The sequence below is a fragment of the Papio anubis genome, chromosome 18 (assembly GCF_008728515.1).
Source record: "Papio anubis isolate 15944 chromosome 18, Panubis1.0, whole genome shotgun sequence".
Lineage (NCBI taxonomy): Eukaryota > Metazoa > Chordata > Mammalia > Primates > Cercopithecidae > Papio > Papio anubis.
In genome coordinates this window covers 22,248,787-22,375,313 of record NC_044993.1, presented here as the reverse complement: position 1 = coordinate 22,375,313, position 126,527 = coordinate 22,248,787, and the positions used below count along the sequence as shown (strand labels likewise).

Sequence of the window (126,527 nt, the reverse complement as noted above, 5' to 3'; positions counted from 1 at the left end):
GCTCACCGTAACTTTGAACTCATGGGCTCAAGGGATCCTTCTGCCTCAGCCTACCAAGTAGCTGGGACTATAGGCACACGCCACTATGCCCTGCTAAAGAGGGGGTCTCGCTATGTTGCCCAGGCTGGCTTCAAGTGATCCTTCCACCTTGGCCTTCTAAAGTGCTGGGATCACAGGTATGAGCCATCACACCCAGCCTTTTTTTTTTTAACAGCTCTTTTTGAGATTTAGTGCACAACCATGCAATTCAACCATTTAAAGTGTACAATTTGGCCAGGTGCAGTGGCTCATGTCTGTAATCCCATCACTTTTGGAGGCCAAGGCAGGTGGATCACCTGAGGTCAGGAGTTCCAGACCAGCCTGGCCAACATGGTGAAACCCCATGTTGTCTCTACTTAAAAAATACAAAAATTAGCTGGGCATGGTAGCAGATGCTTCTAATCCCAGCTACTTGGGAAGCTGAGGCAGAAGAATCTCTTGAACCTGGGAGGCAGAGGTTGCAGTGAGTTAGATCATGCTACTGCACTCCAACCTAGATGACAGAGCGAGACTCCATCTCAAAAAAAAAAAAAAGTGTACATTTCAATGGCTATTAGTATATTCAAAGCTGCACAGCCATCACCACCATTTTAGAACATTTTCATCAACCCAAAAAGAAACCCTGCACCCCTTAGCTGTCATCCCTACGCTTCCATATTCTCCCTACCCCCAGGCAACCACTAATCTACTTTCTGTCTCTACAGATTTGCCTATTCTGGATATGTCTTACAAATGAAATCAGGTTAGGGCTTTCCAACTTACCCAGTTCTAAGATTCACCTGAGAACTTCCCTGGAGATTCCAATGCAGCAGGTCTGGCGTGGGGCCAGCAAATTCTCTATTTGTTCAGGCTGCATCTGCCTTTGCTATGCCCAGCACCCAAGGCCAGATACACAGCAAGTGGTCCAGAAATATCTTTTGATGAACACCTCTAAAACCTGTCTCTAGCTCTGGTTTCCCTTAAATACACCTCCTCAACTGATGGCCTTGTCTTATCTCAAAAGCAACCTGAAAAGCACTTTGAGTGTGAAAGTACCATATGTTCAGTGTGGAAAAAGCCTGGAAACTCAAAAACACTCTCCCTAGTCCCCCCATGGGGCATAGTGCTTTAGAATGCACTTTCACCACCAGGATCCCAATTAAGGAATGGAACAGAAGCCTGAGGAGGGGACAACAGAGGGAGGGAGGACTGAGGTCAGACTGGTGGAGGAAGCAAGCAAGCTGAATCCAGAGGCCAGAGGGGGCAGTTACAGATGAGGCTGAGGGGATGAGCAGGGGCTTGGTCATGGGGGGCCTTGTGGTGTGGCTGAGGAGTTTGGAATTTATCCCAGGGTACTGGGGAGCCACCCGTGGGCTTGATGCAGGGGGCTTTTGTGATCACGTTTGTGCTTTGGAAAGGTCACTCTGGCAGCTGTGAGAGGGAGAAGGCCGGAAGCAGGGAGGATCCTGCAGTTACCATTAGAAGAAGCAAGAGTCTGGGCGTGGTAGCTCACGCTTGTAATCCCAGCACTTTGGGAAGCTGAAGCAGGTGGATCACTTGAGCTCAGAAGTTCAAGACCAGCCTGGGCAACATGGTAAAACCCCATCTCTACAAAAAATATAAAAATTAGCTGGGCATGGTGGTGTGCGCCTATAGCATCATCTACTGAGGAGGCTGAGGCAGGAGAACTTGAGCCCGGGAGGTCAGGGCTGCATGAGCCGTGATTGCACCGCTGCATGACAGCCTGGGCAACAGAGTGAGACCCCATTTCAAAAAAAAAAAAAAAAGAGGCAGCAAAAGTAGCCTGGGCCAGAGTGCGTATAAGCTAGAAGCAGAGGTTCGAAAGTCATGCTCACTTTAGCATGCGGTTTCATATGACTACTGTGATGTCCAGTGACCACTCCATTCTTTTTTTTTTTTTTGAGATGGAGTCTCGCTCTGTCGCCCAGGCTGGAGTCCAGTGGCATGATCTCAGCTCACTGCAAGCTCCACCTCCCGGGTTCACGCCATTCTCCAGCCTCAGCCTCTTGAGTAGCTGGGACCACAGGCGCCCACCACCACACTCGGCTAATTTTTTTTGCATTTTTAGTAGAGATGGGGTTTCACCATGCTAGCCAGGATGGTCTTGATCTCCTGACCTCATGATCCGCCCACCTCAGCCTCCCAAAGTGCTGGGATTACAGGCGTGAGCCACCATGCACGGCCTACACTTCCTTTTTCATCCTTGACTTTTACCTACTAATACTTGAGGTTTAGTCTGATATCTTCACACTAACATAAAACTAAATAGAAGGCACTCAAAGGCTACGGACATCCTCTATCTATCTCTGGTATTACCTAACCTCGAACATAGACCTTGGTCCTAAGCAGTTATTCAGGACATACTTACAGATTAATAAGTCATCACCTAAATACCTCTGCTGCCTGCCTGAGAGCCTAAAGTTTCCACAATTAAAGCCCTTGCCAGCCTGGGCAACATAGTGAGACCCTGTCTCTATAAATAAATTTTTTTTTTTTTTAATTAGCCGAACATGGTGCATGTGCCTATAGTCCTAGGAGGATTGCTCAGGAGGATTACTCAGGAGGATTGCTTGAGCCCAGGAGTTAAAGGCTGCAGTGAGCTATGATTATGCCATTGCACTTCAGCTTGGGCGACAGAGTGAGATCCCATCTTTTTTTTTTTTTTTTCTTCTGAGACAGAGTCTCGCTCTGTTGTCCAGGCTGGGGTGCAGTGATGTAATCTCGGCTCACTGCAGCTTCCACCTCCCAGTTTCAAGTGATTCCCCTGCCTCAGCCTCCTGAGTAGCTAGGATGACAGGCATGCGCCACCATGCCCAGCTACTTTTTGTATTTTTACTAGAGACGGGGTTTCACCATGTTGGTCAGGCTGGTCTCGAACTCCTGACCTCGTGATGCACCCACCTCAGCCTCGCAAAGTGCTGGGATTATAGGCATAAGCCACCACACCAAGCCTACAGTCCCCCATTTTTTGGGGGGATATGTTCCAAGCTGTCTGGTGGATGTCTGAAATCAAGGATAGTCCTGAACCCTATATATGCATATGCATTATCAATCTGATAACCAAGATGGCTACTAAGTGGCTAACAGGTGGGTAGTGTGTACAGCATGGGTACGCTGGACAATGGAACGAATCACATTCCCAGCAGTATGCAGCAGGATGTTGTGAGATTTCACCACTCTACTCAGAATGGTGTGCAATTCAAAACTTATGAATTGTTTATTTCTGGAAGTTTCCATTTAGTATTTTCAGACTGCAGTTGACCATGGGTAACCAATAGCAGAAAATAGCAGAAACTGAAGCTGTGAACAAGGCGGGGGACTACTGTACTCATTCTGATTTTGCCAACAAGTTGCTGGACAACCCTGAGCAAGTCACTTCATTTCTGAATTTAGGACATCAAATAGAGCTGTGAGCATCACTTGAAAAGGCAGACATGAAGGTGTTTTGCAAAATGAAAAATATAGAGATGGATTATAAAGGGTGATCCATGCATGTTTGGAAAAGTAAGTAACAGTGCAGAAAACAAAATCAACTTCTAAAACATTGGATGTAGGTCTAGGAACAGTCCTTTATACTTTAGAGAGCAGTCATTTGAGCTGAGAGGTAAAAAAGAAATATGGCTGGCTGGGATAACCCCAGCACTTTGGGAGGCTGAGGCGGGCAGATCACAAGGTCAGGAGATTGAGTCCATCCTGGCTAACACAGTGAAACCCCATCTCTACTAAAAATACAAAAACATTAGCTGGACATGGTGGCACACACCTGTAGTCCCAGCTACTCGGGAGGCTGAGGCAGAAGAATTGCTTGAACCTGGGAGTCGGGAGCTGCAGTGAGCCAAGATCTCGCCACTGCACTGCAGCCTGAGCGACAGAGCAAGACTCCATCTCAAAATAAATAAATAGGCCGGCACAGCTCACGCCTGTAATACCAGCTCTTCGGGAGGCTGAGGTGGGCAGATCACCTGAGGTCGGGAGTTCGAGACCAGCCTGACTAACATGGAGAAGCCCCGTTTCTACTAAAAATACAAAATTAGCCGGCCATCGTGGTGCATGCCTGCAATCCCAGCTACTTGGGAGACTGAGGCAGGAGAATCGCTTGAACCCAGGAGGTGGAGGTTGTGGTGAGCCAAGATCGTGCCATTGCACTCCAGCCTGGGCAACAAGAGCGAAACTCCATCTCAAAAATAAACGAATAAATAAATAAATAAATAAATAAGGCTTTCACAGGGGTCTGAAAAAAGCAGACATTAATAAGGAAAAAAACTCCTACAGTCTAGGCAGGAGATGATACAGAAGGATGAGTCTTTGAAATGTTACAAGAGACTGGGCTTGGTGGCTCATGCCGGTAATCAGCACTTTGGGAGGCCAAGGCAGGTGGATCGTGAGGTCAGGAGATTGAGACCAGTTTGGCCAACATGGTGAAACCCCATCTCTACCAAAAATACAAAAATTAGCCGGGCATGGTGGTGCGTGCCTGTAATCACAGAAATTTGAGAGGTTCAGGCAGAAGAATCACTTGAACCTGGGAGGCAGAGGTTGCAGTGAGACAAGATTGCACCACTGCACTCCAGGCTGGGCAACGGAGCAAGACTCCATCTTGGGTTAAAAAAAAAAAAAAAAATTAAAATGTTAGAAGTGGTTACGCTTGGTGGTTTATGTTGGTAGACAATGAAAGCTTTCCAAATGTCTTTAAAAGTTTAGCATCACTACTCTACACCCTCATCCAATGGTGTAAGATGACTTGCTGTCCCCCAAATATTCTTGTAGACTTTTATGCCTTTGATCATGGCTCTTCACCTTACATGTCTTGTGTCACTTGTTAATGCCTTGTTAATCCTTTAGACCCAGCTGAAATGAGATACTCCTGGAGTGATTTACTCCTTTAGCTGTGAGCTCATTTCTTTCCACTATAACAATTATTGCATTAATTTTTTATGTGTTTGTTTTCACCAGTTTTACTAGTTAAATTTTGAGTCCAAGGGCAGGAAACACATCGTGAGTCATCTTTGAATCTCCAGTGCCTAGAACAGGAAGCTGCACACAGCAGGTATTCAACAATTACTTGGTGAGCTGCATCATGTCTCACACATGTTCTCAATAGGTATAGAGAAAACAGGAGTGTTCACATGTAACTTTAGGCCTTACCCCAGATAGGGCAGGAAGATTCCTGCCCATTGTATCTTAGAAAATCAACACGTCTCCCCTTCATTTGTTGATTATCTTGATTAAAGAGTTTTTTAAAAAACAAGTAAATGATCATAATCGTTGCAAGCTTTACAGGGGTAATAATAGGAGCCAAGGAAGATCTTGGAAATACAATTGTTCTGAGAATTATAGGATAATGATTTCTGGCCGGGTGCAGTGGCTCATGCCTGTAATCCCAGCACTTTGGGAGGTTGACGTAGAAGGATTGCTTCACACCAGGAGTTCGAGACCAGCCTGGGCAACATAGTAAGACCCCCATCTCTACAAAAAACAAAAAAACTTAGCTAGGTGTGTTGGCACTCGCCTATAGTCCCAGCAACTCGGAAGCCTGAGGCAAAGTTTGCAGTGAGCAGAGTTCGCCACTGCACTCCACACTCCAGCCTGGGTGACAGTGGACAATGCGACCCTGTCTCCAAAAAATAAAAATAAAAAAGTTTTACTTGCATTTTCTTGTCTAATCCTTACGGCTGTATCAAGCACAATTATCATCCCATTTTATTTATTTATTTATTTATTTATTTATTTTTTTTGAGACGGAGTCTCGCTCTGTTGCCCAGGCTGGAGTGCAGTGGCACGATCTCGGCTCACTGCAAGCTCCGCCTCCCAGGTTCACGCCATTCTCCTGCCTCAGCCTCCCGGGTAGCTGGGACTACAGGTGCTCGCCACATCACCCGGCTAGTTTTTTGTATTTTTTAGTAGAGACGGGGTTTCACCGTGTTAGCCAGGATGATCGAGACCATCCTGGCTAACACGGTGAAACCCCGTCTCGGCCTCCCAAAGTGCTGGGATTACAGGCTTGAGCCACCGCGCCCGGCCTTATTTATTTTTTTTGAGACCGAGTCTCCTCTGTTGCCCAGGCTAGAGTGCAGTGGCGTGATCTTGGCTCACTGCAACCCCTGCCTTCCAGGTTCAAGCAGTTCTCCCGCCTCAGCCTCCTGAGTAGCTGGGATTACAGGCACCCACCATGGTAGCTGGCTAATTTTTGTATTTTTGTAGAGACAGGGTTTCACCATGTTGGCTAGGCTGGTCTTGAACTCCTGACCATAGGTGATCCGCCTGCCTTGGCCTCCCAAAGTGCTGGGATTACAGGCATGAGCCACTACACCCGACCTATCATCCCATTTTATAGAAGACAAACTTATAGTTGAGTTGTTACTAATTCAACAGAGACCACACAGCTAATAAGAAACCAAAACTAGACTTGAATCCCAAACAATCTAATTCCAGCATCCAGAGAGGGTGACATTAAACATTTAAGTTATATGACTAACACTGCTTAATCTAATTAACTGCTCATCAAATATTTCTAGTAATTTGGCTTCCCAGGATGCTCTCCTATAGGGGATCGATATGCCTTTCGCCAGCACGGGGACAATGGTCTACTTGCCTGTTGCTAACAGCACTCTGCTTATCTAGCAAGTGCCTATGCACCTGACAAGTCCCTGAGGAAGGAATCTGCTCTTACGGTACAAACCACATTGGGTTTCTGGCTCTGTATGTGAGGCTCAGGGCCAGATCTTTCTTTTTTTTTTTTAAGACAGAGTCTCGCTCTGTCCCCAGGCTGGAGTGCAGTGGTGCGATCTCGGCTCACTGCAACCTCCGCCTCCCAGGTTCAAGCGATTCTCCTGCCTCAGCCTCCTGAGTAGCTGGGACTACAGGCACCTGCCACCACGTCCAGCTAATTTCTGTATTTTTAGTAGAGACGGGATTTCGCCATGTTGGCCAGGATAGTCTCGATCTCTTGACCTTGTGATCCGCCCACCTCGGCCTCTGAAAGTGCTGGGATTACAGGTGTGAGCCACCATACCCGGCCTAGCTTTATTTTTATCACCTCAACTGTTTCACAGCCTCTCATCATATTTTCCCTCAGCTTGCTTCTTTCCAGCCTCAAACATCCTATTCCTTTTGTTTGGCCTTCTGTTCGTCTTTGGAGCTGACTCCATAAAGTAGGACACATCATGATTTACCATAAAGAGAAGAAAATATTTTATTTATTTATTTTTGAGATGAAGTCTTCCTCTGTCATCCAGGGTGGTATACAGTGGCGCAATCTTGGCTCACTGCAACCTCCGCCTCCCAGGTTCAAGCAATTCTGCCTCAGCCTCCCAAGTAGCTGGGACTACAGGCGCACCACCACACCTGGCTAATTTTTATATTTCCAATAGAAATAGGGTTTCACCATGTTGGCCAGGCTGGTCTCAAACTCCTGATCTCAGGTGATCCGCCTGCCTCGGCCTCCCACAGTGCTAGGATTATAGGTGTGAGTCACTGTGCCCAGCCAGAAAATATTTTATTTTCTTCCTTCCTTAGTGATCCTTCGCATTTTCTCAGCCCTATGTGAGAGCAGTACATAGGGTCCTTGTCTTCAGAAAGCAGGCTCCAAGGCCACTTGGACCCCATTCCTGACTTTTGATGCCTCAGAGATCATAGAGTTGTAAATATAATTAATATATAGTTGTAAATATAATCATAAATATAGCGGAGGTTTTTTTTCCCTCTAAATCCACTGCCTCAGGCTGGGTGTGGTGGCTTACCTCTGTAATCCCAAGACTTTGAGAGGCTGAGGTGGGCAGATCTCCTGAGATCAGGAGTTCGAGACCAGCCTGGCCAATATGGTGAAACCCAGCCTCCACTAAAAATATAAAAAATTAGCCAGGAGTGGTAGTGCACACCTGTAGTCCCAGCTACTCAGGAGGCTGAGGCAGAATTGCTTGAACCCAGGAAGTAGAAGTTGCAGCGAGCTGAGATCAAGCCACTGCATTCCAGCCCAGGTGACAGAGTAAGACTACATCTAAAAATAAAATAAAATAAAATAAAACAAAATAAAATAAAATAATCAACCCACTACTTCATATTTGCCTATATGAAAGCTTTAGAAGGTATTCTTGTAGTCTACTCTTAAAGAAGATGGGGACAGGTGTGGTGGCTTACACCTATAATCCCAGCACTTTGGAAGGCCAAGACAGAATTGCTTAAGCCTGAGACCAGCCTGGGCAACACAGTGAGACCTCATCTCCACAAAAGAAAAGGGGGGGAAAAAAAAGGAAGATGATTTGAGGTAAAATCTTAAGAGAAAGTGAACTAATTAGCTTATTAATGTTACTAGAAAGAAAATCTAAAGTTTAAATGCAAGTCAGCTTTTAATTTTTTTTTAATCTTTGAGACCATGTCTTGCTCTGTCACTCAGGCTAGAATACAGTGGTGCAATCAGGGCTCACTGCAGCTTCAACCTCCTAGGCTCAAGTGATCCTCCTGCCTCAGCCTCCCAAGTAGCTGGGACTACAGGTGCACACCACCACGTTCAGTTAATTTTTTGTAAAGATGGGATTTTGCCATGTTACCCAGGCTGGTCTCAAACTCCTGGGCTCAAGTGATCCACCTACCTTTGCCTCCCAAAGTGCTGGGATTACAGGCATGAGCCACTGTGCCTGGCCTATTTTTTATTTTTTTGAGACAGGGTCTTGCTTCATCACCCAGGCTGGAGTACAGTGGCACACACATGGCTCCCTGTAGCCTTGACCTCCTGGGCTCAAGCGATACTCCCACCTCAGCCTCCCAAGTAGCTGGGACCACAGTCATATGCCACCACACTCAGCTAATTTTTAAATTTTTTTGTATAAACAGGGTCTCCCTATGTGAAAGTCAGCTTTTTTGTTTTTAATACATAAGTTCCTAAGTATACCAGGAGCTATTTGGGCTGAGGAGAGTGCAAAATGCAAGTATTCCAGAGGCATCTGTTTGGTAATTTTCCTCTAAGTTTGTCTTTTCTTTATGTCTGAGTCCTAATGTGTACATAAGAGGCAAATGGGATAACTTGGTTTCTACAAAAAGAAGGGTCAGGTGTAAATTTTCCAAATACTTACACATTCCTAAAATAGTATCTAATGGTATAAGGTAGGTAACTGGGATTAGAAATGAGAAAACTTGCCGGGTGCAGTGGCTCGTGCCTGTAATCCCCAGCACTTTGGGAGGCCGAGGCGGGCGGATTACCTGAGGTCGGGAGTTCAAGCCCAGCCTGACCAACATGGAGAAACCCCATCTCTACTAAAAATACAAAATTAGTCGGGGTGGTGGCGCATGCCTGTAATCCCAGCTACTCAGGAGGATGAGGCAGGAGAATCGCTTGAACCCAGTAGGTGGAGGTTGTGGTGAGCCGAGATCATACCACTGCACTCCAGCCTGGGCAATAAGAGCGAAACTCCGTCTCAAAAAAAAAGGCAGTGGTGGCTCCGCGCCTGCCAATCCCAGCATTTGGGAGGTGGTAGGCCCGGATCCTAAAGATCCAGGAGATCGAGACCCACAGTGAAACCCGTCTCACTAAAATAAAATTAGCGAGTAGCGGTTGGCAGCAGGCGCCTGTAGTCTGCTCGGAGGCTGAGGCAGGAGGAGAATGCGGGAACCGGGCCGGAGCTGCAGTGAGCGAGATCCGGCCACTGCACTCCAGCCTGGGGCGACAAGTGAGACTCCGTCTCAAAAGGAAGAAGCAGGTCCTGGTGTTGAGAAGCTATACTGCTCGGCTTTTCTTCATGTCTGTGCAAACAGCTGAATGTGGAGAAAAGCAGGGCGCACGGTTGTGGTTTACGCGCTTTGAACTGAAATCTTGTCGTCGCCAGGCTGGAAGTGCCCGAATGGCACAATCGACTCGCCAGAAACCACCTCCGAGTTCACTTTCATTCTGCCTCAGCCTCCATGCGCTTAAGATTTCGCCATAACGCCGACTAATTATTACAAATGAGGCGAGGTTTTCGCGTCTCGTCTCTATTTATCACGCCATGTCGGCCCTCAAAATGCTGAGATTAGCGTGGCTCCACAGCAATTCACAACTAACGTTATGATCACAAACCTCAGATGAGCACCCAGTGCCACCAAGGCAATCCTGTTAAGGACTTGCCTTCCCTCTCCCCTGCATTTGCATCTGTCTTCACTTTTGTTGCCCTTATCATGAATGGAAACATCCCTGTTCCTCTCCAAGGTCAACCCTCCCTGTTTCCTTACATCTTCTCATGGATTTCACTCCTATATGGGTCAAGCAAGCCTTCTCTCTCCTGGATCACCCATCTTTCTTCCCCACTGTATCCCTCCCAACGGCACATAAACATGCTCTGGGAATCCTACCATCTTTATTATTTTTTGAGATAGAGTCTCGCTTTGTTGCCCAGGCTGGAGTGCTGTGGCGCAATCTTGGCTCTCTGCAACCTCTGCCTCCCGGGTTCAAGCAATTCTCCAGCCTCAGCCTCCCAAGTAGCTGGGATTACAGGCACGTGCCACCATGCCCAGCTAATTTTTGTATTTTTAGTAGAGACGAGGTTTCACCATATTGGCCAGGCTGGTCTCGAACTCCCGACCTCAAGTGATTCACCTGCCTTGGCCTCCCAAAGTGCCAGGATAACAGGCGAGCCACCGCGCCTGGCCCGTAGCATCTTTTAAAACATCTCTTCTTTCTATTATCTATCCCCAAACTTATCTGGTCCCTTCACAGCAAAACCTCTCTCAAATTGCATACATGTGCTGTCTCCATTTCCTCACTTTCCTGGTCACTCTTCAACCCAATCCGGTCAGGTCCACCTCCCTGATATACCCACATCAATCAAGCCAAGGCCATCAATGACATTCTCCAGTGACTTGCAAGGTGACCCAATCCAACAGCCGTATCTCTGGCCCAAGTTTATCACACTGCTCAGCGGATGCCTCCTACCTGAAACCTTCTCTGCCCAGGGATTCCACAACTCAGCGCTAGATTTCATGACTTCCTAGATGCTCCCTTTAAGACTCCTTATCCATTACCCTCCCAATATTGGAGTGCCCCAGGATTTGGCTATGGAATTTCTCTTCACTCTTTTCTTCAAGCCAAGCCAGGGGTCGTAAACTGACAGCTCATCTGTGTGGTTTAATCAGCTCATGAAGTTTAAAAGCATCTGATTCAGTTGCTAACATCTAAAAACTCTGGAGATTTGACATCTTACAAATACAGATTTTTTTATTCCTTTAGGGAAAAAAAAAAAAACCAGAGTATCTGTTATTGGGCCAGCATTCTCACAACGGAACGGTCAGCTGGATGGGGCAGAAGCTGCTCCCTAGATGCTGGGTCCATTTGATATCTAATGGAAGAATCATATTCCCTGTAAGTACCAAAAGGCTCTCCTCCCAGAGCCACCAGCACCTTGCAGTCAGTTCTTGGTCAACTTGACTGCAGGTTGGGAAGGGTCCGTAGGCGCCTCCTGGGGAGGGGTGGGACTGAATGCCTCCGCTCACAGAGAACAGCTCTCCCGTACAGACAAGAAAGGTACGTTTCAATGCTAAATACAGAAAGACCTTTCGGTAAATAAGGCGACTGCTATGATCGTGTTAAAGCATCAAGTCTGGTCTTCCGCTGCCTCTCCGGGCTGAGGTGGCTTGGGGACACACAGAGGAAGCCCTCCTACTCTTCTCTCGCACCCGCTTTTAGGTGGCCCTCTTCTAGGGCGGAGAGATCATCAAAAGCCGCTGAGCAAGGACAGCCTTTCCAGCCGTCGCTCGCGAGGACGGAGCTAGGAGCGCGCGGGAACCGACCCAGCCTTACTCGGTGGCGGGCAGCTGTGAGACGTTCGGAAGGCGGGTCGGGCCTGGCTGGGGCGGAGACTGGGCGGGGCCGGGCCCAGGAGCCTCCTCTGCTCCACTGGCCGGCCCCGCGCGCGCTTCCTCCAGCCACCCCCCATTTCCCCAACCCTGTACGGGTTCAAGGGGCCGGAGACAACAGCTGGGGAATCAGGTCAAGCGGACTGGATCCGGCACCGCCCAGGGGCGGCGGCCTCAGCCCAGGAAGCCCCACCCAGCGGGAGCCGGGACGCCGCGGCGCCGGCAGAGCCCACGCGCGACCCGGCGAGGGCGCGGAAGGGCGCGTGCAGCGTGACGACGCGACTCGCGGCGCGTCCCGTGACGCCATCGCGCCCGCTTTTGAAAGTTGGCGCCCGGGGCCGCCTCCCATGCTGCCCTGCGCCAACCCCTCCCCTCACCTTTCCTCCCCCGCCCTCTACTCGCCGCCCGGCCGGCCCCCCCCACCCGTCCCTTCCCTTATCAGCACCCGCGGCCCCGGCAGCGCCGACGCAGGCGCACTGCACCGCGCCGCCGCCATTTTGTGTCCGAGCCTGTGGAGCGATTAAACCGTGCGCGGAGCTGCTTCTTTGGCGGCAGCGGCGGCGGCGGTAGCCGGTGCGGACGCGCGGAGCTCGCCGGAGACGCCGGGTGGCCGGAGCCGTGGAGCGGCGGCGGAGCGGGCGCCGCGGGGGGTGTGGCGCGGAGGTAAGGGGGCCCGGGGTGGAGGAGGTTTCGCGGGCCGCCTCTAGGTGTCACGATGGGGCCGCTCCGGTCGGCGCTGGCTGCAGCCCGGCGCCAGCGCCGCCGCCGGGGGGTGTTTGTCTCCCTCTACCGTCCCTGCTGCGGCGCGGCCGCCGCCATTGCCCGTCGCCGCCGTGGCCTGGCCGCCCCCCCACCCCCACGCCCGTCCGCTAGGCCTCCCTCCTGGCAGCGCGCTAGGCCTTGGGCGGCGGCAGAGGCAGAGGCCCGCGCGCCCGGCGACTCCATTTTCCTTCCTTTGTCTCTGCCCTCGAGGCCGGTTCTTGGCCGGCCGATCGCCCGGCCGCGGCCCGCCCTCTGTCCTGTGTCCTCCGCCCCTCCTGTGGCGGGTGGCACCAGCTGAGACGCTATCTCCGCGTCCCGGCTTCGGCGCCCGCCTAGCTCAAGGGTTCGGACCCACTGCCACCGCGCGCTCAACCAGGTCCCGGTGCCGTATGGGTGTCGGGCCCTGGCCGTCGCGTCTCGGGCTGCCCCTCCTCCAGCCCGCCCCGTCCCCGGAACCTACCCTGCCGCCCTGCGTGCCTCCCCAGCTGCTTGGCTGCTCGGCGGTCGCTCCCAGTCCGCGCGTCGCCGCCGCTGGTCTCCGTCTCCGCCGAGTGGCGCAGGCGGCGCTGCAGCGGCTGCGAGCAGAGGGACCCCAGAGCTGCCGAGAGCTCCCTCTGCAAGGCTGGCTGAGCTGCTCGCACCTCTACGCCGCCTGAGCGGGCGGGGGGACGCGCGCTCGCCGCCCCCGCTGCGCCCCTAAACTCGCGCCCGGGCTCCTGGCCGGACCCGACCGGTGCGGGCCCCCTTCAGGGGGCGGAAAAGATGCGAGTTCCGCACCAAGTAGTTTTTATCCATCCGGGTTCGGACTCCCCAGCCCCTTGGAGTGATGGCAACCTGGCTGTGCGCTCAGAGATCTCAAAGGGACTGAAACTTAAATTTCACTCTGATCTCAAGTGACGTGACAAATTTCTGAATTTGGGAGTATGGGCTGAGTCCTTAGAGTTTCCCTCCCGCTTTAAAATGTCCTCACACTAACTTAGTACCTGATGCTCTAGGGCTAGGCGAAGGCGGTTCTGCCCTGGGATTGTGCAACTCGATCTAGAGCGCCAGTAGGGCAGAATGAATTTATTCTTGACTGGTAATTTGCCCATACGATGAAATATGAGGGTTGATGTTGTAATTGAATCCTGGGTCACTTGCTGCAGATGGTTTATAAATATCTACGCCTAATGTAACTACTGTTTAGTAGGAGACTTCCTGTAGCCCCGAGTTCAGCGTTAAGTAAACATTCTCGCATACGTAGTCTTCATACTTTGAGTTTCAATCAACTAGGAAAGTTAAAACTCCAAGTCCGCATAGGTGGGAAAGGAGGTTAAACAGGGCATATATTTAAATTTATTCGGTCCTTAAGTTTTCTTCACTAAAAAGCTTCCCGTTGAATTGCGGGAGTCTTTTGCTTTTCCTTAAATATTCTAGTGCCTTAATATAGTTCAGTGCAGCAGTGGCTATATCAGTTTGGGTTGTTTTGGAGAAAAAAAAGTCTGGATTAACATCTTTTTAGGAAGGAAGCTATGTTAAGTTTATGAAGAAATTAAACAGCCTGATCCTAACCAAAGTTGTCCAGTCCACTGTATGTAATCTCAATCTGTAGCTCCTCACTGCAGTCCTCTTCGTAGGCACGCTTTCTACGTCTCCTTTTGGAACCCTGCAATATGTTCCTGCTGCCCCTCTTCCTGAATAAAATTGGAATGAGTAAATGCAGTAGCGTTGATTGATAGACTTGGGAATAGAATCACTTTTAATTATCTAATATATTAATCCAATTGTGTAATTTATTGCATTCTTTTGTGACTTTGTTTTCCTTTTGAAATTGTGGTTAAGTGGCATGTTTTATTTAAGCTCAATATTGAGTTAAAAATTAAAATACAGCAGGTGTGTAATTGAGCCAGGAGTAAAGCTTGTTTTCCCGGGTTAGTACTGTGCTCCATAGACCATATTTTACTTCTTGGTTTGGTTGTTTCATATGCAGTCATCGGCTTCTTGAGTTTATACATCATTTATGCTTTTTTAGTGGGATAGACCTTTTCCACATAGTTGCTATCCTTTGAAATTCCCATATGCCAGGAATCATACTTTGTTTTGTTTTTATTAGAAAACTAAATCTACAGAGAGAATAAATTGAGGATGAAATGATATGTCAGGGTAACCCAGAAGACTTTTTTTTTTTTTTTTTTTTTGAGACGGAGTCTCATTCTGCCGCCTAGGCTGGAGCGGCAGTGGTGCAATCTTTTCTCACTGTAACGTCCGCCTCCCAGATTTAAGCAATTCTCCTGTCTCCGCCTCCCAAGTAGCAGGAATTACAGGCCTGCGCCACCACACCCGGCTAATTTTTGTATTTTCAGTAGAGACGGGGTTTCACGATGTTGGCCAGGCTGGTCTCGAACTTCTGACCTCAGATGATCCATCCGCCTCCCAAAGTGCTGGGATTCCAGGCATGAGCCATCTCGCCAGGCCAGGACCTATTATTTAAATCAGTGATAGGAGGATGATTAAAACAGGAATGTTTGCTTACATAAGAAAATACTGTCGATTTAAGAGTAGTTCTGGCTGGGTGCGGTGGCTCACGCCTGTAATCCCAACACTTTGGGAGGCCGAGGCAGGTGAATCATGAGGTCAGGAGATTGAGACCATCCTGACTAACACGGTGAAACCCTGTCTCTACTAAAAATACAAAAAATTAGCCAGGCATGGTGGCATGCACTGTAGTCCAAGCTACTAGGGAGGCTGAGGCAGGAGAATCGCTTGAACCTAGAAGGTGGAGGTTGCAGTGAGCCCAGATCGCACCACAGCACTCCAGCCTGGGCAACAGAGCGAGACTCCATCTCAAAAAAAAAAGAGTAGTTGTAAAGGTTAACTTTAGCGGGATCTATTCAACCTATGTAAGAATTTAGGAGGTGAAGTTATCCTTAAGATGCATTCAAATTCTAAGAGCTTTAGGGTTTTATTTTAAAGTACACATGCAAATGAGGGCACTCACCTGGGACTTGTGAGTGGCTTGGGGAGTTCCTTGGTGGAAGCCACTTGTGGCTGATTTAAGGCCCTGGGGTGGAATCTTGGGCAGAGCCTTGTAGGCTGGTGCTTGCTGGCCAAGAGTCACCTCTAGAGACTCTTTTTTTTGCTTCAGGGATGCTGCTGCTGTCACAACCACTCCACATCATCTATGTTATAGAATCCACCTAATTTTTTAAAACTAGACCATCTGTCTGCCTAATTTACCTGTCTTGGCTCCAGATGACTGTTTTGCCAACAATTAGACCCCTCTTCAAACAACTCAGATGCATTATGATTTAAAAAAGAACAGTAATGGCAAATAATGTATAACTTTGAAGGCCATGGTTCTCAACTGATGTGTAGATTTGTAGGTGGGACATGGTGGCTTACACCTGTAATCCCAGCACTTTGGGAGGCTGAGGCGGGCGGATCACCTGAGGTCAGGAGTTTGAGACCAGCCTGGCCAACATGGTGAGACCCCATCTGTACTAAAAACACAAAAAATAGCTGGGCGTGGTGGCATGTGTCTGTAATCCCAGCTACTCAGGAGGCTGAGGCAGGAGAATCGCTTGAACCCTGGAGGCAGAGGTTGCAGTGAGTTGATATCGCGCCATTGCACTCCAGCCTGGTTGACAGAGTGAGACTGTGTCTCAAAAAAAAAAAAAAAAAAAAGATTTGTCTTACCGCATTTATTTTGTTGTTGTTGTGGTTTTTTTTTTTTTTTTTTTGAGATGGAGTCTCGCTCTGTCTCCCAGGCTGGAGTGCAGTGGCATGATCTTGGCTCACTGCAAGCTCTGCCTCCTGGGTTCACGCCATTGTCTTGCCTCAACCTCCTGAGTAGCTGGGAGGACTATAGGCGCCCACTACCATGCCCGGCTAATGTTTTGTATTTTTAGTAGAGGCTGGGTTTCACTGTGTTAACCAGGATGGTTTCGATCTCCTGACCTTGTGATCTGCCTGCCTTGGCCTCCCAAAGTTCTGAGATTACAGGTGTGAGCCACCACGCCCAGCCTGTGGGGTTTTTTTGTTTTGTTTTGTTTGTTTTAAGACAGGGTCTTGCTCTTTTACCTAGACTGGAGTGCAGTGGTGTGATCACAGCTCGCTGCAGCCTCCACCTCCCTGGCTCAAATGATCCTGCCACCTCAGCTTCCTGGGTAGCTGGGACTAATTTTTTCTAGAGACAGGTTTTTGTCATGTTGCCTACCTAGGCTGGTCTCAAACTCGTGGGCTCAAGCAATCTGTCTGCCTCGGCCTCCCAAAGTTCTGGGATTAGGTGTGAGCCACTGTGCCCAGCCCATTTTTTTTTAAACACCTGTAAACTTTGTGTAGTCTGTCTTTGTATCTTCCCTGCTAGTATCTTTGTGCATTTTCTCAGTGATTTAATATTTGAATGCAAAGGTGTGGCACTGCATATAGATTGCCAAAATACAGTCCAAAGATCAGGGTTAGGATGATATTCTTTCACACGTGATCCTTGTTTTTGGTCACTCTTGGAATTTTTGGGGGCAGAAAATTTCATTACCTTTGAGGTATGCTAGTAATAATAACGGACTTCAATACAGAAGTGTTGCTTGGACTAACTACGCTAATCACCTGTTTCTGTTACTAAAAATTGTCTCTCAACAGAGGAGACTAGCTTCATCTAAGAGTTAGTTTTGTGGAGTTTAGCTAATTGTGAGATGGATTTCCTCTTAGAAGATGTACCTCATATGCCAAATTGTTTGGAAACTTTTTTAAAAATACATTTTAATTGAGGCAGGGTCTTACTCTGTTGCCCAGGTTAGAGTGCAGTGGCATGATCATAGCTCACTGCAGCCTTGAACTCCTGGGCTCAAGCAGTCTTCCTGCTGCAGCCTCCCAAGTAGCTGATACTATTGGCATGTGCCACCATGCCCAGCTGATTTTTAAAAATTTTTTTGTAGAGACAGGATCCTACTATGTTGCTCAGGCTGGTCTTGAACTCCTGGGCTCAAGCAAGTCTCCCACCTCAGCTTCCCAAAGTGTTGACATTACAGCTGTGAGCCACCATACTGGGCTTTTTTTTTTTTCTTTTGAGACAGGTTGTCACCCTGTTGCCCGCACTGCAGTGCAGTGGTGTGATCATGGCTCACTGCAGACTTGTCCCCCACCTCCCCCAAGTGATCCTCCAACCTCAGCCTTCCAAGTAGTCGGGACCACAGGCACACATCACCATGCCTGGCTTATATATATGTGTATATACACACACACACACACGTGTGTGTATATATATGTGTATATGTGTGCATATATATATATTTTTTAAGATGGAGTTTGCTCGGTCGCACAGGCTGGAGTGCAGTGGCATGTTCTGGGCTCAGTGCAAACTCGGCGTCCCAGGTTCAAGTGATTCTCCTGCTTCAGCCTCGCAAGTAGCTGGGATTACAGGTGCTTGCCACCGTGTCCAGCTAATTTTTGTATTTTTAGTAGAGACAGGGTTTCACCATGTTGGCCAGGCTGGTCTGGAACTCCTGACCTCAGGTTATCCACCCACCTCAACCTCCCAAAGTGCTCGGACTGCAGACGTGAGCCACCGTGCCTGGCCTTTTTTTTTCTTCTTCTTCCCTGAGACGAAGTCTTGCTCTGTCACCCAGGCTGAAGTGCAGTGGCGCGATGATGGCCCACCGCAACCTCCGTCTTCCAGGTTCAACCAGTTCTCCTGCCTCAGCCTCCTGAGAAGCTGGGATTACAGGCGTGTGCCACCATGCCCAGCTAGTTTTTGTATCTTTAGTAGAGACCGGGTTTTTTCACCACGTTGGCCAGGGTGGTCTTGAACTCCTAACCTCATGATCCACCTGGCTCGGCCTCCCAAAGTGCTGGGATTACAGGCATGAGCCACGGTGCCCCAACTGGCTTCAAACTCCTAGGCTTGAGCAGTCCTCTACCATGGCTTCCCAAAGTGCTGGGATTACAGGTGTGAGCCACTTTCCCCAGCCTATTTGGAAACACTTAATTCAAATTTAGCTGTTTATTTCACTTGGGATTTTCTTTTTTTGTTTCTTTGAGACAAAGTCTCACTCTGTCGCCAGGCTGGAATGCAGTGGCACGATCTTGGCTCACTGCAACTCTGCCTCCTGGGTTCAAACGATTCTCCTGCCTCAGCCTCCTGAGTATGAGTAGCTAGGGGTACAGGCTCGCGCCACCATGCCCAGCTAATTTTTGTATTTTTAGTAGAGACAGGGTTTCACTATGTTGGCCAGGATGGTCTCAATTTCTTTACCTCGTGATCTGCCCACCTTGGCCTCCCAAAGTGCTGGGATTACAGATGTGAGCCATTCATTATGCCTGGCCTGGGATTTGCTTTTTTTTTTTTTTCTCTCTCTCTCTAGACATAGGTTCTACTCTACCTTTGCTCGAAGCTTGACAGTTCATTTTGTAATTTAGGGTGAAAAGATGCCATCTAACAAAGTATTCCATTATTTGACTAAAAAAACTGTTTCATTGCTCTGCTTCTAGGATTTTCTTTTTTTTTTTTTTTTTTTTTTGGTCTTTTTTTTTTTCCTTTTTGTGGAGAACGGGGTCTTGCTATATTACCCAGGCAGGTCTCGAACTCCTGGGCTCAAGCTATCCTCCCGCCTCGCTTCTAGGATTTTCAAAGCTCAATAAAAGCTCCTTCTGCCAGTTTTTTAAAGACGGAATCTTGCTCTGTTGCCCAGGCTGGAGTACAGTGGCGTGATCTCGGCTCACTCCAACCTCCAGCTCCTGGGTTCAAGCAATTCTCCTCCCTCAGCCTTCTGAGTAGCTGGGATTGCAGGTGTGCGCCACCACGCCTGGCTAATTTTTGTACTTTTAGTAGAGATGGGGTTTCACCATGTAGTTCAGGCTGTTCTCAAACTCCTAACCTCAGGTGATCCACCCACTTTACTCGGCCTCCTCAGTTATCTTACTAAACTGGAAAGCATAGCCTTTAGTTGTGGCATGAACAAACTTAATCAGTAAGACTGCTGCTTGCTGAAGATACGGAAATAGACTGTTAGAGGGCCATTACTGCGGCCATAAGAATTATTATTATTGTTATGTATTTATTTTTTTTTGAGACGGAGTCACACTCTGTTGCCCAGGCTGGAATGCAGTGGCACGATCTCGGCTCACTGCAAGCTCCGCCTCCCGGGTTCATGCCATTTTCTTGCCTCAGCCTCCCGAGTAGCTGGGACTACAGGTGCCTGCCACCATGCCCGGCTAATTTTTTTTTTTTTTTTTTTTGAGACGGAGTCTCGCTCTGTCGCCCAGACTGGAGTGCAGTGGCCGGATCTCAGCTTCACGCAAGCTCCTCGGCCCCTGTTCACGCCATTCTCCCCGGCCAGCCTCCTGAGTAGCTGGGACTACAGGCGCCACACCGGCCTCAAGCACTTTTTTTTTGTATTTTTAGTAGAGACGGGTTTCACCGCAGCAGCCAGCGCGCATGGTCTGATCTCCCGACCTCGCGGATCCACTGCCCTCCCAAAGTGCTGGGATTACAGGCTTGAGCCATCACCGCCTTTTTTTTTTTTTTTTTTTTTTGTTTTGAGATGGAATCTCGCCTCTGTTGCCCAGGCTGGAGTGCAGTGCAGCTGTGGTGCGACCTCGGCTCACTGCAAGCTCTGCCTCCTGGTTCACACCATTCTCCTGCCTCAGCTCACAGCAGCTGGGACTACAGGCGACGCTCGGGCCAAGCCCAGAAGCACTTTTGTATTTTTAGTAGATACAGGGTTTCACCTTTTGTTAGCCAGGATGGTCTCAATCTCCTGATCTCTGTGGATCCCCCTGCCTCAGCCTCCCAAAGTGCTGGGATTACAGGTGTGTTCACCGCGCCCGCCTAATTTTTATTTTTTGTATTTTTAGTAGAGACGGGGTTTCACCATGTTAGCCAGGATGGTCTTGATCTCCTGACCTCGTGATCCACCTGCCTCAGCCTCCCAAAGTGCTGGGATTACAGGTGTGAGCCACCGCACCCGGCCAAGAATTAATTTTTTGGAGTTTTGAGTGTGTGTGCCGTTATTTGGTTGCAATATTGCAGTGGAGTGTTGTTGTTGTTGTTGTTGTTGTTTTAGAGGGGACAAGATCTCTCACTTTGTCAAGCAGGCTGGAATGCAGTGGCACAGTCTCAGCTCACTACAGCCTCAAACTCTTGGGCGAGTCTCCCACCCTGGCTTCCCAAAGTGTTAGGATTACTGGTGTGAGCCTAGAGTACCATTTTGCTACTTACAAATCTTTAGTCATTTATATATTTAGCAAACGTGTGGAAAAATAAGTGAATGTTTCGTTATTGGCTTGATGGTGGACATTTATGGAATGGCTCAGTTAGTGACATGACATTAACAGGTGTTTTGTTTCTTTCCCAATTTTTTCTGTCTTCAGTTTTCCCTCATTTTATTTTGTATAATCTATGTGTATTTGTATGAATTGAGTGTTTCACAAAATGATTTATGCTTTTCTTTTAGAATGATTACGGACCTGAAGCCAAAGAACAAGATGCACTAGTGGATGGATTGCTGACCAGGGGCTTGAGAGCTGGATTCTGTTTTCCCTCCTCAAACTGACTTTGCAGCCACGGAGAGGTAAGTGCTATTTCCATTTTTTTCTATCTTAAAAATGGTAGTAATATAACCCTCCTGGAGTTAGAGGATTTGTTGGCTAATTCTTGGGTATAGAGGATGCAGGAATCAGGTGATTGAGAGCATACAGACTTCATAATCAGAGTCCTGGGTTTGAAACTCTTAACGATGATATATTAGCTGGGTAATAATAGGGCAAGTTACTTTAACCTGTCTGCTCCTGTAGTCCTCACTTGTGAGAGAATAACACCACCAATCTCAGAGACTATTCTCAGATTTAATGAGAATGTGTTTTGTAAAGCGTTAAGTACTATTCTGAACACGTACATAGAAAGATCTCAGGAAATTGTGGTTTCTTTTCTGTAGAAACCCTTGAAATGTATATTTTGATTATTGGCAAATGAACTGAAAAGAAAGTCTATGATCTGTGGCTACTTGTAATTTTGATGAGAAACAGATGGAATCCTGTTATTGGGTAACCTGGTATCCTGGATAAAAATTGTCATAATTTGAGTTAGCCTAGCTTATTGCCCATTTTGCATCAGAGAGTGACAATAATTATTATTTTAATTTAGCCTATAATTTCTGCTATAAAATATAATGGATATTATATGGAACTTGGAACAGGCCTCTTATAAATATTGGAATCTGCTGTGCTTTGGGATCTCATAAACAACAAAGTGGGATTCTGGTTGTAAAAATTATCTCTTCTCACGGTATCAGAAAGCACATCTTTTTTAGACCTTAGAAAAATGTGAAAATAATTTAATTGTACATGGGTAATGGCAAAAAGGAATGTAGAAGTGGAAATTACAAATGCCAAGATTAGATAAGCTTATATGAATGAATCATCTAAATGACTACTGAGATTTTTCTTACAAGCTCTGCCTGGAGCAAATAAAGAGAAGGGAATAGGAATGAAAGTTTGTTATTCTTCAAACCTTTATTTTCCAAATGGGCAACTTGTTTTCCTGCTAGATGGGAAGTACAAGGTCTGTGGTAGTATTCTGTCGCTCCAGAAATAACTTATGCCCTGCAGGTTCTTTCAGGAGTGTTGACACAGAGTGCATACTAATAAGTTGCTGAAAAAAGAAATAATGCTGATTTTAAAACTATTGAGAAATCTAAGCTTTAAGAGTTTAAGGAATGGGTTTATAGGAACATGTTAATCATTTTCAAGTGTTATGACTAGCTTAATTGCTTAGATCCCTGTTTCTCAAATTGGGATATGAATACTCTTAGGGAATCAGGTGGTATGATTTCAGATTACTTGGAGTCACAAGATAGACATGACTCGTCTTCTTAGAACTTCAGTTATGCTCATTGAGGAGGTGCTGAGTTAAGTAATTTAACTGGTAAGTGATTAAATACTAAATATTGGCCGGGCACGTAGCTCACGCCCAGTACTTTGGGAGGCCAAGGCAGGCGGATCACTTAAGGTCAGGAGTTCCAGACCAGCCTGGCCAACATGGTGAAACCCCATCTCGACTAAAAATACAAAAACTAGCCGGGTGTGGTGGTGGGTGCCTGTAATCTCAGCTACTTGGGAGTCTGAGACAGGAGAATTGCTTAAACCTGGGAGGCGGAGGTTACAGTGAGCCAGGATTGTGCCACTGCACTCCACTCTGGGCGACAGAGTGACTTTGTCCGCCTCCTCCCCGCCCCCGCAAAAAAAAAAAAAGCCAGGCGTGATGGCTCATGCCTGTAATCCCAGAACTTTGGGAGGCCGAGGTGGGTGGATCACGAAGTCAGGAGTTCGAGACCAACCTGGCCAACATGGTGAAACCCCGTCTCTACTAAAAATACAAAAAATTAGCTAGGTGTAGTGGCGGGCACCTGTAATCCCAGTTTCTTGGGAGTCTGAGGCAGGAGAATTGCTCGAACCCGGGAGGTGGAGGTTGCAGTGAGCCAAGATCATTGCACTCCAGCCCAGGCAACAGAGCGAGACTGTCTCAAAAAAACAAAAAAAAACAACAACAAAAAAATTAGCTGGATATGGTAGTGCGTGCCTGTAATCCCAACTACTCGGGAGGCTGAGGCAGGAGAATCACCTGAACCAGGAGGCAGGCAGAGGTTGCAGTGAGCCAAGATCACACCACTGCATTCTAGCCTGGGTGACAGAGCAAGACCCTGTCTCAAAAATATATATATATAAAAATATTGTAATATTAAAACAGACATTTTTGGAGCAGAATGAAAACTATGATTAAGATAACATAGGTCTTCAACAAAATGAGGCATGAGTGCCTGAGGGTGAGAAGTTCTCTTTGTATAGGTTCTATAGTGGATACATTTGAGAAGCAATACATTTGAGCTATAGAACAGCTCTGCAATCCTTCTTACTTTGTCCTTGTCGTATTTGTGTAGGGAAAAACTCTCAAGCCCAGGTTTTTCCTTTGCTTTCACACAACCACCACCATCAACACAAAAGAAGACTTACGTGGCTGGGTCCAGTGGCTCAGCCTGTAATCCCAGCACTTTGGGAGGCTGAGGTGGGCAGATCGCAAGGTCAAGAGATCGAGACCATCCTGACCAACATGGTAAAATCCCATCTCTACTGAAAATACAAAAATTAGCTGGGCGTGGTGGCGCATGCCTATAGTCCCAGCTACTCGGGAGGCTGAGGCAGGAGAATCGCTTGAACCCGGGAGGTGGAAGTTGCAGTGAGCCGAGATCATGCCACCGTACTCTGGCCTGGTGACAGGGTGAGATTCCATCTCAAAAAAAAGAGAAGACTTTCGTGACCAAAGATGGGGTGGAGGGATTTTCCCCACACACCAAACGGTGGATACCAGCTAGGTGTCCTCCAGTTCAGTTCCAACACCATCTACCCAAGATGGTGTCAGATCCCACACGTTTAGGGTTCAGTCCCACCCATCTGTCCTACCAGTCACAAGCCCAGTCCTTCAGAGCTTCTAACCAACTGGCTTCAAGTTGAGATTCCCACGACCTCTTTCTTGGGTTCCATTAATTTGCTAGAGCAGTTCACAGTCCTCAAGGAAACACTTCTTTAGATTTGCCAGTTTGTTAAGATTATTTATTTTTGAGACAGTCTCACTGCATTGCCCAGGCTGGAGTGCAGTGGCGCGATCTCTGCTGACTGCAACTTCCCCGTCCCAGGTTCAAGCGATTCTCCTGCCTCAGTCTACCGAGTAGCTGGGATTACAGGTGTCCACCCCCATGCCCAGCTAATTTTGGTATTTTTAGTAGAGATGAGGTTTTGCCATGTTGGCCAGGCTGGTCTCAAACTCCTGACCTCAGGTGATCCACCCAATTCGGCCTCCCAGAGTGCTGGGATTATAGGCATGCACCACTGCACCCAGCCAAAAGCGTCTATTCTTTTTCTTTTTTTGAGATGGAGTCTTGCTCTGTTGCCCAGGCTGTAGTGCCGTGGTAAAATCCTGGCTCACTGCAAGCTCTGCCTCCCAGGTTCACACCATTCTCCTGCCTCAGCCTCCCGAGTAGCTGGGACTACAGGCGCCCACTGCCATGCCTGGCTAATTTTTGTGTTTTTAGCAGAGATGGGGTTTCACCTTGTTAGCCAGGATGGTCTCAATCTCCTGACCTTGTGATCTGTCCACTTCGGCCTCCCAAAGTGCTGGGATTACAGGCATGAGCCGCTGCGCCTGGCCAAAAGCGTCTATTCTTTTTTTTTTTTTTTTTTTGAGACGGAGTCTTGCTCTGTTGCCCAAGATGGAGTGCAGTGGCATGATCTCGGCGGCTCACTGCAAGCTCTGCCTCCTGGGTTCACACCATTCTCCTGCCTGATCCTCCCGAGTAGCTGGGACTACAGGCACCCACCACCATGCCCGGCTACTTTTTTTTTGTGTGTGTGTTTTTAGTAGAGACAGGGTTTCACCATGTTGGCCAGGGTGGTCTCAATCTCTTGACTTCGTGATCCGCCCGCCTCGGCCTCCCAAAGTGCTGGGATTTCAGGTGTGAGCCACCGCACCCGGCCAACAAACATCTATTTTTAACTGTGTGTTTTATAATTACTAAGTATTGTGGGGTTTTTTTGTTTTTTTTGAGACGGAGTCTCACTCTGTTGCCCAGGCTGGAGTGCAGTGGCGTGATCTTGGCTCACTGCAAGCTCCACACCCCAGGTTCACGCCATTCTCCTGCCTCAGCCTCCCGAGTAGCTGGGATTGTAGGCGCCCGCCACCACACCCAGCTAATTTTTTGTATTTTTAGTAGAGATGGGGTTTCACTGTGGTCTCGATCTCCTGACCTCGTGATCTACCCGCCTCGGCCTCCCGAAGTGCTGGTATTACAGGCGTGAGCCACCACGCCCGGCCCAGTATTGTTATTAACATACTGCTCTTAATGTAAGTAGCATTTAAGAATTACATTTTCTCCATATGTCCTTGTGGGTAGAGGTAAAAAAAAGAATTACATTTTCTTTAGTCACGCATCCTGGTGCGTGCCTGTAATCCTAGCTATTCAGGAAGCTGAGGCAGTAGGATCGGCTGAGCTCAGGAGGTCAAGGTTGCAGTGAGCCATGGTCCCACCACTTCTTTTCAGCCTGGGTGACAGACTAAGACCCTGTCTCGATAAACAAATAAGTAAGAATTAAGTTTTCTGAGGCTGGGCATGGTGGCTCATGCCTATAATCCCAGCACTTTGGGAGGCTGAGGCGGGTAAATCACTTAAGGCCAGGAGTTCGAGACCAGCCCGGACAACATGGCAAAACCTTGTCTCTACTGAAAATACAAAAATTAGCTTGGTGTGGTAGCTCATCCTGTGATCCCAGCTATTCAGGTGGCTGAGGCACAAGAATTGCTTGAATCCAGGAGGTGAAGGTTGCAGTGAGCCGAGATTGCACTACTTCATTCCAGCCTGGGTGGCAGAGCAAAACTCTGTCTTTAAAAGAAAAAAGGAAAAAACACATTTTCTATATTGATAGTGCCCGTTCTTTGGAGATGGGTTTTGTATTTGAACCTAGTTGATTCTGAATATACTGAAATGTGACTTTCCCTGAAATGATGTGAATTGGATCAACCCAGATGTGCCTGTCCTGCATCTGCAATATTTATGAAACCCCTGTAATGTGCTCATTTTATACTTGAACACATGGCTTTCTATCCTGTGCCAGGTACTACACTAGGTGCTAGGGTTTCAAAGATGAATAAGAAAAGGAACCTTCTCCTGAGGGTCTTAGGTAGACTGGGCAGGAGATCTGTATATAAGTATCATTGGTGCTCTGATAAAAGTGTGTTCAGGGTGGGCAGGGCACGATGGCTCACACCTGTAATCCCAGCACTTCGGGAGGTCGAGGCGGGTGGATCACCTGAGGTCGGTAGTTCGAGACCAGCCTGGCCAACATGGTGAAACCCTGTCTCTACTAAAAATACAAAAATTAGCTGGGTGTGGTGGCGGGCACCTGTAATCCCAGCTACTCAGGAGGCTGAGGTGGGAGAATCACTTGAATCCGGGAGGCAGAGGTTGCAGTGAGCCAATATTGTGCCATTGCACTCCAGCCCGGGTAAAAGAGCTGAACTCAGTCTCCCAGGAAAAAAAAAGTGTTCAGGGTGTAGGGAGAGATTGTCAGTTACAGGAGCTTGGGAAAGATATTAGGAAAGACTTTCTGAAGAAGTGGCCCTGATCTGGGTGTAACAGGAAATGCAAAAGAAGCATAAATTTGATTTTAATCGTATTAGGACACCAAGTCCTGGCCATGCAGCTTAATAGCTGTATGGCCTCGGGCAAGTCTATTAGAGGTGACTTCCTCGGGCTTCCCTTTCCTCTTTATTTTTGAGATGGAGTCTCGCTCTGTTGCCAGGCTGGAGTGCAGTGGCGCGATCTCGGCTCACTGCAACCTCCGCTTCCTGGATTCAACTGATTCTCCTGCCTCAGCCTCCTGAGTAGCTGGGACTACAGGCGCGCACCACTATGCCCAGCTAATTTTTGTATTTTTAGTAGATACAGGGTTTCGCTGTATTGGCCGGGCTGGTCTCAAACTCCTGACCTCAGGTGATCCGCCCACCTCGGCCTCCCAAAGTGCTGGGATTACAAGCGTGAGCCACTGCGCCAGGCCAAGTTGGTTATTGTATATATTTTGCATTAAACTGAACTTCAGTGACCACCAGATAATACAGATGTTAATAAACTAAACAGAAATATTGTGCCAGAGGAAAATGAGTTAGATTTATCAGAAAATCTGTTGAGCAGTGGAGAAGTGGGTAAGAGAACAAGGTCACATCGCATGTTGTGAGGGATATAAAACCCTAACCCATTTAAAAAGATGAATGCCAGCCTGGGCAACTTAGTGAGACCTTGTCTGTTAAAAAAAAGAAAAATGTAGCCAGGTGTGGTGGTGCATACCTGTAGTCTCAGCTACTTGGGAGGCTGAGATGGGAAGATCACCTGAGCCAGGAGGTTGAGGCTTCATGCACTCAGCCTGAGTGACAGAGTGAGACTCTGCCTTTAAAAAAAAAAAAAAAAGAGGACTGTTAACCAGCAAAATGCTTATGAGAGAGGTTTTTTAATAGCATAGTACCAAAAAATTAATTATTATGGAATAAAAGTAAAGAAAATCCCGGCCGGGCGCGGTGGCTCAAGCCTGTAATCCCAGCACTTTGGGAGGCCGAGACGGGCGGATCACGAGGTCAGGAGATCGAGACCATCCTGGCTAACACGGTGAAACCCCGTCTCTACTAAAAAATACAAAAAACCAGCCGGGCGAGGTGGCAGGCGCCTGTAGTCCCAGCTACTCGGGAGGCTGAGGCAGGAGAATGGCGTAAACCTGGGAGGCGGAGCTTGCAGTGAGCAGAGATGGCACCACTGCACTCCAGCCTGGGCGACAGAGCGAGACTCCGTCTCAAAAAAAAAAAAAAAAAAAAAAGAAAATCCCGAACTAAAACCTGGCGTATAGCAGAAGCTCAATAAGTAAGTAATTGGATGAATAATGACCAGGGCAAAAGACTAAACAGACATGGAAATAATTAGTCAAAACTAGTAGTGTGAGGGTAGTTTGGTTTGGGGGTCACTTTTTGTTGGTTTTGTATAGTTTGTGTAATTTTTTAATGCAAATAAGTTTTTTTCTTTTCTTAAGTTAGATTAAAGCAGAATTACCAAAATCTGGCTATAACAATATTTAACAATGGGGATTGGTTAAATTATGATACATCCCTATAATACAATGTTGTGTAATCATTATGTATAAAAAATATGTTGAAATGGCAAGATATTTGAAAAAAAGTACAGAAGAAAGCAGATTATCAACAATATGTATGATATGATCTCATGCGAGAGTAACTATGTGTATATATTGGGGAGGGACTCTGGTTGGACCCTCTTGAGAATGTATATAAAACCTATAGGTAGGTTTCTTTTTTTTTTTTTTTTTTTGAGGCCAGTCTGGCTCTTTGTAACCCGGGCTGGAGTGCAGTGGCCGGATCTCAGCTCACCGCAGCTCCGCCTCCGGGTCCATTCGGCCTCAGCCTCCCGAGAGTAGCTGGGACTACAGTGGCCAGCCACCTGCGCCCGGCTATTTTTGTATTTCTTGGTAGAGAGGCCAGGGGTTTCGCACGTCAGTGGCCAGGATGGTCACCGATCTCCTGACCTCGTGATCCGCCCATCTCGGCCTCCCAAAGTGCTGGGATTACAGGCTTGAGCCACCGCGCCCGGCCACCTATAGGTAGGTTTCTTTAAGCTTTTCCTGTTGCCTGTATGCATAATTTCTTTTTTTTTTTTCTGGGGCCGGTCTGGCTCTGTCACCCGGCTGGAGTGCGGTGGCCGGATCTCCCAGCTCACTGCAAGCTCCGCCTCCCGGGTTCCCGCCATTCTCCTGCCTCAGCCTCCCGAGTAGCTGGGACTACAGGCGCCTGCCACCTCGCCCGGCTAGTTTTTTGTATTTTTAGTAGAGACTGGGTTTCACCGTGTTAGCCAGGATGGTCTCGATCTCCTGACCTCGTGATCCACCCGTCTCGGCCTCCCAAAGTGCTGGGATTACAGGCTTGAGCCACCGCGCCCAGCCGCCTGTATGCATAATTTCTAAAGGAAAAGGGAATGCAGTACAGTAGGAAGTAGCACTGAAACTTTCTAATAAAGATAATGAAATGGGCCGGGTGTAGTGTCTCACACCTGTAATCCCAGCACTTTGGGAGGCTGAGGTGGGCAGATTACAAGGTTAGGAGATCGAGACCATCCTGGCTAACATGGTGAAACCCTGTCTCTACTGAAAAGACAAAAATTAGGCAGGTGTGATGGCGGGCGCCTGTAGTCCCAGCTACTCGGGAGGCTGAGGCAAGAGAATGGCGTGAACCTGTGAGGCAGAGCTTGCAGTGAGCCGATTTTGCACCACCTCACTTCAGCCTGGATGACAGAGTGAGGCTCCGTCTCAAAAAAAAAGATAATGAAATGATAAAAGGTGTTTTTGCCTAGTTTACTTGGCAGTAATGTCTAGACTTCTTGAGTGGAATCGAGAGGCCCACTGGAACAGTTACAGAAGTGCAGCCAGGAGGAGAGTAAGGCAGGAGGAAGCTGCTGCATCTGCCCAACTGTTAGAGGGGATTGAGGTTGCAGAGGCAGTTCTTGCAGTGTTCCTCCCTTAAAGTTAGTCTTAAACTTTTTAAAAATATTACTAAAGTAATGTTTAGTTTCATTCTTTAGAAGAGTCTAATGATTGTAGAATTACATTAGAACCTAAAGAATGCTTTAACTTTGTTTCCCCAGAGCCGAAAACTGTTAATAATCTGGTTTGTTGACTTTGTGCTTTTATTAGCAGGCAAGTACGTATAATACAACTTTTTTGTTTTGTTTTGTTTTGTTTTGAGACGGAGTCTTGCTCTGTCACCTAGGCTGGAGTGCAGTGGCGCAATCTCGGCTCACTGCAAGCTCTGCCTCCCGGGTTCATGCCATTCTCCTGCCTTGGCCTCCCGAGTAGTTGGGACTACAGGCGCCCACCACCACACCCGGCTAATTTTTTTTTTTGTATTTTAGTAGAGACGGGGTTTCACCGTGTTAGCCAGGATGGTCTCGATCTCCTGACCTCGTGATCCGCCCGTCTCGGCCTCCCAAAGTGCTGGGATTACAGGCGTGAGCCACCGCGCCCGGCCAATACAACTTTTTAAACAAAATATAATTGTGCTATGCAAATTTTCTATAACCACCACATTTAATGTAAGAACATGAGGGGAAAATACTTCAAACAGTACAAAATGTTAATAATGAAAAGTAATCTTCAGTCCCACCTCTGAACTCTCAGTTTTCTTCCTCAGAGGCAATAAATACCAATTTTTCATGTATCCATCCAGAGAAAATTCTGCGTATATTCAAACATATGAGTTTATGTATCTTGTTTTTTTGTTTTGTTTTGTTTTGTTTTTTCCTGAGACAGAGTTTTCACTCTGTTGCCCAGGCTGGACTGAGAGGCGTGATCTTGGCTTACTGCAACCTCCAACTCCTGAATTGAAGTGATTCTTGTGCCTCAGCCTCCCAGGTAGCTGGGATTACAGACATGTGCGGCCATGCCCAGCTTATTTTTGTAGTTTTAGTAGAGACATGATTTCACCATGTTGGCCAGGCTGGTCTCGAACTCTTGGCCTCATGTGTTTCACCCGCCTCGGCTTCCCAGATTGCCTGGATTACAAGCATGAGCCAATGTGCCTGGCCAAGTTTATGTATCTTTTTGAAAAAGCACAAATAGGCTGGGCATGGTGTCTCACGCCTAAAGTCCCAGTACTTTGGGAGGCTGAGGTGGGTGGATCACCTGAGGTCAGGAGTTCGAGACCAGCCTGGCCAACATGGTGAAACCCTGTCTCTACTGAAAATACACAAATTAGCCGGGCATGGTGGCAGGCGCCTGTATCCCAGCTACGCAGGAGGCCGAGGCAGGAGAATCACTTGAACCTGAGAAGCGGAGGTTGCAGTGAGCCGAAATCGCGCAATTGCACTCCAGCCTGGGGGACAAGAGCACGACTTCGTCTCAAAAATAAATAAAAATAAAAGGCCGTGCGTGGTGGCTCACGCCTATAATCCCAGCACTTTGGGAGGCCCAGGTGAGTGGATCACCTGAAGTCAGGAGTTCAAGACCAGCCTGACCCCAACATGGTGAAACCCTGTCTCTACTAAAAATACAAAAAGTAGCCAGGCATGGTGGCATGCGCCTGTAATCTCAGCTACTCAGGAGGCTGAGGCAGGAGAATCGCTTGAACCTGGGAGGTGGAGGTTGCAGTGAGCTGAGATTGTGCCATTACACTCCAGCCTGTGCAACAAGAGTGAAACTCTATCTCAAAAATAAATAAATAATAAAAATAAGAAATAAAAAAACACAAATAGTAGCTTACTATACTCGTTCTAGACATTTGAATTGTTTTCAGTTTTTTTTTTTTGCAGATGAAGTCTTGCTCTGTCACCTAGGCTGGCGTGCAGTGGTATGATCTCGGCTCACTGCAACCCTCGCCTCCCAGGTTTAAGCAGTTCTGTCTCAGCCTCCCGAGTAGCTGGGCATGGTGGCACATGCCACCATGCCCAGCTAATTTTTGTATTTTTAGTAGAGACAGGTTTTTGCCATGTTGGCCAGGCTGGCTTCGAACTCCTAACCTCAGGTGATCCACCTGCTTCAGCCTCCCAACTGCCCAGGCCTCCTGAAGTGCTGGGATTACAGGTATGAGCCACTATGCCCAGCCTGTTTTCAATCTTTTGCCATTAGAGAAAAATACCCTAGTAGTAGATAACCTTCTTACATACACATCTTTAGACTCATGTACTAGTGTAAACATAGAGTAAGTTCAGAGAAATTGAATTGCTTGTATACTCCTAGAAGAGGGAATGGTCATGTACAAAGGCCCAGAGGCAGGAAAGGAAAGACCTAGAATGTTCTGGCTACTGAAAGCAGTTTAGTGTGATTAGGGGAGAGTATATCAGACTGGATACAGATCTGCTGATAGGGCCCTGAAGCACGTGGTAGGCCATGTGAAAGAGTTTGGACTTTAAAGAGTTTTCAGCATGGTGGTTTCAGAAGGGAAGTCTTCTTGCTGATAATGGATTTACATTTTAGAAATCCGTGGCCACTGTGTGAAAAATGGTGGGTAATGGAGCAAGAGGGGAAGCAGGGAAACTGGTTAGAAGGCCATTGCATTGGTCCAAGCAAGATGTAATGCTGTCCTGACTTAAGGTGAGATAATTGGGATTGCTGTTTGTCTAGTTCGTTAAATTATGATGATTATTTTAAATTAATTAAGTTAGAGACAGAGTCTCACTCTGTTCCCCAGGCTAGAGTGCTGTGGTGTGATCATAGCTCACTATAATCTTGAACTCCTGGCCTTAAGTGATCCTGTGGTCTCAAGCTCCTGGGTAACTAGGAGTGTAGGGTGCGTATCACCAGGCCCAGCTAATTTTTTTTGTAAAGACATCCAGCAACAAAGTTCCTACTAATTGAAGGAACAAAAGATGTTTTTTTGAGACAGAATCTTGGAGTCTTGTGTTGCCCAGGCTGGCCTTGAACTCCTGGCCTCAAGCAATCCCCCCCCCCCCCACCCCGAGGCCGTCCAAGATGTTGGGATTACAGATGTCAGCCACCACACCCAGCTTAGTTTTTTAATTATTTATTTATTTATATTTTATTTATTTATTTATTTATTATTTATTTGTTATTTTTGAGATGAAGTCTCGCTCTTGTCCCCCAGGCTGGAGTGCAATGGCGTGATCTCAGCTCACTGCAACCTCTGCCTCCCGGGTTCAAGTGATTCTTCTGCCTCGGCCTGGACATTACAGGCGTGTACCACCACACCCGGCTAATTTTGTACTTTTAGTAGAGGAGCCTGCCACCACGCCAGGCTAATTTTTTTTTTTTTTTTTTAAAGTAGAGATGGGGATTCACCATGTTGGCCAGGCTGGTCTAGAACTCCTGACCTCAGGTGATCCACCCACCTCGGCCTCCCAAAGTGCTGGGATTATAGGCATGAGCCACCACACCAGGCCTTACTTATTTTTAATTAGGTTGGAATCCTATTCTGCATCCTCCTTTGTAACCTTGCTGCGTGTTATGAACATTTTTCCTGTTAGATATCTTTTTTTTTTTTTTGAGACAGTCTCCATCACCCATGCTGGAGTACAGTGGCATGATCTAGGCTCACTGCTACCTGTGCTGCCTGGGTTCAAGTGATTCTTGTGCCTTAGCCTCTGAGTAGCTGGGATTACAGACATGCTCCACCAGGCCTGGCTTATTTTATTTTTATTTTATCTATTTATTTGAGACAGACTCTTCCTCTTTTGCCCAGTCTGGAGTGTGGTGGCGCCTTCTTGGCTCACTGCAACCTCCGACTCCCGGGTTCAAATGATTCTCCTGCCTCAGCCTCCGGAGTAGCTGGGATTACAGGCGTGCACCACCACGCCCAGCTAATTTTGTACTTTTAGTAGAGATGGGGTTTTACCACGTTGGCCAGGCTGGTCTAGAACTCCTGACTGCAGGTGATACACCCACTTCGGCCTCCAAAAGTGCTGGGATTACAGCTGTGAGCCATAGCGCCCAGCACTAATTTTTGTTTTGTCACGTTGACTGGGCTGATGTTGAACTCCTGACCAAAAAATTAGCCGGGCATGGTGGCGGGCACCTGTAGTCCCAGCTACTGGGGAGGCTGAGGCAGGAGAATGGCATGAACGGAGCTTGCAGTAAGCCGAGAATTGCACCACTGCACTCCAGCCTGGGCGACAGAGCAAGACTCCTCTCAAAAAAAAAAAAAAAACTTTTGTTACTTCAAATTAGTAGGAACTTTGTTGTTGGATGTTAAGTGGCATGTGTACATGCTTTAGTTTTCAGAACTGTTCTTTTGGGCATAGCAGTCCTTGTTTGCCCTAACTTTTTGCCTCTAGTACGTTGTTTCTACCTATTCCTCATTAATTGAATTATTTCTAAAATATGAGCATTGACCAGACATGGTGGCTCACGCCTGTAATCCCAGCACTTTGGGAGGCTGAGGTAAACAGATCGCTTGAGTTCAGGAGTTCAAGACCAGCTTGGGCAACATGATGAAACTCGGTCTCTGCTAAAAATACAAAAATCAGCTAGTTATGGTGGTGGGTGCCTGTAATCCCAGCTACTTGGGAGACTGAGGCAGGAGACTTGCTTGAACTCGGGAGGTGGAGGTTGCAGTGGGCTGAGATCGCGCCATTGCACTCCAGCCTGGATGACGAACAAAACTCCTTCTCAAAACAAAAAAAAAGTCGTCTTTTTTTTTAAAAAAACTGTGAAGTGGTGGTGATACTGGTTCCCTTCTAACCTGTAAGTATTACTCGAATTGATAACCTAAAAAAACTGTAGGATATTAAAGCCAAAAGAAAATTTAAGTCAATCCCTTCCTTTTACAGATAAGAAAACTAAGAGGCAAAGTGATTCACCTAAGGTCACGGATGTAGGACAAGTCCTTATGCCTTTTTTGTTCTTCCCTAGACTGGCTCTGAATAGTCTTTGTGTTTCCCAGAATTTCCTGCTGCTTTTGGTTCTGTAGCTAATTATTTTATACATTCATTTTTAAAATCTCTTTTGACAGAAAAACATTCATCAATGTGGATCTCTAGAAAAACAATGTCGAGGCTGTACATTACTGCTCTTGGGTATAGTATACAGGCCTTTTTTTGTTTTGTTTTGTTTTGTTAGAGTTTCGCTCTTATTGCCCAGGCTGGAGTACTGTGGCGCAGTCTTGGCTCACTGCAACCTCCACCTGCCAGGTTCAAACAATTCTCCTGCCTCAGCCTCCCAAGTAGCTGGGACTACAGGCATGTGCCACCACACCCGGCTGATTTTTTGTATTTAGTAGAGACGGGGTTTCACCATGTTGGTCAGGCTTGTTTCGAACTCCTGACCTCAGGTGATCCACCCACCTTGGCCTCCCAAAGTGCTGGGATTACAGGCGTGAGCCACTGTGCCTGGTTTATACATGTCTTCAGTGTGTATTTTTCAGACGAGCAGTAATGTTACCAACTTTTAAAAAGTTTGCCAACGTTTTCAGTGATGCATTACTAGGCTCTGACTGACGATAATATTAAAGTTCAGTATCTAATAAAATTTTGAGCTTACTCATCTTCTTCTTAATCCAGGACTTTTCAGAATTCTTCAGTCATCTTTGTGTGATAAGAACAGAACATCCTTAGAGGCGATATTGGTTAGCACTTCTGTTTTTAATGCAGTGCACTTGGACCACTGAAAATTTTTAATTATTCCAACCACTACTTTTTGTTTATTTGCTTAAATAAACTCTAATATAACAAATCTCTGGACTAGCATGGTCACTATCACATATTATAAAGCAGGTAGAAGATATTTTACATTTATAGAGGTATGATGCAGAACTTTTCTATAATAGAGAATTTCCTAATTCTTTTCAGTATTTCCTGTGTTTTATCTCTTATACCTTTCTACTCCTACTTAAAAATTTTTAAGGTTATGTTGAGAGTATAAAATAATAGTGACTCTTGGTTTGTAATTTTTTTTCCCTGTCCAACAAAGTATTTGCTTCTTCCTCTGTCTTTATTGTGTCTTTTGGGTATATATAAATATATAACCCTCCCTGCCCCCCACCCTATCCCCATGCAATTTCTTGGTTATGGTATTGTTCGCATTTTTTTGTTTCCTATACATGTTTGTTTCAGTATTTCTAAGAAGTAACCAAGTTGACAAATTACTTGTTTTAATCATCTTGGTTCAAAGTAACATTTTGAGGCTGGGTGCCGTGGCTTACACCTATAATTCCAGCACTTTGGGAGGCTGAGGCACGTGGATCACTTGAGGCCAGGAGTTTGAGAACAGCCTGGCCAACATTGCAAAACCCCATTTCTACCAAAAGTACAAAAAATTAGGCTGGGCATGGTGGCTAACGCCTGTAATCCCAGCACTTTGGAAGGCCGAGGCAGGTGGATCACAAGGTCAGGAGTTTGAGACCAGCCTGGCCAAGGTGGTGAAGTCCTGTCTCTACTAAAAATACAAAAAAATTAGCTGGGCATGGTGGTGAGTGCCTGTAATCCTAGCTACTCAGGAGGCTGAGGCGGAGAATTGCTTGAACCCGGGAGGTGGAGGTTGCAGTGAGCCGAGATCATGCCACTGCACTCCAGACTGGGTGACAGAGTGAGACTCTGTCTCAAAAAAAAAAAAAAAAAATTCCTGGGCATGGCCCCTGTAGTCCCAGCTCCACCTACTAGGGAGGCTGAGGTACAAGAATTGCTTGAACCCCCTGGGAGGTGGAGATTCCAGACTGTGTCTCAAAAAAAACAAACGAAGCAACATTTTGTTTCTTTTGTTGTTTAAACTTCTACATGTATATCTTTTTTGTTTTTTCAGCCTCTTTTATTCTTTGTAGCTATTCAATAATACTTCATTATCCATATTCTATGCTGCTATACTCTTTTGTTGTTTTGTTTTTTGAGACAGGGTCTCACTTTCTTATCCAGGCTGGAGTGCAGTGGCTCAATCTAAGCTCACTGCAACCTCTGGCTCCTGGGCACCTGCAATCCTCCTACCTCAGCCTCCTGAGTAGCTGGGACTGCAGGCCCGCACCATCCATGCTTGACTAGTTTTTGTATCTTTTTGTAGAGACGAGATTTTGCCATGTTGCTTAGGCTGGTCCCCATCTCTTGGGATTACAGGTGTGAGCCACTGTGCCTGGCCTGCTACTTGCTAAATATGTCATTTGAGGGGGGTAACTGTTAAAAAATTTTTTGTTTCTTTTTCTTTTTTTTTTGAGACAGAGTCTTGCTCTGTTGCCCAGGCTGGCACGATCACAGCTTGCTGCAGCGTCAAAATTCTGGGCGCAAGCAATCCTCCTGCCTTGGCATCCTGCAATGCTGGGATGGTTGGCATGAGCCACCCTGCCCAGCCAAAAACTTTCTTGATTGTTGTCGAAGACATTATATTGCTATTTATTATTACCACATTGGTATTTGGTACAAGTGTCCATTGTTGTATTTAAACTGTTAGCTTCTGATTTAATGTTAACTTTATAGGTGAACCCCTTTACCAAATAAAAGTTGTCTTGGTTTTACTAAGTAGCCTTCATGAGTGAGTCCTAGGTTACAGAGATATTATTATTTATAAAAATAAAAACCACGACAGTTCACCCTATCATGTGTGCCCATTTCTGCAGGCTTTTTTTTTTTTTTTTTTTTTTTCCCTTCTTCCATGCCTAGAGATTGTCCTTACTACCTAGAGATTGTGTTAAATATTGGTTGTACCCACAATAGAAGTGAAACTTCAAGGCTTACTCTGCCAGGCACAGTGGCTCATGCCTGTGATACCAGCACTTAGGGAGGCAGAGGCAGGAGGATAGCTTGAGCCCAGGAGTTCAAGACCTGCCTGGGTGACATAACAAGACCCCATTCTCCACAAAAGGGGAAAAAGACAAAAGATTTAGTCATTGAGTCATACATTCTATTATTGCATATATGAGGATTATATTAGTTTTGAGATAGGCTTTGTAGTTTTTTGTTGTTGTTTGTTTTGTTTTGAGACAGTGTCACCCAGGCTGCAGTAGTGCAATCTTGGCTCACTGCAGCCTCTGCCTCCCAGGTTCAAGCGATTCTCCTGACTCAGCCTCCTGAGTAGCTGGGATTACAGGTATGCACCACCACACCAGGCTAATTTTGTACTTTTAGTAGACATGGGGTTTTACCACGTTGGCCAGGCTGGTCTTGAACTCCTGACCTCCGGTGATTCACCTGTCTTGGTCTCCCAAAGTGCTGGGATTGCAGGGATGAGCCACCATGTCCAGCCAGGATCTATATTTTTTAAAGCTCACCAGAATATTCTGATAGTAGAATATTCAGAATATTCTGATAGTAGAATATTCAGAATATTCTGATAGTAGAGTAGGTTTGGGAATCATTGCTCAGGCAGCATCTGTCCAAAATTCATAGAAGTACCTGTTAGGTGTTGTGTAAATCCTGCATTATGTGTGTGTAATTTGTTCCTATTTTGTAGCATGTTTGTTCAGGGTGATAGACTTGCTATAGATCCTCAGTCTTTCTCATATTCCAAGTGATGAAAAGACTGTAGGGCTGCTCCAAAGACAGTCTTAACTCAGAGCTGCTTCCAGGGATATGGGTCTGCAGTGTGGCAAGGAGGGATCTGGTGGTCTCTAACATAGTCTCTTATTGGGAGAACAAGAAGTGAAGCTTAGGTTACTCTACACCAGCAAAAATGTCATTTGGGCTATGGAGAGCAGAGAGAGGACAGCATGTGCTTGAGAGGCAGCCTTCTGTTGGTACTATGGCACCAGCGTCGACTCACAGATAAGGATTATCTTTGGTTTCATGTATAAATGTTAAATAAGTGAAATAAACAGGCTACCCTTAACAGAGGGCTAGAACATGGTCTCTGAAACCACATCAAAATAATTTTTTTTTTTTGGAGACAGATTCTCACTCTACCCCAGACTAGAGTGCAGTAGTGTGAACTCAGCTCACTGCAACCTCCACCTCCCGGGTTCAAGTGATTCTCATGTATCAGCCTCCCAGGTAGCTAAGATTACAGGTGCATGCCACCACAGCCAGCTAAGTTTTGTATTTTTTTTAATAGAGACAAGGTTTTGCCATGTTGGCCAGGCTGGTCTCAGACTCCTAACCTCAAGTGATCCACCGGCCTTGGCCTCCCAACATGCTGGGATTACAGGTGTGAGCCACCATGCCCAGCCTCAAAATAATAAATTTGAGGCCTGGATATAATGGCTTATGCCTATAATCCCAACATGTTGGGAGGCTGAGGCAGGAGGATCGTTTGAAGCCAGAAGCTCAAGACCAGCTAGGGCAACAAAGCAAGACCCCACCTCTACAAAATAATAATAATAAAATAGCAGGGTGCAGTGGTGCATGCCTGTAGTGTCCCAGCTACCCAGGAGGCTGAGGCAAGAGAAGCACTTGATCCCAGGAGTTCGAGGCTGTGGCAAGCTACGATTGCACCACTGTGCTCATTCCAGTCTGGGAGACGGAGCAAGACTCCACCTTTTAAAAAAGATTAATAATTATAATAATATTAATTTGAAATGGCTTAATACAGTTCCACTCAGTTACATTAAATTTCTTCTGCACAGAATTGGTCTAATTCTATACGTATTTAAGTTTTTGTTATATACTTTTCACCTGTTCTGTAGTTAGTTAGGCAAGGTCCATCTCATCCTTTAATATCCAGCTGTAGCAATTCCTCTCCTTAAAGCCCTTCACCCACTGAAGTCATCCTTTATGCCAGGGTGGTAGGAAGTATGTTAACCCTTGTTACAGTAGTCATCATACCCTATAGCTGCTATTTGTTCTTTCTGCCTGCCAGACAAGGAGCTCCCTAAGAACTGAACCCTGTGCAGAAGACAAAGCTTATCTGGGAGTCAGCTTTACCACAGTACTGATTGAAGACTGTCCTCAGTACATATGCTCTTACTCTCTTTCCCTTCTGTGCCTCCAGCCCCAAATGACACTTCAACACCTAATACCCCATTTCTTCCATTAACTTGAAAAGGAGCCGGGATGCAGTGGCTCACACTTGTAATCCCAGCATTTCGGGAGACTGAGGTGGGTGGATCACCTGAAGTCAGGAGTTTGAGACCAGCGTGGCCAACATGGTGAAACCCTATCTCTACTAAAAATCCAAAAATCAGCCTGGGATGATGGTGGTCATCTGTAGTCCCAGCTACTCAGGAGGCTGAGACGGGAGAATCACTTGAACCTGGGAGGGGGCCATTGCAGTGAGCCAAGATGGCGCCATTGCACTCCAGACTGGGCAACAAGAGCCAAACTCTGTCTCAAAAAAACAAGAAGAATGGCCGGGCGCGGTGGCTCACGCCTGTAATCCCAGCACTTTGGGAGGCCGAGACGGGCGGATCACGAGGTCAGGAGATCGAGAGCATCCTGGCTAACACGTGAAACCCCGTCTCTACTAAAAAAATACAAAAACTAGCCGGGCTGGTGGTAGCGGGAGCTTCTGTAGTCCCAGCTACTGAGGCTGAGGCAGGAGAATGGTGTGAACCTGGGAGGCGGAGCTTGCAGTGAGCTGAGATCCGGCCGCTGCACTCCAGCCTGGGCGACAGAGCGAGACACTGTCTCACAAAAACAAAAACAAAAACAAAACAAAACAAGAAGAAAGAACAGTTAGACTTTTTTGAGACAGAGTCTTGCTCTGTCGCCCAGGCTGGAGTGCAGTGGCGCCATCTCAGCTCACTGCAAGCTCCGCCTCCCGGGTTCACGGCATTCTCCTGCCTCAGTCTTCCTCGAGTAACTGGGGACTGCAGCCACCACCACGCCTGGCTAATTTTGTTTTGTATTTTTTAGTAGAGACGGGGTTTCAACTGTTAGCCAGGATGGCCTCGACCTCCTTGGACCTCGCGTGATCCACCCGCCTCGCCTCCCAAAGTGCTGGAATTACAGGCGTGGAGCTAACAGCCTGGTCGACCATTTTTTTTAAAAGAGAGAGTTCCTCTCTATAGCAGCATCAGCCACCTTTTGGTGAAAGAATTATTGTCTAGCCTTTATTATTCTGTGTAGCAAAGGAACTCCTCCTTCTGCTCCTCCCATACTAGTTTCACTGTTGCCATTACAAATATTTTATTAGTATGTATTTCCTAGATTCAAAGCTTCAGTGGGCTTTCTTCAAGTAGCTGTTAGAATACTGTACCCTTTAATATTAACAAATGGGAGGGGAGATTGTTAACAAAATACTAGAATGCTCGACTTTTTTTTTTTTTTTTTAACTTACAAGAAGCATTTTTATTTCCCTTTTAATTATTTCTACACACACACACATACAAAAAGCCCTAACTGTTCTTTTAAAAATTGGCCGGGCACGGTGGCCAGCCAGGCATGGTGGCTCACACCTATAATCCCAGCACTTTGGGAGGCTAAGGCGGGTGGATCACCTAAGGTCAGAAGCTCAAGCCTAGCGTGGCCAACATGGCGAAACGCTGTCTCTACTAAAAATACAAATATTAGCCGGATATGATGGTTGGTGCCTGTAATCCCAGCTACTTGGGAGGCTGACGGGGTAGAATCGCTTGAACCCGGGAGGTGGAGGTTGCAGAAAGCTGAGATTGCACCATTGCACTCCAGCCTGAATGACAGAGTGAGACTCCATCTCAAAGGAAAAAAAAAAAATGCTGGGCTGGGTGGCTCACACAAATGCTGGAATTACAGACGTGAGCCACCGTAATCCCAGCACTTTGGAAGGCTGAGGCGGGCAGATCACTTGAGGTCAGGATTTTGAGACCAGCCTAGCCAACATAGTGAAACCCCATGTCTGCGAAAAGTATGAAAATTAGCTGGGCGTGGCGATGCGCGCCTGTAATCCCAGCTACTCAGGAGGCTGAGACTGAGAATTGCTTGAACACAGGAGGTGGAGGTTGCAGTGAGCGGACATCGCACAACTGTACTGCAGCCTGGGTGACAGAGCGAGACTCTGTCTCAAAAAAATAAATGAAAATTAATGTGAGAGAAGAGAAGTGAAAGGTACACTTGTGATTAAATATATGAGTGCTGCTTCAGATAAAGACTGCTTCCGATAAAGACTGCTTCCATTCCCAATCACTATGAAAGAAATGGTCACTATTATTTTTCTGCTTCTCAGCCCAAGTTATTCTCCCAATTTAGTCTTTATTGTAGTCTGCAACTTTCCTGGTACTAGTTCACTGATACTTTGCTTTGATGAATTTTAAGCTCTCAAATAAGATGATGGTGTGTTTTCAGGAATAGCAGAGTAAAATGGTTATTTTATTCTAAAAGAGTTAATAACTTTTTTTTTGTTTTGGCTGGTGTCCTGCATCTAGTAAAAGTTACTTAGCTTTTCCTTTTATCCTCAGGAAAAACTGATAACTTTTTTTGCGGGGGGAGGGGACAGAGTCTTGCTCTGTCACCCAGACTGGAGTGCGATGGTGTGATGATGGTTCACTGCAGTCTGGGCTCAGGCGATCCTCCCACCTCAGCCCCCTGAATAGCTGGGACTACGGATGGATGCCATCATACCCGGCTAATGTTTTTTAAAATTTTTAGTAGAGACAAGGTCTCACTATGTTGCTCAGTCTGGTCTTGAACTCCTGGGTTCAAATGATTCTCTTGGCTCTGCTGCCCCAAGTGCTGGGATTATAGGTGTGAGCCACTGTGCCCGACCTGATTACTTATAATTGCTTTTTTTTTTACCTCCTTGTCCTAATGTCATTTAACATTCTCTATAGTCAGAATATCAGACTAAGCTTTTCAGTCAGCATTTTTCTTTTCTTTTTTTTTTTTTTTCTTCCTGAGAACGGAGTCTGGCTCTGTCGCCCAGGCTGGGGTGCAGTGGCCGGATCTCGGCTCACTGCAAGCTCCGCCTCCCGGGTTTACGCCATTCTCCTGCCTCAGCCTCCCGAGTAGCTGGGACTACAGGCGCCTGCCACCTCGCCCAGCTAGTTTTTTTGTTTTGTATTTTTTAGTAGAGACGAGGTTTCACCATGTTAGCCAGGATGGTCTCAATCTCCTGACCTCGTGATCCGCCCGTCTCGGCCTCCCAAAGTGCTGGGATTACAGGCTTGAGCCACCGCGCCCGGCCTCAGTCAGCATTTTTCTAATTTAAAGATGTATTGACCGACCACTGTGGCTCACACCTGTAATCCCAGAACTTTGGGAGGGCAAGGCATGCAGATCACCTGAGTTCAGGAGTTTGAGACCAGCCTGGCCAACCTAGTGAAACCCTCTCTCTCCTAAAAGCACAAAAATTTGCTGGGCGTAGTGGTGCACGCCTGTAATCCCAGCTGCTCGGAAGGCTGAGGCAGGAGAATTGCTTGAAACCTAGAGGCGCAGGTTGCAGTGGCTGGGATTGTGCCACTGCACTCCAGCCTGGGTGGCGGAGCAAGAATCTGTCTTAAAAAAATAAATAAATAAGGCCAGGCGCGGTGGCTCATGCCTGTAATCCCAGCAATTTAGGAGGCTGAGGCGGGTGGATCACCAGACCCCAGAAGTTTGAGACCATCCTGACCAATATGGTGAAACCCTGTCTCTACTAAAAGTATAACAATTAGCTGGCAAGGTGGCATGCGCCTGTAGTCCCAGCTACTTGGGAGGCTGAGACATTAGAATCATTTGAGCCCTGGAGGCGGAAGTTGCAGTGAGCCGCTGAGCTGGTGCCACTGCACTCCAACCTGGGCAACAGAGTGAGACTCTGTCTCAAAAACAACAGTATCAAAAAAAGATACATGGCCGGGCGCGGTGGCTCAAGCCTGTAATCCCAGCACTTTGGGAGGCCGAGACGGGCGGATCACGAGGTCAGGAGATCGAGACCATCCTGGCTAACACGGTGAAACCGCGTCTCTACTAAAAAATACAAAAAAACTAGCCAGGCGAGGTGGCGGGCGCCTGTAGTCCCAGCTACTCAGGAGGCTGAGGCAGGAGAATGGCGTAAACCCGGAAGGCGGAGCTTGCAGTGAGCTGAGATCCGGCCACTGCACTCTAGCCTGGGCAACAGAGCGAGACTCCGTCTCCAAAAAAAAAAAAAAAGATACATACAGAGGTCTGGCGTGGTGGCTCGACGTCAGTAATCCCAGCACTTTGGGAGGCTGAGGCGGGTGGATTACTTGAGCTCAGGAGTTTGAGACCAGCCTGGCAACATGGTGAAACCCCATCTCTACTAAAAATACAAAAATTAGCCGGGCACAGTGGCATGCACCTGTAGCTCCAGCTACTCAGGAGGCTGAGGCAGGAGAATCGGTTGAACCCGGGAGGCTGCAGTGAGCCGAGTTGGCACCACTGCATTCCAGCCTGGGTGACAGAGTGAAACTCTGTCTGGAAAAAAAATTATATATATATGTATAAATTTCAAATATAAATTTTATATCTATATATTTAATATATTTTAATATATATTATATTTATATATTTGGATATATATTTTATATTTTAATATGTTTTAAATATATATTTTATACATGTAAAGAAAGCTGCAAGGTATCTTCTGTTCTCTTAAAATTTTTTACAGTTTCAGCTTTTACTTTAGATTCAGGGTACATGTCCAAGTTTTTTTGTGTACATGGGTATATTGTGTGATACTGAAGTTTGGGGGTACAGTTGTTCTCATCACCCAGGTAATGCGCATAGTACCCAATAATTAGTTTTTCAGCCCTTACCCTGTTTTCTCTCTCCCCCTCCTAGTCCCTAAGGTCTATTGTTATGTTTATGTCCATGTGTACCCAGTGTGTAGCTCCCACTTAAATGTGAGAACATGAGGTATTTGGTTTTCTGTTCTGCCTTAATTCGCTTAGGATAATGACCTCCGGCTGCATCTGTGTTGCTATAAAGGACATTATTTCATTCTTTTTTGTGGCTGTGCGTTCTCTGCCTTCTCAGTATGTCTGAGGGTTGCTATAAATCTCTTGTTAGGCCATTTGTTAGGTGCCCTTCAGGTTGACTTTCAGAATTTCTGTGGCTTGTGAAAGTTCATGGGGTCTTAGAGCTGCTAATGTGTTTCTTACCAAGAGAATGCAGATAGACTTCTGATCTCTCCAGGAAATAAGTTGGGGATTTTAGCAATCAATTGCCCCTTATAATGGATAGTAAGTAGTATATTAAAAAGTTGTGGGTTTAGTTATAAGATAGACTGCTGGAAATCATTCTTCTCTACTGTCTTATTGTCGGTACACATGGATTATTCCTAGTATAATAACCAGTCTACTTAACTGAGTAAACTCTGCAGTGGTGAGTATAAAAGGTTATTTTGGGCCAAGCGCAGTGGCTCACGCCTGTAATCCCAGCACTTTGGGAGGCTGAGGCGGGCAGATCACGAGATCAGGAGATCGAGACCATCCTGGCTAACACGGTGAAACCCTGTCTCTACTAAAAATACAAAAAATTAGCCAGGCGTGGTGGCGGGCGCCTGTGGTCCCAGCTACTCAGGAGGCTGAGGCAGGAGAACGGTGTGAACCCGGGAGGCAGAGCTTGCAGTGAGCCGAGATCGCGCCACTGCACTCCACCCTGGGTGAGAGCGAGACTCCGTCTCAAAAAAAAAGAAAAGTTATTTTGGTTGTTTTCTTTTGGAAATTGTGTGACATATTTGCTATGTAGTCAATCATAGGTGATAAATTACTAAACCTTAATGTCTTCAAAAATTAATGTATTCAAAATTAGCCTCCATTTTTACAAGGCAGGATTTTAAAAAATCTAACCTGTAATTGTGTTTTTGGGAAGTTTTATTTTTCTGTATTAAGAAGTGACACAGGCTGAGCATGGTGGTTCATGCCTATAATCCCAGCACTTTAGGGGGCCAAGGTGGAAGGATCACTTGAGCTTAGGAGACCAGCCTAGGCAATACAGTGAGATCCCATCTATGTAAAATAAAATGAGCCAAGTATGGTGGCATATGCCTGTAGTCCCAGCTACTTGAGAGGCTGAGGTGGGAGGATCACTTGAACCCAGGATGTCAATGCAGTAGTGAGCCATAATTGTGCCACTACACTCCAACGTGAGTGACAGGGTGGGACCCTGTCTCAAAAAAAAAAAAAAAAAAAAAAAAATAGGTGTAAGAATTGACACAGGCTAGGTGCAGTGGCTCATGCCTATGTTCCCAGCATTTTGTGGGGGCTGAGGTGGGAGGATCCCTTGAGCCCAGGGGTTCGAGAACAGCCTGGGCAACATAATGAAACTTGGTCTTTCAAAGTTGCTAAACTTTGCATCACTAAAAAAATAGTGATGCAAAGAGAGCAATAAAGGTAAATTGATATACTTAGGCTTTCACTTAGCATATAAACAGTGTTTTGTTTTTCCATGTTCCCTTCCTGCTCTTGTCCTGTGCAGGAACCATTTACATCTGTTTCACCTGACAAAGTCACTGATAATTCCTGTTTGTCTAACACTGTTTTGTATCCATTGCTATAGAGACTACAGAAATAAAAGGCATAGTTACTGCCCTTAAAAAGCTAATACTGGGGGGAAAAACACGTAGAACATTATGCTACAGTTAAAACTTGTGGTCAGTTTGCACTGGTCAGGGTTGAGATGACTTTGATTTAGAAAGTAACTTGAGCTGGGAAGGGACAAGACAGCAGATACTGATACGGAAGATGCCCAGCAGGAAATAGTCAAAGGTGAGGTTGGGTGGGTGGAAGGGAATGGGAACAAATTGTACAGAGCTCTGGGAGCTAAGATGGAGAATTTGGACCTGATTCAGTAAGCATCACCAATCGTGAATTTTTTGAATTTTTGAGCCTCATTTCAGGGAAGTTTAATGTGGCATCAATATTCTGGACAGAACAAGACTGGCCAGCCTGCAAAGCTGTTCTGTCTCTTCCTACCACCCTCCCCCACCCTTCCTGTGACTGACCTCAAACTCCTGGGCCCAAGCCATCCTCCTGCCTCAGCTTCTCAAGTAGCTGGAACTATAGGTACAAACCACCATGCCAGGCTTGTTCTGTTTCTTTTTTACTCTTTCTCCTCCATTCCTGGATTTAGTCAGTCACCAGCTTCTGTCAACTGACTGATAATGCTACCTTCATCCTACAGAAATCCAGTACTTTATCAGAGAAGTCATTTTTGTGGGGAAAGTTTATCAAAGGTTCAGATAAGATTAGATTCTATGAATCTAATTAGAAATCTAAGCCGCCGAAAAAGCATATATTGTTGAGTTAACCATGTTGAATGGCTTCTTGGCTGGCCTATAAGTATGCAGAGGATGACAGTTGGCACCATGCATGTGTTGTTTCATTCGGTTTTTATGATAGCCTGTGAAATGGGTGCCATTTCCTTATTTTATAGAAAAGAAAACTGCAGCGAGAAGGTAGCATATCTCACTCCAGGTCACACTGCTAATTAGAAAAACCAGAATTGGGATGCACGTCTGACTCTTAACAGTTATTCCATTCTGCCTCTCCTGTCCGCCCTCCCTTTTTAAATATAGAACAAACATTTTCTCCATATTATGTATTACAATGCACTATTTTTAATGTCTACGATTCACACTACCAATTACCTTCAGTAGAATTGTGCTGGTTTCACTGCACCAAGGCCAACATTGGGGAATATCTTTCTTTTTTTCTTTTCCTTTTTTTTTTTTTTTTTTTTTGGAGACAGAGTCTTGCTCTGTCTCCCGGGCTGGAGTGCAGTGGCATGATCTCGGCTCACTGCAAGCTCCGCCTCCCGGGTTTACGCCATTCTCCTGCCTCAGCCTCCCGAGTAGCTGAGACTACAGACACCCGCCACCTCGCCCGGCTAGTTTTTTTTTGTATTTTTAGGTAGAGATGGGGTTTCACTGTGTTAATAGGATGGCCTCGATCTCCTGACCTCGTAGATGCTTCGTCTCGGCCTCCCAAAGTGTTGGGATTACCGGCGTGAGCCACACACGCACTGCTTTTTTTTTTTTTTAGACAGAGTCTCTCTCTGTGCAGCCGGAGCTGGAGTGCAGTGACACAGACTTTCGACTCCCCTGCAGCCTCTGCTTCCTGGGTTCAAGTGATTCTCCTGCCTCAGCCCTCCCGGTAGCTGGGACTATAGGTGCACGCCACCACGCCCGGCTAATGTTTGTATTTTTAGTAGAGACGGAGTTTCACCATCTTGGTCAGGATGGTCTCGATCTCCTGATCCACCCGCCTGGCCTCCCAAAGTGCTGGGATTACAGGCATGAGCCACCATGCCCAGTCTGGGAAATATCTTTCAAAACAGCCATAGCAGTTTAACAGAGGCAAATGCTGTCACATTATTTTAATTAGCATTTGTTTTACTATTAATGAGGTTTGGTTTTTTATTCATCTGCCATTTGTGTGTTTTCAGTCATCTATTTGTGTCCTTTGCCCAACTTTTTCTTTCAGTGTTCATCTTTTCATTGTAAATTTTACAGTTATATATGTGATAAAGAGTAGTTAATCCATTGTCATAGATATTGCAGATATTTTTTTCCTGATTGGCCATTTTCTTTTTAGTTTTTGTTCAGTATGTTTTTGTCATATATAATTTTATTTTTATTTTGTTTTATTTTCTTTTATTTAGAGACAGAGTCTCGCTCTGTCACCCAGGCTGGAATGCAGTGGCATGATCTCAGCTCACTGCAACCTCCACCTCCCTGGTTCAAGCAATTCCCCTGGCTCAGCCTCCCTGAGTAGCTGGAATTACAGGCACATGCCACCATACCTGGCTAATATTTTTGTATTTTTAGTAGAGATGGGGTTTCACTGTGTTGGCCAGACTGGTCTTGAACTCCTGACCTCAGGGAATCTGCCCACCTTGGCCTCCCAAAGTGCTGGGATTACAGGTGTGAACCACTGTGCCCGGCCTGGAATTTTTTTTTTTTATTTTATGGTGCTTAAAATCTCCATCATTTCCTCTGATTTCTATTACTTATGTTTCTAAGCACAAAGCCTTCCTCATTTTTAGAAAGCTGTTCACCTTTTTCTTTTTTAAGTTTTGTGTGTGTTTTTGTTTGTTTTGTTTCATTTTGAGACAGGGTCTCACTCTGCCACCCAGGTTGGAGTACAGTGGCACAATCATGAGAGCCTCAGCCTCCCCAGGTTCAGGAGATCCTCCCACTTCAGCCTCCCGAGTAGCTGAGACCACAGGCGCACACCACCACGCCCAGCTGACTTTTTGTATTTTTAGTAGAGATGGAGTATCTCCATGTTTTCCAGGCCAGTCTCGAACTCCTGGGCTCAAGCGATCTGCCGGCCTTGGCCTCTCAGTGTTGCGATTACAGGCGTGAGTCTCCGTACCTTGCCACTAATGCTTTTTTTCTTCTCTGAGACAGAGTCTCGCTCTGTGGCCCAGGCTGGAGTACGGTGGCACGATTTCGGCTCACTGCAGCCTCCACCTGCTGGGTTCAAGCAATTCTCTGCCTCAGCCTCCTGAGTAGTTGGGATTACAGGCGCCCACCACTATGCCCGGTTATTTTCTGTATGTTTTAGTAGAGACAGGGTTTCACCATGTTGGCCAGGCTGGTCTTGAACTTCTGACCTTGTTATCCACCCACCTTGGCCTCCCAAAGTGCTGGAATTACTGGCGTGAGCCACCATGCCCAGCCCTGCCAATGCTACTTTATTTCATACAACAGATATATTCCAAATGGATTAAAGATAACTCAGTTTTTTTCCAAATAGTTAACTGTTTTTCTGATACCTTTTATGTGGTATTTCTCTTTTCCCTAATGATTTAAAATGACAGCTTTTTATTTGCTAGGGTTTGTTTCTGGATTCTCTCTTCTATTTAAATTGTCTGCTTATAGTAGTAACAGTACCACATTATATGAATTATGTGGCTTTATGGATATAGATAATAGTGTCCCTACTTAGTGAGGTTTTTTAAATGCCTCCTGGAGTTTGGGCCTGGAGGGAAAGGGTTGTTTTCTTTTTGTTTTTGTTTTTCTTAGTTTTTTTTAGACCGTGTCTCATTTTATTGCCCAAGCCAGAGTGCAGAGGCATGATCACTACTTACTGTAGCCTTATCCTCCTGAGCTCAAGTGATCCTCCCAGCTTAGCCTCCAGGTAGCTGGGACTACAGGCATGCACCATCACACCTGACTAATTTTTTAAAGTTTTTGTAGAGATGGTGTCCTACTGTGTTGTCCAGGCTGTGCTCAAGCAATCCACTCTCCTCAGCCTCCCAAAGTCCTAGCAATCAGGCGTGAGCCACTGCACTTGGCCAATGGAAGCGTTTTATCATCTTCAGATAGACCCTGCATGTTTTCAGTTCACGTTATTCTTTTTCCTGTATCTTTTTATGTTTCTCTATGTTTTCCTGTATTTCAGTAGTTTCTATTTATTGAATGGATATGTATATACACTTTCAAGTTTATAGCCCATCTTGTTCCAGAAAGAACTTGAAGAAATATATTGCAAATACAGATAATAAATGATATAAATAAACCAGAAAATATAAATTATAATAGAAAATTATTATTACATAGTTTGAGAGGCAAAAAATTAATCAAGATGTAGCCAGCTAAAAAAATGGCAATATGATCCTGTTACATAGGTTTCATAATGAAAGAAAAAAAATTCCCTTGAAGAAAAGCTTTTCCAAGTATTTAACTCCCAGTGCAATTTCTCCCACATGTCCTTTAGTGTAAGCTAAGGCATGATGCCAAAGTGAAACTCGGTAAAAGCAATTCTGTAGGGGATAAGGCCATGTGGCCCAAGTATACCCAGCTTTCTGATGGTCTGGCATAATTCTGGGATAAAGCCTAGACTAGAATACTGAATTCCGCAGACAGGTCAAGTCAGATAAGGACAGAAAAGCCTCGGCGGATTTACCAATTAAAGGCCATTGCTGGCCTCAGAGTGGCTCCGTAGAGTATTGGGGAGCAGAAACCAAACTGGTGAGTGGAAAGTAAGTAAAGAATTAGAGACAGCAAGTGTAAAGTTGAGCGTGGTAGGAAAAAAGAGATGATAGATACTAAATCGTGCAATGGGGTTGAGGGGAGTTTTACATGGGCAAGATTTAAGTAACATAGAGCTAGCTAAGAAGTAGCTGAAGCGGCCAAATGTGTGGCTCATGCCTGTAATCCCAGCACTTTGAGAGGCTGAGGCGGGCGGATCACGAGGTCAGGAGATCGAGACCAGCCTGGCTAACGTGGTGAAACCTCATCTCTACTAAAAATACAAAAAATTGGCTGGATGCGGTGGCTCACATCTGTAATCCCAGCACTTTGGGAGGCCAAGGTGAGTGGATCGTGAGGTCACAAGATTGAGACCATCCTGGCCAACATGGTGAAACCTCGTCTCTACTAAAAATACAAAAACTAGCTGGGCCTGGTGGCGCGCACCTGTAGTCCTAGCTACTCAGGAGGCTGAGGCAAGAGAATCGCTTGAACCTGGGAGGCAGAGGTTGCAGTGAGCCGAGGTCGCGCCGCTGCATTCCAGCCTGGGCGACAGAGCAAGACTCTGTCTCAAAAAAAAAAACAAAGTGGCTGAAGCAAGAGAAGGAGGGGCTGATCCATGCTCCCCAAGGATACAGGCCTCTGGGGTCTCTGTGTTGGCACCTAGGCCCTTGCATCCTCACACTCACCAGTCAGTAGGGGCAGAGAAGCATTAAGATGCCAATTTTCCTTCCTTTTAGCCCCTCATCCCCTATTGCCTGGATATTTCTTCCTCATTCTGGAGGAACCTCCTGTTTATCCTCAACACCGAATAATAAAACTTTTTTATCTAAGCTTCACTTTTTCACCTAGATGATAGAGAAACACAATAAGGATCTGGTCTTAGGAGCTCCATTTTATGGTGATATCACAGTCTGGATGACTGACCCACCCACTTTACCAGGCTCATTTAGTTGGTTAGTGATGGATTGGGTATACTGGAGTTTCCGTGTATTCCCTGTCCAGTGCCATTGAGTTGAAGGTGACAGCCAACATTAATAGAGAGATCCTTTAGGCAGTGAAACTTGGATTGCAGATATGGATTGGAAAGACCTCTGTGTAGAAACAGTGGAAGTTAAAAGGCTAGTGCAAGGGCCGGCTACAGAGCCTTGGTGTACTCAGGGAGGCTGGTGAAAAGAGTGCTCAGAGACAAAGGAAGGGATCTAAGGGAGGAAAGAGGCTTATGAAGGAAGAAGATGAGTTTCATCTTGTCAGATACCAGAGAAACTGAGATTGAGGATGAAGGAAAGGTGTTTGGGTTGGCTTTGGTGGTTCTTGATGGATGGTACCTGTGGACCAAACGAAGGGGCCACAGAGGGCTAAGGAGGGAGTTGAGTCCTTTTTAATAAGGACAGATATTTAAATTTATTATTTTTTTGATTTATTTTATTTTTGAGGAACAGGGGGTCCCATGCCCAGGTTGGAGTTCAATGGTGTGATCTCAGCTCACTGCAACCTCTGCATCCTGGGCTGAAATGATCCTCCTGCTTCAGCTTCCCAAGTAGCTGGGGCTACAGGCATGCACCACCATGCCTGGCTATATTTTGTAGAGATGGTGTTTCACCACGTTGCCCAAGCTGGTCTCGAACTCCTGGACTTAAGGGATCTGCCCACCTCAGCCTCCCAAAGTCCTGGGATTGTAGATGTGAGCCACCATGCCCAGCCTGGCTAATGTGTGTTTTTTTAAAATTTATTTTTAGAGTTAGAGTCTCCCTATGTTGCCCATGCTAGGCTTGAACTCCTGGGCTCAAGTCATCTACCTCAGCCTCCCAGTGTGCTGGGATTACAGGCTTGAGCCATCACACCTAGTCGTAAGAACAGATTTTTAAGATAGGAGAGTAAAGCCATATATAGAAGTGTATATAAATTCTATATATGATATGATTTCATATATATATAAAATATGTACCTTTAATTGAACAGCTGAGAAAACAGCATCAGAATATTAGGTGATTTTTGGCCGGGCGCGGTGGCTCAAGCCTGTAATCCCAGCACTTTGGGAGGCCGAGACGGGCGAATCACGAGGTCAGGAGATCGAGGCCATCCTGGCTAACACAGTGAAACCCCGTCTCTACTAAAAAATACAAAAAACTAGCCGAGTGAGGTGGCGGGCGCCTGTAGTCCCAGCTACTCGGGAGGCTGAGGCAGGAGAATGACGTGAACCCAGGAGGCGGAGGTTGCAGTGAACTGAGATCTGGCCACTGCACTCCAGCCTGGGTGACAGAGCGAGACTCTGTCTCAAAAAAAAAAAAAAAAGAATATTAGGTGATTTTCGTAATCTGGAGGAAAAAAATTGTGTCTTGTAAGTAAGTTAAAACCGTTTTGAGTGATATAAACTTCTTTTTGGTGGTGGTATTGGTCCCCAAAAAAAGTTTTGACAAAACCTAGAAGGCATGGGCAACTCAAGCAAGGATAGAGCCGAAAAATATGTAGGAATTAGAGTGACTGGGTATGTTTTGTGCTAAGAGGAACTGAGTATTTGAAAGCAGTAAAGAGGCCGGGCGTGGTGGCTCAAGCCTGTAATCCCAGCACTTTGGGAGGCCGAGACGGGCGGATCACGAGGTCAGGAGATCAAGACCATCCTGGCGAACACGGTGAAACCCCGTCTCTACTAAAAAATACAAAAAACTAGCCGGGCGAGGTGGCGGGTGCCTGTGGTCCCAGCTACTCGGGAGGCTGAGGCAGGAGAATGGCGTAAGCCTGGGAGGCGGAGCTTGCAGTGAGCCGAGATTGCGCCACTGCACTCCAGCCTGGGCAACAGAGCGAGACTCCGTCTCAAAAAAAAAAAAAAAAGAAAGCAGTAAAGAAAGGGAGGAGATGGATTGGAGCTGCTGGTGTCGGGAGAGGCAACTAGAAGCACAGTCCCCAGGGAGTGGGGAGAGTGACCTGGTCCAGCCTATTGGTTACTTACTGATTCAGAGGAGAGACTCCCATCCTCTGGAAAGAAAGTAAAAGAAGTTAAGTAAAAAGAGGATCCACTGGTTGATGGGATGCACTGAGTTTTCTGGGGGTTTTTTTTTTGGTTTTTTTTTTGTTTGTTTTGAGACAGTCTCGCTCTGTCGCCCAGGCTGGAGTGCAGTGGCACAATCTCAGCTCACTGCAAGCTCCACCTCTTAGGTTCACGCCATTCTCCCACCTCAGCCTCCCCAGTAGCTGGGACTACAGGCACCTGCCACCACGCCTGGCTAATTTTGTTTTTGTATTTCCAGTAGAGACAGGGTTTCATAGGTGTTGCTTAGGATGGTCGCGATCTTCGACCTAGAGGATGCTGGGATTTCTTTTTTTTTTTTTTGGTGGAGTCTTGTGCTGTCACCCAGGCTGGAGTGCAGGCCGTGCGATCTCGGCTCACTGGCTCTGCCTCTGGGTTCCACGCTGTTCTCCTGCCTCAGCCTCCCCAGTAGCTGGGACTGCAGGCCAGCCACCACGCCCGGCCCCTGGTTTTTGTGTTTAGTGAGGCAGGGTTTCACCATGTTGAAAACCTAGGATGATCTCACGATCTCCTGACCTCAAGTGATCCACCCGCCTCGGCCTCCCAAAGTGCTGGGATTACAGGCTTGAGCCACCGCGCCCGGCCGCACTGAGATTTCTAAGCAGTGTATTGAGAGGCTGATGGCTTGCTACTTTGTGTCTGATTTTTCTCTGTTAAAAATAGAAGCTATGGCTTTAAGACCTGAGTAGATGCTGTTGTTTTGTGGACTTTATGCCATGTGTTTTTTTTTTTCAGGAAGACAATACTCTTGTCAGCTCAGCTACTTGGAAGCACAGTTGGTTTCAATTTGTATCTTTTGTACCACTTCTGTTTCTACCTGGTTTATAAATCTGTGACCTCTTTTAGATTGGACTTGGTTATTTACAAGCATTTTTTTTTTTTTTTTTTGAGGTGGAGTTTCGCTCTGTCGCCCAGGCTGGAATGCAGTGGCTTAATCTCGGCTCAGTGTAACCTCCGCCTCCCAGGTTCATGCGATTCTCCTGCCTCAGCCTCCTGAATAGCTGGGCCTGTCGGCGCCTGCCACCACGCCTGGCTAATTTTTGTATTTTTAGTAGAGATAGGATTTCACCATGTTGGTCAGGCTGGTCTCGAACTCCTGACCTCAGGTGATCCGCCCACCTTGGCCTCCCAAAATGCTGGGATTACAGGCATGAGCTACCCTGCCAGGCCTGTTTAGAAGCCTGTAACATTTTAAGTTTTCAGATTAACACCAGAGACAAGATGGAATTTTTTTCCATCATCTTCAAGTTGTAGCATCAAATTGTATGCTACAAAATCCTGGAGACCCCAAAGATTGTTTTTCCTCCACCGATTTTATTATTGAGAATATTTAAATAGTCTGGGATTATGTAGTGACTCTGGCAGGGTCACCACATTTACATTGACAGCATCTGAATTTTTTGTACTTTGATACCTTTTCTGAGAATGTCACTCTGAAGTAAATTGGATTTTTGTCTGTTCCCTAGCTCCAGACATTTGGATTATCATTCCCTTTGCAGGAATACTAACTTTTGGGGCTTTTCAGGGACTGAAAAACTTCTCTTAAAAATTTTTTTTCTTAGGGCCAGGCACGGTAGCTCATACCTTTAATCCCAGCACTTTGGGAGGCTGAGGCAGGCGGATCACCTGAGGTCAGGAGTTCGAGACCAGCCTCACCAACATGGAGAAACCCCGTCTCTAATAAAAATACAAAACTAGCCAGGCATAGTGGTGCATGCCTGTAATCCCTGCTACTTGGGAGGCTGAGGCAGGAGAATCGCTTGAACCCAGGAGTCGGAGGTTGCATTGAGCCGAGATTGTGCCATTGCAGTCCAGCCTAGGCGACAAGAGTGAAACTTCGTCTCAAAAAGAAAAAAAAAAAAATCTTAATGGGGAAACAGTAATAGTATAATGTTAAATTGCAAAATCTAATTCTGTGGGTCAAGGGTGGGACCTGAAGGTCTGTGTTTCTAAGAAGCTCCAAGGTTATGCCAGTGCTGCTGGTCCTCAGACCATATTTTGAGTAACACAAGTACAAAGCTGTGCTGCCCAGTACAGAAGCCGCTAGCCTCATGTTGCTGTTGAGAATTTAGAGTTTTACTGGTTCAGATTAAGATATGCTGTAAATGTAAAATATAGCTGGGCATGATGGCACATACCTGTAATCCCAGCACCTTGGTAGTCTAAGATGGGACAATCACTTGAGACTGGGAGGTGAAGACCAGCCTGGGCAACATAGTAAGAGCTCACCTTTACAAAATTAAAAAAAAAAAAAAATTAGGCTGGGAGTGGTGGCTCACACCTGTAATCCCAGCACTTTGGGGGGCTGAGGCGGGCGGATCATGAGGTCAGGAGATCAAGACCATCCTGCCTAACATGGTGAAACCCCATCTCTACTAAAAATACAAAAACAAAATTAGGTGGGCGTGGTGGTGGGTTCCTGTAGTCCCAGCTATTCAGGAGGCTGAGGCAGGAGAATGACATGAACCCGGGAGGCAGAGCTTGCAGTGAGCTGAGATCACACCCCTGCACTCCAGCCTGAGCGACAGAGCAAGACTTCCTCTAAAAAAAAAAAAAAAAAAAAAAAAAAGTCCGGGCATGGTGGCTTATGCCCGTAATCCCAGCACTTTGGGAGGCCGAGGTGGGCAGAGCACGAGGTCAGGAGATCGAGACCATCCTGGCTAACAGAGTGAAACCCCGTCTCTACTGAAAGTACAAAAAATTAGCCAGGTGTGGTGTCAGGCGCCTGTAGTCCCACCTGCCCGGGAGGCTGAGGCAGGAGAATGGCGTGAACCTGGGAGGCAGAATTTACAGTGAGCCGAGATTGTGCCACTGCACTCCAGCGTTGGCAACAATGCAAGACTCTGTCTCAAAAAAATAAATAAATAAATTAGAGGCCGGGCATGGTGACTTATTCCTGTAATCCTAGCACTTTGGGAGGCTGAGGCGGGCAGATCACTCAAGCCCAGGAGTTCGAGACCAGTCTGCGCAACATGGTGAAACCCCACTTCTACTAAAAATACAAAAAAATTAGCCCGATGCTTGGCATGAACCCGCTGGAGGCTGAGGTGGGAAAATCACCTGAGCCCAGGAAGTCAAGGCTGCAGTGAGCTGTGACCATTCTGTTGCACTCCAGCCTGGGCAACAGAGGAAACCCCATCTCAAAAAAAAAAGAAATTAGTTGAGTATGGTGGCATGAACTGTAGTCCTAGCTCCTCGGCTGACTGAGGCAGAAGGATCACAGGAGCCCAGGAATTGGAGGTTACAGTGAGCTGTGGTCCTGCCACTGCACTCCAGTCTGGGCAACAGAGCAAGTCTGTGTCTCAAATATAACAATTTTTTGTTTGTTGTTTTGGGGTTTTTTTGTTGTTGTTGTTTGTTTTTGAGATGGAGTCTCGCTCTGTCGCCAGGCTGGAATACAGTGGTGCGATCTCGGCTCACTGCAAGCTCCGCCTTCTGGGTTCACACCATTCTCCTGCCTCAGCCTCCTGAGTAGCTGGGACTACAGGCGCCCAACACCACGCCCGGCTAATTTTTGTATTTTTCATGAAGACGGGGTTTCGCCATGTTAGCCAGGATGGTCTCGATCTCCTGACCTCATGATCCACCTGCCTCGGCTTCCCAAAGTGCTGGGTTTACAGGCATGAGCCACCGCGCCCAGCCAACAATTTTTTAAATTGATTAAACCTTGAATTGATATTTTGGACCTACCAGGTTAAGCAAAATAGATTACTGAAATTAATTTCACCTGGATTTTTTTTTTTTTTTTTTTTTTACTTTTTAATATGAATTTTTTTTTACTTAAAATTGCAGGTAATGTGGCTTATGTTTGTGACTTGCATTATATTTCTATTGAATAGTGCCAGCATAGAGAATTTCTATGCTAAACGTAATCTGTCTGAACAGTACTGAGTATATAAAGTTAATTATAGTTAAGGTCATGCTTAGTCTTTTACAATCAGAGGTATAAATGAGATCTTATAATAAAAATGCTAGTACTTTGCTCATTTTTAATTTATAGGCAAATTATAAAGCATTCTACAAATGTTCTTTGATCCCCACCTTCTGCAGTAACATTTTTTTATGTTTGTCCCCACTGTCATGAACAGCATAGTAAGAGGCCTTTGCATTGGATGTTGTATTTTTCTCTTGGTTGTTGAGAACAAGGGACTAATGAAAGAAAGAAGGTAGTGGCAGAATAAACCAACCTGGCAACTCAACAACCTCGGGAGTTTACCATGAGCCTTGTTTTTCTCTAGGCATATGGTGGGGTTTGCTGAATCTGTCCAAAAATGTATGTTGCTTCAAGCCTGGCTTTTGCCCTTAAAAATAGATCGTTTTGAGAAAATTTTAAGTGCTAAACTGTGTCTTTATTTTATCAGAAACACATTTGGAGCAAAGTAATGGCCACAAGAACCTCAGAAAACTTTGTTGTGCCAAAGATGAGCTGGTGTTGAGAGGAGTGGATGAGACGTAAAGTACAGAGTGAAAACAGGGAGATGACAGTGGGAACTGTGTCTGGATGAAAAGACAGCTTGACTGAAGGGGAAAGTGCTAGAGGGCAAGACATAAATCTGAATAGGTTATCATGGGGTCAGGTGAGCCTGAAGGGCTTTGTGAGCCAGAAGGGTGGTAAGTGCATCAAGCAGTTTTTGCAAAAATAGAGACACACTTTTTGAGGAAATTAAGTCCTGTTCTTTGTGAAATGAGTTAATCTTTACTTCTCTGCCTGGAAAGCGTAAGTGGTTTTCCTTTGCCAGCCATCTGAGGTATTTTGTTATTCAAGACTGTCCAAACTATGGGGGCAACCAGTACATCTTTCACCTGTCTTACAGCCCTCTCCTCTGTCCTGTGCTTTAAACCAGTTCTTTTTCTTACTCATAATTCCTACATGTATTTATTTTACCCAAAAATCCAGACCCTTCCCCTATAAAATACACCCTCTGCCCCCCACTGTCAAAACTGTGCCTTTAAATGTCCTGCTCGTGTTTCAGGGTTCCATTCAAATTCCACGTTTATGAAGCATTTTTCTATCACACCTGGTTATGTTATCTTTCTCCAGACCTGCCTAGTTTTACCCTGAGCCATTGTACTACCTATTTCGTCCTTTATGTTAGACAGTAACTCCTAGAATGTAGGACCAGGCCTTGCCCGTCTCTCTGTAGTTCTTGTACTGCCTCGCAGGTGGTCCTGGCTTAAGGAGTCTTCTCTGACTGCTAACGTGGATATAATACAATGTTAAGGTGCCTAGACAGAGAATTAGAGGAAAGTGTCAAAGTGTCTCTAATAGAAGTAGCAAAAGCTTCGTTTGAACTGTATTCTTGGCCAAAAATACAAAACACTTTAATGTTTTGTTGTTGTTGTTGTTGTTGTTGTTTTGAGACACAGTTTTCACTCTTATTGCCCAGGCTCCAGGCTGGAGTGCAGTGGCACTCCGCTCATTGCAATCTCCGCCTCCAGGGTTCAAGCAATTCTCCTGCCTGACTCAGCCTTCCAAGTAGCTGGGATTAGAGGCACACCCCACCACACCCAGCTACACATTTTGTTTTATTTTATTTATTATTATTATTATTTTAATTTTTTTTTTTTGAGACAGAGGCTCGCTGTTGCCCTGGGTGGAGGGAGTACAGCTCACTGCAACCTCCAGCTCCCAAGTTCAAGCAATTCTCCTGCCTCAGTCTCCCAAGTAGCTGGGATTACAGGTGTGAGCAACCACACCTGGCTAATTTTTGTATTTTTAATGGAAATGGGGTTTTACCGTGTTGGCCAGGCTTGTCTCGATCTCCTGACTTCAAGTGATCTGCCCGCCTTGGCCTCCCAAAATGCTGGGATTACAGGCGTGAGCCACCACGCCCGGCCCTTATTTTACTCTTGTTTAGGTGATGTCATTCACAAGGTTTTTGTTTTTTGTTTCTGAGACCAAGTCTCGCTCTGTCACCCAGGCTGGAGTGCAGGGGCACGTTCTCAGCTCACTGCAACCGCCACCTCCAGGGTTGAAGCTCTTCTCGTGCCTCAGCCTCTGAAGTAGCTGGGATTACAGGTGCACACTGCGCCGCCTGGCTAATTTTTGTATTTTTAGTAGAGATGGGGTTTTGCCATGTTAGCCAGACTGGTTCTGAACTCCTGGCCTCAACTGATCCACCAGCGTTGGCCTCCCAAAGTGCTGGGATTACAGGTGTAAGCCACCGTGCCCGGCCCATTCACAAGATTTAAGAGCCAAAAGCTATGAATTGGCCGATTTGTTTTCTGCTTTCTATTATATTTTCAATTTGGTTAGCATTTATTGAGTAGTTACCAGCCTGGGCACAGTGCTAAAGAGTAACAATCATGGCCGGGCATGGTGGCTCACACCTCTAATCCCAGCACTTTTGGAGGCCGAGGCAGGCAGATCACAAGGTCAGAAGTTCAAGACCAGCCTGGCCAATATAGTGAAACCCCATCTCTGCTAAAAATACAGAAAATTAGCCAGGTGTGGTGGTGGGCACCTGTAATCCCAGCTACTCAGGAGGCTGAGGCAGGAGAATCACTTAAACCTGGCAGGCGGAGGTTGCAGTGAGCCGAGATCATGCCATTGTCCAGCCCAGGCAACAGTATGAGACTCTGACTCAAAAAAAAAAAACCAAAATAGTAAAAATCGGCTGGGCGCAGTGGCTCACGCCTGTAATCCCAGCACTTTGGGAGGCCGAGGCAGGTGGATCATGAGGTCAGGAGATCGAGACCACCCTGGCTAACACGGTGAAACTCCATCTCTACTAAAAATACAAACAAAATTAGCCGGGCGTGGTGGCGGGTGCCTGTAGTCCCAGCTACTTGGGAGGCTGAGGCAAGAGAATGGCGTGAACCCGGGAGGTAGAGCTTGCAGTAAACTGAGATCGCACCACTGCACTCCAGCCTGAGCGACAGAGCAAGACTCCGTCTCAAAAACAAAAATAGTGAAAACCACTTGTTGGCCAGGCCCCGTGGCTCACGCCTGTAATCCCAGCACTTTGGGAGGCCTATGCAGGCAGATAACGAGGTCAGGAGATCGAGAGCATCCTGGCTAACAGTGAAACCCCATCTGTACTAAAAATACAAAAAATTAGCCAGGCGTGGTGGCAGGCACCTGTAGTCCCAGCTACTCAGAAGGCTGAGGCAGGAGAATGGCGTGAACCCGGGAAGCGGAGCTTGCAGTGAGCAGAGATCTCACCGCTGCACTCCAGCCTGGGCGACACAGTAAGACTCCATCTCAGAAAAAAAAAAAAAAAAAAAGCCCCACTTGTTAGATGTGGATCTTATCCTCAGGGAATTCATGATTCATTGTTGGGAGAGAAGTGAATGTCAAGTTGATGGTATGACATGGGCAGTTTTGTGTGGTGTCTACAAACAGGGCCATTGCAGTCTAGATCTAAGTTCTGAGTTTAGCTTCAAAAAACAAGGTCAAAAAACTTTGACAGGGTGGGGAAAATGGGGAATTGCTGTTCAGTGGGTATAAAATTTCAGTTATGCAAGATGAATAAGTTCTAGAGATCTGCTGCACAACATAGTTCCTATATTAATCATATGGTGTTATGCACTTTGAATTATGTTGAGGATGGATCTCATGATAAATGTTATCACCAAAAACAAAAATACAAGGAAATTTTCGAGGTATGTTTAGTGCTTTTTTTTTTTTTTTTTTTTTTTTTTTGAGACGGAGTTTCGCTTGTTACCCAGGCTGCAGTACAGTGACGCAATCTCAGCTCACTGCAACCTCCACCTCCCGGGTTCAAGCGATTCTCCTGCCTCAGCCTCCCAAGTAGCCAGGATTACAGGTATGTGCCATCAAACCCGGCTAATAAGGACGGGGTTTCTTCATGTTGGTCAGGCTGGTCTTGAACTCCTGACCTCAGGTGATCTGCTCACCTTGGCCTCCCAAAGTCCTGGGATTATAGGCGTGAGCCATGATGCCCTTAATATAGCTACCTCAATAAAGCTTTTTACAAAACATTGGCAGGCCCGGGCAGAGTGACTCGCTCACACGTATAATCCCAGCATTTTGGGAGGCTTAGGTGGGAGGATTGCTTGAGCCCAGTTCAAGGCCAGTCTGGAAACATGGCAAGACCCCATCATTGCAGAAAATTAAGCTAATTCATATATGCATCATCTCACATCCTTGCCATTTTTTGTGATGAGAACACTTAAAAATCTGCTCTCAGTTATTTTCAGGTGTACATTATTAAGTATAATAGTCATGTTGTACAATAGATCTCTTGAACTTATTCCCACTAACTGAAATTTTATGTCCTTTGACCAATGTCTTCCCCACTACATGTGTAAGATTTAAATTAGTTTTGTTAGTAATTCTTTAATATCATCAGATATCCAGAGTTGAAATTTCTAATTGTGTTGTGTTACATCTTTCTTTTTTTTTTTTTTTGAGACAGAGTCTCGCTCTGTTGCCCAGGCTGGAGTGCAGTGGCGGGATCTCTGCTCACTGCAAGCTCTGACCCCGGGTTCACGCCATTCTCCTGCCTCAGCCTCCCGAGTAGCTGGGACTACAGGCGCCTGCCATCATGCTTGGCTAATTGTTTTTGTATTTTTAGTAGAGGCGGGGTTTCACCGTGTTAGCCAGGATGGTCTTGATCTCCTGACCTCATGATCCACCCGCCTCGGCCTCCCAAAGTGCTGGGATTATAGGCGTGAGCCACCGCGCCTGGCCTGTGTCACATCTTTTTCATCATTTATTGGTTTGAATCAGGATCCAAAGAAGATTCATGCATTGTGATTGATTACTGGTCTCTTAAGACTCTTTATATCAGAGTTTCTCAACCTCAGTGCTCTTGACATCTTGGGCCTGATAATTCTTTGTGGTGGAGGACTGACCTGTGCCTTGGAGGATGTTTAATAGCATCTCTAGCTTCCACCCACTAGATACCAGTAGCACATCCCAGCCCAGTAGTGACAACCAAAAATGTCTTAGCCAAATGTTCCTAGAGGCAGAGTCACCCCAGGCTGAGCACCACTGATCTACTGGTTCTCCCTCCAGTCTTCTCTTTATTCTTCTGGTTATCTATTTGCAGAAGAACCTGAGTATAATCTTGCAGTGTTTCCCTCAGTATGGATTTCACTGATTTAATCCCTGTAGTGTAATTTAACATCTTCAGTCACCAATTTCCTGTTAATTGGGTTTGATCTAGAGACTTGATTGGTTTCGGAGTTTTTGGGTTTGACAAGATTGCATTATAGGTGTGGTTTTTTCTTTCATCAAGAGGCACATAATGTCTGTTGTGTCTTTATTTTAATATTAACAACCATTGATGCCTAATTCATTCACCACAGGGTCTTTTTGTTTTAAAATGTATGTTTTTATTTAGGCTGCTTTGCTTTAAATAACAATCTGTGTTCTCCCTTAATAAAGGCAGGGGAAATGGAAGGTGAGGCGGTCGAAGCCATTGTGGAGGAGTCCGAAACTTTTATTAAAGGAAAGGAGAGAAAGACTTACCAGAGACGCCGGGAAGGGGGCCAGGAAGAAGATGCCTGCCACTTACCCCAGAACCAGACGGATGGGGGTGAGGTGGTCCAGGATGTCAACAGCAGTGTACAGATGGTAATGATGGAACAGCTGGACCCCACCCTTCTTCAGATGAAGACTGAAGTAATGGAGGGCACAGTGGCTCCAGAAGCAGAGGCTGCTGTGGACGATACCCAGATTATAACTTTACAAGTTGTAAATATGGAGGAACAGCCCATAAACATAGGAGAGCTTCAGCTTGTTCAAGTACCTGTTCCTGTGACTGTACCTGTTGCTACCACTTCCGTAGAAGAACTTCAGGGGGCTTATGAAAATGAAGTGTCTAAAGAGGGCCTTGCGGAAAGTGAACCCATGATATGCCACACCCTACCCTTGCCTGAAGGGTTTCAGGTGGTTAAAGTGGGGGCCAATGGAGAGGTGGAGACACTAGAACAAGGGGAACTTCCACCCCAGGAAGATCCTAGTTGGCAAAAAGACCCAGACTATCAGCCACCAGCCAAAAAAACAAAGAAAACCAAAAAGAGCAAACTGCGTTATACAGAGGAGGGCAAAGATGTAGATGTGTCTGTCTACGATTTTGAGGAAGAACAGCAGGAGGGTCTGCTATCAGAGGTTAATGCAGAGAAAGTGGTTGGTAATATGAAGCCTCCAAAGCCAACAAAAATTAAAAAGAAAGGTAAAACAAGTTTATCCATAGTGGTTTCATAAAACCATTTTGGGATGAGCACACAACACAGTGCCTATGCAAGTTGTTTTATATTAACTGTATTTGTAAAAGGTCGTTATGTGGGTACAGTTCTTTAAAACCAGTCTAAAGTAAGTTTTTTTACAGATCAAATGCTCTGTTTTTAATCCCAAAGAAGAAGTAAATGTATCAATGATATGAGATAATTATGACTTATATTGGGTTTTGTTATTAAAAGCTAATAAAATATATTTGTAGAAATTTAAGATTAGGATTAATCTTAACACTTTGAAACTCTGCAGCAAGTGTTTTATTTTGCACATAGGTGTAAAGAAGACATTCCAGTGTGAGCTTTGCAGTTACACGTGTCCACGGCGTTCAAATTTGGATCGTCACATGAAAAGCCACACTGATGAGAGACCACACAAGTGCCATCTCTGTGGCAGGGCATTCAGAACAGTCACCCTCCTGAGGAATCACCTTAACACACACACAGGTGCTGGATAAGAATGTTGGGGGCTACAACAACAAATGCTCAGACTTGGCTTTTTAGTATTCATTCAAGCTCACTCCAGTGGGAATTTAAAGGAAGTTTTTGTTATTTCTTATGATGCCCTTTTTGTAATCATGATTTTATTGTAAGCACTTGGGTTTAGTTATTATAGACAAATGTAAAGAAAATTTAATGAAAAATAACAACACCCTGTCTCTTAAAAAAAAAAAGAGTCTCTGGCAATAGATGCCTGGTACTCTGAGGAAGAACATTAGAAATAGTGAAATCCCAGTGAAACCCCGTCTCTACTAAAAATACAAAAAATTAGCTGGGTGTGGTGGCGGGTGCCTGTAGTCCCAGCTATTCGGGAGGCTGAGGCAGGAGAATGGCATGAACCCGGGAGGTGGAGCTTGCAGTGAGCCGAGATATCCCGCCACTGCACTCCAGCCTGGGCGACTGTGAGTCTCCATCCAAAAAAAAAAAAAAAAACAACAAATGGAAGTGAAATCCTACCTTTATTTACAAAAAAAACAAAACAAAAAAAGGCTGGGCAGAGTGACTCATGCCTGTAATCCTAGGACTTTGGGAGGCTGAGGTGGGCAGATCACTTGAGATTAGAAGTTGGAGACCAGCCTGGCCAACATGACAAAACCCCATGCATCTCTACTAGCATACATAAATTAGCCAGGTGTGGTGGCGGGTGCCTGTAATCCCAGCTACTCAGGAGGCTCAGGCAGGAGAATCGCTTGAAACCTGGGAGGCAGATGTTGCAGTGAGCTGAGATAGCGCTACTGCACTCCAGCCTGGGTGACAGTGAGACTCTGTCTCAAAAACACACCATACCATTTTTTGTTTCTGGTTGTTTCAGGATAAGTAATTCATAATTTCAGAATGGAAAAGTTAAGGCACCGTTCTTGATAATTCAAACATTTATTTGAGCACCCTACTTACTTTAGTGTTCAGATATTCTGATATTAGCTTCATGTTGGCTATGGCCAGGTTCCATGAGGTCTAAAGTAGAGGGACTGTATGCACTAAACCTCTCTTTAAGCTCTCCTGGGCTGTTTGTTATTCCAGTGTAGGAACTTAGTTGCAAATCTTCTCACATGGTTTTTCATGCAGAATAACTTTCTTCTGTCCATATTCTGTACTTCATTTCATATGACAACTCTTGTTTTTGTTTTTCAGGCTTCTAAAAATTTCTAATGACAACTCTTGTTTTAGATTTGTTTGTGCTGGTTGTCAGATGACCATGATCAAGTGGGTGTTAATCATAAACAGTATGCTGTACATTGGCACATTCTTCACTAATATGACTGACTTTTAAACATCTCTATAATTTCTACTCAGACACTTGATAATATGTTTTATTTGATACTTTGAAGACACTAGGATGGGGCAAATGACTATGTAAAAGTAACTGGGTAATCCCAGCACTTTGGAAATCCGATGGGAGGTAGATCACTTGAGGCCAGGAGGTCTAGACCAGCCTGGCCAACATGGCAAAACTGCCTCTGTACTAAAAATACAAAAAATCAGCTGGGTGTGGTGGCACACGCCAGTAAACCTAGCTACTTGGGTGGTTGAGGCAGGAGAATCACTTGAATGCGGGACATAGAGGTTGCAGTAAGCCGAGATTGTGCCACTGCACCCCAACCTAGGTGACAGAGCAAGACTCTGTCTCACCAAAATCAATAAATAAATGGCCCCATGACAGGACTTCCCAGGATGGGTGTGCCTTGATGTGGGCATTCTCTATCTAGTCTTCAGCTTTGAAAGTAAGAGGTGCAGTCTGGTTACTCAGCAGATTTGGCAGGACTAATTCATATCAACAAAACCCGCAAGAGCAGACAGGTGCCTACACAAGAGTATCGGTTTATGGCGAAGAGTATACCTTTTCATGTTCCAGATGCAGTTGCATTGTATTCTAGGGGGCGCCATTGCCTTTGTTATGATGCTGTAGCAGCCAGGCACCATAGCTCTTGCCTGTAATCCCAGCACTTTGGGAGGCCGAGGTGGGTGGATCACCTGAGGTCAGGAGTTCAAAACCAGCCTGGCCAACATGGCAAAACCCTGTCTCTACTAAAAATATAAAAAATTTAACTGGGTGTGGTGGCGCATGCCTGTAGTCCCAGCTACTTGGAAGACTGAGGCAGGAGAATTGCTTAAATCCAGGAAGCAGAAATTGCAGTGAGTGGAGATCACATCATTGCACTCCAGCCCAGGTGACAGAGCGAGACTCTGTCTCAAAAAAAAAAAAAGATGCTGTAGCAGTTGAAAGCTAACTTGGTAAGGATGAGCCTTGATGGCTGGGCATGGTGGCTCACACCTTTAATCCCCGCACCTGGGGAGGCCGAGGCTTGTGGATCACTTGAGGTCAGGAGTAAATCCTGTCTCGACTAAAAATACAAAAATTAGCCAGGTGGCTGGGTGTGGTGGCTTATGCCTGTAATCCCAGCACTTTGGGAGGCCAAGGCAGGCAGATCACCTGAGGTCGGGAGTTCAAGACCAGCCTGACCAACATGGGGAAACCCCATCTCTACTAAAAATACAAAATTAGCTGGGCATGGTGGCACATGCCTGTAATTCTAGCTACTCGGGAGGCTGAAGCAGGAGAATCGCTTGAACCTGGGAGGTGGCGGTTGCAGTGAGCTGAGATCGTGCGATTGCACTCCATCCTGGGCAACAAGAGCAAAACTCGGTCTCAGAAAAAAAAGCCGGGCATGGTGGCTTACGCCTGTAATCCCAGCACTTTGGGAGGCCAAGACAGGCAGATCGCAAGGTCAGGAGATCGAGACCGTCCTGGCCAGCATGGTGAAACCCCGTCTCTACTAAAAATCCAAAAAAAAAAAAAAAAAAAAAAAAAAAGCCAGGTGTGGTGGCACGTATCTGTAGTCCCAGCTACTGAGGAGGCTGAGGCAAGAGAATTGCTTCAACCTGGAAGGTAGAGGTTGCAGCGAGCCAAAATCATGCTACTGCACTACAACCGAGGCGACAGAGCAAGAGACTCCATCTCACAAAAAGAAAAAAAGAGGATGGGCCTTGAGTGAAGGAATGTAGGTGGTCATGTGGCGCAGCCTAATGGAAATCCCTGCTCTACAGCAGTGTCCACTTCGTTGCTAATTGCCATGCTTATGTCTGCCAGGGGCAGGCCTCTTTCTCGCCTGGATAGTACTAGGTAAACACCAGCATTTATTTTTTAGCTTACTTTTTTCTAAAAGAAGACCAGGCATGGTGGCTCACACCTGTAATCTCAGCAATTTGTGAGACCGAGGCTGGAGGATTGCTTGAGCCCAGGAGTTTGAGACAAGCCTGGGCAACGTGGCAAGACTCCATCTCTACAAAATAGAAAAAATTAGCCAGGCATGGTGGTGCAAGCCTGTAGTCTCAGCTACTGGAGAGGCTGAAGTAGGAGGATCACTTGAGCCTGGGAAGTCAAGGCTACAGTGAGCCTTGATCCTATCACTGCACTCCTGCTGGGCAACAGAGGAAGACCCTGGCTCAAAAACAAGGAAAAGAAAATTGGATGCCACTTTTCTTCTCTTGTTAATTGTTTTACTTCTCATCCATACACCATACTCTACACTTTTCACAGGAAGAAGTCTGTGCTTTACCGTTAGATCCATGGTGGTTCTAAAGAATCAAATTGAATGAACAAATGAACATTCCTTGGAATTGCTTACTTTTTATTATACTCCAGTCACTCTTCCTCTCCACCATTCTCTTCATTCTCTAAGAGAATCATTTCTGCAGATGGCTGGTTCTATTCATTACATTGTGGCTCTCAAAGGCGGCCTTCTTTTGGTTTTAGTGTTTGGTATTACCTTGCTGTCACCCCTTAGCTGCTGCCCACAATTACAGATGGTCACTAGTCTGTGAAACTGGCATTGCATTTTTTTTTTTTTTTTTTTTTTTTTTTTTTTTTTTTTTTTGAGACGGAGTCTCGCTCTGTCACCCAGGCTGGAGTGCAGTGGCCAGATCTCAGCTCACTGCAAGCGCCGCCTCCCGGGTTTACGCCATTCTCCTGCCTCAGCCTCCTGAGTAGCTGGGACTACAGGCGCCTGCCACCTCGCCCGGCTAAGTTTTTGTATTTTTAGTAGAGACGGGGTTTCACTGGGTTAGCCAGAATGGTCTCGATCTCCTGACCTCATGATCCGCCCGTCTCGGCCTCCCAAAGTGCTGGGATTACAGGCTTGAGCCACCGCGCCCGGCCGGCATTGCATTTTGCTATCAGTTTTGTCTCTAGGATTCCTTCAGTGAAAGACAAGAAATGTAGAGAGTATATTATTCATAAATGTTTTATATTGGATGAATTGACATTCAGAATGATCACAGCATATTAGACAAGGGTGCTTGAAAATCATTTGTTTAAATCACATAAAAGGCAATACTATGTAAAGCCTGTGATAAGCCTGTGAAATTCCTTATCAAGAGAGACAAATATAGAAAACAAGCTCTATGCTTGTGGTTTTTTGTTTTTGTTTTTGTTTTTGTTTTGAGGCAGAGTTCGCTCTGTCGCCCAGGCTGGAGTGCAGTGGTGCGATCTCGGCTCACTGCAAGCTCCGCCTCCTGGGTTTACGCCATTCTCCTGCCTCAGCCTCCCCAGTAGCTGGGACTACAGGCGCCTGCCACCACGCCCGGTTAATTTTTTGTATTTTTAGTAGAGACAGGGTTTCACCGGGTTAGCCAGGATGGTCTCAGTCTCCTGACCTCGTGATCCGCCCGCCTCGGCCTCCCAAAGTGCTGGGATTACAGGCGTGAGCCACCACAACCGGCCATGCTTGTGTTTTTAAAAGAAAGTTTCAGAATATGGACAGCCCAATGGCCCTATATTTATAGTCATAATACAGCGAGATTTGAGAGACGGGATCTTGCCATGTTGCCTAGGCTGGTCTCAAACTCTTAGCCTCCCAGAGTTCTGGGATTAGATGCCTGAGCCACCAAGACCAGTCTCTATTAACTTTTAATCCATAATGACCAGGATATTCACAAAATAGGAATAAGAAGGTTTTTATGATGTTAAAAGGCAGCAGATTCAGATGGGTAATTAAGAGAAACTAAATGTTTGGCATGTGTTACAATATCCCGGCGTTAGTATTATAAATCCATCCAGGCCCTCCCATAGTTTTTGGAGCTCACTTTTGGATCTACTTACAAGCTACTGCAATTGATGGGATGACTAGGGTTCAGTCTCACAGCAGTTCTATGCCACACATTGATATCTGTCATTAACTGTGCCCTTGATCTTGCTCTTCCTGTTATTCCATCCTTTCTCTAGGTACTCGTCCTCACAAGTGCCCAGACTGCGACATGGCCTTTGTGACCAGTGGAGAATTGGTTCGGCATCGTCGTTACAAACACACCCACGAGAAGCCATTCAAGTGTTCCATGTGCGATTACGCCAGTGTAGAAGTGAGTGTTCAGCTTTTTGTTGGTATCTGTCTTAGGCAGGCCGTGATGTATTTCTGTACAAAGCTATAACTACCCAAACTGACTTAAGATGAGGTAGAAAAATGTTAGTAAATTATTGGCTGCGTGCAGTGACTCAAGCCTGTAATCCCAACACTTTGGGAGGTTGAGGCTGGTGGATCACAAGGTCAGGAGATGAGACCATTCCGGCTATCACAGTGAAACCCCGTCTCTACTAAAAATACAAAAAAAATTAGCCAGGTGTGGTGGCGGGCGCCTGTAGTCCCAGCTACTCGGGAGGCTGAAGCAGGAGAATGGCGTGAACCTGGCAGGCAGAGCTTGCAGTGAGCCGAGATTGCACCACTGCACTCCAGCCTGGGCAACAGAGCAAGACTCAGTCTCAAAAAAAAAGGAGACCGGGCGTGGTGGCTCAAACCTGTAATCCCAGCACTTTGGGAGGCCGAGGTGGGCGGATCACGAGGTCAGGCGATCGAGACCATCCTGGCTAACACGGTGAAACCCCGTCTCTACTAAAAAAAAAAATACAAAAAAACTAGCCGGGGCGAGGTGGCAGGCGCCTGTAGTCCCAGCTACTCGGGAGGCTGAGGCAGGAGAATGGCATAAACCCGGGAGGCGGAGCTTGCAGTGAGCCGAGATCGCGCCACCACACTCCAGCCTGGGCGACAGAGCGAGACTCCGTCTCAAAAAAAAATAATAAGAAGAAAAATGTTAGTAAATTATGAATACTCCCACACAACACCCCTCCCCGAAAAAAACTTATGAGTGTGAAAGATTTACCTGTTAAAAAGAGTACCAGTATCTGGCCGTGTGTGGTGGCTCACACGTATAATCCCAGCACTTTGGGAGGCCAAGGCGGGCGGATCACCTGTGGTCGGGAGTTCGAGACCAGCCTAACTAACATGGAGAAGCCCCATCTCTACTAAAAAATAAAAAATTTAGGCTGGGCACGGTGGTTCACGCCTGTAATCCCAGCACTTTGGGAGGCCGAGGCGGGCAGATCATGACGTCAGGAGATCGAGACCCTCCTGGCTAAAATGGTAAAACCCCATCTCTACTAAAAACACAAAAAATTAGCTGGGCGTGGTGACGGGTGCCTGTAGTCCCAGCTACTCGGGAGGCTGAGGCAGGAGAATGGCGTGAATCTGGGAGGCGGAGCTTGCAGTGAGCCGAGATCCCGCCTCTGCACTCCAGCCTGGGCGACAGAGCGAGACTCCATCTCTAAATAAATAAATATTAGCTGAGTGTGGTGGCACATGCCTGTAATCCCAGCTACTCAGGAGGCTGAGGCAGGAGAATCGCTTGAACCTGGAAGGAGGAGGTTGCAGTGCGCCGAGATCGCGCCATTGCACTCCAGCCTGGGCAACAAGAGCGGAACTGTCTTAAAAAGAGTACCAGTTTCACATGTTAGTACAGGCAAATTCTGTCAAACTTAGAAGAAAAAACTGTACTCAGAGCATTTTAAAATGGTAGGTTTAGGCGGGGCGCGGTGGCTCACGCCTGTAATCCCTGCACTTTGGGAGGCTGAGGTGGGCAGATCACAAGGTCAGGAGATCGAGACCATCCTGGCTAACACGGTGAAACCCCGTCTCGACTAAAAATACAAAAAATTCGCCGGGCATGGTGGCGGGCGCCTGTAGTCCCAGCTACTTGGGAGGCTGAGGCAGGAGAATGGCGTGAACCCGGGAGGTGGAGCTTGCAGTGAGCCAAAACCACGTCACTGTATTCCAGCCTGGGCAACAGAGCAAGACTCCATCTCAAAAAAAAAAAGAAAGCTAGGTTTATCAGTTTTATTATTTGAAGCTGCACTGTTACCAAAACTGGGTCAGAAAACTACCAAAAAGAAAACATCCTCAGAAACAAACAAAAATTTTAAATGAAATTATTAGCCAGTGAGCCAACCTAATTTAGTAATACGTTCTAAAAAATAAGTGATACTGAATATATCTGAAACACAATGATAGTTTATCATTGGGAAATTACTGATATATATTACATTGAAGGATTGAAGAAAAACTATATTATTTCTGTAGATGTGAGGGGGCGCTAAAATTCAGTAATTGTTAATTACTGTTTAATGTCCTAGCAAGTTAAGTATAGGAGAAAATTTCTTTAATGTGTTTAGGCTGGGCGCGGTGGCTCAATGCCTGTAATCCCAGTACTTTGGGAGGTTGAGGTGGGCAGATCACCTGAGGTCAGGAGTTGACCAGCCTGGCCAACATGGTGAAACCCCATCTCTACTAAAAATACAGAAATTAGCTGGGCATGGTGGCACGCGCCTGTAGTCTCAGCTACTCGGGAGGCTGAGGCAGGAGAATCATTTGAACCTGGGAGGTGTAAGTTGCATTGAGGCAGGATCACTCCACTGAACTCCAGCCTGGGTGACGAGTGAGACTACCTCAAAAAAAAAAAAAAAGCATATATATACCAGAAATGTATAATAAACTCATCCTCATTAATTCTGAAACATTGAAAGTATTTCCACTAAATTCTGGAATGTGACAAGATATTCATTCTTAATGTTACTGTTTCAACGTTGTACTGGAAATCCTAGCTAATAGAATAAAGTAAGAAATGAATTATTAATGGAAAGATAAAACTGTTATTTCTTGCAGAGAGATTTGCTTACAGAGAAAATCTAAGAGTATCAAAACAAAAACTTAGAGCGAGAAGAGTTCAGTTCACTGACCAGATATAAGATAAGCATACAGAAATCAGTAACTTCTATAGTGATAGGAAGGTGTAAAATGGATTCTAATAGCAATAAAATAACTTAGGGATAGACTGAACAACAAAAAACAATATCTGGCTGGGCATGATGGCTCACGCCTGTAATCCCAGCACTTTGGGAGGCCAAGGCGGGCAGATCACTAGGTCAGGAGATCGAGACCATCCTGGCTAACACAAACAAAATACAAAAAATTAGCTGGGCGTGGTGGCGGGCACCTGTAGTCCCAGCTACTCAGGAGGCTGAGGCAGGAGAATGGGGTGAACCCAGGAGGCGGAGCTTGCAGTGAACCGAGGTCATGCCACTGACCTCCAGCCTGGGCGACAGAGCGAGACTGTCTCAAAAACAACAACAACAATATCTATGAAATCTACATGAAGAAAACCTCAAGCTTTTCCAAAGGACATGAATAAATGAAGAAACATTACAAGTTAATTTTAACTTTCAGCTGGAAGAATAAATGTGAATGGCTAAGATAAATTTGAAAATAGAATGAGGGGCTTATGTAATTGGATTTTGTAAAACTATAGTAAATGAAACCAGTGTGATATTGCAGCAGGAATAGATAGCTCATTGGAACAGAGTGGGTTCTGGTACATACGAGTTAACAGGTTAAATAGGGAAATCTTGAAGGAAGAGAGTTAGTAATGCTATTAGGATAGTTATCGACTTATGTGTTGAAAACTTGGTGTGTAACACTTATAACTGGGGCCGGGCATGGTAGCTCACCCCTATAATCCCAGCACTTTGGGAAACCAAGGCGGGTTGGTCACCTGAGATCAGGAGTTCGAGACCAGCCTGACCAACATGGTGAAACCCCATCTCTACTAAAAATACAAAAGTTAGCCAGGCGTGGTGGTGTGCGCCTGTAGTCTCAGCTACTTGGGAGGCCAAGCCAGGAGAATTGCTTGACTCTGGGAGGTGGAGGTTGCAGTGACCCACAATCGTGACACTGCACTCCAGCCTGGGCAACAGAGCGAGATTTCATCTCAAAAGAGAAACCAACAACACTTAAGAGTGCAGTGCTTGTTTTTGTTTGTTTGTTTTTTCCTTAAAATTGGGAAACTTTCTAAATTTTTCAAAACAAACATTGAAACATTAGTGAATGTTCAAAGCGCTTTTTGGGGTAGGGGGTGCGTGGGGGACAGGGTCTCTCACTCTGTCGCCCAGGCTGGAGTGCAGTGGTGTGATCATGGCTCACTGTAGCCTTAAACTACTGGGCTCAGGTGATCCTCCCACTTTAGCTGCTCTTCATGTAGCTGGGACTACAGGCATGTACCACCACACCCATCTAATTTTTGTATTTTTTGTAGAGACAGGGTTTTGCCATGTTGCCCAGGCTGGTCTCGAACTCCTGACCTCAAGTGATCCGCACACGCCTTGGCCTGCCAAAGTGCTGGGATTACAGGTGTGAGCCACCGCGCCCTGCCCTTAAAGCACTTCGTAGAATCAAGTTTGAAAGTCACTGTTTTAGTATAAGGTATCCTGCAGGGGACTAAAGGATGGATAATGGGAGGATGATAGATGAGAGGCCCTTCGAGCCTGGCCTGTCTAGGAAACGCTAATGATAAGAAAAGAGGATGAGTGGAATTAAAACATGTATTCAGTAACTCAGGATTTGGAACAAATTGATCTGTAAATAGGCATGGATTAGTTTTAAACTATTACGGAAAATTTCAAACATGTAGAAGTAAAGATTGTAATACATCCTCATGTGCCTACCACCCAGCTTAAACAGTTACTAGTCACGTGCAATCTTTTTTTTGAGACAGTTTCGCTCTTGTTGCCCAGGTTGGAGTGCAATGGCATGATCTTGGGTCACTGCGACCTCCACCTTCTGGGTTCAAGAGATTCTCCAGCCTCAGTCTTCCGAGTAGGTGTGTGCCACCATGCCTGGCTAATTTTTGTGTTTTTAGTAGATAGGGGGGTCTCAGCATGTTGGCCAGGCTGGTCTTGAACTCCTGACCTCAGATGATCCGCCCACCTTGGCTTCCCAAGTAATGACCAATCTTGACTCATCTACACCCGTATTCGTTTACCCACTTCTCTTAGATAATGATAAGGATTCGAGAAGCAAAGTTTACAAATAATGAAGAGAGAAGGTTATCTTTTAGACTTATTCTGTATTCTGAATTTCAGTGCCCCAAAGCTAAGCTTTTGTGCCTCACCTACAGTGCTCATGTTATAGTCTGTGTTAACAGAAGTTAAAGTTTTGTTTTCATATTTCAGGTCAGCAAATTAAAACGTCACATTCGCTCTCATACTGGAGAGCGTCCATTTCAGTGCAGTTTGTGCAGTTATGCCAGCAGGGACACATACAAGCTGAAAAGGCACATGAGAACCCATTCAGGTAGGACTTCTCCACTCCTTACTGTATTAATGAGCTGCTTTTCAGTGAATCCCATGGGACCCTGTGGACCACTGTGTGCCCCCATTGTTTATGCAAATGGAAGACTGGCATGAAAATAGTATGGAATTGATTAATGCTTCTCTGGCATATCCTCTGAATCCATTGTTCGGAAAATACATTAGAAAAGAGTACCTTTTGTTTTGTTCAACTTGAATCTGCCTATAACAAGAAAATAATACTTTTTAAGGGAGAAATTAAGTTAAAATGGACAGATTTTAATTTTGAAAGTCTGGGTGGATTTCCTAACCCACCTTATTCAGTTTTCCTGGATACTGCCTTTTCTTAAAAAGAAAAACTTGTGGGTTCTCCATTCAGTCTCCCCCAAAGGTAAGCATTGCTGTAATGTGGAGGATTCCAGAGCAGAGCTGGACAGAGCAGAGGTGGCCAGTAGCAGTTTAGGACTTGGCCATGTCTGAAGATAGACATGATCTGGGCACTGGGACTGAGCCTCAGCCTTCCTGAGACCTGTAGATTCTCTGTGATGTAGCATATCTGCCACCTGAGTTACCCTCCAATTAAATTACAGTATTTATTCATTTCATTTAATGTGTTCAATTCTGTATTTTCTTTAAAGGAGAAAAGCCTTATGAATGTTATATTTGTCATGCTCGGTTTACCCAAAGTGGTACCATGAAGATGCACATTTTACAGAAGCACACAGAAAATGTGGCCAAATTTCACTGTCCCCACTGTGACACAGTCATAGCCCGAAAAAGTGATTTGGGTAAGTAGATCAGTGACAAGTGAAAAACATATTTTGAAGGATTTATATTTTGAAATATGGGGATCATAAATAACTTCACCTTCTGACTCTCATACATTTTATGTATAGGAATGGCCTGTCACTTAGTAAAAGCCATTGCTTAGCTGCTTTTTTTTTTTTTTTTTTTTCTGTTTCTTCTTTTTCTTACTGTAGTCAGGCCACAAGATTCTGTCCTGAATAAAACTCATCTATAAATTAATGGGAACTGTGATGGGAGGAAACAGAGTACACCTTTAATTAGTAGCCCTCCTTCCCCAAATAGGAAAGTAACGCCGGGCGCGGTGGCTCAAGCCTGTAATCCCAGCACTTTGGGAGGCCGAGATGGGCGGATCACGAGCTCAGGAGATCGAGACCATCCTGGCTAACACGGTGAAACCCCGTCTCTACTAAGAAATACAAAAAATAGCCGGGCGAGGTGGCAGCGCCTGTAGTCCCAGCTACTCGGGAGGCTGAGGCCGGAGAATGGCGTGAACCCGGGAGGCGGAGCTTGCAGTGAGCTGAGATCCGGCCACTGCACTCCAGCCTGGGCGACAGCACGAGACTCCGTCTCAAAAAAAAAAAAAAAAAAAAGGAAAGTAACATAGTGTAATTCATACTCAGGTCATTCTATTGTATTTTTTTGAGAACATCTGTACTTTCTCTAAGTAATGGGACTATTTTATTGGTTTAGTAGCAACTGTTTTTCTGTGCATAAACTAGAGTTTACATAGATATGGAGTTTATTAATAATATTTAGGCCGGCACGGTGGCTCACGCCTGTAATCCCAGCACTTTGGGAGGCCAAGGCAGGTGGATCACAAGGTCAGGAGATCGAGACCATCCTGGCTAACAAGGTGAAACCCCGTCTCTACTAAAAATAAAAAAATTAGCGGGCATGGTGGTGGGCATCTGTAATCCCAGCTACTCGGGAGTCTGAGGCAGGAGAATGGTGTGAACTTGGGGGACGGAGCTTGCAGTAAGCTGAGATCGCACCACTGCACTCTAGCCTGGGCAACAGGGCGAGACACTGTCTCAAAAAAAAAAAAAAACACATTTAGTGTAACTCATACAGAAAGATAGTCACTTGGATTGCCTGCTGTGTTTTTTTTATTCAAAGCAGAAATAAGTATTGCCCATTGTTTTACTTTTTTGCTCATTGAATTTCACAACAACCATATGAAGTAATGAAGGCTCATCTTACTCTGACTTGATAGGTGATAAGCCTAAGACTCAGAGAGCTGTCTTTACCAAAGCTTTGCAACACAGCTTCTGGGTGGCAAAACCAAGCTAAGTTCTCTTGAGTCTGCCCCAGCTCCTTCTCACACTGGGGTGTATATTAGTACCCAGGCCATAGCAGCAGCTTGTCCATCCCCAGCATAAACATGGCCTGTCTTTCTGCAGCAGTGGTTTTAACTCAGAAGAGTTTTGAAGAAACTTTATGCAATTTAGCTGGTGTCTTAACACTTTTTTTTTTTTTTTTTTTGATACGGAATCTCACTCTGTCGCACAGTCTGGAGTGCACTGGCACGATCTCGGCTCACTGAAACCTCTACCTCCCTGGTTCAAGCGATTCTTCTGCCTCAGTCTCCTGAGTAGCTAGGACTACAGGCATGTACTTCCATGCCCAACTAATTTTTGTATTTTTGGTAGAGATGAGGTTTTACCATATTGGCCAGGCTGGTCTCAAATTCCTGACCTCATGATCTGCCTGCCTCAGCCTCCCAAAGTGCTGGGATTATAGGCATGAGCCACTGCGCTCTGCCATCTTAATACTTTTTAAAATTTATTTTTATTGGGGCTGGGCACGGTGGCTCATGCCTGTAATCCCAGCACTTTGGGAGTCCGAGGTGGGCAGATCACCTGAGATGAGGAGTTCAAGACCAGCCTGGCCAACATGGTGAAACCTCGTCTCTACAAAAATACAAAAATTAGCCTGACATGATGGCGGGTGCCTGTAATCCCAGCTACTCAGGAGGCTGATGTGGGAGAATCTCTTGAACCTGGGAGGCGGAGGTTGCGGTGAGCCGAGATTGTGCCATTGCATACCAGCGTGGGCGACAGAGACTCTGTCTCCAAAAAAAAAAAAAATTATTTGTATTTTTGTATTGCTATGTAATAGTTCTTTTAAAACTTTTTTATATAGCCAGGCGCGGTGGCTTACGCCTGTAATCCCAGCACTTTGGGAAGCCAAGGCGGGCGGATCATGAGGTCAGGAGATTGAGACCATCCTGGCTAACACGGTAAAACCCTGTCTCAACTAAAAATACAAAAAATTAGCCAGGTGTGGTGGCTGGTCGCACGTGCTTGTAGTACCAGCTGGCTGGTCACACGTGCCTGTAGTCCCAGCTAGTTGGGAGGCTCAGGCAGGAGAATCGCTTGAACCCGGGAGGCAGAGGTTGCAGTGACTGATCCCCACACCCTGCACACTCCAGCCTGGGCAACAAAGCAAGACTCCATCTCAAAAAAACAAACTTTTTAAAAATATTAATATATTAAGCAAAATGCAAAATGTTATTTTATTTTATTTTATTTTATTTTATTTATTTTCTTTGTTTTTTTTTTTTTGAGGCAGTCTCGGCTCTGCCGCTTGAGCTGGAGTGCAGTGGCAGGATCTCAGCTCTGCAAGCTCCAGCCTCCCGGGTTCCGCATACTCCTGCCTCAGCCTCCCGGTAGCTGGGACTGGGCGCCAGCCACTGCGCCCGGCTAGTTTTGTATTTTTTTTAGTAGAGGCGGTTTCACCGTGTTAGCCAGGATGGTCTCGATCTCCCTGACCTTAATGATCCGCCCGTCTCGGCCTCCCAAAGTGCTGGGACCTGGAAGCGAGCCACCCCGGCCTATTTTTCTTTGTTTTGAGACGGAGTCTCGTTCTGTAAGCCCAGGCAGGAGTGCAGTGGCACAATCTTGGCTCACTGCAACCTCCACCTCCCGGGTTCAAGCGATTCTCCTGCCTCAGCCTCCCAAGTAACTGGGATTGTAGGCTCGCACCACTATGCCCAGCTAATTTTGTATTTTTAGTGGAGATAGGGTTTCACCATGTTGGCCAGGCTGGTCATGAACTCCTGACCTCAAGTGATCCACCCACCTCAGTCTCCCAAAGTGCTGGCATTATAGGCATGAGCCATCACACCTGGCCAACGTCACATATATTTTGAAGATGAAACCATGAGCTTGAAGTAAACGACTTTGGGCTCCACGTAAGACCCATGAGTCATACATTCATTCTGGTCAACTGTTAAGAGTTTTGTGTTAGAAATTAAATCTTTCAGGCCAGGTGTGGTGATCACTCCTGTAATCCCATTACTTTGGGAGGCTGAGGTGGGCAGATCACGAGAGTAGTTTGAGACCAGCCTGGCTAACATGGTGAAACTCTTGTCTTTTACTAAAGAAATACCAAAATTAGTTGGGCATGGTGGCAAGTGCCTGTAATCCCAGCCACTCAGGAGACCAAGGCAGAAGAATCGCGTGAACCCGGGAGGTGGAGGTTGCAGTGAGTAAGATCGTGCCACTGCACCCCGGCCTAGGCAACAGAGTAAGACTGTCTCCAAAAAAAATTAGCCAGATGTGGTGGTGCACACCTATAGTCCCAGCTATTTGGGAGGCTGAGGCAGGAGAATTGCTTGAATCTGGGAAGCGGAGGTTGCAGTGAGCTGAGATCTTGCCACTGCACTCCAGCCTGAGTGACAGAGCGTGAGACTCTGTCTCAAAAAAAAAGAAAAAAGCCAATTCTAAAAATGTTTGTATTTCCTCTTTGAAAACAGGTTAGATAGGCCGGGCGCGGTGGCTCACGCCTGTAATCTCAGCACTTTGGGAGGCCGAGGCGGGTGGATCACGAGGTCAGGAGATCGAGACTATCCTGGCTAACATGGTGAAACCCCGTCTCTACTAAAAATACAAAAAACTAGCCGGGCGTGGTGGCGGGCGCCTGTAGTCTCAGCTACTTGGGAGGCTGAGGCGGGAGAATGGTGTGAACCCGGGAGGCGGAGCTTGCAGTGAGCCGAGATCACGCCACTGCACTCCAGCCTGGGAGCACAGCGAGACTCCGTCTCAAAAAAAAAAAAAAAAAAAAAAATGAAAACAGGTTAGATTTTACTCTCATAAACAGGTAGCGAGTGAAAAGTGAGAGCCACCCTCTCCCTTACCTCATTCTACTCCCAATAATTAGCTCTCTTTAAGTTTTGTGGGATGTCACCTCAGTTGATACAACTTGTAGCACTGTAAATACATAAATTAATGATCCCAAATGTAGCTAGGCCCTCACTGCTCCTAGCTATTCCAGCTGTTTGTTCTTGTCAGGTGTGCTCCAGTTCTTCTTTATGAGTCAGCGAATTCATTCCACAATATTTGGTGCTTGTTATATAGAGTTGGGCACCCTACTCTTACTTTTTTTTGTTGTTGTTGAGATGGAATTACCTTCTTGTCACCCAGGCTGGAGTGCAATGGTGCGAACTCAGCTCACTGCAAACCTCTGCCTCCCAGGTTCAAGTGATTCTTCTGCCTCAGCCTCCTGAGTAGCTGGGATTATAGGCACATAACACCATGCCCAGCTAAGTTTTTTTTTTTGTATTTTTTAGTAGAGATGGGGTTTCACTATGTTGGTCAGGCTGGTCTTGAACTCCTGACCTCAGGTGATCTGCCTGCCTCGGCCTCCCAAAGTGCTGGGATTACAGACATGAGCCACTGCGCCCAGCCCTCACTTATTTTTTTTGTGACAAAGTTTTGCACTTGTCACCCATGCTGGAGTGCAGTGGTCCAATCTCTGTTCACTGCAACCTCCACCTCCTGGGTTCAAGCTGTTCTCCTGCCTCAGCCTCCTGAGTAGCTGGGACTACAAGTGCCTGCCACCACGGCTGATTTTTGTATTTTTAGTAGAGATAGGGTTTCACCATGTTGGCCAGGCTGCTCTCGAACTCCTGACCTCAGATGATCTGCCCTCATTGGCCTCCCAAAATGTTGGGATTACAGGCATGAGCTACCACACCAGACCCCCTACTCCTACTTTCTTATAACCTCTAATTTTCCGTCTTTTTTCTCTCCCTTCTTGGTCTCAGTAAATGACTTCTCTCCCTACTTAAAAAATAAAGACAAAGGGCTAGGCGCGGTGGCTCACGCCTGTAATCCCAGCACTTTGGGAGGCTGAGGTGGGCGGATGGTTTGAGCTTAGGAGTTCCAGACCAGCCTGAACAACATGGCAAAACTCCCATCTCTACCAAAAATACAAAACAGCCAGTTGTGGTGAGGTGCACCTGTGGTTCCAGCTACTCAGGAGGCTGAAGTGGGAGGATTGAGCTTAGGAGGTGTAGACGTAGCAATGAGCCGAGATCGTGCCACTGCACTCCAGCTTGGGTGACAGACCCCATGTCTAAAAAAAAGAATCTTAGCCAGGCACAGTGGCTCACACTTGTAGTTTCAGCTATTCAGGAGGATGGGCCAGGAGTTCTAGACCAACCTGTGTGATACAGCAAGACCCAATCTCTTAAACAAAAATATGGCTGGGCGCAGTGGCTCACGCCTCTAATCCCAGCACTTTGGGAGGCTGAGGTGGGTGGATCACAAGGTCAGGAGATGAAGACCATCCTGGCTAACATGGTGAAACCCCATCTCTACTAAAAATACAAAAAATTAGCCAGGCGTGGTGGCAGGCACCTGTGGTCCCAGTTACTTGGGAGGCTGAGCTGAGATCGTGCCACGGCACTCCAGCCTGGGCAAGAGAGTGAGACTATCTCAAGAAGAAAAGAAAAAAAATGTGTGTGTGTGTGTGTGCGCGTGTGTGTTCACTCTCTAGGTTTAACTCTTCTCCTCTTCTCTCTTTCCCAGTGTGTGTGTGTGTGTGTGTGTGTGTGTGTGTGTGTGTGTGTGTGTGTTCACTCTCTAGGTTTAACTCTTCTCCTCTTCTCTCTTTCCCAGCCAGCCTTTATGAAGAGTTGCATCCCTCACAGTCTTCTCTCATCTTTCTCCCTTGTCTAGCTTATTCCCCATCACTCTGGTATAATGACTCTTGCTTAAGGTCATGAATGACCCCACACTCTAAATGTAGTGAAGACTCCTTTCCACTCTTCTTCCTAAAAGATGACTTGATCTCTTAGCAGTGTTCTTCATAGTTGACAGCACCCTCTTCCTTTGAAACACTTTCTTCCCTTGGCGTCTGTGACACTAAATCCTGTTGGTTTTCTTCTTTCTCTTATTCCTCTCAACTTTCTGTTGTTTTAACCTTTTTTTCTCTCGCTAGCCTTAAGTCTAAGGTTTTTTGTTGTTGTTGTTTTGTTATTTTTAATTATTGGAGACTGTGTCTTTCTCTGTTGCCCAGGCTGGATTTCGGTGGCGCGCAGTCTTGGCTCACTGCAGCCTCGACTTCCCAGGCTCAAGCAATCCTCCCACCTCAACCTCCCTGGTAGCTGGGACCTCAGGCACATGCCACAATGACCAGCTAATTTTTTTTTTTTTGGTAGAGACAGGGTTTCACTATGTTGCCCGGGCTGGTCTTGTACTGGACTCAAGCAATCCACCCACCTCAGCCTTCCAATGTGCTGGGATTAGAGGTGTGAGCCACCATGCCTGGCCCAACTCTTAGACTTCTTTGTTTGTGTGTGTGCGTGTGTACTTTGTGTGAGAGACAGAGTTTCACTCTGTCACCCAGGCTGGAGTAGAGTGGCACGATCTCGGCTCACTGCAGCCACTGCTGCCCTGGTTTAAATGATTCTCCTTTCTCATTTTCCCGAGTAGCTGGGACTCCAGGTGTACACCACTATGCCCAGCTAATTTTTGTATTTTGTAGTAGAGAGGGGGTTTCACTATATGTTGACCAGGCACGTCTCAAACTTCTGACCTCAGGTGATCCACATGCCTTTGCCTTCCAAAGTGCTAGGATTCTTTTTGAGATGGAGTCTTTGTCGCCCAGGCTAGAGTGCAGTGCAGTGGCATAATCTTGGCTCACTGCAACCTCCGCCTCCCAGGTTCAAGCCGTTATCTTGCCTCAGCCTCCCAAGTGACTGGGATTACAGGTTTACAGGCATACACCACCACGGCCAGCTAATTTTTTTTTTTTTTAGGAAGAGACAGAGTTTTGCCATGTTGGCCAGGCTGGTCTTGAACTCCTCACCTCAGGTGATCCACCTGCCTCAGCCTCCCAAAGTCCTGGGATTACAGGCGTGAGCCACTGTGCCTGCCAACTCTTAGACTTCTTAAAGCATGACCCATACTTTTTATTTTAATTCTACTTTTTGCCTTAGTGATCTTATCAGCTCCCATGGTTTCAAATTCTAACAACTTTTTGTGGCATTGGTGGTACAGTGATAAGCATAGCTGCTTTCAAATCCTAACAACTTGTACATTTATATTCCTACTCCAGATCTTTCTCTTGAGTTAACCTTATATAACTGTGTATCCCTTGCCATCCCACCCCTGCATTGATGTCTCTGGCATTTCAAATTCAGCATGTCTAAAACTGAAGGTCTAAAACTTCTCTATCCCTTATATCCCCCGACTCCCCGACCCCAAAAATAACACATACAACTTGGTCTTAAGCCCTCTTCCACTATTCTTGTCTCAGTAAATGACCCCAACAACTACCTGGTTTTCCAGGCCTGATGCCTACTTTCTTCTTCACTCTACAGTCACTAAATCCTATTGATGCAACTGCTTCCATCTCTCATCAGTTCTTCTCCTTCCATCCACACCCATTGTCATCACCCTTGTCCCAGCGACCATCTTCTCCCACCTATCCTATTTGAACAATCTTAATTGTTCTCCCTGCACCTTTTACTCTGCCTTTTCATTCATTTTTTGTGTAACACCCAGAGTAAACTTAAAAATCAGGAGAAATGGGCCGGGTGCAGTGGTTCACACCTATAATTCCAGCACTTTGGGAGGCCGAGGCGGGCAGATCCAAGGTCAGGAGATTGAGACCATCCTGGCTAACATGACGAAACCTCGTCTTTATTAAAAATACAAAAAAAAAAAAAAAAAACCAAAAACAGCCAGGCGTGGTGGCAGGCGCCTATAGTCCCCAGCTACTCGGGAGGCTGAGGCAGGAGGATGGCATGAACCTGGGAGGTGGAGCTTGCAGTAAGCCGAGATTGTGCCACTGCATTCCTGCCTGGGCGACAGAACAAGACTCCGTCTCAAAAAAAAAAAAAAAAATCAAGAGAAATGTATTAGTAACTTATTAAAGTGCTTGTTTGTGTTTTAACATTACACTGGGCTTTTTACTGTGCTTTCAGGTGTCCACTTGCGAAAGCAGCATTCCTATATTGAACAAGGCAAGAAATGCCGTTACTGTGATGCCGTGTTTCATGAGCGCTATGCCCTCATCCAGCATCAGAAGTCACACAAGAATGAGAAGCGCTTTAAGTGCGACCAGTGTGATTACGCTTGTAGACAGGTAGGAACCTTCACTGAAAGTTGTTGGTGCTTCCTCAGTGTCTGGTGTTATCAGAAGGCATTTACATATTTTAAGGATAGTATTTTCAAACTGGATTATGAGGAATGTCACCAAAATCAAAGGTCATGCTCCTTGTCAATTGTGTTATCCCATGTCCCGCTGATGTTTTATTCAGTCACAGCTTACCTCTTCCTTAAGCAGACATCTCTCTGAAAACTGTGGAAAGTAAGTCCAGGACTTGAGAGAGGGGAAGAATCTCATGCGGGGACATGACTCTTGGGGGAGAGCCAGAGAAGGAGCTCAGCAGGAATAAGCAGCTCTGTCTGTGCTAGAATTACGGAAGCAGTTCTGCACCACACTAAAAATACCTTTATCAAGCGGGGCCCAGTGGCTCACACCTGTAATCCTAGCACTTTGGGAGGCCGAGATAGGCAACGGAGAGAGACCCTGTCTCTACAGAAAGAAAAATTAGGGCCGGGCAGGGTGGCTCAAGTGCCTGTAATCCCAGCACTTTGGGAGGCCGAGGTGGGTGGATCATTTGAGGTCAAGAGCTCGAGACCAGCTTGGCCAAGACAGTGAAACCCTGCCTCTACTAAAAATACAAAAATTAGCCAGGCGTGGTGATAGACATCTGTAATCCCAGCTACTCCAGAAGCTTAGGCAGGAGAATTGCTTGAACCTGCAGTGGAGGTTGCGTTGAGCCGAGATTGCGCCACTGCGCTCCAGCCTGGGTGACAGAGTGAGACTGTCTCCAAAAAAAAAAAAAAATTTAGCTGGGGCCAGGTGACTCACACCTGTAATCCCAGCATTTTGAGAAGCCAAGGCAGGCAGATCATTTGAGGTTGGGAGTTCAAGACCAGCCTGGCCAACCTAATGAAACCCCATCTCTACTAAAAACTACAAAAATCACCTGGGTGTGGTGGCAGGCACCTGTAATCGCAGCTACTCCAGAGGCTAAGGCAGGAGAACGGCTTAAACCTGGGAGGTGGAGGTTGCAGCGAGTCGAGATGGCGGCACTGCACTCCATCCTGGGCGACAGAGCAAGACTCCGTCTCAAAAGAAAGAAAAAAATTAGTTGGGCATGGTGGCTCATGTCTGTGGTCCCATTTTGAAGCTGCAGTATACCATGATCACACCACTGCTCTCCAGCCTTTGCAACAGAGCAAGACCCTGTCTCTAAATATATAGCTTTATCATCTCAAGCCATGTTGGGTCTAGACCTAGCTTGGGTGAGAAAGACCTGTTGGCCACTTGCATGCAGGTGGCAGCTGGGATAGTAGCCCCATGAGCAGGCTCAGAGGCCTTTCCCCCTATGCCATTTCAGGAGAGGCACATGATCATGCACAAGCGCACCCACACCGGGGAGAAGCCTTATGCCTGCAGCCACTGCGATAAGACCTTCCGCCAGAAGCAGCTTCTCGACATGCACTTCAAGCGCTATCATGACCCCAACTTTGTCCCTGCGGCGTTTGTCTGTTCTAAGTGTGGGAAAACATTTACACGTCGGGTAAGGGTCAGAACTTCACTTTTCCTATTATGATACTGAATATTGGATTTTTGGTCTTCCTCTGCAGAGCAAGGTAGTTTTTTTCACTGAGGTTATAAAGAGAGATGCTCCATTGTTTGGAAAGTGTTAGTCACCCCATCTTGATGTTTCTATCCATGTGTGAGCCCTTCCACTGATGGGGAACACAGTATCTTTGAATAGATTGATTGTATAAAGAAATTTCCTGCTGGGCACGGTGGCTTACACCTGTAATCTCAGCACTTTGGGAGGCCGTGGTGGGTGGATCATGAGGTCAGGAGATGGCGACCATCCTGGCTAACACGCTGAAACCCTGTCTACTAAAAATACAAAAAATTAGCTGGGTGCAGTAGCAGGCCCCTGTAATCCCAGCTACTCGGGAGGCTGAGCCAGGAGAATGGCGGGAACCAGGGAGGCAGAGCTTGAGTGAGCCGAGATCACGCCACTGCACTCCAGCCTGGGCGAAAAAGCGAGACTCCGTCTCAAAAAAAAAAAGAAATTTCCTTAGGTGGATTGAAACCTGCACCCCACCCCACCCCTAGCTAGCTGTAGCCTGTGCGGGGTCTTCTCTTGAGGGCTGTGTTAGATCTTGACAGAACTAGGAGCTGGTCTGAATCCTCCCCTGTCTCTGTCTGTAGGCTGCTGAGCCTCCCCTCAAAGAAGCTAGCCTTATCCATTTCCCCTGAGCAGAGACAGCGTGTTCAGGACACACTTAGCAGATACTAGAATTTTTAGGCTTAATATGGATTTTATTAAAGTAAATAACTTTCAATCTGATCTTAGCTTTTTTAGTGGTGTGAAAGAGGATTTTGTTCTTTTTGTTAGAATACCATGGCAAGACATGCTGATAATTGTGCTGGCCCAGATGGTGTAGAGGGGGAGAATGGAGGAGAAACGAAGAAGAGTAAACGTGGAAGAAAAAGAAAGATGCGCTCTAAGAAAGAAGATTCCTCTGACAGTGGTAGGTGACTTGTTTCTTGGTTTGCTTACTATGGCAGGCTTTGGAGCCCAGTTTCCAGTGTATTTATGTTTGGATATGCTGAGATACAGAGGCAGGCACACGCTCTTCCTTTCTTTAAACTTCTCATCTCCTAATGTCTATTTACAACAGCAGTTAGTGTTTTTCTGGGGCACATTTTCTTTTCTCCTCGTGGCATTCCACTTATTAATGCCTTATAAGTAATCTTCAGTTAAAGTCAAAGCAAAATTAATATTTTTATTTAGTTTATTCAAATTTGTGATATTCTAAGGCCAGCCGAGTTTCTTGTCCTATGTTCTTAACTTTTACATTTAGGTAGCTGGTCTAGATTTGAGCAGTGAATCTAATGGACATGAAGAAAGTTGTTTAAGCCTCTTCACTTATGGTTTGACTGCCTGTGTCAGCCTAGCCTTGAGAGGTGCTGATCAAGTCAGTGAAGGTCAGCCTTTCTCTTCCTACCTTAATCTCTCCATTTAAAGTTTAAAATCTTGCCTATTTTCCTACCACAGGTACTCTTTGGAGTGTTTTTTGCCTCTCTAGTCATGAAACCCAGGCAGGAGGTTATGCTTAGAAGTGCCAAGCCTTGGTCGGGCACAGTGGCTCATGCCTGTAATCCTAGCACTTTGGGAGACGAAGATGGGCAGATCACTTGAGGTCAGGAGTTTGAGACCAGCCTGGGGAACATGGCAAAACCTTGTCTCTACAAAAAATTTAACAATTAGCCCGGTGTGGTGGTACATGCCCATAGTCCCAGCTACTCGAGAGGCTGAGGTAGGAGAATCACCTGAGCCTGGGAAATAGAGGCTGCAGTGAGCTGTGATCACGCCACTGCCCTCCATCCTAGGCGTCTTTTTTTTTGTCTCCAAAAAAAGAAGTGCCAAGCCTCACAAAGAGGGTGGAAGAACAAGAGTCTCGGTAATTTGGAGGCCACGTTTAATTACACAAACATGTTCAGAGTGTTAGATTCTATAGTGTGGATATGTGGGTTGCTGGCATCCAGGTGGGAAGACACCTCTGTAACTAAAGACTTAAGGTATGGATGGAAAAGGTGGTAGAGAGTTTGGTTTTAGGGAATGGACTTCCCAGAAGCACCATTAAACTGGAGAGATTATAGATGATGCCTGATAGTCTAGGGATTCTTCATTTTGTGTTTTGCACTGGTTGTCAGTAGAAATAGTGGGGAGGGGATGAGATTTTTTGAATAAGTAACATATTGAAGAACTTTAGTCACTTATTGGGCTTTTTTGTTTTTGAGTTTTTTGTTTGTTTGGTGTTCTTTTTTGTTTTTTGAGATGGTATCTCCCTCTTGTTGCCCAGGCTGGAGTGCAGTGGCGTGATCTCTGCTCCCTGCACCTCTACCTCCTGGGTTCAAGCGATTCTCCTGCCTCAGCCTCCCAGGTAGCTGGGATTACAGGCTTGCCCCACCACGCCCTATTAATTTTTGTATTTTTAATAGAGATAGGGTTTCACCATGTTGGCCAGGCTGGTCCCGAACCCCTGACCTCAGATGACCTGCACTCCTCAGCCTCCCAAAGTGCTGGGATTATAGGCTTGAGCCACTGTGCCCGGCCTTAATTTGTATTTCTAATTAATGCTGTCTAATGACTATTAATACGGTGAGTTATAGTAATTGATTTTATTACTTTTTTACATTTTTTTTTTTTTTTCCGAGACGGAGTCTCACTCTGTTGCCCAGGCTGGAGTGCAGTGGTACGAGCTCGGCTCACTGCAACCTCCGCCTCCCAGGTTCAAGCAATTCTCCTGCCTCAGTCTCCCAAGTAGCTGGGATTACAGGCATGAGCCACCGCGCCCGGCCTGGAGTATCTGTTTTAAGTAGCATCTTCTTCAGTCACTGGGTGTTAAGTGTATGCCTCCTTTAAGATGTCAATTTGCCACTGGTCATGGTGGCTCACGCCTGTAATCCCAGCACTTCGGTAGGCCAAGGCAGACAGATCACCTTAGCTCAGGAGTTCAAGACCAGCCTGGGGAACATGGCAAAACCCTGTATCTACAAAAAAAATACAAAAATCAGCAGGGGGTTGTGGCCTGCACCTTCGGTCCCAGCTGTCTGGGAGGCTGAGGTGGGAGGATGGCTTGAGCCCAGTAGGTTGAGGCTGCAGTGAACTGAGATAGTGTCACTGCACTCCAGCCTGGGCGACGGAGTGAGACCCTGTCTCAAAAAAAAAAAAAAAAAATTATTGCAGTGAACTGTTGGGGGTTTTCAGAAATGTTGGGAGACTCCCAGATATTACCAGTGATCAGATAATCTTAACCTTTATAGTTGCTCTTAGTTGCAAAGCCCCCTGCTGCCAGACTCTGTCCTGTGTCCTGCTTTCTCCTGATACTTCCTTGTTCACTTTTGTGATTCATCTCCAGGAAGACCAGCTTCTTTCCCTCATCATATGTAACCAGAAGCATCTTAAGTCTAAAGAGATTATTGATAGCTTCTGATAGATTTCTACAGTTCTTCCTTCGGTCTGCTGCTGTTTAGTAGAGCACGAAATTTGGTTCAAGGCCTTATACCTAGTGACTCTTTATCTCCCCCAGAAAATGGACGTCAGCCTGGGCTCCATGCCACTGATGGCCATGCAGTGTTACTTGTCCTGACCCAGAAGTTCTGCTTGTCGGCTATCTACAGAAATCGACCAGCAGATGGTCTACTGCTGTTTTCAAGGCTTTTTGCTGAAATACCACCAAGCCAATAAGCCTTTGATCCTGTTAGCCTGCCTTTGTATGCTTTTCCCCCCAATTCTGACTGAATTTGTTTAGTTTTCTAGGCATTGGGCCAACTTAGGCAATAGGGGGCTTGAAGAAGTTCAGCAGGGAAGCATCTCTCGTTCTTGACACACTGCCACTTATCTCTACATTCCCCACATTTTCACTTAGGATTTCAGTCACTTGAGAAATAAGGCATTTTATCTGGAAGATCAGGAGTTTACCCACAGATCTCTAAATTTAAACATTTTGTTCCAGAGAAAGAGAGTGCACGTCAATAACCTGTGCTTTCTAGAGGAAGGCAGGCATTGTACATTTTGTGCCACAGCCATGGGGGAGGGATAACAAAAGCTCTTTAGCTGCCTGCAGATGTGGGCACCAGAACAGCCCAGACTGAGGGCAGAGGTTTGAATTCTACCTGCTGTGACTTGGCTGTGCATTGCAATCACTTAGTTTCTCACTTTTTCTATAAAATGAGGGTAACACCCTCATTCAGTGAAGTACCGAAGCCTAAGTGGAAAATGGTGAATTTTAAAATTGTGATGTTTGCTATAAGTAAAAGCTGTGTTTGTGGTAGACTGTAGGTTATGGAGCAGGATTACATGAGTTGCCTCAGTCCTGTTGATCTCCAGGTCACTATTAAGTGGAGTGAGAGTGCTACAGAAATTGCTCAGGGAAACTGAGTCTCAGCTGGTCAGATGTCCCAGGTCACATATCTAGTAAGAGATCTGAGACTCAGAGCCTCATTACCTGACTCCTCATCAGTATTCTTTATACAATAATTTCCTCACTTTTATGTACCACTTATTTTACCATGGATGGACAACTGTGGCATTAGGGAGGAGAGCAAAAGGGTTGGGAATGATACATTAGGTCTGGTACAGCTGGGAATTAAGTCCAAAAACTTGACTTTAAAAGAGAATCAATAATAGTTTCAAAAAAACTCTTGCTACTTACCTTAGTAAATAGGACCTCACAATGTGTAAGAATTTCTGGCCAGGCATGATGGATGAAGCCTATAATCCTAACACTTTGGGAGGTCAGGAGTTAGAAGCTGCAGTGAGCTATGATCACACCACTGCACTCTAGCCTGGGTGACAGAGCAAGACCCCGTCTCAAAAAAAAAAAAAAGAATTTCCGTCTTGTCCCCCGACACACACACACACACACTCTTAGCCCTCCTGCCCACTTAGAGATGAGCAGAACCACATCTCCAAGGGTCCATTTCAGGCTTAGTGTCCTGCTTTATCCTGGTATAGTAGGTAGGGGGATCATTAAAATTTGAAATTCAGTATTGTGTTCAATCAAAAAAGTAGGGTCTAAAGCTAAAAGGAAAAACTAATAGCCAGTCCCACATAAAGTGCGAATAATAGTATTCAAGTCAATTTGCTTCATTTTGCTGCAATACCTGTTTATTATATTAATCCTGATAGCAAAAATTCCAGCAAAAGCATTTTTATTTATTACTTTGGAACCTCACACCCTGCTCCCCTAAAAGCATTTTTTTTTTTAATTTTTTATTTATTTATTTTTTTTTTGAGACGGAGTCTTGCTGTGTTGCCCAGGCTGGAGTGCAGTGGCGCAACCTCGGCTCACTGCAAGCTCCGCCTCCCGGGTTCACGCCATTCTCCTGCCTCAGCCTCCCGAGTAGCTGGGACTACAGGCGCCCGCCGCTGCGCCCGGCTAATTTTTTCTATTTTTAGTAGAGACGGGGTTTCACCATGGTCTCGATCTCCTGACCTTGTGATCCACCCGCCTCGGCCTCCCAAAGTGCTGGGATTACAGGCGTGAGCCACCGCGCCCGGCCCCTAAAAGCATTTTTAAATGGACTTTTGTTTTGTTTTTAATTTTTAATTTATCTTTTTTTGTTGTTTGTTTTTCCCAAAGTCTTACTCTGTCACCCAGACTGGAGTGCAGTGGCATTATCTCAGCTCACTGCAACCTCTGCCTCTCAGGTTCAAGTGATTCTCATGCCTCAGCCTCCTGAGTAGCTAGGATTACAGGTGCCTGCCACCACACCTGGCTAATTTTTGTTTTTTTAGTAGAGACGGGGTTTTACCATGTTGGCCAGGATGGTTTCAATCTCCTGACCTTGCAGTCCACCCGCCTTGGCCTTCCAAAGTGCTGGAATTACAGGCCTGAGCCACCATGCCTGGCCACATTTTTTTTTTTTTTGGAGTAGAAATGGGGTTTCACCATATTTGCCAGGCTGGTCTCATCTCGAACTCTTGAACTCAAGTAAGCCGCCCACCTCGCCCTCCCAAAGTGCTGGGATTACAGGCATGAGCCACCACACTGAGCCAATTTCGTTTGTTTTGTTTTTTGTTTTTTGTTTTTTTCTTTTCTCTCTCTCTCTGGACACAGAGTTTCACTCTTGTTGTCCAGGCTGGAGTGCAATGGCGGATCTCAGCTCCACGCAATCTCTGCCTCCCGGGTTCAAGTGATTCTTCTGCCTCAGCCTCCCGAGTAGCTGGGATTACAGGTATGCGCCACCATGCCCAGCTAATTTTGTATTTTTAGTAGAGTCAAGGTTTCTCCATGTTGGTCAGGCTGGTCTTGAACTTCCAACCTCAGGTGATCCACCCACCTCAGCCTCCCAAAGTGCTGGGATTACAGGCGTGAGCCACCGCGCCCAGCTGCCAGTTTCTTATTTCTTGTAGAGATAATGTCTCACTGTGTTACCCAAGGTGGTCTTGAACTCCTGAACATGAGTGATCCTCCAATCTCAGCCTCCCAGAGTGCTGGGGTTATAGGTGTGAACCACTGTGCCCAGCCTTAAATTGGTTTTTCTTAATAAAATAATAGACTGAGCACAGTGGCTCACGCCTGTAATCCCAGCACTTTGGGAGGTCGAAGTGGGCAGATCACCTGAGATCTGGAGTTTGAGACCAGCTTGGCCAACATGGCGAAACCCCGTCTCTACAAAAAATACAAAGATTACCTGGATTGGCTGGGCAAGTTGGCTCATGCCTGTAATCCCAGCACTTTGGGAGGCCAAGGCAGGTGGATCACCTGAGGTCAGGAGTTCAAGACCAGCCTGACCAATATGGTGAAACCCCATCTCTACTAAAAATACATCAGCTGGGCGTGGTGGCGTATGCCTGTAGTCACAACTACTTAGGAGGCTGAGACAGGAGAATTGCTTGAACCCAGGTTGCGGAGGTTGAGCCGAGTGAGCCGAGATCGTGCCACTACATTCCAGCCTGGGAGACAGAGTGAGGCTCTGTCTCAAAAAAAAAAAAGAAGAAGAAAAATTACTTGGGCATAGCGGTGCGTGCCTGTAGTCCCGGCCACTCAGGAGGCTGAGCCATGAGAATTACTTGAATCTGGGAGGTGGAGGTGGCAGTGAGCCGAGATCGTGCCACTGCACTCCAGCCTAGGCAGCAGAGTGAGACCCTGTCCCAAAAAAAAAAAAGAAAAGAAATATATATATATATAAAAAAACAAGACTTCAAAGAATATGTAATTGTTTTCTTTCTTCTTCCACCACCCTTCTCCTTGTCCCACCACCTGTGCTTCCTGATTTCATGAAAAGAAAATGCTGAACCAGATCTGGACGACAATGAGGATGAGGAGGAGCCTGCCGTAGAAATTGAACCCGAGCCAGAGCCTCAGCCTGTGACCCCAGCCCCACCACCTGCCAAGAAGCGGAGAGGACGACCCCCTGGCAGAACCAACCAGCCCAAACAGAACCAGCGTAAGTTGTTCATCTCTGCTCTGGAGGCTGGAGTCTTCTCCGAGCATGTGGGGGAGCCAGATGGGTCCTTATTCTTTGGGGAGGTGGGAACTAAGCCATGAGAACAAGTTAAGGGCATGTCGAGAACAAACTCTCAGGAAATGGTTTTTTAGGAGTTTTTACTGAGGAACATCTGAGGAAATCTTTAGAGGCCTGTTACATTTCAAGGAGAAGAAGTCCAGAGTAGAAGGGTACTTGTGTTCTACAAGATGGGTACTGTTAATGTGGGCGGGTTTTGAAAAACAACCAAAGTCACAGTCAGCTGGCAGAATGGATACGGTAATGAATATAAAAGAGCCAAATCGTAAAGGGTGGAGAGGGAAAGCAGTTTCTGTGCTGAGATTGCCCCTTCTAAGAAACTCAGGGTGAGGCACGGTGGCTCACACCTTTGATCCCAGCACTTTGGGGGGTCAAGGCGAGAGGATCACCTGAGGTCAGGAGTTCCATACCAGCCTGGCCAACATGGTAAAACCCCATCTCTGCTAAAAATACAAAAATTAGCCAGGCGTAGGGGCAGGCCCCTGTAGTCCCAGCTACTCAGGAGGCTGAGGTAGGAGAAACGCTTTAACCCGGGAGGCAGAGGTTGCAGTGAGCCGAGATCGTGCCAGTGCACTCCAGCCTGGTGATAGAGCAAGACTCCGTCTCAAAAAATAAAATAAAAAATAAATTGAGGCCGGGCGCGGTGGCTCAAGCCTGTAATCCCAGCACTTTGGGAGGCTGAGGCAGGAGAATGGCGTAAACCCGGGAGGCGGAGCTTGCAGTGAGCTGAGATCCGGCCACTGCACTCCAGCCTGGGCAACAGAGCCAGACTCAGTCTCCAAAAAAATAAATAAATAAATAAATAAATTGACTCTCTCTGGACCACTATCTAATAAGGCTTTCCTGCATTGCTGACATCCTGTTTGATGTCAGTCTGAAGGACCCTTGTGATTCTTGGGGCTTTAATGCACCATTTGTTCTGTCTGTGCTCTTCTTTGCCAGCAACAGCTATCATTCAGGTTGAAGATCAGAATACAGGTGCAATTGAAAACATTATAGTTGAAGTAAAAAAAGAGCCAGATGCTGAGCCCGCAGAGGGAGAAGAAGAGGAGCCCCAGCCAGCTGCCACAGACGCCCCCAACGGAGACCTCACGCCCGAGATGATCCTCAGCATGATGGACCGGTGATGGCGGAGCCTTGTGTGTCGCCAGGACTGCTCTGGGCTGTGTTTAAACGGCCCGCATCTTAATTTTTCTCCCTTCTTTCTTTTTTTGGCTTTGGGAAAAGCATCATTTTACCAAACATACCAAGAACGAAAACTTCAAGGATGATGTTAGAAAAAAATGTGATTTAACTAGAACTTGCTGTCTGATGTTAGCAAATCATGGAATGTTCTGAGTCCCCGAGGGTTTACTGTGAAGTGCTGAGGACAGTGTTGACGACTAACTCGTTTTCCTAGATGGAAACGGAGACATTGACCCCTCCCTCCATGTGGTAAACCACTCCAGAATGGCCACCAGGCTTCCCAGAGTTCTATGGTCTTCTTCCCAAGAGAGTTTTTAATTGTAAATGCATACTTGGGAAGGACTTAGACTTTTAAACTGTTTTTTGCTTTTGCTTTTCCCTGACTCCCTTTGCTTGGAGTCAGCTGCACACCAGTAGTATGGCATGCTACGATCAGGTTCTGTCCTGAAAGCTTTGCCTCTTTCTTGGCAAAGTTTCTGGTATGGTCAAGCTTGTAAATAACTTTTTTTACATTTTAATCTTTTCCATTAATTAAGAGGTTGAAAAGAAGTGCAGTGTAAGAAAACCCAGCATTTTAATTACTTGCAAATTAAGTTACCACAGACTCTGTAGTGTGTAAATGTTGACAAGGAATTGGATCACAATCATGTAGCAGAATGGCACCCAGACCACTGCCCACCAGTGACGGACACCCACGTGGCAGATCATGATTTCCAGCCCACGGAGCCAGCATTTGAACCTTGTACAATTAACTTTCAGTTATGATTTCCCATCAACATTTTCTTTGCCCTGTTTGTAGCTGATTGTTGTGTTTTATAAATCTTCTGTTAAAGCAGAAGGGTGATTATGAGTGGGTCACAGCAGCCCTTATAAGCTGGGCCAGAAAATTTCACTAGGTCAGTAATTTAAACTTTGGATCTTCAAAAAATAATAATGTGAAACAAAACCAACTAAAAAGTGATTCTTGCACATGAACTGTCACATGTTTAAAAATGTGTTTTTTAGAGAGCCTCAGTCTTACTGATTTCAAACACTTTTTTCTTCTGTGTATTGCTTTTAAGAGAGCCATCAGTTAGCTATCAGACTCTAGGTTGATGCATTTTGTACTTAGCTGTACTGTGTGATATTTTTCATTATTTTAGGACGCCAACATGAGACCTGTAATAAAATATGTAATGGGGTTGAAAGCTGGGGAGGAGGATCTACTGCTGTACAGCTAATAAATCATAACGGATTAACAAGTGCTTCAAAGACTCCATCTTGCGTGATTCCTGCCTACTTGAGGGAGGTTGGGGGACTGCATACGTGGTTCCAAGCTGTGCAGGCTGCTGCCTTTCACAGGCAACCTCTGCTCCTGGGATGGTACTTTCTCTAGCAGATGGGAGGATATGATCTTGGCGGGTGACTGGATATTGAGCACATCCTGCTATAACTTTTTTTTTTTTTTTTTTTGAGATGGAGTCTCGCTCCGTTGCCCAGGCTGGAGCGCAGTGGCGCAATCTCGGCTCACTGCAACCTCCGTCTCCTGGATTCACGCCATTCTCCTGCGTCAACCTTCCAAGTAGCTGGGACTACAGGCGCCTGCCACCACGCCTGGCCAATTTCTTGTATTTGAGACAGGGTTTCACCGTGTTAGCCAGATGGTCTCAATCTCCTGACCTCGTGATCCGCCCGCCTCAGCCTCCCAAAGTGCTGGGATTACAGGCGTGAGCCACCGCACCCAGCCCCTGCTGTAACTCTCTAACTCCCCAAAAAGTGTGCTTGAGTACAGGTGAGTAGATGGACGGCAGCCAGCTTCTGTGATCCACTTGAGTAGGTGCCCTGTGCACAGAGTAGATGGGCCATAGAGCTGCTTAGAGTGAAAGGGGCTAATAGGAGGCTCTCAGCATCTCAGCTCAAGGAGGCCTGGGATCAGATGTACCTGGAGCTCTGGCAGGTGTGAGGGAACAGAGAAGCTGGACCCAGCCTGCCCTAGAGAAGTTCATTTGAAAGGAGAGACAGATGCACAACCACCGGGTAGTGAGGAGACTGTCTTAGATAATAGAACTGCCTGTTAGCACCCCAGGAAGGTGGATGGAGTTGTGTCGTGTTTGGAATCTTAGGCGTGACTGGAAAATCATCTTGCTGCTGCTGCTGTTTCTAGGCAGATTGCTTTGGCAAACCCACTTTAAGTGAAAGTTTAAACCACTTGAGTTTTTTAACCAAAATTCCAACTTACAAGTTTTCAATGAGAAGTAACAGCAAAATATGTGAAGCTTTTGGCTGCCTAGTGCTGTCCACACAGATGGGTCTCCCAGGAAAACAACCCAGGGCCTCCTGGGGCCTCGGGATTCAGCCAGGCAGTGAACTCCTTGCTCTGAAAGTTAGTGGTCTCGGTCTGTTGGAGCTTGAATTCTGTCTCCCATCCATGGTTTACCCACCAGGGTACCCACTACCAGTCAGCCAAAACTTTTTTTTTTTTTGAGACGGAGTCTCACTTTGTCACCCAAGCTGGAGTGCAGTGGCACAATCTCGGATCACTTCAACCTCCACCTCCTGGGTTCAAGGGATTCTCCTGCCTCAGCCTCCTGAGAAGCTGGGATTACAGGCACCCACCACCACACCCAGCTAATTTTTGTATTTTTAGTAGAGATGGGGTTTCACCATGTTGGTCAGGCTAGTTTCGAATTCCTGACCTCAGGTGATCTGCCCGCCTCAGCCTCCCAAAGTTCTGGGATTACAGGCATGAGCCACCACACCTGGCCCCAACTTTTTCTTAATTCCAAGTTTTTTTTTCAGACAGGGTCTCACTGTCACCTAGGCTGGGATGTGGTGGCACAAACAACTCACTGTGACCTCGAACTAGGCTCAAGCAATCCTCCTACCTCAGCCTCCTGGGACTGGGACTACAGGCCATGCCATCACACCTGGCTCATTTTTGTTTTGTTTTGTTTTTTTTAGTTTTTTTGTAGAGATAGGGTCTTGCTATGTTACCCAGGCTAGTCTCAAACTCCTGGACTGAAGTGATCTTCCTGCCTCAGCCTCCCAAAGTGCTGGATTATAGGCATGAACCACCATGCCCAGCCACCTAAGCATATATAACCTTTTTGCAGAACAACGAGGCTCAGTTTTTCAACACCGCCTGTCATTCCTGATTGTACATATTCTGTTTGAAAGGTGTTTGTTTGTTTGTTTGTTTGTTTTGAGATAAGAGTCTCTGTCTGTTGCCAGGCTGGAGTGCAGTGGCACGAGCTGGGTTCACTGCAACCTCTGCCTCCCAAATTCAAGCGATTCTCCTGCCTCAACCTCTGCAGTAGCTGGGAATACAGGCGCATGCAACCACACCTGACTAATTGAATTTTAGTAGAGACGGAGTTTCACCGTGTTGGCCAGGATGGTCTCCCATCTCCTGACCTCATGATCCGCCCACCTCGGCCTCCCAAACTGCTGGGATTACAGGCGTGCACCACCACTCCCGGCCCTCTGTAAGTGGATTTGTTTTAGCTTGGGAGGGGGCAAAAGAATTGACATTGTAGGGGAGTTAAGGCTGAAAAGGGATCCTCCTGCTGCATAGCCCAGGATGCATCCTGTCTGACCCTTAATTATAAAACCTTTAGGAGCAGAAGCCAGTTTTGTTACTGCACCCCAGAGAACTGTTGACGGGGAAGTTCCTGAACCCGCGTGCATCTCCCTCACTGTTAAGCCACAGAAGTAAAGAATCTATGCCCTTTTCACCCCTGGGCTGGCATCACCACCCTATTGCTGCCCAGCTCAGCAAGTACCTGAGCTCTTCTCTGGCTTGTCAGGACCTGGTCTTCGAAAATCATCTGAGGTGAGCCTTGTGGCAGCACCAAGGGGGCGTAGCCCGGCCCACCTGGGAGGCAAGTCTCATCCTCAGCCTGTGCTACTCAGACCAGGCAAGGCTAATACTCTCAGGAGCTTTGGCATTTCCTGAACGCCCATGGAGTAACATGCCATCCAGAACACAGAAGGGCTTGAACAAGCTGACAACTTCTCATTGAGTCACTGTCACTTGTAAGAACTGAGTCCCATGTGTTCACTTGGTCTCTGAGATCAGGTTTGCTGTGTTACTACTGCCCTGACTGCCACCAGCCACGTGGCTAGTCCTGCAAGCCTGGCCTGATTTCTTAGTTGTCCCTGCCTGCCCCCATGTGCTCACACACACAGGGACTGGCCCCACTGGCGTCGCTGTAGCCTCCAGAGGCCCTCCACCTGGGCATGACTCCAACCCTTTTGGCAGTCACTCTCATCTTTCCTCCTTGTCATTCTAAACAGAAAAATCCCAGTGAGGTGGATTTTCTGTCATTCTGTTTTGGAATCCCTGGGTTGTCATGGTAGACCTGGCAAATGTGTTATCTGAGTGCCAGGCACTGTTGCGGGCACTTCCCTTAATAAACATTGATGGCCGGGCGCGGTGGCTCAAGCCTGTAATCCCAGCACTTTGGGAGGCTGAGACGGGCGGATCACGAGGTCAGGAGATCGAGACCATCCTGGCTAACCCGGTGAAACCCCGTCTCTACTAAAAAATACAAAAAACTAGCCGGGCGAGGTGGCGGGCGCCTGTAGTCCCAGCTACTCGGGAGGCTGAGGCAGGAGAATGGCGTAAACCCGGGAGGCGGAGCTTGCAGTGAGCTGAGATCTGGCCACTGCACTCCAGTCTGGGCGACAGAGCGAGACTCCGTCTCAAAAAATAAATAAATAAAAAAAAATAAACATTGAATCCTTAGAGCAAGGCTTGAGGTTAGTTAATAGCTCCGGCTTACAAACAAAACTGGAAGACCAGAAAGGCTAAGTAACATGTTAGGTGTCATCTAGGCAGTGTGCCTGCAGAATCTGCTTTTTTTTTTTTTTTTTTTTTTGAAATGGAGTCTTGCTCTGTCACCCAGGCTGGAGTGCAGTGGTGAGATCTTGGCTCACTGCAACCTCTACCTCCTGGACTCAAGCAATTCTCGTGCCTCAGCCTCCCCAGTAGCTGGGACTACAGGTGCTCATGACCACGCTCAGCTTTTTGTAGTTTAGTAGAGACAAGGTTTCACCATGTTGGCCAGGTTGGTCTCAAACTCCTGAGCTCAGATGATCCACCTTGGCCTCCCAAAGTGCTGGGATTATAGGCATGAGCCACTACACCTGGCCAGAACCTGCATTCTTGGTTCCTTGGCAGTACTGTGTGAGACCTACTGAATTGTCACCCTGCAAGCAGTTTGAGGGTTCTGTGTGGTCTTCGAGCCTTAGATTTTAATCCAAATTATGTCTGTTCGTGGCCAGGCATAGTGGCTCACACCTGTAATCCCAGCACTTTGGGAGGCTGAGGTGGGCGGATTGCCTGAGGTCAGGAGTTGGAGACCAGCCTGACAAACATGGTGAAACCCCATCTCTACTAAAAATACAAAAATTCGCTGGGTGTGGTGGCACGTGCCTAATTCCAGCTACTTGGAAGGCTGAGGCAGAAGAATTGCTTGAACCCGGGAGGCAGAGGTTGCAGTGAACCAAGATCTCTCCACTGCACTCCAGCCTGGGCAACAAGACCGAAACTCTGTCTCTAATAATAATAATAATTAGCCTGGGCATGATGGTGGGCGCCTGTAATCCCAGCTACTCAGGAGACTGAGGGAGGAGAATCGCTGGAACCTGGGAGGCAGAGGCTGCAGTGAGCCAAGATTGTGCCACTGCACTCCAGCCTGGACCACAGAGCAAGACTGTGTCTCAAAACAAACAAACCAACCAACCAAGTATGTCTCTTCAATCGGGAAGGCAGCAGGAACTCTCTGTGCAGCATCTTCTCCAGCTGACTCCTCCCTGTCACCCTTAGCTGTCTTTTCACCTCCACCTTGCTGAGCTACGGGCAGGGTAGACTGCTGATCCTTACCGCTTAAGTGGAGTTTAGATTGTAATAGAAGAAAAAAAAATGCAGCCTCTTCCTGTGAACCTTCCAGAATCTAGGTCCTGGTCTTTTAGAGGGCAACAGGCTAGCAGGCCCTACCCCATGACTGTCTGACCCCTCTCAGCCCTGGAGACACTAGCTTATCTCTCTCTCTGGCTGCCCCTCCCAAACTCTGTCCAGCTTGGGGAGAAGGCAGACACAGGAAGACCCCCCATGTACCTGGAGGACCCACTCCGGCCCTCTATGAAGTGCTTGGGGTTCAGGACTCAGCCCCAGGCTGCCACCCTGAAGGCCCCAGGTACACCCTCACCTTCAGCCCTGACCTCACCACTGCCGGCAAGGAAGGGCACTGAACCCATCAGGCTTTTTTTTTTTTTTTCCAGACAGGACCTGGCTTTGTCACCCAGACTGGAGTATAGTTGTGCAATCTCCGCTCACTACAACCTCTGCCTCCCAAGCTCAAGCGATCCTCCCACCTCAGCCTCCCAAGTAGCTAGGATTACAGACACACGCCATCACACTGGCTAAGTTTTAATTTTTTTTTTTTTTTTTTTTTGTAGAGACAGGGTCTCCCTGTGTTGGCCAGCTTGGTCTCGAACTCCTTGGCTCAAACGTTCCTCCCGCCTCGGCCTTCCAAGGTGCTGGGATTAAAGGCGTGAGCCACCGCGCCTGGCCCCATCTGGCATTTTTTCCCACCTATTCAAAATCTCTTGGATCTGTAACACGGTCACGGACTCCAGGTTCGGAGCAATGGGTAGGACCCCCGGTGTTGGCAGATATCGGGCGCTCCTTGCTGAACAGTGCCCCTTCTGCCAGGCGCCTCGTCCACCTCCGCAGCCTGGGCTCTGGAGGGGACCAGCCTGGGTGGGCCGCGGGGATCCCCGGGCAGGCAGCGTCCCCTGGTGTTCGCGGCAGGGACTGCGGGGCGGGGTGGAAGCAGGGGGCGAGGACCAGCTGGAGGCCCGCCACACGCGCCACCCTCCTGGCCACGCCACTCCCCACCGAGACGTCTACCCTGGCGGAGAAGCTCCTGGGCGACAGGGTGGGAGGGCAGGTGGGACTCGGCCCCCCTCCCACAACCCCGCTCCCTGGTGAGCTCTAGGGCCGCGAGGCTGGGGCGGGGAGGGGCCGGGCCGGGGGCGGCCTGGCAGGAAGCGGCGCGCACCTTCCGCCGCCGGGGGAGCAGGTGGCTGCCGTGCGGGTCGGGGCCCCTGGCTTCCTGTGTGCGCGCTCGTCCGCTGCTGTTTCCCGCCGGAGCTCGTTGGGCCTCCCGGGCCCACCCTGCCCATGGCCCAGACCCCCGACGGCATCTCCTGTGAGCTGCGAGGTAAGCGCTGGCTCTTCCCGCCTTCTTGGCTGGGAGGAAGTAGTGCAGCCCCAAAATCAGAGGCCCACCCAGCGCCCCGGAGGGCCCGGTCAGAGGTTCTCTCTGCTCCCCAGGAGGGCGGGCGCCCCAGATCCTCTCCCTTCCTTCCTCGCTGGCTGCAGATTAGCCCCAGGGCCCCAGCCTGGCACAGACTGCGGGCACCAGTGGCTTATGTGCAAGGACCGAAGTCATCCAGCAGGCTGCCCTTCCACAGGCGAGATCACCAGGTTCCTGTGGCCCAAAGAGGTGGAGCTGCTGCTGAAAACCTGGCTACCCGGGGAGGGTGCTGTGCAAAACCATGTCCTGGTATGGGGCAGGGGACAGAGCCGGGGAGGCAGCTGTGGCCCCACAGAAAGAGCCTCTTGTTCTGCCCAGGGTATCAGACTGTCTTTCCCCAGGCGCTGCTACGATGGAGAGCCTACCTGCTACACACCACCGGCCTCCCGCTGAGGGTGAGTCCCAGGGCCTGGCCACACCTCCCACCCTCCAGCAGCTACCTGGGCAAGGGGCTGCATCTGCGGTCCTTCTTGGCCTTGTGGGCCCTGACTTTGCACCAGCAGTCGGCTCCCGGCAGCCAACAGGAGTGGAGTCCAGGCAGGTCTGGTTCTGCTCCAGGCTGCCCAAAGGACTGGGCTTCCATGAAGGCGGGGTTTGGGGCTTGGTCCCAGCTGATCTAGGTGCTTCCTAGGTGGACTGCACATTCAGCTACCTGGAGGTCCAGGCCATGGCGCTGCAGGAGACACCCCCTCAGGTGAGACATCTAGTACCCCACCTGGGCCTGCAGCCTGGTCTTCATGCTACCACCATCACCTGCGCCCATGCGTGGAGCCGAGGCCCAGTAGTCCCCCTTCCCTAGGTCACCTTTGAGCTGGAGTCCCTGCGTGAGTTGGTCCTGGAGTTTCCTGGTGTGGCCGCCCTGGAACAGCTGGCCCAGCATGTGGCTGCAGCCATCAAGAAGGTCTTCCCTCGCTCGACCCTTGGGTGAGGCCTGGCAAATTTGAGGGGCTGACAGGGGAGGAAGGAGGAGGGAGTGCATGAGAAGGGCTGCTTCCCATCCCAGAGGCTGGAAGTCCCTTGCCTCCTTCTGCTTAACCCCCTACCAGGAAACTATTCCGGAGGCCCACACCTGCCTCCATGCTGGCTCGGCTGGAGAGAAGCAGCCCCTTGGAGTCCACTGGCCCCTGCAGCCCCTGTGGTAAGGGCAAAGGCAGGACCACAGGCCTTCCAGCCTGCCCCAACTCTGCCTCCCTAGACCCGCAAGATGGCGGGGGAGGGGCACACTGAACAGAGCCATTCAGGTCACAGCCACCACCTAGCCTGTGGGTCTGGTCTTCCTCCATTGCTGACCTTTTGTCTCTCTCCTTCCCCCCATTGCACCCCTGTCCCCTCCCCAGGTGGCTTCTTGGAGACATATGAGGCTCTGTGTGACTACAATGGCTTCCCTTTCCGAGAGGAGATTCAGTGGGTGAGGGTAGGGCCCTTTTGGAGGGCTCTGGAGACATCTGGTCCCCCATGTGTGCTGAGCCCCTCCCTGCCTCTTGTGGTCCCAAGCAAATTGTAAGCATCTCCTTCTTGCCCAGGACGTGGACACCATCTACCATCGCCAGGGCTGCCGCCATTTCAGCCTGGGAGACTTCAGCCACCTCGGCAGTCGGTGTGCAGCCTGCCAGGATGGGAGAGGAGGAAGATCCCGGGGCCCATATCCCTAGGCCTCATCTTCTCCATGGAGGGGCTGCCGGGCCTGGGACCTGGCTGGAGGGCCCTGAGCTCTGCCTCTCTTTCCACCCTCCCACCAGAGACCTGGCCTTGAGTGTGGCTGCCCTATCCTACAACCTGTGGTTCCGGTGCCTCTCCTGTGTTGACATGAAACTGGTGAGGGGGTGGGGGGTAAGGGCAGGGAGGGGCCAAGGGTGTGAGCCAGGGTGCAACCCGCTGAGGGCCAGGGTGCAGCCTGTGAGCCGCCACCCTCTGCTTTTCAGAGCCTTGAGGTCTCAGAACAGATTCTACACATGATGAGTCAGTCATCGCACCTGGAGGAGCTGGTGCTGGAGACCTGCGGCCTGAGGGGGTGAGGGGACAGGGCAGGGCTTGGAGAGGAGAGTCTGGGGGCTTGGGATTGGGGGCTAGTGGACTGGAAGGGGTTGGCAAGCCAGGGGCAGAATCTCATGCCTGGGGTCTGGTCCCCAGAGACTTTGTCCGACGACTGGCCCAGGCTCTGGCGGGACACTCGAGCTCTGGGCTGCGGGAGCTCAGCCTGGCAGGGAACCTGCTGGATGACCGAGGTATGGATGAGCCTGGGGACCGCAGGGGCGGGCAGCAGGAGGAGGTGAGACCCACATGGCTGGTCCCACCCCCTAGGCATGGCTGCACTCAGCAGACACCTCGAGCGTTGTCCAGGAGCCCTGAGGAGACTCAGCCTCGCCCAGACAGGGTTGACTCCGCGAGGTAGGCTGGATGAGGGAGGGGGTGAGGGGAGGGGGGTGGGGGTCTGCCCAACTGCTGAGCCACCCCACCCCACCCCACCACCAGGAATGAGGGCTCTGGGCCGGGCACTGGCCACCAATGCTGCCTTCGACTCCGCCCTGACCCACCTGGACCTTTCCGGGAATCCCGGGGCGCTGGGGTCCTCCGAGGACAGTGGGGTAAGTGACTGTCTTCAGGGTGGGATCCTGGGGTTGCTCGGAAGCCCTGGGAGGCCATCCCCGACTCCATCCCACCCCTGTCCTCCCGCCAGGGCCTCTATAGCTTCCTGAGCCGTCCTAACGTGCTGTCGTTCCTGAATCTCGCAGGCACCGACACCGCCCTGGACACTGTGAGGGGGTGCTCCGTGGGGGGATGGATGACCGACAGGGCGGACTGGAGGGCAGGACAGGGAGGGCTCGGTCCCCCAGCGGGTGCAGCCAATAGCCTCCCCCCGCAGCTCTTCGCAGCGCTGTCCCGAGGCTGCTGCACCAGCCTTACCCACCTCGACGCTTCGAGGAACGTCTTCTCCCGCACGTAAGGGGGACCTTTCCGGGCTGGGGGAGGCAGCTGGAAGCCGCCTCCTTGCGCCCCCAGGCCCACCTTCCCACTTCCCCCAGGAAGTCCCGCGCTGCGCCGGCCGCGCTGCAGCTCTTCCTCAGCCGCGCGCGGACGCTGCGGCACCTGGGCCTGGCGGGCTGCAAGCTGCCGCCGGACGCGCTCAGGTCAGTGTCTGACCCCGGCCACGCCCCGCGGGCGCTCCAACCCCGCCCTGGCCTTCGCCCCTCCCCGCTCCTGCTCCGGTCGCTCCCACAACCTCCCCCAGATCCTGGCCCTGCCTCCTTCGTTCGCACCCTGGAGCCCCCTGTCCCAGCTCCCGCCACCCCCTGTAACGTCCCCTCCCAGGGCTCTTTTGGATGGCCTCGCGCTCAACACGCACCTCCGCGACCTGCACCTGGACCTCAGCGCTTGCGAGGTGAGCGCCGGCCCCTAGAGAACACACATTGGGAGTGGCGCTGGAGGCGGGAGGGCAGGGCCGTGGGCCGCCTACCCCTCGCCACTCGCGACCTGAGTGGGTCCCATCTCCTACCTCCCACATCCAGCTGCGCTCGGCCGGCGCCCAGGTGATACAAGACTTAGTGTGTGACGCAGGCGCTGTAAGCTCCCTGGATCTGGCGGATAACGGTGAGGCTGCACGGGAGCCCATCCTCGCATCATCCACTCGATTCCCAGTCCCCACCCTATCCTTGCAACTTCGCCTCGTGCGTGACCCGAGTCACCCCCAGGCTTCGGCTCGGACATGGTGACTCTGGTGCTGGCCATCGGGAGAAGCCGGTCCCTGAGACATGTGGCGCTTGGAAGGAACTTCAACGTCCGGTGCAAGTGAGCCCCCACCCTACTCCTGGGCCTCCCAGACAACACACTACCACCCCTGTCCCCCACAACTGCGGCCCCTGCCCACAGGGAGACCCTGGACGACGTCCTGCACCGGATTGTCCAGCTCATGCAGGACGACGACTGTGTGAGTTCACGGGACCTTGCAGGGTCCTCGGGCAATTAGACCCCTTTGGTCCTCCCTTCTCTTGTTCCCTCAGACCCTGTGACCTGCCCTCACTGACCCCTGACTCCAGCCATCAATGGCTTTCTCTTAACCCCAGCCTCTTCAGTCTCTGTCGGTGGCTGAGTCTCGGCTGAAGCTGGGCGCCAGCGTCCTACTCCGGGCCCTAGCCACCAATCCTAACCTGACCGCGCTGGATATCAGCGGCAACGCCATGGGGGACGCGGGCGCCAAGTTGCTGGCCAAGGCGCTCCGGGTCAACTCCAGGCTCCGGTGGGCGGGGTCAGAGGGGTGGGACCAGCGGGCAGGGGGCGCGGTGGAGCGGAGGGTACCGAGCTAAGGGGCGGGACTGAATGAGGCGGAGCAAATGGAGCAGGTAGACGAGGCGAACGGACGAGGCCGAGGGTTGGGTGGGGCGTTGTGGAGCTCTGTCCCCGACTGAAGCCAGGCCTGGCCCAGGTCTGTGGTCTGGGACCGGAACCACACATCTGCTCTGGGTCTGCTGGACGTGGCACAGGCGCTGGAGCAGAACCACAGCCTGAAGGCCATGCCTCTGCCACTGAACGACGTGGCCCAGGCGCAGCGCAGCCGCCCTGAACTGACAGCACGTGCAGTCCATCAGGTGGGCGTCCCCCTCTTCCCTTGTCCTTCTCTGCACCCTGGCTCTGTCCCTCGGCATTTCTCAATACCCCTTACCCCTAGATCCAAGCCTGTCTCTTGAGGAACAACCGCGCAGACCCTGCCTCTTCTGACCACACGACCTGCCTTCAGCCACTCGGTCTGGTCTCAGACCCCTCAGAGCAGGTCAGTGTCCCCTCCCCAACCACGAGAGGTGGGGCATGAGGAGACCTGTGGCATCCGGGAGCCTCCATGAGTCAGAGGGTCTGACTTTCCTGGAGCCAGAGTGCCTGAACCCTGCTGTCCCAGACAAAGTCCCTCTCCTTGATCTGGAGACTGCTAAACACCCCTTAAATAGCTCTCCAATGACACCCTTGGTTGCGTAATGTTAAGCATGTAAACAGGGTGTCCTGTTAAAGAGGAATTTTTATGTCCTCCCTCAGTTTTCCCCCAATTGTAACCCCATCTCTGACCTCACATATTCAGAGCTCCCCTCTCCTCTCCATGGTGTGTCCAAACCCAGCTGCTCCTTCACTGTCTTCATCTCCCTCCACTACCTTATCTATTGGAGGTGTTTCCACCTCTCCGTTCCCAAATACCTCTTCTTTCCTAAGCTGCAGAGCCCAAAGGTCTTAATCCAGACATCCTGCAGAGCTTCATGCTCTGCACTTCTCCAAGTGATGTCATCGTCTTCCACAAACCCTGTTCTCTACCCTGGAGCCCAATTCCACTGGTGCCCACAGCCACCCAGTGCTGTGGACAGAGGTTGGGGCATCCTTCCAGGTCTCTCCTGGTCACACTGGAGCCCTCATAGCCCTCCTTCGTCCTGCCTCTAGACCAACCTTCAAACGTGCCAGTCTTTACCCCCACACCAATTATTCCCTTGCTCCTCCTGGTCCCTCCTCCAGGGCTACTCACTTTCTTTTCCACCCCTCTCCCAGTCTGTCCTCTGTGTGGACAGACTGAGCTTCTAAAACACAGACATGATTTACAACTGCTTTCCTTCCTATTCTGGGCACTTAGGAAGTATATATAAAGTCCTTAAAATGAACCAAAGCAACAGATAGTTCCTTCCCTCCTTGAACAGATAGGGTTCCAAATTGGCTGGTCTAAGAGTGCCAGCTTCAGGACTTCCCTCTGTTAAAGAGCCTGGGAGGAAGGCAGGCAGGATCTGGGAGACTGGGAGGGAGCTAGGCTGAGACTGATCCCCATTCCCCCCCAGGAAGTGAATGAATTGTGTCAGTCGGTGCAGGAGCATGTGGAGCTGCTGGGCTGTGGGGCTGGGCCCCAGGGTGAAGCCGCTGTGCGCCAGGCTGAGGATGCCATCCAAAATGCCAACTTCTCTCTCAGCGTGAGCACTCCGCCTCCTGCTACAAGGACCCTTCCCCTCTTAGTCAGCTGTCAGCTTGCAACTGCTTTTCCTCTTTGGCCCTCAGATTCTCCCCATTCTATATGAAGCTGGAAGCTCCCCAAGCCATCACTGGCAGCTTGGGCAGAAGCTGGAGGGCCTTCTGGGACAGGTGGGCGAGGTCTGCCGCCAGGACATCCAGGTGAGAGGGTACTCCTGCCCCAGCCCCACCTCCGTTCGCAGGTTTGACCCCCATCCTTTAGTTTTAACTATGATATCCCCTGACTCAATATTCTGTTGGAGTTGGAGCCTCAAGCCAGCAGCCTGGTGTCTGGACATATCCTCACCATGCTCTGACCTTTGTCCAGGACTTCACTCAGGCCACACTGGACACAGCAAGGAGCCTCTGCCCACAGATGCTGCAGGGATCCAGCTGGAGGGAGCAGCTAGAAGGGGTCCTGGCAGGCTCGAGGGGCCTCCCAGAGCTGCTCCCAGAGCAGCTGCTGCAAGATGCCTTCACTAGGCTCAGGTAGGCTGGATGGGGCTGGGCTGGGCAAGGCTAAGCAAAGCCAGCCCATTAACCCCTGTCCTCTCCTGCCCTTAGGGATATGCGGCTATCAATCACAGGGACCTTGGCAGAGAGCATTGTCGCTCAGGCTTTGGCAGGCCTGAGTGCAGCCCGGGATCAGCTGGTGAGGGGGAGATGTGCACACACTTTCGTGCAAACACACACATGCAGTGACTTGGCCATCTCCCTTGCAGGGGCTCTGTAATGTCTTCTGGGGTCATGTAGCATAGGGCTATTTCAGGGTCCCCTTAGCACCAATGGGATCATGGCTGAGGCCCTACCTGCCATCTTTGGCTGCTTGGTATTGCAGGTGGAGAGTCTGGCTCATCAGGCCACAGTGACAATGCCCTCTGCCCTACCGGCACCAGACGGAGGTGAGCCCGGCCTCCTTGAGCCTGGGGAATTGGGAGGTCTTTTCTTCCCCGAGGAGGAGAAGGAAGAGGAGGAGGAGAAGGTAAGTAGTTTTAGCACACGGGGCATATAGCACTCCCAATCTTCCCATCTTGCTGTGGAGTGTGGAAGGTGAAAGGCAGTTCTTTTGGGGTCGTGCTCTCCTACCTCAGGCTGAGTTTGTGCCCTCCCCACCAGGATGACAGTCCTCCACAGAAATGGCCTGAGCTCAGCCACGGTCTTCACCTGGTTCCCTTCATTCAAAGTAAGTCAGGGGCTTGGGGAAGGGAGTTTACATGGGTGGGCTGAAGCTCCATTAGACTGGGGACCCGGGTACCTGGATGAATTCATTCAGCCTTGTCTGGGTAACCCCCAGCCCTTGACTGGGCCAGGCCAGGACCCCCATGCAACTTGCAAAGCTGGGGTCTGCTGTGGTCAGCCCGGGGCGGGACCTGGGCAGACTAGGGACTGGACACCGGCTCGACTCGCCTCCCCCATGCCCCTTTCCCTACCCCCGGGACGCGCATGCTTGGCGGCGGCGCGGAGCCGCGCGCGCTCGGGGCCGCGCTCAGCACCACGGACAGCGGCGGCGGCGGGGGAGGGGCGGAGGGGCGGGGGGACGGGCGGCGTAGCCGGGCCCCTCCCCGCGCCCTGGGCGGGTCCCCCGCCGCCCTAGCGCCTCCGCCGCCACCTCCCCGGGCTCGGCGCTCGGTGCTCTTCTGGTGCTGTCCCCTCAGGTGCTGCTGAGGAAGCGGAGCCGGAGCCCGAGCTGGCGGCTCCGGGAGAAGATGCGGAGCCGCAGGCTGGGCCGTCTGCGCGCGGCTCTCCGAGCCCTGCCGCCCCCGGGCCCCCGGCCGCCCCACTGCCCCGCATGGACCTGCCACCGGCGGGGCAGCCCCTGCGCCATCCGACCCGGGCCCGGCCGCGGCCGCGCCGCCAGCACCACCACCGCCCGCCGCCGGGGGGCCCCCAGGTGAGCACCCTTCCCCCACTCCGGAGCGCGTGTAATTGGGGATCGCAGGTGGCCCGGCCGCTCCTCATGGGTGGTGGCGGTCAAGGAGAGGGGTTGGTAGGGGCCCAAGGCCACCTGGTCGTGCGGCTGCGGTCACATCCTGGCTTCTTCCTGGTCACCCCGCACCCCAGGCCATGCCTGTGCGGGACCATGGGTGTGCGGGTTCCGTTCGGGGTGTGCCTGGGTGTGGGACTCCGCCTCGGGGCGGCCCGCGGCCTCCGTGGCTGCGCGAGAGAGGGTGTCCGTCCTCCCTCCGTCCCCCGGGGCTGCTGAGAGATGCCGGGCACCGGGTAGACGGGCCGCGGGGCCAAGCCTGCGTCTGCTGCGCGTCCAGCGGCGGCGCGTGTGGGGAGATGCGTGTGTGGGCTGCAAGCCCGCGGGGGCAGCGGGCACTGGCGGAGGGCGGGGAGGAGCTGGCTTGAGGCCCCCCAGAGGGTCTGACGCAGCAGCCGGCGCCACTGAGCCGGCAGCAGGCCGGGTGGAGTGGGGGTGGGGTGGGGGACACTGCAGGGAACTGTTCGCAGCAGAGCTGGTGGCAAGTGGGAATGGGTGACCCCGGGGGCACGTGGGGGCTAGGTTTGCTGGTGACCGGGTGGCTCAGGCATGTAGGATACTCTGTGGGACAAGGACGGGTGTGGACTGGGTGTGCGGGAGCCAGCAGCGGGTGAGGAGTGTGTGAAATCTGGCGTCTCTGTCCAGCAGCAGGACAGTAGGAGGCTGGTATCAGCAGCCCCTAGGGTCACCCCAGTCTGGAATCCTGGAGTTACTCAGTCCAGGCTGCCGGCCAGGGGCGGGGGAGAAGCCAGAGTTGCACTCAGCCCTGACCCCTGACCCCATGATGCCCCCCAGGTGCCCCCAGCCTTGCCGCAGGAAGGGAATGGGCTCAGTGCCCGCGTGGACGAGGGCGTGGAGGAATTCTTCTCTAAAAGGCTGATCCAGCAGGATCGCCTGTGAGTGAGGGGCATCTGCTGGGGGTGGCAGAGGGTGGGATGCCTGATGGGCTTTCTCACTCACTGCTGGGTGTCCCCACAGCTGGGCCCCCGAGGAGGACCCGGCCACTGAGGGGGGTGCCACTCCTGTCCCCCGTACACTGCGAAAGAAGCTGGGCACCCTCTTTGCCTTCAAGAAGCCTCGTTCAACGCGGGGTCCACGACCTGATCTAGAGACCAGCCCTGGGGCAGCTCCCCGAACCCGAAAAACTACCTTTGGCGACCTACTGCGGCCGCCAACCCGTCCCAGCCGTGGTGAGGAGCCTGGTGGGGCTGAGGGGGACACCAGCAGCCCTGACCCTGCCCGCAGGAGCCGACCTCGGTACACAAGAGATAGCAAGGCCTACTCGATGATACTGCTGCCTGCTGAGGAGGAGGCAACGCTGGGTGCCAGACCCGACAAGGTGAGGCTTGCTGATGGCAGGGCTAAGGCACTTCTGGGACCCAGGGCATGGACTCTCTCCAACCCGAGCATCTCTGTCCCTAGAGGCGGCCCCTGGAGCGGGGAGAAACAGAGCTGGCTCCATCCTTTGAACAGCGGGTACAAGTAATGCTGCAGAGGATAGGCGTCAGCCGAGGCAGCGGGGGTGCCGAAGGCAAGAGGAAGCAAGTGAGTTGGGGGCACATGACCGTGAAGTGAGAGGGCAGGTGGCATGCTGTGGGTGACATATGTGACCAAGATGGAGGAGACTCATGACAGATAGGTCTAATTGTCAGTTCTACTCCGTCCTCCTCAAAGTGGTTACAGAATCGACCTTTCTTCCCTCTTGGCTTCTCGACCCAGGCACAGGCCACCAGTATCTCCTCTTCAGACCTGAGAAAGTCTTTTCTCTGCAGGTCTAACAGAAATCTAAGGCCTGGGCCGGGTGCCGTGGCTCACGCCTGTATTCCCAGCACTTTGGGAGGCTGAGGCGGGTGGATTACCTGAGGTCAGGAGTTAAAGAGACCAACCTGGCCAACATGGTGAAACCCTGTCTCTACTAAAAATACAAAAATTAGCCGGGTGTGGTGGTGGGCACCTGTAGTCCCAGCTACTTGGGAGGCTGAGGCACGAGAATTGCTTCAACCTGGGAGACAGGGCAGTGAGCCTAGATCGTGCCACTGCACTCTAGCCTGGACAACAAGAGTGAGACTCCATCTCAATTAAAAAAAAAAAGAGGCCGGGCGCGGTGGCTCAAGCCTGTAATCCCAGCACTTTGGGAGGCCGAGACGGGCGGATCACGAGGTCAGGAGATCGAGACCATCCTGGCTAACACAGTGAAACCTCGTCTCTACTAAAAAAAAAAAATACAAAAACTTAGCCGGGCGAGGTCGCAGGCGCCTGTAGTCCCAGCTACTCGGGAGGCTGAGGCAGGAGAATGGCGTAAACCCGGGAGGCGGAGCTTGCAGTGAGCTGAGATCCGGCCACTGCACTCTAGCCTGGACAACAAGAGTGAGACTCCATCTCAAATAAAAAAAAAAAGAAAGAAAAAGAAAAAAATCTGACCTTGTCACCTGTACTTGAAATAGCAAGTCCTCCAGGGGCTTCTTCTCAAGACACTGTTCAGACTTCACACCCTGCTTGGGGGCCCTGTGGGGTCTTGGCCCTGGCCACCTTAAAACCTCACTGCTTTCCTCCCCTAGGTGCAAATCAGAACCTCCACACACATCCCTGGGTGGTCTGGATGTCCTCCCTGCCTCGCTTCCAGTCTCTAATTGTGGGTTACACCAGGTCCCTCCTCAGCCATCCCTGCATTGCCCATGGTTCTTCCCTGACTCTCCTCTGTGGCCACCCTGCTAATGTCACTCTCATCACAATCCCAAAGAACCCCAGTCCTCCATACCATTCAATATCTTTTTTTTTTTTTTTTTTTTTTTGAGGCGGAGTCTCGCTCTGTTGCCCAGGCTGGAGTGCAGTGGCCGGATCTCAGCTCACTGCAAGCTCCGCCTCCCGGGTTTACGCCATTCTCCTGCCTCAGCCTCCCGTGTAGCTGGGACTACAGGCGCCGGCCACCGCGCCCGGCTAGGTTTTTTTGTATTTTTTAGTAGAGACGGGGTTTCACCGCGTTAGCCAGGATGGTCTCGATCTCCTGACCTCGTGATCCGCCCGTCTCGGCCTCCCAAAGTGCTGGGATTACAGGCTTGAGCCACCGCGCCCGGCCCTAGTTTTTTGTATTTCTTAGTAGAGACGGGGTTTCACAGTGTTAGCCAGGATGGTCTCCATCTCCTGACCTCGTGATCCGCCCTTCTCGGCCTCCCAAAGTGCTGGGATTACAGGCTTGAGTCACCGCGCCCGGCCCCATTCAATATCTTAAAACAAAACAAAACAAAGCAAAGCATGAAGTTGGCCTGAATTTAGAAACATTGAAGTGTGCGAAGAGTTCTAAGAGGGCTGGACTGGGTTTGCCATGTTCTTGTCCAGTCCATGGTGGGTATTCAGTGGCTGGATTATAAGAACAATAATGAACAAAAGGCTAGGGTTTGGGGCCAGGGCAGGGCTGGAATCTGATTGCCCTGTTTCCTACAGAGCAAAGATGGCGAAATCAAGAAAGCTGGCTCAGATGGTAAGTGGGAGCCTGGGGTGTGGCAGCACATTCGCTGGGAGGTGTCCTTACAGACAGCCCCCAAGGCACTTGCTCTCCTGGGGGAGGAAGGGGAGAGGCCAGGTTTTTATTCCCCTCGCCTCCAAGGTCTGGTACCTGAGTCCCCAGCTCCGCCTTGCAGGTGACATTATGGACAGTTCCACGGAGGCCCCTCCCATCTCGATCAAGTCCCGCACCCACTCTGTGTCTGCTGGTGAGTGACGGCCACTGTGTGTGTTGGTAGGGGGAGCAGGGACAGGCAGGAGCAGGGTCAGACCGTTGTTCAGACCTATCTCCAAGACCTGACCAGGTCTTGGCTGACACCCTTCTCCCCACAGACCCCTCCTGCAGACCTTGCCCAGGGAGCCAGGGGCCCGAGTCTGCCACCTGGAAGACACTGGGGCAGCAGTTGAATGCAGAGCTCAGGAGCCGTGGTTGGGGCCAACAGGATGGTCCAGGCCCTCCCTCTCCTGGTCAAAGCCCAAGTCCCTGCAGAACCAGCCCCTCCCGAGACAGCCTGGGCCTCCCAGAGGACCCTTGCTTGGGCCCTAGGAATGAAGGTAGGCAGGCACCCGATTCCCCATCCCAATCCTGGGTTGGGTGCTGGAAGAGTTCCTGCTGGGAACTCGGCTCCTCTAAGGACCCTGAGGGTGGGAGGCAAGGGCTGGAGTGGGGACAGCTGTTGGAACACCCCTGATTCCCTGGCCTCCCTCAGATGGCCAGCTGAGGCCGAGGCCTCTCTCAGCAGGGCGGCGAGCAGTGTCTGTGCATGAGGACCAGCTCCAGGCCCCTGCTGGTGAGGGGAGACACCTCCACGTGTGCTTGAATGCAGGAGATGCGGGAGGGTGGGCTTCTGGGGCTCCCTTCATGGCTTTGGTCCTTGGAGGGAGCCACCAGTGTGTGAGGGCTCAAGAAATCAGGGAGCCAGAAGGCCAGGTGCAAGGGTTTGACAATAAGCCCTTTCAACTAGCACTGGCTCCATGTCCCGAAGAGCAGCCTCTGTCCGGGGTGAGGACGCAGGGATGAGGGATGCTCTGAAGGCAGCAGTGTGTGTGAGCGCATACTTACATGCACTGGAGGTGGAAGAGAGGGGCAGAGGATGGATAGACCCCGAGCCTTAGCACTGACTCCGAGCCTTAGCACCCACCCCAAGCCTTTCTGTGTCCCTTAGAACGGCCCCTGCGGCTGCAGCGCTCCCCGGTCCTCAAACGCAGGCCAAAACTTGAGGCACCTCCATCCCCAAGCCTAGGTAAGAGGGGGTCCAGGCCAGCTGGGAGGGTGGCAGGACTGCTTAGCCCAGCCCTGAACCTTCCTCTCTCCCCCTCCCTCTCCTCACAGGATCTGGCCTTGGAATGGAGCATCTGCCCCCACAGCCCACAGAGCCCTCCAGCCCTGAGCGGAGCCCACCCTCCCCAGCCACAGACCAAAGAGGCGGCGGCCCCAGTCCCTGATCCTCTCCTCTCCTGCCGCATGAGATTATTTTATTAAAAAACTCAAAGGAAGCAGAGTGTGGAGCGGTATCTGTCCTGCGTGACCTCTCACATTGGAGTTGGCTCAGACTCTGGATCCATCAGAAAGTGCAAGGCCCAGGCCATGAGCTGGGGAGGAAGCCTAGAAAGAAACCATGGCTGCAGGTCAATGGAGCCTGGGACTAGTGACCAAGAGTGGGGGCAGACCCAGGAACTCACCTGGCAGCTTGGACCCGAGCACAGAGGGACGTGCAGGGTGGCTCATACTCATATTGGAAGGCAGAACCATCACGATGCCTTTTTGGGGGTTCCTGAAAGGGGTATGGTGTCTGGGGAAGAGCTAACAAGGACCCCAACCCCATCCAAGGCTACCCATGCTCCCTCCCAGCTCCACCTCAGGCCTTCCTCATTCCACCCTCCAGCTGCAGAGGGGCTACACTCACCCAGACACGGCAGGGCTCCTGGGCTCCTTTGGTAGCTCCGGTCCTGGGAGAAGGCCGCTGATTCTTGCAGGGCAACCCTACAAACTCCTTGAACTCCAGGCTAGGTTTCTGGGGCCTGGTCACAAGAGCCTGGTGTGGACTGGGGACATGGCCACGGGGTGAGAGATTGGGAGTGCAGCTCTGGAGTGGGGAGCTGGGGGTTTGGCTGGGGTGTGGGGACCTGGGGATCAGGGGGGCAGGGGCTGAGCAGATGGCTGGTGGGGGCTGGGAGCTGCTCCTCTGCCCTGGGTCTGGAGCAGCCAAGGACAGGGCAGGCAGAAGGCTGATGCTGGTACCACTTTCCTCGGATGACATGTGGCCGGGTAAGGCCGGGGTTCCTGAGGAGGAGGGGACTCATTGTAGGCAGAGCCCTCTCCGCTTAGAGCAGCTGAGTGGCCTGTGAGCTCAGACAGGACTGCAGGGACCGTGTTCATCCCCCACCCGCTGTGCAACTTTAACAGCATCCCGCGCAGCCTGGGAACCTGACAGATGGCAGTGAGTGCCTGTGACCTGTGCATCACCTCACCTGAGGAACTGGGTGAGGAAGGAGAGGCTATGAGGGTCAGAGATAGGTCCTGCAGAGCCGGGTCTGGTGGGGGCAGCTCAGGGCCTGGGGGGTTCAGGAAGGCTTATCAGCACTGTGGACCTGGGCCCCAGGTATCCCCCCAACCTCTCCAGTCCCCCTTACCCTGTGTCCTCTGACAGGGGCCTAGAGAGCTCAGAATTAGCTGGTCATTCTCAGAGATGCATAGCATTGAGCTGGGGACAGTGTACACAGCTTCTCCCTGTGGGACATAAACTCTGTAGGACAGGCCCGTTTACTCTCATGTCCTGTGGGACATGACCCTTGCCCAACTCCTCACCCTGACATCTCCCAAGAAAAGCCCCAGACTGACCGTGGCCTTGCATCGTGAGGCAGCCCAGTGGGTGAGCGGGGGTGCTGTGCAAGGGCCCTCCAGCGTCAGGCAGCTTTCAGCCAGGCACACCAGCGCCCCCTGATGCTCCTGATCCTCCCGCATTTCATCCAGAAGCTGGGACAGTGATAGGCCTGGGGACAGGGGACCATGGGATGAATCAAGGCTTAAAGGAGAGGACCGGGAGGGGAAGTGGGAGGAGAGCTTATTGAGGAAGCGGGAGTTTAAGGCTGGAGAGGTCACTGCACAGGGTGTTAGGACGGCTGGCCAAGCCCTACAGTACCTGCATTGGACGAGGTGGACTCTGAAAGGTGCTCCCTACAGGAAGAGAGTGGCCAGGACTCAGGAACCATGCTGAAGCCTGTCTTCCCAGATACACCAACCCCTCACCAAAGCACACGTGGCCCCCGAGCCCAACCCCAGACTCACTCAAGGCAGTCATAGAGCTTTTTCTGAACATCTAAGTCTTGGTTGCTAAGAAAAAGATAAGGGTAGTTAATGGGGGCCCAAGCCCTCCTACCCTAAAGGCTTCTGCCAGCGCCGGCCAGGCTGGGGTGGGGAGAGCTGCTGGAGGGCGAAGGCATCACTTACCAACCAGGCACCCGCAGCCGGGGCTGCTCCGTGGGCAGCAGGCTGAAGCGGTCCACCTGGAGATAGAACTCTGCGGGCTGGAGGAGTTCGGGGGGAAGGGGAGGTCTCAGGAATCGTCACGAAGAGTCATGCCCGGTAACCCGCCCAAGGCAGTCTCACCACTCACCGCGCCGCCCTCAGCGACCTGGATATGAACCCCGCAGTCCTGCAGCAGCAGCAGCCGGCCCTCTGTCCCGCGGAAGCCGAACTCCTTCTCCTCCCTGCGGCGAGCAGGACCCTCACTGCCGGGCCCACCGGAACACAAGGCCCGCCCACCTCGCGCTCTCCTGCGGGACTCCGACCTCCGGAACCGCGCGGGGCCTCTCACCAGTCCGAGGTGTCCAGGGCCTCCCGCGTCACCAGGCATCGGACACTGTAGGTCCCGTCAGACACAAGCAACGTGGCCCCGACGTCGGACGCATCAGGGGCGTGGGATGGGCCCGCGGCCGCGGCCTCGGCCTCCTGTAGTACCTGACGGCGGCGAGCGGCGTCAATCCCACCACCCCGGGCCTCCGCCTCGGTCTCCGGGCCCTGAGTGGGGGCTCACCTCGAGCAGCTGCCCGGCTCGTGGACTGGAGAGTGTCTCCGACCCCAGAATCAGCTCTCGAATCCAGGGCCGTAGGACCAGCCTTCCTGAACCTGCCATCCCAGCGGCTGCACCTAGCGGAGGCAAACCGCCCGGGTTTCCCGCGGGCGCCGAGGCCCCGCCTCTCCTCGGAAGAGGAAGCGACTTCGGCTGGGCGGGACCTGAGGAGGAGGCCCCGCCCACGTACACCCCGCGCCTGCGCAGGAGAGCGTCCTGTTCGGGAGGTTACGTGGAGACTCCCGCTGGTCCTCCGGATGCTGGCCCGTTTACTCTCATCGCGGCGTCACTCCGACAGCGGCCCGGCGTTTCGGCCGTTCGTCAAGATGCCTGTGGTACCGAGAGGGAACAGAACAAGAGCTGGTCCGGTCTCTGGAGAGGGATCCAGGGCAGGGGCCTGCGGCCGAGTGCCGTCCGTTAAGTTGACTCGAAACCATTTCAGCGCCGTGTGACCCCCGAGGGGTTCAGCACATATTTATTATGACTCAGTTTCCTCATCTACACAATGCACCGTCTTGTAAGGCCAGTGGAAATAAGAGCACACACACAACGTCCAATAAATGGTACTTCCTTGGCCCTCCCCTCGGATTGGCCGAGCTCTCCTCGCCAGACTCCGGGGGCGCGTGGACCTCAGCGTGATGACGCAAGAGCGGAGGAAGGTTCCTCTCCACCCCCGGCTCCGTTTCCTAGGAAACGTGGACTCCGCGTTCCACTCTGCTTCGCTGCCCCCTTGACGTCAGGCTCCGGATGGGAAGGCGGGGCGTGTGCTACCGCCAGGGGCGGGGCGGCGCGGGCGGGCCGGCCGGGCTGTGCACCTGCGCCTCGGCGGGCCGCCTGGGGCACCGTCCCCGGCCCGCCCGGCCCCGCCATGGCCCGGCCGCAGAGGACTCCGGCGCGCAGTCCCGATAGCATCGTCGAGGTGAAGAGCAAAGTAAGGGTTCCTCCGGCCTCGGCCCTAGGCGCTCCCAATTCCCTCTTTCTCCCCTTCCCAGCTCCTTGGTCCCCGCCACCTCTTCCCTCTATCTTCCAAGTCCCATTCTGCATTTCTGCTTGCCTTCCCCCATCCATCTTCCTTCCTCCACTGCTGGTCTCCAGATCTCTCTGTGGCCTGAGTACCTGGAGGGCGGTGAGAAGACCTTGGACAGCGTCCCTGGTACTGGAGCTGAGGTCTGGGCTTAAGGCTGCCGCTTTTGCGGCAGCCGGTATCTTTCCCACCCCTGCCAGCCTGCGGTGAGAAAGGGGCGCAGGCTGTCCTGACTCCTCTCCCCTAACCCCGACTTCCAGTTTGACGCCGAGTTCCGACGCTTCGCGCTGCCCCGCGCTTCGGTGAGCGGCTTCCAGGAGTTCTCGCGGTTGCTGCGGGCGGTGCACCAGATCCCGGGCCTGGACGTGCTACTTGGCTATACGGATGCTCACGGCGACCTGCTGCCCCTCACCAACGACGACAGTCTGCACCGGGCCCTGGCCAGCGGGCCCCCACCACTGCGCCTGTTGGTGCAGAAGCGGGGTGAGGAGGGGTACAGTGGGCAGCCTCTGTGGGGTAAGGTGCCTGTGGGGCAGGTCTACAAGGGTTAGTCCATGCCCAGGGTACCCACGTGTCACCCTCTGCAGTCCCTGCCCTTGACCTGACCTCCAAGTGGTAGGAAATAGCTACAGTGGCCCTGTAAAGAGCCCAAGTTGGGGAGCAGGTCTCTGATCTCAACACCCCTCTCTTCTGCAGCAGAAGCTGACTCCAGCGGCCTGGCTTTTGCCTCCAACTCTCTGCAGCGGCGCAAGAAAGGGCTCCTGCTGCGGCCAGTGGCACCCCTTCGCACCCGCCCACCCCTGCTAATCAGCCTGCCCCAAGATTTCCGCCAGGTTTCATCAGTCATAGATGTGGACCTACTGCCTGAGACCCACCGACGGGTGCGGCTGCACAAGCATGGTTCAGACCGCCCCCTGGGCTTCTACATCCGAGATGGCATGAGTGTGCGTGTGGCTCCCCAGGGCCTGGAGCGGGTTCCAGGAATCTTCATCTCCCGCCTGGTACGTGGGGGCCTGGCTGAGAGTACAGGGCTGCTGGCGGTCAGTGATGAGATCCTTGAGGTCAATGGCATTGAAGTAGCCGGGAAGACCTTGGACCAAGTGACGGACATGATGGTCGCCAACAGCCATAACCTCATTGTCACTGTCAAGCCGGCCAACCAGCGCAATAACGTGGTGCGAGGGGCATCTGGGCGTTTGACAGGTCCTCCCTCTGCAGGGCCTGGGCCTGCTGAGCCTGATAGTGATGATGACAGCAGTGACCTGGTCATTGAGAACCGCCAGCCTCCCAGTTCCAATGGGCTGTCTCAGGGGCCCCCATGCTGGGACCTGCACCCTGGCTGCCGACGTCCTGGTACCCGCAGCTCTCTGCCCTCCCTGGATGACCAGGAGCAGGCCAGTTCTGGCTGGGGGAGTCGCATGCAAGATGGTAGTGGCTTCAGCCTCTGACAGGCAGGATGCAGCCCCATGCCACTCCAAACTGCTGGGACATGGCAGGGACTTCACAGTGGGGGTTTTTAGCTGGCTCCCAGGGCTCCCTCAGCCTGGGGAACATTAAAGGTTTTTCTACAAATAGAGTCTTGGTCCTTCTGTGTCCCAGTCCCAGCCTCGTCCCTGGTCCCACCAGCTTGTCTTCTGTTCTGGACTAAGTCCGGAGTGACAATGGGGAGAACTTCCTGCAATCAAGCAGCAGGAGGGCCACCAGGCTTGGCATTTTTAGGGTAAGAAAAGCTCTTATGGAAACAAATCCTGTGTACAAAAGGTTTAATTTTGGCAAAGCGGTTAAAAGGCTGGGGTGGCCCTTCTGCAGCCACTGGTGGCTGGGAGGAGTGCTCTAGGGACACTGGTCACCCCCCTGCTCCTGTCTTCAGACCTCTGCTCTGGGATTGGGTCCGACCCTGTCCTTTGCAGCCATGTGGCGATCCTCAGCATGGAGCTCCCTGCCACTGTCCCTCAGAGGGGCTCAGGTATCCATCTTCACGAAGACTTTGGGCCGAGAAAAGATCTTGATGGCCTCCTCTACCTGCACCAGTTTCCGATCCAGCTCAGCACGGTGGCTCTGGGCTCTCAGTGAGTCTGCCCCGGCAGGCAGCAGTACCAGCTCACGCAGCAGCTGGCTCTGGCCTACAGGGGGCCCAGGAACAGTGAGAACAGTGAGTGTTGGGCAGGGGTGCCTGGTCCCCAGTGGGGTCCCCCTCCAGCCTCCCTGCCCAGGTACTCACTCTGGAGCAGCTTGGTCAGTGTTTCCAGCCGCTGGTTTTCAGGCATGCGCGTGTGGCCTGGGGGCATGGCAGGGTCTGGCTGGCTCTGCTTGCGAGCCTCAGCCTCCCGCTGCCACAGGTCCCTGCGCTCCAACAAGCTGTGGGTACACAGGTTCAGGGTTGATGACCCCAGGGCAGAGGTTGGTTCCCGCCCTCCACAGGTGTCTCCCTCACCCTGAGTGTCAGGCAGTGAGACCTACTAATGCGGCACATGGCCCTTCTGTGTGGCATTGTAGTGCTCCTGGGCCTGCCGCTGCTGCTCTAGCACTTGTGCCAGGACCTGCAGCGAGCGGGAATGCCTCCGGGGGGCCCTCTTCGCAGCTCGTGCATTGTGACGAATGAAGTCCACCCCCAAGCCTGGCTCCTGCAGGACACAGCAAGCGTGGGTGGGGGCAGACAGCATTATGTTGTGTCCCTGAACCCCCACCACACACCAGGAACCCTGCCCAACCACCATCCAGCCCCCACACATCCTCTCACCTTAGCTTTGGGACCTGGTGGTGTTGGCTGGGGACTAGGTACACGGGGTGGTGGGAGGCCAGGGCCACAGCGGGAGTGCGCTCGCAGGAAGTGTGCAGACTCTGTCCCAAAGGCAGGGCCAGGCTCCTGGAGGGCAGGGCACAGCAGAGAGACCAGGCAGGCTGAGGTCTGGGGCTCAAGCTGCAAAACCCTGGCCCTCTTGGCCCTTCTGACCTTTGCATCCATGTCCCTCGGGCCCTCTTCCCTCTTCAAGAGACACTTGTCCTCATCAGCACACAAACGTGTGAGTATGTCACATTTTTAAGAAAACAACAAACCATCTCTCCTTCCACCTCAGTACTGGCCCACCTACCACTCTCTTTCATCCTTCCTAGCCAAGCTTCCTGGCTCTAGCCCCGCAAGGTTCCTGACGGCTGGCCTCCAAGTCCTCAAATCCAGGCGGTCACTTCCTTGGTCTCGTTGTCCTCAACCTGATCATCAAGAACTCCTGGGTCTCACTCCTGAGATCCAGGCCTGAATTTCCATCTGCTTCCTGGACACACTCCCACCCCCTGGGAGCCCCACAGATGCTTCAGCCCAGACACATTTGTGTGACCTTGCCTTTCCTCTCACTCCTGCTCCTCCTGCTGAGTCCCTGGATGGAAAGATGGTGCTACTCTCTACCCGAGACAGAGCCCCCCACCATACCCCTGCCCTTCCCACTGTCCTCAGAAATAAGGACTGAAAAGTGGCTTTTGTGGCCCCTGATGTGGGCCCAGCTGACTTCTTGGCCTAACTTCACGCCTTTCTTTCCTCACAGTGAACTGTACACCTGGCATCTCCACTGCTGCGTGCCCTGTGGTCTGTGAGGTTCCATCTTTTGGGAGTGTTCTCCTCTGCTGTCCCCTTGACTAACTGCTGCTTGCCCCTCAGGATCAGCCCCGCCATCACCACTTCTGAGAAGCCCCCCAGCCTCGCCCTGCAGCAGAGCCAAGGTCTCTTAGTTCCCTCCCTCCCCAGAACTCGGATCAGGGTATAGCTGCCTGTTGGCCAACAAAAAGGATAATACTTCTGGCTCCCTGGAGCAGGTACCTGGAGCTGGGCCTTGACCCGGGACTCCACCTTATCGTACTTGGGTGAGCGCCACAGAGCTTTCAGGGGCCTGGGCTGTCCATGCTCTCGGCTGCGCTCCTGTTCTCTGAAGCGCTTCTGAATCTCCCTGATCCGCCTCAGGTTCTCCTTCTCATGGTCTTTAGGGTCCTTCCCTGGAGAAAAGATGCCACCAGGCTCTGCCCTACATAGGGCCCACACAATCCAACTTCCACTAGTTCACACACAGGCCTGCCCCCTGCCTCCTACAGAAAGAGTTCCCTTCCTCATGTAGTATTTCAGGATGACTGTCTCCATTATTATTATTATTATTATTTGAGACAGTGTCTCGCTCTGTCACCCAGGCTGGAGTACAGTGGCATGATCACAGCTCACTGCAGCCTTGACCTCCCCAGCTCAAGTGATCCTCCCACTTCAGCCTGCTGAGTAGCTGGGATTACAGACATACGCCACCATGCCAGGCTAATTTTTGTATTTTTTGTAGAGATGGGGTTTCACCATGTTGGCCAGGCTGGTTTCCATCTCCTGGGCTCCAGTGATCCGCCTGCCTGGGCCTCCCAAAGTGCTGGGATTCCAGGAGTGAGCCACTGCGTCCGGGTGATTTTCTCCATTATTATAGTGAAGTATACCATAGATCATCTCATATATGACATTCATCTCTTGTTCTTTGTCTCCCACCTTGACTCAGTGATGGCTCATGCTTATCTTCAACCCTGTGTTCTAGCACCTATATGGCCTGGCACACAGTGGGCACTCAACAAACAAATTTGACAGGTAATAAATGCACGAAGCAGGCCGGGCGCGGTGGCTCAAGCCTCTAATCCCAGCACTTTGGGAGGCCGAAACGGGCGGATCACGAGGTCAGGAGATCGAGACCATCCTAGCTAACACGGTGAAACCCTGTCTCTACTAAAAATAGAAAAACTTAGCCGGGCATGGTGGCGGGCGCCTGTAGTCCCAGCTACTCGGGAGGCTGAGGCAGGAGAATGGCGTGAACCCGGGAGGCGGAGCTTGCAGTGAGCTGAGATCCGGCCACTGCACTCCAGCCTGGGCGACAGAGCGAGACTCCGTCTCAAAAAATAAAAATTAAAAAATAAATTAAAAAATAAATAAATAAATAAATGCACAAAGCAGAGCTAGGGCTTCGTGGGAACTACCGTATTCAGTTCACTTCCTTGGAGAAGGTAGCACATTTCTCCCCCTTTTATAGTTGGGGAAACTGAGACTCAAGAGATGCAAAGCCTGGGCCCAGGTCAGGGCGGAAAGAGCAGCTGCTTTTGATCTCTTTCCACCCCGCATTGCCTCTCTGCCCCTTCTTCCATTCCTGGGACTTACTCTTGAGAGAGGCCCCAGGACCTAGGGAGATCCCCTCGAGTTGCAACAGCACGTCCCCGACGCCGCGCCGGCCGCGCTCCAGGATCTCTCGGGCACCGGGACCGATGCGGGGGCCACAGGGAGCGGTGGCGTCCAGGGCCCGGTCCGAGGTCAGCAAGTCCAGCTTCAGCGCGTTTCCCTCGAGGCGCCCTTGAGCTGTGGGGCGGAGCCGGGCGGAGTCCAGGACTCAGAGGTGGAGCCGGGGCCGACCCCTGAGCCTAGCACCACCGCCGAGCCCCCGGACTCACCCGAGGCCGGCCGCCGGTAGTAGTCAGGGCAGAGCGTCGGGTCTGGGGGGATGGGCCCCGAGATGCGGGACGGGCCCTCGCACATGCCGCCGGCACCGCCCAGCAACGGTGCCCCGAGGCCTGCAGGGCTGTGCACCTCCCTCCCCGGGCCCCCTTCCCCAACCCCGGGCCTCCTCCCTCGCCTGGGACCCTGACCCTGGGGTGCCCGTCACTCCCGGGCCCCTGCCGGTCCCTGCCTGGGCCCCGGCCTCGCTCGCCGCCTCCGCGACCTCTCCCCCCAGCCCACTTCTCGGTCCCGCTCGCGGCCTCTCCCCCGCGGCACTCGGGCAGGGGCTCACTCGAGAGGTTTTGCCGCCAGCCGCTGCCACCCGACGGGAGTTGTTGTTGCCGGGCAACCGTGGCTTCCGTCCCCGGGGTCAGGGCCCACTGACCCTGGCGCAAAGCGTCCTGGGGCTTGTAGTTTCCGCCGAGTGTGTGCTCCGCGGTCGCGGGTTTCGCTTCCCAGCTCTGCCCTCGCTTGCTGGCCCGTCTCCAGGGTCAGCGCGGGGCCACCATCCAGCCGCTCGGGGCCCTCCCCAAGCAGCTGTGGAGGATGCACTGAGCCTGCGCAGCCATGGCCTCGGCAGGGGCGGAGAGGCGGCCGGGGGTCCAGGAGGCTACGGTCGTGGGGCAGGGACAGCTCGCGGAGGACCCCGGCAGCGCTCAGACCTCCGAGGTGACCGTCAGGCTGTTTAACCTTCAAACACGGGGCCGCAGCACTCTGAGAGGCGGAACTCTGAGCGCCCCGACCCGCTAACTGCCAGGCTGGGCCCTCCAGGCGGGGAGGGGCACAGGCTGGTGTCCTTATTCCCGTTTCGGTGTCTAATGTTAGGTGTTCAGTGACGGATCCCTATGTCCTTTGCCCGACCATGGTGACCGATGGCCTGTGTGTCACCTCTAGTGTCCAGTGGCGGAAGAACATTTCCTGGTGCCAGCCCATGAGGCCCGCGGAACCCAGGGTGAAGACCAGCGCCCAGCAGGCGCAGCTTCGAAGCTGGAGCTCCAGGAGGAAGGACCCAAGCTGGGGGAGGAGAGGCCCAAGCCGGAAGCCGGGGCGCTAGAGGAGAGAGGCCCCAGGCCCGTGGTCTCCATTGTGAGGCCCCGTCATGGTCCAAAGAGAAAGCCTGTCAAGTGAGGGGGCTCTGGGGGAGGAGGAGGAGGGGAAGGAGCTGCAGGCCCGGGGTTGGGGCACACACCCCAGTAGCATTCCTGATTCCTGCACTCCTGCAGGAAGGATTCTTGTCCCCTGTCACTACCATCACTCTCCTCTCCTGTTGTTCCAGAGCCCCCGTGTAGGGAGCAGCAGGAGAGTGGGAGCTTCAGGGTTTGTAGGGCACTGGGCTCACTGGCCTCTAAGCCTCTTGGGCCTGGGGCCTCATCGACCAGGAAAGGGGCAGGCGTCGAGTCCTGGGGCGGTGGGCAGGCTGGGGTATTCCCTGGGTCAGGTCTCTTGTCCCTGGCTCAGGTCCCTCAGCCTCCCGGGCCTTCGTGCCCATCCCAAGGCTGAAGCTGAGCTGCCACCCAGGCTGCCGCTGCAGGAGGAGGAGCCAGAGGGCAGCCAGAGTGAGCCCTCACCATCTGCCAAACAGCACAAAAAAGCCAAGAAGCGCAAGAGCCTGGGGGCTCCCGTGCTCCACGCTGTGGCCAGCACGGTGTCTGCACCCTTAGAGACATTGGGGCTGGAGCGTGAGTGGCAGTCCCTGGGCTGTTCCTTCTCCCTGTGGGGCCGGACATGGCACAACCTGGCGCTCTAGCCTCTGCCCTGCCCTGGGTCTTTGCAGGAAAGGCCCAGCGCCTGCGACCCCTGTACCAGTACATCAACTATTGCAACCCCGAGCTGAACCAGGCAGGGGAGGGGGACGGGGAGGCCGAGGTGGAGGCAGAGGCAGAGCTGGCCCTGGTTCCCGAGGAGGCAGGTGTGGAGCAACTGCAGGCCTTGCTGCCCTTGGCAGGTGAGCTGGGCCCAGGCCTCGCTTTGCCCTGTCCCAGTCCATTAGTGACCCCCATCCATGCTCTGGCTCCCCTCGGAGAGGAGGCTGGAGAGGAGGCTGGGGGCTTGCCCAGCTTGGGGGTGAGTGACCACCACAAGGCTGAGGTGGATAAGTCAACCCAGGTGGACATCGACAAGATGCTGAGTGTCTGCACTGCTCCGCTTGTCCCCCCGCTCTCTCCTCAGTACAAGTGACTGTCCCGCCCCACTGGTGGCTCCCCTCCTTCCATGCCTGAATTTGGCTTCAGGCTTCCTGTGGGCCTAGGCCCTCTGGTGGAGGGGGCAAATTTGGCACCTGCCCCCACTTGGGACTTTGGGCTTGCTGAAAATAAATATTTTTCTTTTTCAAAGACTTTGTGATTCCCCGGATAGGTTTCCTGAACTGGGAAAGAGGATGGAGGACTCAACAGTGCAGGGTTTGAGGCCTGAATGGTCATCTGCATCTCCTGAGACTTTGACAATGACAGATGCCTTTGTGCCACCCCATGCCTCACTGAATTGGGGTGGACCTGGTACTGTGTGTTTAGGTGAATCTGAGGGTCAGGCGGCTAACTGGGTGATGAAGAGGGAAGTGAGAAGGAGGAACTTGGAGCAGAGGAAAGAAAGGGTCTGTAGGGTCATGGGAAGCAGGTGTTTGGCCCTACTCTTTGTCTCCTGGGGAAGGGCCTGCATTTGGTTTCACCTTGAGGGGATCAAAACTTGGGATCCTCCTAGGAGGTAGCTCAGAGTTCTTTTGCCTGTCGCCGGAGTGACAGCTTTGGGATGTTTTCCACTCATTGCCAGACCATAGCTGGACCGGACCTTGTCCATGGAGTAGCCCCTGGTCACAGGTGACAGGGCATCAGTGATGTTTTCCTGACAGGCAGGGGTGGGCAGGGGCAGTAAGTGCATCTGGGGCCCTGAGGCCAAGCCACTGGATGACAACTGTGTCCAACCGGCAGGGATCTCTGCTGCCAGAGCCAGCCAGTGTTGGCCATTTTGGAAACTGCACATCCTGGGCCTCCTGTGTGTTCCTTGGACACCGCAAACAGACACAGGGAATTTCAAGTTCATGGATAATTTCCCCTCCCTCCAACTGGCTTTTCCTCCTGTATCTCATCTGCGCAATTGTTTAAGCTAGAATCTTGGATGTCACCCCAGACTCCATCCTGTTCTTTGCCCCCTGATTCCTACAAGCTAAGCAGACATTGAGGCCAGTGAACATACCCTTTCAGGCTGAGAACCTCTCGGACCCCACAGTCAGCACCGTTGCCTGGACCACTGTCATC

The 126,527-nt window shown here is 49.5% G+C and overlaps 6 protein-coding genes across 15 annotated transcripts; 4 read left to right on the top strand and 2 right to left on the bottom strand.

The window, feature by feature from the left end:
* The first annotated feature begins 11,116 nt into the window (after nt 1-11,116).
* On the top strand, nt 11,117-95,180 carry CTCF (CCCTC-binding factor). Of its 2 annotated transcripts, none has more exons than XM_017953698.3 (12): nt 11,117-12,522; nt 21,051-21,167; nt 62,772-63,561; nt 63,896-64,066; nt 69,342-69,475; nt 74,448-74,568; nt 75,203-75,352; nt 83,587-83,747; nt 85,072-85,254; nt 86,098-86,233; nt 92,502-92,663; nt 93,690-95,172. In XM_017953698.3, exons 3-12 carry the CDS (start codon nt 62,781-62,783, stop codon nt 93,866-93,868), a joined length of 2,178 nt encoding a protein of 725 aa, XP_017809187.1. In that variant the 5' UTR covers nt 11,117-12,522; nt 21,051-21,167; nt 62,772-62,780; the 3' UTR covers nt 93,869-95,172. The 2 variants fall into 2 exon arrangements, with proteins under 2 accessions (XP_017809187.1, XP_003917098.3); XM_003917049.4 differs by having other exon boundaries at nt 12,324-12,522; nt 93,684-95,180.
* Nucleotides 95,181-100,791: 5,611 nt separating this feature from the next.
* CARMIL2 (capping protein regulator and myosin 1 linker 2) lies at nt 100,792-114,179 on the top strand. 4 transcript variants are annotated; one of them, XM_009196701.3, is made up of 38 exons: nt 100,792-101,134; nt 101,388-101,479; nt 101,572-101,625; nt 101,862-101,924; nt 102,030-102,154; nt 102,277-102,368; nt 102,568-102,638; nt 102,754-102,827; nt 102,970-103,045; nt 103,153-103,241; nt 103,361-103,455; nt 103,532-103,618; nt 103,703-103,815; nt 103,908-103,985; nt 104,094-104,170; nt 104,254-104,358; nt 104,540-104,609; nt 104,737-104,818; nt 104,920-105,016; nt 105,098-105,155; nt 105,292-105,464; nt 105,651-105,813; nt 105,894-105,995; nt 107,032-107,160; nt 107,246-107,359; nt 107,526-107,686; nt 107,762-107,849; nt 108,036-108,179; nt 108,314-108,380; nt 108,853-109,088; nt 109,977-110,077; nt 110,160-110,520; nt 110,604-110,726; nt 112,623-112,659; nt 112,820-112,891; nt 113,016-113,237; nt 113,849-113,926; nt 114,016-114,179. In XM_009196701.3, exons 1-38 carry the CDS (start codon nt 101,095-101,097, stop codon nt 114,126-114,128), a joined length of 4,122 nt encoding a protein of 1,373 aa, XP_009194965.2. In that variant the 5' UTR covers nt 100,792-101,094; the 3' UTR covers nt 114,129-114,179. The 4 variants fall into 4 exon arrangements, with proteins under 4 accessions (XP_009194965.2, XP_003917099.2, XP_009194967.2 ...); XM_003917050.4 differs by adding an exon at nt 113,393-113,473 and having other exon boundaries at nt 103,908-104,170; XM_009196703.4 differs by lacking the exon at nt 101,388-101,479 and adding an exon at nt 113,393-113,473 and having other exon boundaries at nt 100,841-101,134; nt 113,831-113,926.
* Nucleotides 114,117-117,444, bottom strand: ACD (ACD shelterin complex subunit and telomerase recruitment factor). 2 transcript variants are annotated; one of them, XM_009196693.4, is made up of 12 exons: nt 116,720-117,444; nt 116,501-116,643; nt 116,300-116,393; nt 116,134-116,210; nt 115,972-116,016; nt 115,826-115,860; nt 115,525-115,676; nt 115,317-115,413; nt 115,155-115,238; nt 114,590-114,966; nt 114,366-114,457; nt 114,117-114,288 (listed from the first exon to the last, which is right to left on the bottom strand). In XM_009196693.4, exons 1-12 carry the CDS (start codon nt 116,816-116,818, stop codon nt 114,216-114,218), a joined length of 1,368 nt encoding a protein of 455 aa, XP_009194957.2. In that variant the 5' UTR covers nt 116,819-117,444; the 3' UTR covers nt 114,117-114,215. The 2 variants fall into 2 exon arrangements, with proteins under 2 accessions (XP_009194957.2, XP_009194958.2); XM_009196694.4 differs by lacking the exon at nt 115,155-115,238.
* Nucleotides 117,445-117,535: 91 nt separating this feature from the next.
* PARD6A (par-6 family cell polarity regulator alpha) lies at nt 117,536-119,353 on the top strand. Of its 2 annotated transcripts, none has more exons than XM_009196691.2 (3): nt 117,536-117,686; nt 118,040-118,262; nt 118,479-119,353. In XM_009196691.2, exons 1-3 carry the CDS (start codon nt 117,624-117,626, stop codon nt 119,225-119,227), a joined length of 1,035 nt encoding a protein of 344 aa, XP_009194955.1. In that variant the 5' UTR covers nt 117,536-117,623; the 3' UTR covers nt 119,228-119,353. The 2 variants fall into 2 exon arrangements, with proteins under 2 accessions (XP_009194955.1, XP_003917103.1); XM_003917054.3 differs by having other exon boundaries at nt 117,537-117,686; nt 118,476-119,353.
* A 172-nt stretch (nt 119,354-119,525) lies between these two features.
* Nucleotides 119,526-123,632, bottom strand: ENKD1 (enkurin domain containing 1). Its single transcript, XM_003917051.5, has 7 exons — nt 123,231-123,632; nt 122,944-123,138; nt 121,591-121,763; nt 120,520-120,645; nt 120,240-120,403; nt 120,001-120,137; nt 119,526-119,902 (listed from the first exon to the last, which is right to left on the bottom strand). Exons 1-7 carry the CDS (start codon nt 123,313-123,315, stop codon nt 119,742-119,744), a joined length of 1,041 nt encoding a protein of 346 aa, XP_003917100.1. The 5' UTR covers nt 123,316-123,632; the 3' UTR covers nt 119,526-119,741.
* Nucleotides 123,633-123,683: 51 nt separating this feature from the next.
* C18H16orf86 (chromosome 18 C16orf86 homolog) lies at nt 123,684-125,611 on the top strand. 4 transcript variants are annotated; one of them, XM_009196706.4, is made up of 4 exons: nt 123,684-123,945; nt 124,171-124,400; nt 124,795-124,955; nt 125,024-125,611. In XM_009196706.4, the coding sequence occupies exons 1-4, from the start codon at nt 123,844-123,846 to the stop codon at nt 125,452-125,454; spliced, it is 924 nt and encodes a 307-aa protein (XP_009194970.1). In that variant the 5' UTR covers nt 123,684-123,843; the 3' UTR covers nt 125,455-125,611. The 4 variants fall into 4 exon arrangements, 3 of the variants coding, with proteins under 3 accessions (XP_009194970.1, XP_003917104.1, XP_009194969.1); XM_003917055.5 differs by having other exon boundaries at nt 124,735-124,955; nt 125,051-125,611; XM_009196705.4 differs by having other exon boundaries at nt 124,735-124,955.
* Nucleotides 125,612-126,527: the final 916 nt, after the last annotated feature.

What these genes read in the sequence shown, in the direction of transcription:
- CARMIL2 (XM_003917050.4), top strand. Translation starts at nt 101,095, where the DNA reads ATGGCCCAGACCCCCGACGGCATCTCCTGTGAGCTGCGAG. An exon ending in GAGACCTGCGGCCTGAGGGG is followed by an intron (nt 103,242 to 103,360) that starts GTGAGGGGACAG and finishes TCTGGTCCCCAG; the next exon opens with AGACTTTGTCCGACGACTGG. An exon ending in CTTGGGCCCTAGGAATGAAG is followed by an intron (nt 113,238 to 113,392) that starts GTAGGCAGGCAC and finishes GGCCTCCCTCAG; the next exon opens with ATGGCCAGCTGAGGCCGAGG.
- C18H16orf86 (XM_009196705.4), top strand. Translation starts at nt 123,844, where the DNA reads ATGGCCTCGGCAGGGGCGGAGAGGCGGCCGGGGGTCCAGGAGGCTACG. An exon ending in CCAAAGAGAAAGCCTGTCAA is followed by an intron (nt 124,401 to 124,734) that starts GTGAGGGGGCTC and finishes TCCCTGGCTCAG; the next exon opens with GTCCCTCAGCCTCCCGGGCC. An exon ending in AGAGACATTGGGGCTGGAGC is followed by an intron (nt 124,956 to 125,023) that starts GTGAGTGGCAGT and finishes CTGGCGCTCTAG; the next exon opens with CCTCTGCCCTGCCCTGGGTC.
- ACD (XM_009196693.4), bottom strand. Translation starts at nt 116,818, where the DNA reads ATGGCAGGTTCAGGAAGGCTGGTCCTACGGCCCTGGATTCGAGAGCTG. An exon ending in CCCCTGTCAGAGGACACAGG is followed by an intron (nt 115,239 to 115,316) that starts GTAAGGGGGACT and finishes TGAACCCCCCAG; the next exon opens with GCCCTGAGCTGCCCCCACCA. An exon ending in AGGAGCCCTGCCGTGTCTGG is followed by an intron (nt 114,458 to 114,589) that starts GTGAGTGTAGCC and finishes TACCCCTTTCAG; the next exon opens with GAACCCCCAAAAAGGCATCG.
- ENKD1 (XM_003917051.5), bottom strand. Translation starts at nt 123,315, where the DNA reads ATGTGCGAGGGCCCGTCCCGCATCTCGGGGCCCATCCCCCCAGACCCG. An exon ending in TCCTGGGGCCTCTCTCAAGA is followed by an intron (nt 121,764 to 122,943) that starts GTAAGTCCCAGG and finishes TCTTTTCTCCAG; the next exon opens with GGAAGGACCCTAAAGACCAT. An exon ending in ACTGACCAAGCTGCTCCAGA is followed by an intron (nt 119,903 to 120,000) that starts GTGAGTACCTGG and finishes GGCCCCCTGTAG; the next exon opens with GCCAGAGCCAGCTGCTGCGT.
- CTCF (XM_003917049.4), top strand. Translation starts at nt 62,781, where the DNA reads ATGGAAGGTGAGGCGGTCGAAGCCATTGTGGAGGAGTCCGAAACTTTT. An exon ending in AACAAAAATTAAAAAGAAAG is followed by an intron (nt 63,562 to 63,895) that starts GTAAAACAAGTT and finishes TTTTGCACATAG; the next exon opens with GTGTAAAGAAGACATTCCAG. An exon ending in GCACATGAGAACCCATTCAG is followed by an intron (nt 74,569 to 75,202) that starts GTAGGACTTCTC and finishes TTTTCTTTAAAG; the next exon opens with GAGAAAAGCCTTATGAATGT.
- PARD6A (XM_003917054.3), top strand. Translation starts at nt 117,624, where the DNA reads ATGGCCCGGCCGCAGAGGACTCCGGCGCGCAGTCCCGATAGCATCGTC. An exon ending in TCGTCGAGGTGAAGAGCAAA is followed by an intron (nt 117,687 to 118,039) that starts GTAAGGGTTCCT and finishes CCCGACTTCCAG; the next exon opens with TTTGACGCCGAGTTCCGACG. An exon ending in CCTGTTGGTGCAGAAGCGGG is followed by an intron (nt 118,263 to 118,475) that starts GTGAGGAGGGGT and finishes TCTCTTCTGCAG; the next exon opens with CAGAAGCTGACTCCAGCGGC.